Source organism: Ruditapes philippinarum, unplaced genomic scaffold (assembly GCF_026571515.1).
Source record: "Ruditapes philippinarum isolate M1 unplaced genomic scaffold, ASM2657151v2 ctg1243_1_1_1_1, whole genome shotgun sequence".
NCBI lineage: Eukaryota > Metazoa > Mollusca > Bivalvia > Venerida > Veneridae > Ruditapes > Ruditapes philippinarum.
In genome coordinates this window covers 83,881-198,578 of record NW_026856925.1, presented here as the reverse complement: position 1 = coordinate 198,578, position 114,698 = coordinate 83,881, and the positions used below count along the sequence as shown (strand labels likewise).

The window sequence follows — 114,698 nt, the reverse complement described above, 5'->3', positions numbered from 1 at the left end:
TGCGGTTAAAAAATTATTATTCAATGTATAGTACAGTAGCTCAACAGTTGTCCTTGTGCACTTTACAAGGGCCAGAGCGTGTTCTTTGGCAACTACGCGAAATACGCAGGTTTTGTGTGTCCAGTACTGTTACAATAATGCCAAGAGAGTAAAATGCTCTTATTAATGAAAATATGAGCCATGACAAAACCAACAGCATGGAGTCTGATCAGGATCCATGCTGTTCGCTAACAAACTCTATTACAAATAGAGAAACTGATAGCGAACAGCATGGATCCTGATCAGACTGCGCGGACGAGCAGGCTGGTCTGGATCCATGCTGGTCGCAAACGCATTAGGTTGGTTTTGTCATGACGCGACTCATATCATTAATTTAATCCTTTCGCCCTCCTATGCAAGAGATTCATAAGTGTTGTCTGATCATGGTCTGCACCATTCAGTCCAAACTTACTTAGAAAATTTCCGTAAAATGAGACAAGTTTTGGTTCAGATTTTAGGGGTAAGGGTTAAATATTTGCAGGTTTAAGCCACTGCAACGGAAAAATTGTGAATGCTAAAACTTTTTTTTTCCATCGTCAATTTTGCAAGGATTTTGTCATAACAGTAATAACTAAGACCTTTCTTTAACTGTAGTATAATGCTATCATTTTCTATATCATTTTCTATAAATTGAAAGCTGAAAATTAATTCATAGCTTTGTCGGCATAATTATTTCTGAAAAAATATCACATGTTAACAAAGCTGTTGCCATTATTTTTCCATTTCATATATACATGTATATATATATCACACATTTTTCTATCGATTTTTCAGTTGGCTTTATAGTCTGGTCTTTAAATCCGTGGTTTGGTTTTGTGGTGTTTTCTTATACTGCAATCTTTGTCCAAGTTGTAGAGTCATCCCAATCCACTTCATACAGTGGTGGCTGGTTAGATCCCTGTCTGAGAAAATACCCCGAGTCAGTAGCAATTTCATGTCAGTATAAATTAGTGGCAGGATTAGATTGTATGTCAGTATGAATTATGTAACTGGATGGGATTTACTGTGAGTAAAGAATGTAGGGAATGGGATATCATGTTACTATAAATTATGGGACAGGATGGGGATTTAATGTCAGTTAAATACTATAAGTGTATGAAATATTATGGCAGTATAAATTATGGGACATGACAGGATTTAATCTTAGTTAAATACTATAACTGTATAGAATATCATGTCAATATAAATTATGGGACAAGGTGATATTTAATGTCAGTAAAATAATTTAAGTGTATGGGATATCATGTCAGTATAAATTAAAGGAACATGACAGGGTTTAATCTTAGTTAAATACTGTAACTGTATAGAATATCATGTCAGTATAAATTATGGGACAGTAAATTAATGTAAGTGTTCGGGATATCATGTCAATATAAATTATGGGACAAAGTGGGATTTAATGTCAGTAAAATAATATAAGTGCATGGGATTTGATGTGGGTAAAATGTCAGTCTCTATACTGGTGGCAATGTCTTTTCATTTTTGGTTTGAGCAGGATATAAGTCTTTAAGAGAGACTGTAAAACACATTAGTATTTTACTCTAGTGCAAGTCTTTGCTCTGGTATGGGTGATATAAGTTTATGATGTTACGTCTGTCAGTCTTCTGAAAAGATTTTTGGATGAACCAGTATTTATAAATGTTATAAAGGTTGTTTTCACGGTAGATTAAACAAGAATAGTTATGTTTTTTTTACCAATAATGGTTCTTTCAGCATCACTGAAGCTAATGTTTTAATTGAGCGTTCCATTTGTAATCACTTAGGTGAAAATAATTTGATAACTATATAAAGTGCCCTGCCTGTTGTTTTTTGTTTGTTTGTTCTATTTTTTTTTAATTGATGATTTAAGTCGGTTTTGTCAGTTAGTAACAGTAGCAGCAATAAAGAAAAAAACATCGATGACGCAGATTATAGTAAATAACAAAAAGAGCCTCGTTAAAAAGACATTTTTCACATCGTAATAAATTATAAATGACGTAATAACAAACAATAAAAATCATGAATATATAAACGTGTCACCATGAATAAGGTGACAGTTATACACAAGGTTTAATTAAGGTTTTCCACATTAATTTTCAGTTAATTGCCTTTGTTAAGTTTAAACCATTCTACGTCCCTATAAAGTATAAGAACATCTTGTAACCTACACATTAAAAGTTAAACACTGAAAATACGAACAAGAAAAAACTGCAGATTTAGCTATCATCGGGTTATGAAATTCATTTTCTTGTTTCAAATTTAAGGCAAACACTCTCATTCATAAGTTGTTTTTTTTTCATATGCTCTAACTTCAAAAATGGGGAGCATTCTGTGTGTCCATCCGTCTGTATCCAAGAAATTCAAATTTTTATGTTTTAGGCTTTTTGACCTCAGTGGATCTCCTTTAACCCTTTCCCCCATGAGCATATTGTGAAAAATGGCCATTTTCACTGAAAAGCCTCCTCTTACAAGTTCAAACTGCTATGAAACTATGAAAAATGCTTCAATACTAATCAAACTTGGCACAAATGTTAACTGGACCATTGCCTTTGTAACAACATGCTCAGTCTTAAATTTCCTGTTACCATGGCAACAAGGGGACATCTCAAAATTGCCAAAAATCACTATTTTGCCTCGATTTTTTATACCCCCGCACAACAAAGTTGTAAGGGGGGTATACTGGAATCAGCTTGTCCGTCCGTCCGTCCGTCCGGCAGTCCGTCCGGCCGTCCGTCGGTTTTTTCTTGTCCGCCCAATAACTTAAGATTCCTTTGAACCTTAGTCTTCGTATTTGGCATGGATGTTAGTCATGATTAGTAGATGATCCCTATTGATTTTGAGGTCACTGGATCAAAGGTCAAGGTCACAGGGGCCTTGACTTCAAAAAGCTTGTCCGCCCAATAACTTAAGATTCCTTTGACCTAAAGTTGTCATATTTTGGCATGGAGGTTAGTCATGATTAGTAGATGACCCCTATTGATTTGAGGTCACCAGGTCAAAGGTCAAGGTCACAGGGGCCTTGACTTCAAAAAAGCTTGTCCGCCCAAAAACTTAAGATTCCTTTGACCCACTGTCTTCATATTTGGCATGGAGGTAAGTCGTGATTAGTAGATAACCGCTATTTGATTTTAAGGTCACCAGGTTCAAAGGTCAAGGTCACAGGGGCCTTGACTTCAAAAAAGCTTGTCGGCCCAATAACTTAAGATTCCTTTGACCCACAGTCTTCATATTTGGCATGGAGGCTAGTCATGATAAGTAGATGACCCCTATTGACTTTGAGGTCACCAGGTCAAAGGTCAAGGTCACAGGGCCTTGACTTCAAAAAGCTTGTCCGCCCAATAACTTAAGATTCCTTTGACCCACAGTCTTCATATTTGGCATGGAGCTTAATCATGATTAGTAGATGACCCCTATTGACTTTGAGGTCACCAGGTCAAAGGTCAAGGTCACAGGGGCCTTGACTTCAAAAAGCTTGTCCGCCCTATAACTTAAGATTCCTTTGACCCACTGTCTTCATATTTGGCATGGAGGTAAGTCGTGATTAGTAGATGACCACTATTGATTTTGAGGTCACCAGGTCAAAGGTCAAGGTCACAGGGGCCTTGACTTCAAAAAGCTTGTCCGCCCAATAACTTAAGATTCCTTTGACCCATAGTCTTCATATTTGGAATGGAGGTTAGTCATGATAAGTAGATGACCCCTTTTGATTTTGAGGTCACTGGATCAAAGGTCAAGGTCATAGGGACTTTGACTTCAAAAAGTTTGTCCACCCATTAACTTAAGATTCCTTTGACCCACAATCTTCATATTTGGCATGGATGTTGATCATGACTATAAGGTGACCCCTATTGATTTTGAGGTCACTGGGTCAAAGGTCAAGGTCACAGGGACCTTGACAAAAAAAAAGCTTTTCTTCTCAATTGCTAAAGAATGTCCTGTCAGCAATGTATTGATTTTGACATTTTCACATCTGAAGCATGTAGAATACATAACTTAGCAATGCACTGGCTTAGTAACCTCAGATTTGGCAGGGAGGTTGTCCTTGAGCTCTAAATGGCCACTGTTGAGTCTGACAAAGTGGTATGGGGGGGTATTCACGCCATGATAGGGGCAGTTCTAGTTCCATCAAAATTTATTTCAAAGTGCTGGAACTTCTCAAGGGATTTAGATAGAGTCAAAGGCTTTTCAGCGTTGGTTACACCTTACCTTATGATTGACCTGGGGTCATTTTAAGCCTCTCACAAGTCCGAAATTTTCTTGGCGATGAGGGGGATTTCGCCCCTCTTCAAACCCCCCAAACAGAAGGGGGCACATCCCCCTTCTGGCAACCCCCTGATGTATCTTTTGGATGGGGGGCGGTGCCTAAAAAGTGCTCACTTTTTTAAGCAACATTTCTCAAATGAAAACGTGTTTGGGGCCCAAATAGGACATTTTTTCACTATTTCAGGCCTAAAAAAAGGGGGGGGGGGTTGAAAGTGCGTTGTTTCGCGTATATATGAGGTAAAGGGTTAAATGCGATATGGTAAATATTTACTTCATTTAAAAAAAAACAATTATTTGCATAGATTTAAAATAATACTTACATTGGCTTAAATATACAAATATATAGTCACAGCTTCATTATGAGACATTATTTAGCTTCGTAAAAAATAATTTGTAGAATTTTGTACAAGAAGTCTTCGATTGTTTTTAAATGTACAGGAAATGGTTTCCAACAGTTCTTGTTAATTGACGACTGACTAATTCAGCTGCAAATATTATCACAATGTTTTTACCTGTTATCTATTTTTTCCAGCCTTTTTTCCAGGAAATAAACTTTGTGTCTTATGATTTAAAGTTCCGTCTTCAGATAGACAAAAAAATAGCATTCTTGTACAACTTTTTTTTATGTACAGTCATGTAGTTATATGTAACAAACATATGCTGCATATTTTAAATGCTTATTAAGCAGCATGTGACAGAATAATGTTTGGTCTACGATGAGGTATAAGTCTTTATAATGGTCAAACAAAATGGATGCAATTTAAGATTACAGGACTCTGTTGACAGGTGGTTTAAGTTGCGGAAGCAAATCACTGTGAGTTGGAATCAGGGACTTTGGTTTCATTAATGTGAAGGAGGTAGATAAGGGGAAATTGTTGGTTCACTATTGGTGCCCGATCATGCCTGAAATACTGGAAATTCATTATCATTTGTGGGGCACTAATTTTTGTGGTTTTTGTGGATACCCCGTAGGTCAGAAATTAGAAGTATCCACATCTGTGTTTAATATGGCGAAGACATGATTGAACAAGCCTAAGGGTTCTCAAATTATTGTGATAACCTGGTTAACTGATCTATGAAAAATGCTTGACTTTCAACACTGTAGGCCCGAATCCTACAAGTGATATAATTAATTCTGTCATATAAGACTTACTCCAAAATTTAGAATATTTTTGATTTTCCCAGCTAATTCGGGGGGTACAAACACACTTTTACAGTTGCAGTGCCAAAAATAAGCACAACATAACTAATCTGTTGTGACCGATAGTGCAACAGTAAAAGTTTGTTTTTATGGGTGGATGGGGGATTATCTTGGAAAAACCCACATTTGCCTGGCTCCGAATAACATTTATTGGGTACCAGTATGCAAAAATTAATGTTTAACATGAACATGATGAAATATTAAACTTGACAAGATACTGTAATAATTTTTAATTCAGTGAAAAAAGATTATGTTCTGAATGTTTGGCTTTGACATACCTGTGTTTTAAGAGTACCTATGTCGTTGTGACATCTTGATGTACATACAGGATATAAGAACAGGAAATTTGGCGCAGAGAAAAGGAAGGTGACGGGGTTATGACATAATCTGCTTGTTTAATGATCTACCCAGTGTACCCTCTTAGATGTTCTTTGCTATAGAGGAAAATGCAAGCTCCGATGCTTGCTCACACTGCTATTCCGCTATCAACATTGGATAAACATAGGATGTAAATTGCGGAGTTGATAAGATACCGGAAAATTCAGTTATACCGTGTAATCATCACCTTTCAATAAAAAAACTGCAAAAATTTCATCAAGTTTGCAGGCAAATCCGCAGGTTAAAAATTCTTTACACTGTTTAGCAATTGGTTAAGAAAGATAACCTAAATAGGTGACCTTAAATGTTCGATAACATGTTTTGTGTAAAGAATCATTGACCCAGGAATTTCGTTCTCAACAAGTGATTGACATTTGATACTAAACAAGCACTTCTAATGGATAAACTTGATTCTTCATTTGTTGAAGGTCAATGGAAATTGTTGGCGGATTATTCCGCTTTATAAACTTTATTTTGAAATACAATGACCTTAGGTTTAGTAATTATTTCTCAACAATAATTGAATTGTTAGAGCTATACTTTAAGTAACATTTAAAATAATTTGGATCAAATTGGGGAAAAAAGTAATCTAGATCTACATTTTTTTAGATTGTAATTTTTTTTAACATTTTTATACCTCTTGTAAAACATACATGTATATATTTAAACAATTTAAGTTAGATTTATAAATAGAATTAGCTTTATCAAGATGTGAACTCCTATTTTCAACAATGCTTTAAAGCTGCACACATCTTATATTTAATAATTGTTTTGGGGAAAAAAAGAAATGAATTTTAATATTTGAAGAAATATGTTTACATTATAATCACAATCCAAGTGGCACTTGGTATATTTTATGCAAAATGTAGCAGAATTTAAGGGTTTATTTTACACCATAGATAATATAAAAAATATTATCCTGATGCAAACCTGTTTTTAAAATTTTTAGCTTTTCATTCAGTATTTGTATGCCTTTAATACCTTAATATGTTTTAAATGCATAATGTTTAATGCATAACCTGTGCATAAGGACCGGTCTGTATAAATTGTAAAGGTTGTCTGTTTCCTCAGGTGGTCTCTCATATAAAATAAAACTTAATAGGCTCTATGTAATTTTATAATCAATCAAATGCAAAATTAACTGATGAAAATGACTTGCCTTTGATATACAGACTTCTCCATTGGCTTCATTCAAATTTAAAGTATTTTGATAAATCTGAAATATATTAAACAACATTATAATATAATATATAGTTGAATTGTATCATTTGCAAACCATGACAGACCCTTATATGTTCAAGGTTGTCCATGGTTGAGTGGTTAAGGTTGTTGACTTCAGACCACTTGCCCCATACTGCTGTATGGCTGAATCCTGCCAGGGACTCTGGATTCTTTTATATGGGCTAGATTCTGAGCTACTCAGGTGCCTGTTTGTGAAATAATGCACCGATTTCCTGTATGATTGACAGTCTCAGGTATAGTCGATGTAGAATATCAAACAAAATACTGATGTCATAACAAAAACCTGACTGTGCTGACAACCAAAACAACCAGGGTATAGAGCCTTGATAGGCTACTAGCATTTAGTTTCATGAAATCTAACCTTCCGACTGACTTCAGTTCTTCATGATATTAGTAAAATTAACAGCATGGATTATTTCAAAATGGAGGCCGCAGGATAAATCTATTTAGATTATAAATCAGCAGTTTATTAGATATGTCTTCGTTAATTAAGGGTTTCTGTTCATTATTATTAAGCAATGACATTTTAATACTGCAGGCTAGGTTCATGTAATGATGCATCCAAACGGTTTAGCTTTCATACTTATTCAAAACATTAAAAGTATTTTGATTTCATTGTGCTGGACATAATTGACAGTGTTCAAAAGACAAAATTATTCTCTTTAGTGGTATAGCAAAATTAAGTTTTCTGTTAGGGAAAAGAAAATTTTCATAAAGATTTATTAAATGAATTGAATTTTCAAATTATGATCTTGAAAATTAAAAGAAGAAAAAATGATTAAGTCGTTATATGATAATAAATTAATTATATAACACATGGATGATCTATTTTTGCATCAAGTATTTGCCTCAGTCATGGTTTTTTCTTCGATACCCAGAAGTTCAATTAGTTTGAACTGGATGAACTACGGGGAAAATGTGAATGTGGAAAATAGAAACCAATGTAATTAGATGAATGGTGTACCGGAGATGTAGACCGATATCAGGCTATTTCCTATACCATTCATTGTGTGGTTGTTTTTTTGGCGGGATTTCTCATTGATACTGGGGTATGTGAGATCATGTAAAGGTACGGGATAGGACAGTATTGACACAGTCGTTCTGTATTTATCATAAGGTTAATTTACCTTTTTTAACCAGGTTGTAAAGCCGATTTTAGAGAAATGTTATAGGTTTTCTACATGACATTTAGCTGTTTTTGTAGATTAATAAAGACCACCCAATACCTCAACACGGTTGTTTGTTTATTATATGGCAAATTTGACTGATTACTGATCTCTACTCTTGAACATAATTTATGAATTATTTCTTTTGATGACACTCTTTGGTACGAAATTAAAATCGTACAAAAGTTTTTGTTCTATGTTTTGTGTTTGTATTACTTTTGACACTTTTGAAGTAGTTTTCCTTTAATTAAAATACATAATTATTGGATTTTTTTTTTTTCTTCTTGTATGATTTTGAAGTATTTCATCGTGACACCTTTTGTGTTGACGTGCATTTTCTCACGAAAATATCGAAATGTAATATAAGCTTAGTACACAGTGTGTTAAGTCAATAGTATTAGCTAGTTTTTAAGCCAAGCTGCTAACATTAATTGACATATCTGTCATGAATATTCAACTTTATGCTGTCCGTGTCATGAAAGAGTACTTCAGGCTTAATGAAAGTATTGCAAAAGCTATATTACAAAAATTGGGTGTACTTTCTTTTTATTTGACATATGTATATATATTGCTATATATGAAACCACACAAACCCGTTTCTGCTACCAATGTTTACCTGGAAAAGTAATATAGGCTCAGATTTATATCCCTGTAAAGTCATAGAATTTTGATATTTGAGAAAAAAATCTGTTTTGATCATGAATGATAAAGCTTCAATTGAAATTTTCTACAAATTTGAAATTCCTCGACAATTTTGCAGTAATTAAAATTCAAATAATGCTGTCTTATTACTGGTATAAAATTTTTAATACAAACATCTTACTGGAAATGAACAATCTATCAACATTGGTTACGAAGTAATAAGATTAAAGGTTAATTGAAACATTATGCGGAATTCAATGACGTTTGAAACAGATTGATATTTTCATTCATTTCACGTAAAGTACATTGTGTTTAAATTGTGTGCCTGTTTAAGAAGCTTTCACACTAAAATAGAGAAAATAAGAATCTCCTGAAATATAAATAGAGAAAATAAGAAGCCTGCTGGATTAGGCCCTGGCATTGCAATTCTAGTCTGTCAGACCAAATTCCATACTGTTCATATTGTGTACAAATAAATGTTTTGTTATTAAAATGGGCAATGTTTAAATGGTCTGAATTCAAAGCTAGTAAATATTAAGGAAGATATTGTTCCGACAAGTGCTCAATATGTTATCATTCTTTTATTTACAGGACGATGGCGCCTCTCAGAGATGCCGTGCAAAGTAAGCTCTCCATTTAACCCTGATCTGGCCTCTGCCTTTCTGGAGGCGGAGATTCTCCCGACCTCGGGATGCATGACCAACGCAACATCAAGAAAATCAGGCGCTGAAATTCATGTAATAAATTACCAAGGAAGCAAAGAACAGAATGTTGAACTGCTATTGAATGACTTTGAGAAAAAAGGTTGGTTCTTTGTTAATTTGATTAAGTTTAAAAAATTAATAAGACCATATCCTTTAAAATTAACCCTTATCAAGCTATACTATCTAAAATGGATGTTAATCTTTCAGTCTGAATAAAACCAGTCTTCATGGTTAAAAAAAAAGAAGAGAAAAATTCATAATATGTACAGACTCTTAAAGTAGCAAACCTTGAAGACTATGGTCAGACGGTGCAGAATCATGTGCCGTCACTGACTTTGGTCTGTACTGGTCGCATGGGTAAAATCTGTTGCCGTCAGTAGCCTATAGGCTATAGTAGATACATCTGATAGCTGAAGCTTTAATTATGCCATTGAAACATTTCCATTTATTTGACAATAGTTCCTTTGGTCAGTGGGATACAAGAATAAATTTATTACTTTTTATATATAAATTCAAAAGGGAGATCCTTAAAAATTGATGTTGTCTGCCCATCATCTGTTGTGATCCATGTATTAAAATTTATTTTATCCAAATTTAATAAAACTGGGCATAACTGTAAATTTGAATAGGAAAATGAGGTACATTTAATCCACATTGGGGGTCATTGAGTTATGGCCCTTTGTTAGATAAAAACAGGCATTTTTTAAAGCAAAATTTTTGTTTTTGGCAAGAATTTTTACAAGTGCTTTGTTGAATTTCTAAATGATAGTAAGAAAATGATGTTTATGATAAACATACTGTATAATGTTTTAGTGTTAGTTTTTGGGATCTTGGTAAAGTCTGATTCCAATCAAAAGTTTAAATTAAATGATGTACATCTCAGAATTACATGTAGTGCCAAATAAAATTTTAATGGGAATTAGTATTTAAATTATGTTCATTCTTGAAAATGAATTTGATAAATTGAACATTAAAAGTTTCCTACTTCACTGCTCATGAATTTAATAATAGTCATTAATGTATTATAAATGAGTGACCATATGACATTTATTATACACATTGTCAAAATAATATCTTAATGTTGTTTTATCTCAAAGGACATCCTAGCTTTACTATAGTAGCCTAATTTTGCTTATTGACAATTGCTTATTTTTTGTGGATTTTTATATCGATTACCAACTTCAATTTCACTTATTATTTTGAGGGTACCATAACACTAATACTGCCTCACACATACCTTTTGCGACCTTACTGCGTCCTTACTGCGACCTTGCTACGACCTAGGACGGCCAGGACAGTTCGCCATGGACGCAGGGCAGTGGACGCAAGGAGGAACCCAAGGTCGCAAGACCGTCGGCGACTATTTTGAACATGCACAAAACAGTCGCCAGAAACTTCTGCGTTCTTGCTGAGTCTGGTTAGGTTCGCCGTGGGATCGCAGTGGAGTCACCATAGTCGCAGCAGCATCGTAGTAAGGACGCAATAAGAACGCAATAGACGTAGTACACTCGTACTAAGGACGCCGTAAGGTCAGACTCAGAATGAAATTTACTGGTAAAAAGTATTGTTTTTATAGACGTAGCAAGAACGTAGAAGGGTCGTCGTACAGTTGCAGGACAGTCGCCGGACAAATGCAATAGTCGTTGTAGAGTCGCCGTAAGGTCGCAGAGAACATAGCACAGTCCGCAGCTGGGTCGCCGATGATCGCCGTGGGTCGCCTTTGGGGACGCCCAATACAGTCGCAGTGGAAACGCCATGGAGGTAGAAGGGTCGTATTGAGGACATAGAGAAAACGTACTGAACACAAAACTGCAGAGCCCCGGACCGTCTGCAGAGAGAAATTTGAAAGAAAAACCAACGATTTTCGAAAAGAAAAAATGCTATTTACTAGTTTTTCAGGTCGCAGTAAGGTCGTGGTTTATGTGTGAGGGGCACCTTAAGAGAAAGCTTCAATCAAGTGCTTTTGTAAAGCCAATATGTTTATATATAGGGGATATCAAATTTAATTAATTTGCTTGTCCCCCCATGGGAAGACTTTCACCCCACTCATGGTCGCCCACCTTTATGGTGCCTACTGAATTGTACCACCAGGTCTTTTTAGGTAAGTCAATTTAAACTTGGCTGGCAAGTAGTAAAATTTGTTTTGCTCATTACAAAAATTAGCAGTGTATAAAATTACAATAAGTAATTACGTTTGATAGGTATTTAGTATTAGACATAAAAACAAAAGATAGTATTTAGTATTAGACATAAAAACAAAGATAGTATTTAGTATTAGACATAAAAACAAAAGATAGTATTTAGTATTAGACATAAAAACAAAAGATAGTATTTAGTATTAGACATAAAAACAAAAGATAGTATTTAGTATAAGACATAAACACAAAATATAGTATTTAGAAATAGACATAAAAACAAGCCACAAAAGAATAATACATGGATGTTTTTGGCCACTGTCAAATACATGATCTGATATTACATATATTTTTATAGCGGAAAATAAATTGTTGTAAACAAAATATTATTATACATCAGACGAATGTTCATACTAAATCACTTAGAACTTTATCAACATTTTTTTCTTTTAAGTAATATTTCATAAGAATATCTAAATGATACATTTCTATAGTTTTTATCAATATTTGAAACACTTAATACGGAAAAATGTACCCATTGAAGACCAATTCCCTTTAAACTACCCTAAACTACCCTGTATGGCATTCTTCTTGTTTTTTTCTTATTCATTGTTATTAGTAATGGATTAATATGATGAGAAAGTTACTAGTAATAGATTCTAAAGGCTAACCAGCAGAATTACAGAAGATTTGGGTGATCAATATCTCTATTTAAGAAACACGACCTAGTTACAATGTCATGGCAAGTATGCAAAGCTGGGATATTTTCTTCTGCACGGTGTTTATGGAATAAAATGACAAATTATTGTTTAAATACAAGTTATTTTTTGATGGGTTTCGTTTTTTTTCCCCCCAGATAAATGAGAATGTGTATTAATATATGTATTGATAATGATTTCATCAAGTTATTCTAAGTGATTGACGAAAGACTTTCCTATGACACTAGTAAAAATTGAGGCGTCAGTCAGGCTGCATGTCCTGTCCAGTCTGACCGGACTTTTTACTGTTGACTGTTCTGTAGCGAGCGCATGAAAAAAAAAGCGGGGGAAATTGGGTCAAGTTTACACTTCTGTTTTGTCACTGCACTGCCGGTTCAATGCAGAGGTTTCATTTTTGGTGCCAAAGATAGTTGGTGATATGCCAGTACAGGGGGAATTTAGCTGCGATTTTTACCATTCAGGGAGGGGCAAATTTTTCCGGATGGTTTTGATAATCTCAACGTTCCGGGCTATTTCATTTCAATTAGGATGACAATGGACTAGTGGTTTTACCCTTAATATGCTAGATATCTTAAATGAACTTGTCTATCAAACAATCTGGACTAAGCCATACATCAATTTTAAGGAGAATTTCAAAAGAAATACTGACTGACTATCGAATAGTGCTGACTGATTTGAGCTGTTGGATCTAGTTTCTGCGCCCTGGCTGCATTTTCAGTTATTTGCCATCAGGCTAAAGGTTACTTTGTAACAGTTCAGAGGTTATTCAAAAGAAGTTTAGAACTTTGTTAGTTTAAAAAACAACAAACGTATTCATGTATGTAGAAAATAAACTGATATTTTTTTAATATTCTTGAGATATCTTTATTTGATAGAATCTTTATTAAGTTCATTGGCCACAAAATTAAGTGGTTTCATATAAAATATAGATTTTATTACCTTTGATATTTTCGATAACAAAAAATCTGAATTTTATTGATTATTTAAGAAAAAAAACTATTGCCATAATTAAAAGTTTGGCAAAATAATGTAGAATGCACTTTGTCTTCTATATCTTTGAATGGAATGGGATTTAAGGCGCATTTTGTGTCAGAAATGAATTCATTTTTTCTTCTTTAAACATGAATTTTTTAACGTTTAAAATAGTGAATTTTAGACAATATTAGATACTTATCACCTGAAGAACTTTAAGTGATAAATGTGAAAGAGTTTGTTATATTAAGTAGTAAAATGTAAACAAAGTAGTATTTTGACTTCCATACAAAAATACCAATTCACTATAACTGTACTAATTGCCAAAACAGCAACAGATGAAAAGAAAGTTTAGGTACTTTTTTGGAAACTCTAGCAGAACATGTGCAACAAACATTAAAAGCTTTTGAGAAATAAAAATAAAAGTATTTCTGAGGCATTATGGGCCTTTAAAACTCTGAATAATATCTTATTATTGGCTGTTAAGATTTTGTATGCGTTTCTATTTTTTCACAACCATGAATTCATTTGTTTCATTACAAAATGGCATCAAAATGATATTTTAAGGGTCACTAATCAAGACCCATAACTCTTTAACAGGTTATTTTTTGTACTGAATTGTTCCCCTTTGTAAAACTTAAATTTTTTTTTCAAGACTCTTACAGTACCATCAAACTTAATGGAATAATTGAGAGTGTGTTTTGACAAATTTACAGCTCTTATTATACTTCGTACAAAATATTGATTATTGATATGCGAAGAATCCTCCCTTGAGCTCACATAAATTTTCATTATTTACAATAATTATGCTGAAAAAAAGCTACTGATTTGTCAAAGAAATAATTGCAAGAAATTGTGATATTATTATAATAGTTTAGACGGACTGTTGTTTCTTTCAGGTTTTGATGAACCGTTTGTGATCATTCTCTCTTCCAATGTTACTGTATACTGGCAAATACGTCTACGGCAAAATCCGAAAAAATCTTGGAAACACACCTTTGTGGTAAGTACAGATAAGTGGCATAGGCCTGATGTAATTTATGGTTGGTTTCATGCGTATGTGGCATGTATCAATAAATATTTTTGCAAACTACTACAAATAGTGGATAGATTGTAGGAGAAAAAACCAAATGTTATTAATATGTTTGAACTTCCATATTGAAATTATTTTGCAAAAGTCTTCTTTGAAGAGAATGTTGATAATAGCTGTATAATGCAATAGTTGTTGTTTCAATGGAAAAAAATTATACTATAAGTTGTAAGCCATGAGTTACAAAACTATGGTACCTCAGACTGTAGAGATTTATATACAAGAATATATAAGAATTATGTAGAACTGATAAAATTGTAGAATATTTGTGGCCTAAAAACCACACCTAAGAAATTAAACAGTTTTTGTTTGGCCTAATAGTTTCCTAAAGGAAGATAGTTTCCTAAGATTTAGAAAAGCCTGCTTTGTTATTTTGTGATAAAATACAAAATTTCCATGTTTTTTTTTGTAATTTGGTGAATTTGTTATAGCCCGTTATATGTGTAATCACCAATCAACGTGATTTCTTAACCTTTAATCTCTGAGAACGGAGAGTGACTAGCCCTCGCTACCAGTAAACATACATTTGTGCCGTATGCTCGGTCTCAAAACTGTTGGTAGTTAATTTCTGAATATTTCACCCTCAGACAATTTGAATGGACTGATCCAAAATCAAAGTCGGGCAGTTCCATTAGACAAATTTAGCAGGTGAAGGGATAACACATCGAAAAATGGACTTAGAGAAAACAATTTTTGTACTTCTATCTGTAAAACCATAATGACTGTATGTATAAGTAAGTACTGACACAGAAAAACGTACAAATTGAAATGTAAATATCGAGTCTGAGTGCCTGTGTAATGGCGAGGGTGAAAAAACGAACTTTTTTTTCTTTTGAATTATACAACATTCCTATTTCTGTTAGTCAGACTCTATTTCATTTTCATAAATACCAGGTTTTAAAGAGAATACAGCGGCAAATGCAAAGTACGTTTTTTTAGCTGACTTGCGATAAAAAAAAATCATTTTTATCGGGACGTGCTCTTTATTTTGGGTGCACAGTGTGGTATATTAATTAGTCTTACGAAACCATCAACACTTCAAAGGGTAGTCTATTTTGAGGTTGGTGTAACAAGGAAAAAAAAACATTTCAGTGTGAAAATTAGGCAGGTACTAACCATGCATGATTCCTGCTAGTTATTATGCATGCAACTTCAGTATTTTTATCAGGTAAAAGTTGAAAAAAATATGCCTACCATAGTATACTGAATAAATGTACATTGCTGTAAGGAGGAAATGCAATTACCATACTTAGTCTAAAATATTCACATATTTTTTATATTTGAAAGAAAGGGAAGACTATTAAATTTGATTGATTCGACAGTAAATGAGTAGGATTTTATCAAGAATTAACATGATATAGTTACTAAAACAGCCAATTTTGCAAACATGCAGTGATTTTTTTTTCTTTGAATTTTCAAAACTTTCTAAAGGTGAAAATATAGCAGAAAAAGGAGAACCCCTGAAATCAATTTCCAACAACTGACAATGGAATATACCCACATATTTTATCAAATTTTCAATTTAATTTTAAATGCATGGTACATAGCAAGGATTTTAATGCTAGGAAATTCATTGCCCTTTGATGCTATACACTTTTTAGCTCACCTGATCGTTTTTTGTCCGGCGTCCGGCCGTCCGGCATCCGTAAACTCTGGTTACCATGGCAACCAAAAGAAAAAACTTTAAATATCTTCTTCTAAGAAACCAAAAGAGCTAGAGCTTAGATATTTGGCATGAAGCATCTTCTAGTTAGTGTCTACAAAGTTTGTTCAAATAAAAGCCCTGGGGTCAAAAATGGCCCCGTCCCAGGGGGTCATTGATTTTCCCTATATGCATTTAGTAAAAACTTAAAAAATCTTCTTTTAAAGAACCCAAAGCGCTAGAGCTTAAATATTTAGCATGAAACATCTTGTAATGGGTGTCTACCAAGTTTGTTCAAATAAAAGCCCTGGGGTCAAAATTGGCCCGGCCCCAGAGGGTCATTGATTTTCCCTATATGCATATAGTAAAAACTTAAAAAATCGACTTTGCCGTGTGCAAAATGCGCAGCGCTTTTAAGTTTGGGAACCACATAATCGGATAGCTTCGTTCATAGCCGTCTGGTCCATTGAATTTATCGAAAGATTTTGTCGTTGGAAAAAAACGGCGATAATATTGATGTTTATTTCGGCTGTTGCGTTGTTTATATTACCGTTGAAGTTTAAAATTGACCATCATCGTGAAGAATTATATCTTCTGTGTCGATGGACCAAAGGATTATGTGAAAATATTGGAAATGGATTAAAATACATGGTGATTATGACGGTAGGGGTGCGGATTTTTTCCGGCGAACATTTTTATCTTGTGTATTATTATAGTTGTTGAAATATGATTTTTTTTCAAAACGGCATATATTAAGATTTTTTGATATATATGATCAGTACATGTCCTGGGATTGACAAATATGCATTTTATTTGGATTTTAAAGGCGTTTTGAGCTCCAAACCCCAAGCGTCTGTGAGCAGACTATGCAGAATTACATCTTGCCTTGTCAGACTATGCAAAAGTACATCTTGCCTTGTCAGATTATGCAGAAGTGCATCTCGCTCGTCGGACTATGCAGAAGTACATCTTGCCTTAGCAGACTATGCAGAAGTACATCTTGCCTTAGCAGACTATGCAGAAGTACATCTTGCCTTGTCAGACTATGCAAAAGTACATCTTGCCTTGTCAGACTGCTGAAGTACATCTTGCCTTGTGAGACTCTGCTGAAGTACATCTTGCCTTGTGAGACTCTGCTGAAGTACATCTTAACTCATCAAACAGTGCAGAAGTACAGCTTGCCTTATCAAACTTTGCAGAAGTACAGCTTGCCTGACCAAACACTGTAGAAGAACAGCTTGCCTGGTCAGACTGTGCAGAATTTGGCTTGAATGCTGGGCCTATAGTAATGGCAAATCGACACAGTGAATCTAAAAAGACTCTAAATGAAACCAGTTATAGATAGTTTTATTTTTTTCTCAGTGACTGTGTACTTTCATGAAAAATTTACTCATATAATTTGATACGCCATTAAATAACCTCTCCCATGTTTTGACAGGTTTTGTTGTAATAAATATTTTCATTTTGAAATCGAGATGTTTATTGCCAACTGGCTTGAATTGTATATAAATTAATTATCAAGAAATGATTCATATCCAATTTATATGAAAATTGTGTTTGTACAACTATGAGCTGTGTCACGACAAAACCAACATAGTGCGTTTGTGACCAGCATGGATCCAGACCAGCCTGCCCATCCACGCAGTCTGATCAGGATCCATGCTGTTCGCTATCAGTTTCTCTACTTGTAATAGGGTTTGTATGCGAACAGCATGGATCCTGATCAGACTGCGCTGATGCGCAGGCTGGTCTGGATCCATGCTGGTCGCAAACCCATTATGTTGGTTTTGTCATGACGCGGCTCATATTTTTTTGCTTTTGTTTTCAAGAGCTGAATCAGATCTGATTTAAAATGGTGATAATGGAATGGAATTCAATATGGTTATATATTATGAACAATGATTTAAGTAGATCCACAGAAATAAAGAGGGACTTTGGCGTGTAAAGTGTAGGCTTTCTCAGGGTTTTTTAAGTGCTCACAGAGAATCTGAGCTTTTACAGGAAAAGTTTGAGGGGAAAATTTCAAAAATTTGATTGAACAGCTAACAGTGCAGATTATGATCAGACGGGAAGAATTTTGGTCTCAACTGGCCACAAAAAAAAGATGGTTGAGGAAAGTGGCATTTTGGTAATTTGGAAAATAATCAATTATCAATAATCAAAAGAAAAAATATATAAAAACTTATGAGAAAAAAAAACTTCTGGGGCGTAATGGGCCTTTTAATTTTTAATCACTTAGTTATTGCTTCCATGCATGTTTGTTCATAAATGGGCGTTTGTTATACTTTTGGCAAAGCTATTTAGTAGTTTAGACAGACATATCTTCTGAAACTTAGTGTAGAGAAGAAATTTTTAGGGGATAACCTTAGTCACTTAGGTGATGAATAAATGTTGGTCACTTCGGGTGGTCAATGTCAACTGTTTTCATGTATTCTACAATTATCAAAACCAGTACTAATGTTAGTATAATGAGGTAATAGGGAGATGACAGGGATGTTGAAAACTCAGATTAGTAATCAGATCAGTCACTATCCTATACAACAGTAGGTCACTGTCCTCACTTCGTTATTTGGAAAAGTTTCTTTTGATGAACATGTTTGTGCCAAGTTCCAGAAAACTGTCCAAAAGTATTCACTTAGCATTGCTAAGCAGCTAAAAGCAATATTCTTTTTGCTACTTTCGAATTAATTGTGTATTGTGAAAGTAAACAGAGCCCCTTTTTACTTTCATTTCATTACTTTTCATTGTGTGTTAATTTTCATGCTTCCATCATATTCATTGGTCCATGAAATGAATTCTGACAAAATTACAACTATTTATATCTTTAATAGAAATCCATCACACTTAAAGTTCATGAAATCTTGTTTGTTTGGTTTTCTTTTTTGCAATAATTAGCATTTTGGCTGAAAATAGGAATTATTTAAAGCCCACAAATTGAAATTGACTTTGGTTGTGGCGTTGCATTTTAACACCATTTTTATTTCTAACTGCATGATCTTATCCTGCTAGAATCAAAACCGATTCTTTACTTTAACTCCATGTGCATTTGCAATATTTTCCGACTTTAAGTAGTGGAGTGCATGGTACCAGCTTTTTATTCAGACCTAAGGAGCATTTTTTAGCTTGACTATTTTGTTTGTTTGAAAAAAAAAAAAATATAGGTATTGTTACAGTCATGTCGGCATAGTTGTTGTCATCCGCAAACTTTTACCTTAATCATAACTTTTTAAGTTCTTGGTGTGTTGTCTTCATACTTGTAGTTTTTTTTTGGCTGATGTGCTATAAATGTGCCTGCTTTGTTACATAAATTAGGCAGGCAATTTATATTCAAAGGGTTATATAATTTGAGTGCTACTCTGTTATTTTGTGTCACAAAAATTTATGGTAATGGCAAATGCTAGTGACATGCCAGCAGTTGGGGTCAGGGGTCCCTTTAACTGTCACAATACAGTTTTTCTCTCATTGTTCCTTATTCATTGTGTGTAATTTATGGCTTGAAAAACGTGGAGTGTTTTTGCCCAGTGTTTGAAGTAAAGGGTGACTAATTATAAAGTAGTTTATTTTTTTGGGTATCAAAGTTTTATTTATTTCCCTATCATTTCGCATACTTTTGTTTCGTTAACATTTTTTGTTTCTTTCATTCGTTAAGTTTGATTTGAATGTTAAAATTTGAAATAAACTTTAATAATAAAGATATGGTTTTCTTTGAATTGGTCTTTCCAATAAGTAGATGATTAACTTCTTTACATGAAATTAAAGGGACCTTTTCATGACTCAGTGCTGAAAATAGCTCCCTTCAGACTCAGAGGTCGAAAGGCTTCATAAATTGTTTAATTCTACCATATATCAACTTGGGCACATAAAATCAAAACCATGCAAAAGATTATGAAAATTATATACATGTATTAGAAATGAAAAAAAAAGAGATTTTTGTGAATGTAATTTGTAGCACAAATTCAGTTAGAAGGTTTTTAATGCTTTTCATTTTTAGGTCATTTTGCACAATAAAAATCATTATTTTGGCAAACCAGAGTGAGTGAATGTTCTTAAGGCCATGAATTTGACATGCATGATACACAAATCTGGAAAAAATATTGCCAGTCATGTCAAAAACCTCAGTTTGATCCCTATAAGGTCATTGACTTTCATCACACACCTGCCTCTCACTGCTGTAGGTCCAAATCTCAGTAGAGAATTCAGATTTTATTTTTGATTGATGAAGTTGGGCACCTCACAATGGTTCTTCTCAGGTGCAAATTTTTCACAGAAAATTTTTTTCTAAAATAATATTGGTAAAATCACCACATTTGTGTGACTTGAAGTCGGATAAAAAAAAAAAAATTTTTTTAAGAGAATGTGTAATTGAAGAGAAAAATCATAAGCATGAACCTACAGTCTTCATATTTGGTTTTGAGATTGGACATGCTTAGTAGATGACCCCTATGGATTTTGAGGTCAAAGGTCAAGGTCACATAGGCCTTGACTAGAACAAGCTTGTCTGCTGTACAGTTATATAAAATAGTCAAGTGCCCTATAATGTTATTCTATTTATGTATTTATTTATATACATGTATATATATATATAATTTTTTTTTTGCATAAGAATCAGAATATTTGTAGAATTCTTCTGTAAAGTCAGTATCTGGTTGGAGTTTGTGGTTTTGTTTTAATCCCCTTTTTGAATAAAGAAAGTTTAGATGTGCAAATATAAAGATTTATGTCAGATAGTACTTTTAGAATTGATTGAAACCACAAAACATAATTCTGTAGGGATTTGAATTTTGTTACAACATTATAATGTAGAAAATAGAAATGTCAAGGAAACAGAAGAAATGTGTAAGGATTTGAAATTGTTTGAGGGCTATATTATCTGTGATGATGATTGTAGACCAGTGTAAAAACCCTGTTTTGTAGTCATCCGTGCAGCCTTGACAGACTTTAATTGGTCACTTCTCTGCCACTTCTGTCTGTGCCCCTACCTGTTTGGTGCCTTTAAGGATGCTGTTACTTAGGAATATTACGGGTGCTGTGTTCTGTGAACTTTAGTTTATACAGATTAATTTTAGTTTGATTGTGTTTGAAGCTTATAAACCCACTTTTGTATATATTCTTGGAACCAACCAGTATGGAGCTTTAAGTTTCAAGTTTCTTGCTTAGGGAAACAAGAACTTGGACCCCCCCCCCCCACAGGGTTTGAACCCCTGTGGCACGAGATCATTAGATTACAAGTCTGACCCTTGAACCACTCGGCCAGGCTGTGAACTTTTCCCTTGTTGCTATTTAGTCTCTAATGTTAGACAGGGGTCATTTAGTTCTAAAATTAAGACTAAAATTTCCTTTGGATTGTGGGGAAATACCTTTATGTACTTGATCAGATGCGTATATCTGTAGCAGAAATTCCGCAGCATATCACTCTGAGGTTTATCCAATTGTGTTGTAAGTGTGTAGAGAATTAAACGGCTTGCTGCAAAGTGGCGGTGCATTAGAAGCAATACTTGATGACTTAATCATGTCATATCAGTTATTCACTGATGATGTCTTTGTTGGGAACGTGACATGGAAGGGGGGGGGGGACAACAACAAAAAACTATTCTCTATTTACTGTTTGACACTGTGCGGTAGTAAAATAATGACATCTCATATTTTTTGGAAAGAGCACAAGTATGTGACAGTACTACGTGCATTCTTAGATAGGGAAAAAATCTAGAACACAGATTTAGAGCAATGCACGAGAAGAAAACATTTGTTCAAGATTGAAAAGAAGAGGGGAGAAATGGATCGTAAAAATGTCACTTTTTTCACGTAGATGTCAAAATAATGCACACCGTTTATGATGAAATCAGAGTTGTTTTGGATCTTGGCCATTCCGATGTACAATGATCCATATGTGAGAAAAAAATGCTTTATCTCTCCAATGGATGCACTTCACGGTAACCATTGCAGCATGAGATACGACTCACATTGTTTTCAAGTGTGTGTGGTTTCTATTGATGCTTTTTTCAAGTGATGCAAAAAAAATCAAGTTTCGTGCTCTTTGCTATGCTGAGCTTGAAATTGTTGAATAAAGAAGAACCATTGCTGAGAAAAGGTGAATCATTGCTTATTTCAAAACATTGCTGAGTAACAATGAACCATTGCTGAGTAAAGAGGCACCCTTCCTGAGTATTGAAGAAGCATTGCAAGAAGTACCAGTTTTGAGTAAAGATGAACAACTGCTGAGTAAAGAAGAAACACTGCCAAAAAACCATTACTGAGAAGAACCATTGCTGAGTAAAGAAGAACCATTGCTGAGTAAAGAAGAACCATTGCTGAGTAAAGAAGAACCATTGCTGAGTAAAGAAGCACCATTGCTGAGAAAAGAAGAACCATTGCTGAGTAAAAAGAACCATTGCTGAGTAAAGAAGAACCATTGCTGAGTAAAGAAGTACCATTGCTGAGTAAAGAAGAACCATTGCTGAGTAAAAAGAACCATTGCTGAGTAAAGAAGAACCATTGCTGAGTAAAGAAGTACCATTGCTGAGTAAAGAAGAACCATTGCTGAGTAAAAAGAACCATTGCTGAGTAAAAAGAACCATTGCTGAGTAAAGAAGAACCATTGCTGAGTAAAGAAGTACCATTGCTGAGTAAAGAAGAACCATTGCTGAGTAAAGAAGTACCATTGCTGAGTAAAGAAGAACCATTGCCAAAAAAACCATTGCTTGAAGAACCATTGCTGAGTAAAAAGGTACCATTGCTGAGATGCCAAAAAACATTGCTGAGAAAAACCATCGCTGAGTAAAAAAGTACCATTGCTAAGTTGCCAAAAACTATTGCTTAGAAGAACAATTGCTGAGTAAAGAAGAACCATTTGCTGAGAAAAGAAGAACCATTGCAAAGTAAAGAAGACCCTACAATGTCTTATCAGTTTGAATTTTAGGCCTAGAGAATTATTTATGACCGAAAATGGGTAAAGTGTTAGTGGTATTGATGAAATCCCTGCTCCATTGACCTGACACACCTAATTTCATGTATTCTATATATGTATATGCTCCTGTAAGTCAAACTTAAAATCAATTTTCAACAAGTTCTTAAAAAAAGAGAGATATTGCAGGGGGGCAATATATGTATAACTTGTATGAAATAAAAAAGATGTATTCTAGACATATTAAATTGTTTTATGTATTGATAAGAGTAGATAATTTCCCCATGATGACCACAGGAGCTTTTCCTATTACATTCAATCATTTATTGTTATGGAGGATTGAGGATTTTTGAGTTAAGTTATTACATATAAAAAAAGAAGTTGCAAACAGTGTCTTCCGAGACAAATAAAAGCGATATCTAACTACAAGGTGGATATTTCATTCCACAAAATTTCACGCCTCCAAAAATTATTGCAACATTTACATCAGGAAAAAAAAAGCTTGGATATAAATTTCAAAGTATTGTGCACACATATTGAATTAATAAAGAATATTAAAATAAAAGTTTGGCATGATTATATGACATTTGAATTAAAAGCGTTTATACTTAATGCCAAATCATGACAGAAATCGTCAGGTTTAGTAGGAAAAATAAGGGCCCATTGAGAATTTTCATGTGTTGTGCAATAAAAGGCTAATGTTCCAAAAAGTTATTAAACAGAAAAAAACTGTTATAGCTAGTGGTTAATCCATTTGAAATGAAGTTTTATTTTTTCCATGTCAAATAGTGATAGTCATGTGAAAATGTGGCAAGTATTAAACTGAATTGTTGACATATGGTAACATATAAGATGTTTACCCATAATTCATAGTGCACAGACTGATGTGAGTGATTGAAATAAAAAGAGAATGACAGAATCTTTGACTGATTATTGGAGAGAGTAGTATGTTTTTTGGGGGGAGGGGGGGGGGGGAGAAGGGGGCTTGATGTGTTTGATTAGTTTATACAAATTTATTTTAATTTGATCGTTTTGGAAGCTTTATATATGCTTATTGAGACACTCTCTATTCCGAACCAAACAATACTTAGATCAATGAATGTAAAGTTTCTTGCTCAATGGTAACAATGGCTTACCCTTGACAGGGTTTGAACCCTGGTTGAACCCTGTGTTTGATTGGCCATAAAGTTTATATTATTGGAAATATGAGTCCATACACACTTATCAGGTAATTGTACTGGTTGTCTTTCTTTATCCACCACTTATAAGATAATTGTACTGGCTGTCTTACTTTATCCACCACTTATAAGATAATTGTACTGGCTGTCTTACTTTATCCACCACTTATAAGATAATTGTACAGGCTGTCTTACTTTATCCACCACTTATAAGATAATTGTACAGGCTGTCTTACTTTATCCACCACTTATAAGATAATTGTACTGGCTGTCTTACTTTATCCACCACTTATAAGATAATTGTACTGGCTATCTTACTTCATCTACCACTTATAAGATAATTATACTGGTTGTCTTACTTCATCCACCACTTATAAGATAATTGTACTGGTTGTTTTACTTTATATTTTATGTTTTAATCTCTCGCCTACTTTACCTTGAATTTTTTTCACTCTCATTTTCTGAAGAAGAAAAAAATAACATGTAGCCTACAGGGATTATGTTGTTGTTCTGAAACACATTCTGCTCTCGCTGATTATGTGAAAATACAATGGAATGGTTTCATTATGATGAATTTTAAGGAAATAAGGCAAGGATAGGAAAAAACACAAACAACAAAAGTATTGTCATTGTGCCTTGATTTTAGTATTGATATATTTTCTGTCCATGTTAAAAGCTAATCTGTTATATATACTTTACTTCAGGATTTATTAATCCAAGATATTTTGCAATATGGACCACATAAGTTACTAGTATTCAACCCCTTAGCATGCTTGCAGTAACTGATTCTTCGCATGTAACCAGGGAAGACCAAGGTCGTCATGGTCAACTAACCAGTCACATCTTCTCAACCATTACATCCTCATGGCACCTGTTCTGCATAGCACCAGTTTCCCATAGCACCTGTTTCTAATGGCACCTGTTTCCCATAGCACCTGTTTCTCATAGCACCTGTTCCCCATAGCACCTGTTTCTAATGGCACCTGTTTCCTATAGCACCTGTTTTGCATAGCACCTGTTTCTCATAGCACCAGTTCCTCATAGCACCTGTTCTACATAGCACCTATTTATGCATAGCACCTGTTTATGCATAGCACCTGTTTCTACATAGCAGCTGTTTCCCATAGCACCTGTTTATGCATAGCACCTGTTCTGCATAGCACCTATACTGCATAGCAACTGTTCTACATAGAATCTGTTCTGCATAGCACCAGTTTGTTGGTGTGTGTTGGTAGTTTGACACTCAGGATCACAGCAGAAAGCCACATTGAATTCACCAGAGCACAGTTCAACCTGGGCAGACTGTCAAGCAGTTAACCAGTACTAGTTGCCTTCACTTTCGCAAGGAACTGAAACTTCTTTACATGCCAGAGCAGAGGTACAGTGCTAATGACCGTAGAAAGGATTTCATGATCAATCACAACGAAAGTGACCTGCGCTGTCCGGGAATCGAACCCAGGTTGCCAGATTCACAGTCCAACGCTCTACCTATTGAGCTAACCGGACGGCTTAGCAACAGTTTCCCATAGTACCTGTTCCTTATAACACTTATTCTACATAGCACCTGTTCAACTTAATGAAAACTGTGCAACTTCTCCACTGAAATTGGTTATATCATGGAGTGAAATCTGTACTTAAGGTATGCTAGCTAAATCAAACTTAATTTACTTGGAGACTAATCAAAATAATTGAGATAAGAATGCAATAACTTAATTCCCATTGATTAACATAGTGCACGAAAAAGAATGCCCAAAATATGTAGCTGTAAAAACAAAACTTAATATAGCTAAGGAATTTGTGGAAAAACTTGTGGTTGTGATGGAATTCCCCAAAAAATAAGTTTTAATATAGATCTGCGTTTAGGTAATAAAATTTGAGTGAAAAATGCTGTGGTTAAGGTTGGCAAGTGTTATTGGACAAGATTTCAAGCATTGCAGAGTATGATCATAGAAAATTCTTTTCTGAGTACAATAGAAAAAATTGTGAGCATTAAATCGAGTATAATTAGAAAAAATTGTGATTTAATAATCAAATAAAATTTGTAAACATAACATCTTGTACAATAAGACACAATTGGGAACATTTCAGAGTATAATTATACAAAATTGTGAACATTATAGGGTATAGTCAGACAAAATTGTGAACATTATAATTTTATTAGAGTAGTCAGACAAAATTGTGAACATTATAGAGTATAGTCAGACAAAATTGTGAACATTATAGAGTAGTCAGACAAAATTGTGAACATTGCACAGTGTAATCATAAAAAATTGTGAACATTGCAGAGTTTAATCGTAGAAAATTGTGAACATTGCAGAGTTTAGTCAGATGAAATTGTGAAGATGTGGAGCATATAAAAAAATTGTGAGCATGACATCTAGTACATACTGTACAACCGGACAGAATTGTGAACATTACAGAGTATTATAATAAATTAGATAATATTATGTGAGCATTGTGGAGTGCAGTCTGACAAAATTGTGGGCATTGTTGAGTACATCAGTCGGTTATGAACATTACATCTAGTAATCTATGAGGCTAACACATTCAGTTTCGCATGGAAGATCGGGAAACTGAATGACTGTTAGCCTCGTTAAATAAAGTCGTTACTTATGGTTGGACAAACGGTTTTAGAGTAAAATTTCACAAATTGTTGAGTAAAATTGTTAGCATGGCAAGCTCTGAGTATAAATGGATTGCAAATTATAATTGGACAAAATATGTTTTCAAAGGTTTGAAGAATTGCAAAAAAGAATAAAATGTTTGCATAGATAGTAATCACGTCTGTCAGTAAACTTTCTACAAGATAATTTGTACCATGTTACTTATCTTAGACTTTTCCAAAATATAACGAGGAAAAGATATTTGGAAAAGAAGGTTGTAGAATAAGATTAAAAAACTGCATTATTTTACCATTATGTGCAACACAATAAGCATTTAAAATTTTGTTTGATCATTTTTTTTCTTGTATTTTTTTTTAACCCTTAGCCTGTGGCAGTAACAGATTCTACCCTTGCGGCCAAGATCAACTTGCTTATCCATTGTTTAAGTGCCAAAGCTAGATTTCTGAGATATTTTTGTCCTGGGTTAGAATCCTGCTTTTAGAGGGGAGATATTGTCCATACAGAAAATGGCACAAAATCTTAAACGCTTGAAACAAGTAGTACGTCACTATTTGCTTTGCAGTCGGTCGGTATATATTTTGAAATTGTGGCAACCCCAGGGTCTAAACGACGAGTATATATAACTTAAACTTAGGTTCATTCATAGTTTTACTTCTGAAATAAACATAGGGGTCTAATCCTGAAGATTGCCACATTTTCCAAGGAATTATAAGTTCATTATGAAAGTTGGCATGTTATGAGGACTAAGGTCGTGGAATTTGAGAAATAATAATTTTAATCCTCCTCTACAAATTTATTACATGACCCCTTCAAATCACTTTCTCTTTCCATATAATTATTATATCACTAAAATAGGTATCTATGAAAAATACATTAGTTTTGGGAATGTTAGACATTTGTTCGCAGATAATTTTCGAAAAGAAAAATGCAATAAGTATGAAATTACGGTATAAATGACATTATGGAAATGTATTTTAATAAAAGTTGAACAACAGTTTTTAAGTTTTACACCATTTTACCTGTATTGTATTGAAGGACCAGTGTCAGTCAAGTGAAAGCTGCTTTGAAATTGTGTTAAACCTTTTGAAATAATAGCCCAGAATGAAATAAAGAATAAATTGAGAATTTATTTCATGTGAAAGTCATATATTATTATTTATGGACCGGCGTATTGCATTTGCGTCCTTTGAAGATCGGGTTTTATGGCCTGTGAAAATTCGGATCATAGTTCATTTGCTTTAAGTGTAAGAATGACTCTATTCAAGATTGACAGTTTAAATGAGAGAAGAATGAAAAATAGTTTTAAGGAAATTAGGCCCTTATAATGTGTGTTGAAAGTGATTGATTAAATTTTATGTCAGAGTTGTAAAAAAAACTACAAAAGCGGTAAAAGGTATTATAGAAGTAATTTTGTATTTCTACCTTGTTTTTGACAGGATTCATTGATTAAGAAATGTGTATTCATTTTAAAAAGGATTAAAAGCAGTTCCAGTTGATAATTACAGAAAAAGACATCACCCCCATCCCCCAACCATCACCTCCATCCTCTAAGCATTAAAAAAAAACAAAAAAAAACAGGAGTTTTTGTTTTCTAAAACTTTAGTGGATTTGCCACCCTTTATTCAAGAAAACTTAAAATATACATAATATTATAATACCCAGACTTATGGCCTTCTGTATGGTATTAAATAAGTTTTCATGTAGAGAAGTTGAAAGTTGCTTGTTGAGAAATTACAAAGTAAAGAAAAGCAATAGATATTCACTCAGCTTTTGCAATATATATTGTATAATTGTGACTAATACAGTGTTAAAACCTGAAGCTTTATGTAGTACCAAGAAACAAATAATAAATATATTAGTAACAGAACCGTTGTGAATTTGAAATGTAAATTAATCGATATTTAAATTAAGCATTTACCACCGAAAGCCAACATCGACCAACTCGAATGTTATGTTGTTGCCAACTTGTTGTTTTATTACTAAAATGGAAAAGCTCACATATAATGAAAAGCACACAAAAGTTCTAGACTTTAAGAACTATAATTCTAATATCGGCCTGGGTTCACCTGGGAACTTGAATGATATTGCCTTGGATTGCCCATAAATATATGTTTTAAAGTGGTTGAATAAAATTGGCGACATTTAGAACTTTAGCCACTTTCTCCTATTTAAACCCTGGTATGTCTTTAGAAAGTGGTATTATAAAGGTAACTGGTGTCTATTCTATTCCGTTCTGTCCTATCTTTAAAGTTACCAACATGGGTATCTAAGGCCACCAATAACATGGATATTTAAGGCCAGTCACCAACTTGGGTATTTAAGGCCACCAATAACATGGATATTTAAGGCCAGTCACCAACATGGGTATTTAAAGGCCACCAATAACATGTATATTTAAGGCCAGTCACCAACATGGGTATTTAAGGCCACCAATAACATGGATATTTAAGGCCAGTCACCAACATGGGTATTTAATGCCAGTCACCAACATTGGTATTTAAGGCAACCAATAATATGGATATTTCAGTCCGGTTATAACATGGATATTTTTAAGGTTGGCCATTATTGTGAATATGTAAGGCTGGCCATTAACATGGGTATTTAAGGCTTGTCACTAACATGGATATTTAAGGCCGATCACTAACATGAGTAATTAAGGCCAGTCACTTGTGTGGTATTATGTAAGGCAGGCCATTGACATGGATATTAAGGCCACTAATAACATGGATATTTAAGGCCACCAATAACATGGATATTTAAGGCCACCAATAACATGGATATTTAGGCCAGGCAGTAGCATGGGTATTTTAGGCCATAAAAGTCACTAACATGGATATTTAAGGTTGGTCATTATCATGAATATTTAAGGTCAGCCATTATCATGGACATTTTACAAAAGTGTGACTGTACATATGGCAGGGTGATATTAGTTGAGGTATTGTAACAGGTGCTTGGCCTTGATGTGCTGCACTATGTAGAAGTATATAGTAGGTAACAGGTGGGTCCAAATGTATGTTTTCAGTGAAAGCTTGAGGTAAATACTGAGCCATATGGCAGTGCTTTATGTAACTTCAAGGCAAGATTTTATTAAAATCTGATCTATAAACGTAATTAATTGCTATTTTATTATGATTATGATTTACGCAAGCATCTCAGGAATTTACCATATTGTATCATATATATGTGCTGGGGCCATTTATGTCAGAATTATGTCATATTTTGTTATAAAGTTATTGTTTTTATTCTTTGAAGGCACAAAAAATTCAAAAGTATATCTTAAAAATTTTATGTTTAAAATTCTGTCAGTAGAGATTTTTATGCCTTATTTAAAGCTTAGAAGGCGCTATAAAGGGTTATATACTGGTAAAAAATGGCTGTGATGTATAAATATCCTGGCCGTAGCTAATAAATGAGATCACTAGAAAAGAATTTGTACAATTTTGAGTAAGGTAAGAAAAAAACAAAACCTTTGTATACTTCATCATGGTAAAAACATAATTGTTTATGAGTGAGTTTTGTAAACTGGTGTTGTCTCATGTTGTACTGTAATGTTTTTCCTTGTGCAACACAACTAATTTATCATTTTACATTTTACTTGCATGCTTTATTGACAAGACCCACCTGGGTGTACAGCCAGTACATAAAAAAATACAATTCTTTTTCCCCATTGATTATTAAGGCACTGGTGCAGATACCAGTTTATCTTCACTGATGGCAGTGAAAGATATAATTAGATAAATTAGATAACGTGGGATGTTGATTCAATATTAAGAAGAAATTTTCATAATTATTTTGAAAAAGGCCAGTTTTGCCCATTCTCTCCCTTCCCCCCTTCCCCCAATCTGATTCTATTGCACTTTCTGAGCTAAACTTATATTATGAATTGGCTTATCTATACTATCGAAAGCCTCTAAACAATTTTATAGGTTTAAAGAATTAAAGGAAGCAAGAAAATTCAGCAAATCATAATGATTTATTTGAAATGATCCCTGTTTTTGTTTGTCCCCGGTAAAATGGCGAAAACCTGACCTTTTATGACATTTTTTCTCTCTCTCTCCTTGTAGATTATTAGAGAAATTCCTTTCCGTTGTAACATATTGGTGGGTTGATCATTGAATTATTCTAATTGGAAATGTTTCAAGCATAAGGCTGTATCTTAGCTTGATTCTGCCATGCTCTTCCGTTATTCTCCCCTGCAGAGTTTTCCGGATAACTGGGTTGTTATTTACATGTAAGGAAGAGGGAAAAAACTAAGCAGTATTTGCATATTAATTTGTTCTGATATGATGTCAGGTTTTGCCATCATTGGGATGAATCTTATGATTATACAGCCTTGCAAAATATCTTCGGAATTGATGGTAGATCAGATATTTGTTGTTGTGTTTCTTTCTCTGTAATGAATAAATAGTAAATGTTGCTTTTAGTTTTTATGTAAGGGTTATTTCATTTCCGGCATGAATATTCGTAAACTGTTATGAGATTTTTGTAGCATTACAATTTTATAGTGTTGTGTCCCATGAATGAACTGTGTTACCTAGTTTTGTTCAGAGGTTGACTTTTGGCATACATTTGTGACAGTGGGTGTTTTATCTGAACGGCCATCAATTGTTCTATCAGTCTAGGAGTCTATCTTATCTATATAACATATAAGTAAATGGCTTGGGTTGTATAATTTTCTTGCCCTTTATTGTCAATGGAAAATTAAATGTTTGTTTATTTGGTCGATTTTTGCACTAAGATTTTTACACATTACTTGGTCATAATGTCAGAGAGTCACAGGGTTATTTGACCTTGCCAAAGGATCAAACTAGCCACCCCTCAAAATCAGTTGTCCGTTTTGCCTAGGTTGTCCCACAAAATCAGTTGTCTGTATTGGCCAGGTTGTCCCACAAAATCAGTTGTCCGTATTGCCCAGGTTGTCCCACAAAATCAGTTGTCCGTATTGCCCAGGTTGTCCCACAAAATTTACTATATCAATATCATATTGACAAGTTAAGTAATGCTTCTGATAAAAACAGACAAGTAACTCAAAATCAGATTTTACTCAGGCCCTTCCCCGGCAGGATGACATAGTAGAAGGTCTTTTATGAATTTAACAATTTGATTTTGCTTGCCTTAACCAATAGTTAAACATCTATAAATCATGCAGCAATTGTCTTAGATAGGAAAACATGAAGGCGTTGATCTACTTTAAATGGCTGCAAATTTGTTGTGACGGAAAACAAACACTAAAATTTAAACCTTTTTATTAACATGAGCAGTATGTATAATTTTGATTGCTTATAACTGTCTTATATTCTGGAAAACAAGATCATTAATTCATAATAAGTTCTGGTCATAAAAAAGGACAACTTTAAGCTAGAATTTTATCATTTTAATGCTCATTAATGTCTTTTAAATTGAGAAATTTAATAGGTCAATGAGAGTCTGATAAGAACTTGTGGTTGTTTTCATAATAAAACAGCTAAGATTCTGACTATATAAACATTGATATACTATGAAAAAATTCATTTAAATAGCAAACTGTGAAGTTTTTCTGAAATATTTTCTATTTGAGATTCTAGTCTATGTATTCAAATACAATATAGTGTTGGATTCAATTGAAATGTCAATTTATAAGCCCTGATTATTACTGGTCATAAACTATAGTGAAATTCATCAAATGTGAAACAAGATCGCTTTATTGACACATAATGGAATAAAGTGCAAAGTAAATATAGAAAATACGAAACTTATTTCACTGGGATTATAAGCCTTTTATTGTCATTTGTCAATAATTGTGAATTTTTTTTCAATTTTCAAATTTTCTATATTTAGTAAAGTACATTTGCACTTTTATTAGCATTTTTTTTTCTGGTTTTTTTATTTGCCATATCAAATTCTTAATCATCTCTTGGCATAAAAATGTAAATAAGATTTTAATGTTTTGATTGGGCTTAACAAAGGATTGGAATGTTTCTCATAGAAAAGTAAACATGTAGTATAACAATTGGAAATAAAAAATATGCTGTATTTCAGATAACAATGTGACCTTTCTTGTAACTGAAATTGCCAAATTACTATACATTACATATCCGTAACCTGAATTACCAGATTGATACAAAACATTCTCAGTAACCATTTAACAGATTAAAACGTATCACATGACATTTTCCCTTTAACCAGTTGCAAGAAATTTAATACATTAAGTCATTGCAATTCTTTGTAACCAGTTGCCAGATTAACACATAACATATCTGTAAACAATTTCAAGATTAAAACATAACAGATTCATGAACGATTGCTAGAGTAACACATAACATATCTGTAAAAAATTGCAAGATTAACATATGACATAGTTGATAACAATTGGCAGATTAACACGTAACATATTTAAAAACAATTTGCAGTTTAACACATTACATATTTGAGAACAATTGCCAGATTAACACATAACATGTTTGAAAACAATTGCCAGATTAACACATAATATATCTGTTTACAAACAATTTTAAGATTAACACATTTTTATGTTTGAAAACAATTGCCAGGTTAACACATAACATATCTGTTTACAAAAAATTGTAAGATTATTAACACTTGGTAAATTTTATTTCTCAGAAAAATTGGAATTTGATTTGAGACCTGAAAATGCTCTGATCAGTTTTCAACATGGATGACATAATTTAAATCTCATCAGATTAATACCTCAGATTTTCAATTTAATCCCTGAATTTCAAAGTATAACATGGTTACTTATTTATTTCAACAGCCAGTACTGCTGCAGTTGTCCCAGTTTGTATTAGTAATGAAACTATGTAAGAAATAGATAAGGATACTTTATTTCTTATAGGCAAGTAACAATAATATTATTATCCATGTTGAAGATTTTTTAATGTTACTTTGCATGTATATTGAGACTAAAAATCTATTTATTTACAAGAAGAAGGGTGGTTCTACTCACAAGGTTTGCATTTAAGGAATCTGTAGGCTAAAATAATTGCAATTTGGGCTGCCTCACTCCTAAATAAAACATTTTTTTACATCGATTTAAATGACAACCCTGAATCGATGTGCCTGCTTGCATCTGAGGTCTCGCTTTGAAAGTTTCTATATGACCTTGACATTGTCATTGTGACTAAAAATCAAAGTCACAAAATGTAAGGAGACTATTTCATTGTAGGAGTGCTGGAATTTATACAGAATGTATTATATTTCAGTTGTGTAGGAAGCTATAAGCTCTCTAATCTGTCCCTGAAAACCAACCAGTACTAAGCAATGAGTGTAAAGTTTCTTGTTCTTTAGAAAAGAACAGCTTGCCCCCCCCACTGGGGTTTACACCCGCACAACCAGCGATCTGTATATTACTAGTTCAAGGCATCAATAATTGTTGATAAATTAACATCTCAGGTCAGATACCTTGTTTAAGTGATAACGCTGTTACAAGGGTTGCATGCTTGTGCCCCAGCTACTTTTCAACTGAAATTGTTAAATAGACGTAAAACTCTCGGTCGGGTCTCTTGTAGGGATTTCTTGCTGCACACATTTTGTATCAGCTTAGAGCTGTAATAGGTTAACTCCTTATATAATTTAGTAAGAGTTAACCTGTTACTGTGTTAAGGTGACGAAATTTGAAGAACGAGCTGAAATGTTTTGAAATAAAGAATTAATGCAAGCTGATGCTTTTTGTCAGGAAGTATAAGATAACTACAAATTCTAGAAGAGTCCATATAAGCTACTATATGCAATAGGACTGACTAGAAGTAGAAATGGAGAGATTTTTTTCTCGGCCTAAATAAAGCGGGTTATTTTTGGTTCAACCTTTAACTGCTTTCCTTCATTGGCACCATTTTGAATACCTGTGATTTTTGCATGGATACAGTCACGTATGAATATATGCCACGGTACCTGAAACTTGCCTTGTTAACATTCACATGTTGAATATATATATATATGTGTAACATACTTATTTTATAAAATGATTCCATAAATAAATTTGTCCTGCTTTGAGTTCAGAAATGTCCATAAAGCATTATTGAATGATGAAGTTTTGAGGTGTCAATCTCTAAGTCTGCTGACAGGGACTGACTCTACCTGTCCGAGCCATTCGATCATGGTCTGCACTGTTCACTATTCAGTCAGTTCTTATGTTGAAATTTTCCCCACGAATGATAAATAGTTTGGTCCCGATTGAAAGCATAGACTAGTCCATTTTTGGATATTAAGGGGTTTTGTGTGTTATAATACTAAAAATGGGCGACAAAATGTAGAGTCTGGTCCGACTGCTTTTTGGGCACCTGTGAATTAGCAATAGGGAGTTTGAATTTAGTGGTGTTTTGATGAACCTAGGACTTTTAAAGTGAGATTACTGTATTTTTTGTGTTCTGATGTTCTGAAGATGCTAACTAAGAATTTAAAAAAGATCAAATTCAGAGCAAGGCTTATTATGTACATGTACCTCATTATGTCAGAATTACATATTTTTACCACTCTTTAAAAAGAAAGAATATATAAAATATATATATTTATATAAAAATTATAGTATTACTAAATATAATGAACAAACTCAGCTGACTAGTAGTTCATCGCCACTCCCATTCCCTGAATGTTGTAAATCCAGATATAATATTGCGGAAACAAATTTTGATGGGGAATAAAGTATGTGTTTTTTTCTTCTTGATTATGTGGAACTTCTTAAATTAGAAACGCAGAAAGTCTCAGTTTACTGTAGAACTTGATGTTTCAGTGAATTTTTTAATTGATGTATGTTTTTTTTGAAATTAAAATTCCCTTTTTCTTGAACGTTTTTCGGCTATTTATACAAAATTTTAAGTATTTTAATAATGTTAAAGTACGTCTGTGATTTTAGAGATTATCATTAACCTTTTATTAACTTACCACTTAAAAAGGTTGTAAATGGACTTGGCCATCTTTTTAATCTGGCCACAAGGTTATAAAACCTTTACCTGAGATCAAGCTCGAATCTGAAGATTTTCATTGGTCAATTCACTTTCTGTGCCTTTTTCTGACCAATCAAATACCTGAGATGTGAGTTTGAGATTAAAATATTTCTTTATACCCACAGCCTTGGGACTAAACCATTCATCAGTTTTAGGGGAAAATTTCAAAACATAATTATACTGACTGAAAAGTAAACAGTGTACATTGTATATCACGATCAGCTGATGCATCTTAGGCGGGTCGTGCAGGTTGCCCGTGATCTGCAGTGGTCACATTGGTAGAAGCAGTGGAAGCCGGCAGGTTATGTGTGAATCTGACAGGCCATAATATTATATTATACAATTTGCAAACATAATAACGATTTATCTACAAAACAAACCAAAACACTTAATTAGGTCATACATAATAACATCATTATACAACAACATCGGTAATAATAACAAACAGTGTTGGGATGGTGTTTTTTTCTCTCTCTCACGGAATGAGAAATTTACAGGATAGAAATTACTCTTTTTTTTTTATCAGCTTTGTTAACTAGGCCAGATTCATTTAGGTCAATTAAGCTCGTACATTATTTTTCTTATTTAACACCATGGTGTACTTTTCTGGGTTGTTTTCTTTTCTCTCCAGTTTTCTAAGATTTCTGTTGACCTAACTTGAGTTCTAAACATGTGAAGATGCACTCTTAAGCTTGACATTATTCTTTCTGGTAAATTACTTGATTGATTTTATGGCTCATGGGAAAATTGGCATCATGCCATAGTTTTTCTCCGTTTGTTACAGTAGGAGAATAGAAAAAGAAAAGTTGAGTAAGGGAGCTAATTCTTGTTGAGGCATTAGAATGATTGTAAGGAGTTGTTCATCCTGAGAGAAAAAAATGTTTCTGAAATTATTAAAATAATTAAGATGAGTCCTGGGAAATAAATTTGTATGATACTCATTGACTGAATAATTGTTTAATGTCTAGATTGCATGTATAATTTAGTTTAAATAAATTTGAATTAAACAATTTATTTCCCAAATATATACATATCAACATAATACAATTATAATACATGTCAGATCAGTTATTATATACTGAAAATTAAATATTGAGAAATATTGATAAAATAAAATTCCTATTTTGATTTTCTGTATTTTCACTGTAAAAAAATATTTTTCACTCCAGGGAAACATATTTTCTGTATTTGCACTGGTGTCTTGCCGGACTACTTTCTTCTTAATTAAGCGAATATACAAATTAAGGTAGAAGTTTTAAGAATTGTAAGGTCAAAAAAGAGAAAAGGTATATAATAAAAAGAAAATTCAAGTATTTTTTCTATGAATACAGGATTTATTTTCATTTTGTATTATATGAAAATTATCATATTTCACTTGTGGCTCTCACCACTGGTGAAATATTTCCTTTTATACCACTCAAAGAAAATAAATCCTATATTTATAGAAAAATCTAGAATATCCTTTTTATACTGAAAGGAAAAGATTAGAACAGAAGATAATTATAGTCTAATAAAAATCTTTCTCCTTTTGAAAAAAACTTGTTTATCCAGGCGTAATGTCATCATAAAAATATTTCTCCTTTGAAATGATACGTATTATTTGAAATGATACATTTGAGGACTTGCAGAGAAGTACATATTATTTGAGGACTTGCAGAGAAGTGTTAAGTTGAAAGTTGAAAACAAATTTATAATGAAAATAGATAGTAAATTTATGAACAATTGTACTTTCAGGTGGCTAAAGGTTCTGGATTGCGGTTTGCCTACAAGCACCTGTCATCACGTCCTACCATTTCAAAGCCTAAAAATCTTCCATTTGAATCAGATGACCTTTTGACCTGGGTAACCAAGAGATACTCGGTAGTAACGACCTTCACATCAGTTCCCGGCGGCAACCATCTTACACTTACTGTTGGCAAAGGTGAGAGAGAAAAAAAAAAAATTTGTGTAATTGAGAATTGTCAAGGTCTATCCCTTTTTGCCTGTCTGTATTTTTGTCTCTTTAGCATGATATTATCATAGTCCTAGATTAAGAAAGATGTACAAACTGTTTGGATTTTAATCAAACAAGTACATGTACTTACACTTTATGCTATTCCACAACTCTACCTTCTTTGAGCTGCTTTTCTTCAGACATTATAATTACAGATCACACTTTTTGTGTTATTATTAGGGATATAGGGCATGAGATACAAAAGTTCCTACAAAAATCTTGTTTTATACTTTCATTTATATTTTATATTTATTATGAATTTATATTTGATTAGTGTGTAGCTGTCTTTTCTTCTTTACCCTGCCAAATCGACCTACATGTTCCATCAGTTATGTCAATTGAATCATGTTTTAAGGCACATTTGGCTCAGAAATGAAGAAAAATTCTCTTCAACTAAAGTTCTATAAAGTTTATATTATGGTTTATGAGCATGTTAGATGCTTGTTACCTAAAGAAAGTAGTGCTTAATTTGAAATTATTTGTCATAAAAGTAGCAAAATGTAAACAAAGAGGTTTTGTGACTGCCATACAAAATACTATTTCAGTATAACTGTATGCAACAGAAGAAAAGGATGGTTATGTAATTGGCCAATAAGTAAGTTTTTGAAAACAATACTACATGTAGTACACCAAAAATAAAAAGCTTTTGAAAATATAATTAAAAACATTTCTGGAGTATAATGGGCCTTTAAAGTTTTTCATTGTTCCACTTACAGCCCAACAATCCTCATCCTCATCAGCCACATGTTCATTGACGAGTAGTGACCTTGAAGAACCAAATGTGAAGGTCATTTCCATGGTGTCACAGCCAGTAGAGGGTTGTCTAATGCAGGACAGATACCCTGGACCTATATACAAGTAAGATCATTTTATGCTCACTTATATATTCATTCAAGTCACTGAGATCATCATCAGACAAGTTGCCCTTTTGCCATTGTTGCTAAGAAGCTTGCTCATCACATTTATGAATATGAAAATTTAAAAAATGGATAGCTTGTATGGCCTAGTGGTTACATGTGTGACTAGTTACCTAATGATCGCTAGTGGTATGGGTTCAAACCCCGTCAGGGGCAAGTTGTCATTTCCCTGAGCAATAAACTTTACACACATTGCTCAGTACTGGTTGATTTTCCAGGAACAGATTGGAAAATGTTACAGCTTACAGCTTCCTACACAGTCAAACTAAATTAAATTCGTAATAAACCAAAAATAGATAGCCAACAGTATAGAGCCAGGTCAGAGACTACACAGATGCGCAGACTTGCTATGTTATAATTATACAGGTGGAAATTAACCAGCTGTCAGTAGGTATGTGCCAGAAATATTCCACAGAAGGTAGCCTTTAATTTTGTTTCATCAGTAAAAGCTTGAGTGGTAAAGGTTGTTGACTTCAAATCAGTTGCCTCTCTGGCTGTGGGTTTGAATCCTACCTGAGTTGTTAGATTCTTTCATGTGAAGAAGCCACAGATTGTTCTAGACAGGTGCAGGTTCAAGGTTTTCCTCCATCAGTAAAGTTGGAAAGTTGCCATATTACCTTTAAAGTTCACAGAACTATTTTGCTATGATGTAAGTTTTATCTCTGATCATATACTGCAAAATCATTATTATTTGTGGGTGATCTCATTTTCGTGGCTTTTAGTGGATTGGTAAATCCATGAGTTTAAGATCCATCGAAATTTCATTTCGTCTGCTGTAAGATTATTTACATTTTTAACGTTTAAAAAAATAAACAGTCCAAGACTTTTAAGAACGCCTTGAATTTCATGTCTGAGAAATTAAGTGAATTCACAGTATTTATAATTATATTAGGGTCGCATATGTGATTGAACTGAAGGAAGTTCCAGATGTTGACAAGTTTGAAGTTCACTTGGATCTGAGAGGTCACTCCCGTCAGCATGGGGAACGTGAGACTAAACTTGTCCTGAAAGCTCCGAGTCAAGTCACATGGCGTGTTTACACCAAAAAGATGCAGGGATTGATTCATATAGTGGTATGTGAGCTGTTTTCATATTTGAGCCGAGTCACAACAAAACCAACGTTATGCGTTTGCGACCAGCATGGATCCAGGCCAGCCTGCGCATCCGCGCAGTCTGATCAGGATCCATGCTGCTGCCTATCAGTTTCTCTACTTGTAATAGGGTTGGTAAGCGAACAGCATGGATCCTGATCAGACTGCGCGGATGTGCAGGCTGGTCTGGATCCATGCTGGTCGCAAACCCATTATGTTGGTTTTGTCGTGGCACGGCTCATTTAAAGATAAAAAATGGGGGAGGAAATTAGGGGGGGGGGGGAGAATTGTCTTGTGTTAATAAAGTAATAATAGTTTACTTGATGTATGGCGATTTAGATGTAAGAGATGCATGAAAGAATTTTTTTATGTTAAAAATAGTTCCTTTAAGATTAGAATAAACTCTTTCATATCCACTTGCTATTATACACTTAATACCATTACATATATTGTTTATATATTAGTTTCAAATTAATATTTTGATAAATGAAATGCAGCTTAAGATCTTCGAAACATTCCTTTGTCATTTGTGAGTGATGCTATAAATGTTATGTTGTAAAATTCCAGGCCAATAGTTACGTGGATATGGCTGGCATCAGGGTGGAGACAGTATCAGTGAGGTCGGAGGAACTGCGGGAGACGGGTCTAGACTTACTGAGATGGGTACAATATTACCTCGACGTACCTATTTCCATGTACACCTCCATGAACAACTCAAACAGGATACAGATCTCCTTTCCGGAAATAGGTAATTAAATTAATAAATTCTTAATTAGCTTACGGAAGATTGTTGGTTCTACTCGGGAAAACCTCCTTGTGCTTGAAATGATGCAGGAAGCGGCCCCTGTGACGTTTTCCTCCACTAGTAAAGCTGGAATGTCGCCATATGACCTTTGTCAACTGAGTTGTTGTGACTTAAAATGCAACAAGCTAGAATTAGCTGTTGAGAGAGCAAATGAGCCGTGTCACGACAAAACCAACATAGTGCGTTTGCGACCAGCATGGATCCAGACCAGCCTGCGCTTCCGCGCAGTCTGATCACGATCCATGCTGTTCGCTTACAAACCCTATTACAAGTAGAGAACTGATAGCGAACAGCATGGATCCTGATCAGACTGCGGGGATGCGCAGGCTGGTCTGGATCCATGCTGGTCGCAAACCCATTACAGTAAACTCCGCTTATAACGAACTCATTGGGACATTCAAAATTTGTTCCTTATATCCAGAGTTCCTTGTAAGCATATAGCGAATTAGTTCCTTGTATCAGAAGTTTTTATAGCGAACAGTTTTACAAATAACGAACTAATTGTTTACCATTGTCCTCCATTTTGAAGAACATTTGATTAAGAGAAATAACTTTTTGGTTCGTCATTGTTGTCTCCCTTATATTGATTCAATAAAGAAAAAAAAGGATTAATTGCAATGTTGTTTCTTTTTAATATAATTTTTTATGTATAAACATATCTATAAGATAATTATATGATATGTACCATATATGCAATATTGTTATTTATTATTATGCCCCCCTTCGAAGAAGAGGGGGTATATTGTTTTGCTAATGTCGGTCTGTCTGTCTGTCTGTCGGTCGTCTGTCTGTCCGTCGGTAGACCACATGGTTTCCGCTGATTATCTTGAAAAGTATTTATCACAAAGTCTTCATATTTCACATAGTGATTGGTCATCACTAGTAGATGACCCCTATTGATTTTGGGGTCACTAGGTCAAAGGTCAAGGTCACAGGAGCCTTAAATGTCAAAATGGTATCCGCTGATTATCTTGAAAAGTATGTATCACAAAGTCTTCATATTTCACACAGTGATTGGTCATAACTATTAGATGACCCCTATTGATTTTGGGGTCACTAGGTCAAAGGTCAAGGTCACAGGGGCTTTAAATGTCAAAATGGTTTCTGCTGATTATCTTGAAAAGTATGTATCACAAAGTCTTCATATTTCACATAGTGATTGGTCATCACTAGTAGATGACCCCTATTGATTTTGGGGTCACTAGGTCCAAGGTCAAGGTCACAAGGGCCTTAAATGTCAAAATGGTTTCCGCTGATTATCTTGAAAAGTATGTATCACAAAGTCTTCATATTTCACATAGTGATTGGTCATCACTAGTAGATGACCCCTATTGATTTTGGGGTCACTAGGTCAAGGTCACAGGGACCTTAAAATGCCAAAATGGTATCCGCTGATTATCTTGAAAAGTATTCATCACAAAGTCTTCATATTTCACATAGTGATTGGTCATAAGTAGTAGATGACCCCTATTGATTTTGGGGTCACTAGGTCAAAGGTCAAGGTCACAGGGGCTTTAAATGTCAAAAGGGTTTCCACTGATTATCTTGAAAAGTATTCATCACAAAGTCTTCATATTTCACCTAGTTATTGTTCATAAGAAGTAGATGACCTCTATTGATTTAGGGGTCATTAGGTCAAAGGTCAATGTCACATGGGTCTTAAATGTCAAAATGGTTTCCGTTGATTTTTCCATAATTGAACACTTCCATGTACCCATTTTTGGCAAGTTTATGTAATAAAATTATCAATTATGTGAGTCAATGGCTAGAAAGGGGGGTATATGTGTCGTTCGACATTCTTGTTAATAATACAGTATCATGCATAAAAATAATCACTTTGCTTTGAAGAAGTTGCTACTTTTAGTTTGGGAATGTTTACAACTCTTCAGATCCGATAAACTTTTAAAAACTGTTTCTTCAACATGTGCATTAGACCTAATCTTGTGCAAACAATCAATAGCTTCATTTTTTGACACAACAGGCAGATCATCTAAATAGATCTCGTCTTCGGATGATTGACTGTCATCGTCATTATTTGTTTTAATATATCCGCTACATTCGGCCAAGTTTTAATCTGTGGCGATGAAAACGAAAGTAGAAAATGCGTGATCTGTTTTCGGATAGCCGATATTTTGGAGTTCGCTATAAAAGTGTAATTTTCTGTACTTTTAATGGCATTGGGACTAAAAAATGAGTTCATTATAAGCGATAATTCCTTATAAACGTGTTCGCTGTAACCGTAATTTTTTACATTAAATAAAGAAGGGTAAAATTCGGGCCAACAATTTTGTTCCTTATAACCAGCAGTTCGCTATAACCGTGTTCGCTATATGTGAAGTTTACTGTATTTTGGTTTTGTCATGACACGGCTCAAATGTTTTAGAAGAGCATTCAGATAAAGTTATTACACTGGCGGGATACTCTGTCATTGCCTTCATTAATCAGTTCTTATCTATGCTGAAACTGGCATGGTTTTATGAATTATTTCTATTTTGAGTTGTATTTATGTTTGATATAAATGCCTTAAAACACCTATACAGCTGTTTTGTGGTACTATAAGGTAGCAATCTTAGTCTGAATAAAGAGGCGCAGGTAAATGCATTATTTACCAGCAAAAGATAAAAGTTTGCATACAACACCTGCTGTATTATGGAGACTTGAAAGAAGAAAATAAAACTAAGACTACGTTATAGCTGCATGACTTGAGAAAAAGTAAATAAATTTTCCATAAATTGACTTTAATTGTAAAATTTTATTTACTTATTAGAATAAGATGTAAAGGTTTAATGTGTATCTGTTCAAATATTTTCAGTGGAAAAAGATGACCGAACTGTGAAGCAGATGAAGAACAATTTAAGAATTGCACTGAGAACGGAGTGTGATACAAAGGCCGTGACAGTCTCTGTCGATAAAACTGTCCTACAGGTACCGATTTTCCTGTTTCTGTTACTTTAACCTTTGAGAAACTACTAAATTTCTTAAATGAACCTGTAAGCTCCCATTTGAGAAGTGTTCTTTAAGAAGTAGGGAAGAAGAGTGTTATGTAGATAATACTCCATCCCTTACCCTGCCTGAACTGAAAATGATTACTTGTAGTTTTTGCCATAATCTCTGTTTTGATATAAAAAATCTTTAAAAAAACTTTCTCTGGACTGTTATAAATTAAAAGCAGGGCAAATCTGTTACACAAATTAAGCAGATTGATTGGCGAACAGTTCAAAGCCTAGTCAGATTGCTACCCTAGCATAAGTCAATGGTAATAAAAAGGTTACTTCAGGTTCAATCATTGCAAGAGCAAATTAAACAGTATTACTAGAATACACAATATGGGTCTGACTTGACAATGTAATTTTTACTTAACTAAATGCATATTTTGACCACTTTTTGGCAATTTACATGGATCGTAAGTGCCATTTGCAATGTGCAATGCAATATCTTTGTTCACTTCACAATATTTTACTTTCAAAATACATTTTTCAAATTTTTCATGAAAATTAGCATGGATCTGGAGGCATGCTGTTTCAAAACATGAATTGACAACTTTTCTACATGTTATATAACAAATATTTTCACTCTATTTAACCAGATGCTTGGTATAAAGAAGAGCATGCTGACACTGTTAGATCCTCATTGTACAGCGTCGGAAAATGCCACCCACGTGTACATTCAGAGTTCCCCAGGTGCTTGCGGTACAAGCTCCATCGCAACACAGATTGGTCGTCAAGCTCTCACTAATGCTGTATGTATCACCTTTATGTGAATATTTTTTTAGACAAGTGTTAACATTGCATGTAGTGCTCTTGTTCATTTTAAAGATATATTAAAGTCACTTTTGTTATATGTATTGAGGCTATGGTTTTTCCGTTTTTAGCTCATTTTAGAAAATCTTACATTTTCAACTGGGGATCTTAAAACGAAAATATGAAAAAGATTTTTAAAATATATTCCAAGACTTAAATTGAAAATCGATATTAAGCACAATTCTTAGCCAGAATTGAGTTAATAGCGCATAAAGCTTTTCATTTTTAGGTCTTTTTAGGCAATAAGAATAATAATTGTTGAAACTTGCACAAATTCATTAGTCATAGAAATACATCAAATGGTATAAAATTCTCCCTGAAATTATTTCCAGTCCCGTCATATTAGAAAACCCCTAAATACTGTCCCTTTAATAAGATGTAACTTTAATCTACATATATATAATTGTAGATGTCATAATTTCTATCTATAGCCAAAAAAACAAACTTAAGATATAACTTTTATTTATGTAATCGTGGAGGTCATAATTTCTGTATATAGCCCAAAACAGTAGGTTATGTTACTATTTATAGCCTGTAACAGTGGGTCATGTTTCTATTTATAGCTTGTAGTTCATGATACGAACATAGTAACAGAGGACATAAAGGATCACGATTCTTTGGAGGGGAGTGGCAATGAAGACATTTTCTCCGGGTCGGGAGAGAACGAAATCTCCGATGTTATGTTGGATGATGAAGATTTGGAGCTTCAGCGTGTTCAGGTCAACTTCATGTGTATCCCTTTGCAAGAGGTAAGAGTTGGGGGCAGACATCTTTTTTTCCTTCATTGATGTGATGTTTGAATCAGTTCTGTACAGAGGTTGTTTAAAGTCGTATTTTCTTCCTGTGAATTTGTCCATTGTTTAAAAGAGGGGAACATAAATTTCAAGATAAGAATTAAGTTTAAAAGTTAGAAGGTTTGTAAGCTTATAATCTGTGATATAAGTTTTGTTGGGGTATATTTTGAGTTGGATTGGGATGAGGGGTAATGTGCAAATTTAAGGCCATGCCAAGTTATAAAAAAAATGAAAGAAAAAGAGATATAACTTTGCAAGTTGACAATTAATTTGTTCATAAAAATCTCTTCTATGCTTGGGGTAAACATCAGGATTATCCATGAAAATTGATGTTACAGCATTGTACGTTATGACTGATACTGATTTCTTTTTGTTACATAACCCTGCACCTGCTGGAGTATAAAGTGATTACCCATTGTCACTAGTACAGAGCCAGGCCAGCATGCAAAACCATTCAGTCTTACCAGGCTCTGCTACCTTTTAAAATTTCATCCTGTTATATGACTTGGTTAACTTTTAAAATTTTCATCCTTGCATTTCCAAAACTGATAATTTTTAACAGTTCAAAACCAAAGCCAGACAACTTTATTACATAAATTAAGCAAGTTAAGGCTTGTTACAATTATTTTCAGACATATGTGACTAATTCTCTTTGGTTTTCTTCCAGCCAAAACCAGACATAGAACTGCCTCCAAAGATACTGCCGGAAACTGAACTACAGTTACAACTATTTGATAACGTCTTGTTCCTGGCTCCGTATATTCGGTTCCCAGTAAAAATCGAGGAATATAACAAACGTCTTTATCTTCAAGCAATTGCCATGTCGGACCCACTATTACGAGCAAATATGGAGAATTGTTGGCTCGCACCAGAACTGGACAATTCTGAAAGCAGTAGATACTCTCTCGTAGAAGAAAGGTGAGCTGTTGTTATAGTTTGTTGTTTTTATGACCCTACCACATGATATGGTTTTGTCTGAACTAGATTTATGTTGTTGTGCAGTCAGTCAATAAGTCTCTATTGCAGACTTGTTTACGTCAGTATTTCCTTTGAATTTAATGTCTGAAACAGGCACTTTGGTATTTCCTTTGAATTTAATGTCTGAAACATTTGGTATTTCCTTTGAATTTAATGTCTGAAACATTTGGTATTTCCTTTGAATTTAATGTCTGAAACACACACTATGGTTGCTATTAGAAAATTTTACGGAAATCGGCATAAAACTTTGGAAAATTAGCCACCTTCGGCTACACCTTAGTTGTGTCTGGTATCAAATGCTTCTTGACACCACATGTTGCTCTTGTTATAGATAATGCTATGATGATAATCAGAGAGGGTAAAAATCACTTGTCTGTGACACTAATAATCTGACCAGGGTAAACTGTTCGACTGCTGAAACATCAAGAATGAAGATATCGAATGTTACATCAGAAAATTTACGCCGATAATTTTGGAACCGAAAGTCTTTGCCGCCAATATATTATAAAATGTTTTAAGTGTTGAAAGTTTATGTTATTTGTTGTAATATTAACCATGAATTATTTTTTCATTTCTCATTAGTTGTGGACAAGATAGTAGTGTACAATATTATGTGTCCGGTACCCCGCAGAGTGAGAGACTGACGTTCACGCTGGAAAATTACATAAAAGTGGCGACCAGTCCCACAGCAGTTCTGCGGTGTGACGTTAGTATCTGCTGTATTGACAAGAAATGCGGTAGCTACAATCTACCATTGGTAAGGTTTCACTATCTACATTGCTTTATCAGAATAAATAACATTTATCACACACCCGTGCAGCTTTTACGACCCCGTTAAAGGGACTACACTGAGGTTTTTTGACATGATGGGACTGAAAAATTTTTTTCCATATAAATGTACCATTTGATGTAGGTTTAGACCTCTAATCTTTGTGCAAAATTTCAGATCATTCGCGCACTTCGTTTTCCCAGAATAATTATTCACATTGTAAATAAATGACCCAAAATGAAAAGCGTTTAAACGCTTTTCACTCAAATCAGACTAAAAAAAGCATATTAATACGATTTTCAATTATTTCAAAGTATATTTCTTAACTATCTTTGCATATATTTCTGTCTAAAGTGCCCCAGCTCATTTATGTACGAAATTCAAAAGTTATGTTTTTAGGCTTTTAAACCTCAGTGGAGTCCCTTTAAAATGATATTGCACGGCCGTGCATATATTTTAATGTGACGTCATTTTTGTTAATATAGTAGAGTTAAGACGCGTAAAATGTTGGCGTTATACTAAAGGTGCTTCAAGGAAAAATGGGTCTTTTTTTCTACGGCCCATAACTCAGTTATTTAGACTATGACAGATTTATGTCACTTTTAGAACTTAGACAATTCTACATTAACTTAGGCAATTCTACATTATCCAGGCTCCTGTTTTACTACTATCAAGCATGGAGAAAAGTCGAGCACGCTGTCCTATTGACAGCTCTAGTTTTGTTGTTTGTTGTGTTTTTTGCTACAGAAATCACACAAACCACTGGTTGTTAGGAGATAATGTCTCACATCTTTAGTCATTTCGCCAAGATTTTTCCCATTGTTTCATGTCTATGTATATGCTGTGGAAATGAAAAGTTTTAAATTTTGTATCATTTGATATTGTAGATGAATAGGTGTTTATTGGTTGAATTTTGTTTCATTTGATATTTAAGTTAAATAGATATAATATCGGTTAATGTTTATAGCTTATAAAAAGGAAGGAATGACAAAGCAAATTTATAAGATCTGAGGATGAAATTTAATGATGTTCATAAATGAAAATCTTTCAAGGTCCTCATATTTTTGTACATTATTATATTGCAATATCAATTGCAAAAGATTGTTCATATATAGCAAGTGTAATCTGTAATTTTATTGAGTCAGAATCGTTTAAAACTTTAACCCTTAAACTGGTTGGAACCAGAATTGATCAGCCTATTCCATTTGTAAAGAGTCAGGATAGACATCTTTTCTTAACTCAATTTTTCTGTTAATTTTTTATGTTGAAATACCCTTAATTTATGTAATGGTCTGTTCCAAATTCAAAGCAGGGCCAATCTAGTAGGCAAAGGGCTAAAATTAGTTATTTGATTTTGAATATTGGCAATATTTGTACTTGTTCACACTACCTATACATATATGTATGTATGTTTACGACAGTGTCCTGATCGTAGCGTGGATTGTGAGAAGCAGAGGCACGGCCATGGTAACACCAACAGGAACACGCAGATTATCATAGTCGGAACTTTGTCTCTGCCAAAACAAGTGACAAGCTATGAAGGTAATGCCATATTTTTTTGTGTCGTTTTAAAAATTATGTGAAGCTTATTACCCTTGCGATGCCATATTGCTGGAGTTTATCCATCTCTTAGCTCTAGCAAGTGAGGTGGTTTTGCCCCTCTGCTGTTGCATTAAGTTTGTTACACCAGAGGTAAGACATAATCATCTCTCTTGTTTGGGCACTACATGACCTAAATTGTGTTGGTGTGCCATAAGTCAAACAGAAAAATTGTCCGTCTTCCAGTTTGGACAAAACCATTCATCATTTCAAGCAAAATTTCAAACTATGTACCGGTACTGACTAAATAGCAAACAGTGAAATACTTGATCAGTTTGCATAGATTTACTAGCAGATCTTGGTCTGTACTGGTCACATGAGTAGAATAAATTTTCCCTCTGGTGCTCCTATATTTTGTGATGTAGGTCTGTAATTATTGCTGTTAACATGCAAAACATTGATTTAAAGGCAATGGAATCATCAGCCAATCTGCTGAAGCATTCATTTTGGGAAGCACTTGGGATTTTTTAAGGGTCATGGGTCTTTAGTCTTTACATGCACAAAATGTATTCACTGACTTATAAAGATGCTGACTGTTCAGTTATTATATATTTGAAAGTAAGATTCAGTATTTAAGTTAGCATGGATAGATGCGTTATTAAGAGAACAAAGTATGAACAATAGATTATTTGTCAGTTATTGTACTTACATTGTTTGGAAAACTGCTTTAAAGGGATATGACAAATGAATGACAAAAATATTAAATTGATCTGATTTACTCCAATCATGCTAAAATGACATTTTTAAAAGTCTGTTCATGAATTTCTGTATAAATACTAATATTTTGGGCTTGAAGCTTAATTCTATCTTTATATGTTGAACAAAATTAAAACGCCGCCAGAGTCACTGAGAAGTTTTAAAACAAGTCATGTAACTAGGAAAAAAAATCAGGAAATTACAATAACAGGTATTGTGCATATTGTTAGATTGAAATAAGTCTTAGTCATTCATTTGACAGGTACTTTAACATTTTCATAGTTCTCTATAACAACTATTGTGAAATCTAAATGCTCTAACCTTCTGTTTTTTCCTTCCAGAAGGTACAGACTCTTCAGTGGTAAAGATAGAAACAGATGTACCAGAAACTGGTGAGGTAGCCGGAGGTAACAAGGAGCCATTGGTTATAGAAGGGCTTGACTCGGGGACGGTGGTTGGTATAGCCTTTGCTGCATTTATCATAGGAGCCATGATGATGGGGGCTCTATGGTTCATCCATACCCACTCAGGAAAATGTAAGTCCAATCTGTCGTGCTTTAATATACCTCCAGTGAATGTTTGTAGTATACGTTTAATGAGGGTACATCCTTTCGCCTGGGGCACAAAAAGCAGCTTTCGCTTTCGAGTATGGACCCCGGACATGTCACCAGTTATGCCCTTAAAGGGTAAATTTTGAAGCACAAAGTGGTGATAATTTACCTTCATGCAAAATTTCAACGGAGTGTTAGCCATAGACATGAATTTTGATCCAAAAGTAGGTCACTGTCTGGTGGCCAATGAGAACCTAAATGTACAGTTACCTGAAATGATATGAAAAGGAGGTAGCCCTGAAAAGGGCTGTTTGTTCCAAGTAAAGGGTATGCTTTTCAAGCAAATACCTCGAGTTGGTCAACCAGTCTAGAAAGGAATTGCTTGGTTAATATTTTCAGGTAAACTTGATTGAAGAATAAGTTCACTTTTTATGCCCAAACACAATATAGTGTGCAAGAAAGATTTTTTCGGAAATTCAAGTACATAAATACAGTTCTTTTTGTGTTTATTCTGTTATGGCTTTCAATGCTTCATATATCTCCCAACATTTTATTTGACATACCCGTTATTCTAGATCTACTCAAGGAATTATACGTTTTTTTGTGTAATGTAAAAAAGTTATATTTATCTTTCAGTATTTTCATCAGGACCTTTTAAAAGAAGCATGGGCGTTAGAGAGACTCCGGAACACGAGGATGGATACGTTGAAACCACTCCAGGGTCTTCTGTCCCTATATCCACTTAGAATTACCTCCCTTGACAGTTTTAAACATATCTACCTCACCAGTTGAAGAGCTTGCTGTTTTGAAATACATCAAGGAAATTTCATCCATCAATCCGCCATTACCTACCATCGGAAATCAGAAATCAATGCATTTAAATTTCCCATTCTATATAATTATCACCATACGCATTGAATCCAGTTAGTGTTCAGTTCAACCTTTAAAAGATGTCGCAAAAAAAAAAAGAGAACCCAATAAAATGTCAACAGATCAACTCAAGTTGCAGATAATTGATGCTTCAAACCTGTGTTTAAAAAAAAGAATTAATTTGAACAGGAAAGTGATAAAGAGAAGTCTTATTTTGAAAAGATTTCATCGATTTGGAAGAATTAGGTTTTCATGTAGGAAATTATTTTCTTTTCTTTCAAAGATAGGGATTGGGGTGGGCAGGTAAATTTGCATCTTCAGTAGAAACTTTAACCATACTCAGGAGATATTGCCAGTAGTTTTTACATTAGATACAGGGAGTCCTTTCACAGGGATTAGTGATTGCAGGAATCTACAGGGACTTGTGTTACTTATGATTATTATAGATAAGATTTTGCATCACGTTAATGCCTTCTAAAACATGATTGGCTCAGTGTTCTTCTTAAGTACCTCATTTGCATAAATTTGCATAAATTATTATTCATTTACTAAATTTGATATATAATGGCCAGTTGTACATTTAATTTCATATATTATTTTTCCATACTCCTCAGAATCAAGATTTAGTTCATTTGAAACATAACAAAAGACAGTGTGTCATCTAGAAAATGGGCATTTTATGAACAATTTGTGTAAAAATGAAACAAACACACATTGGAGTGCTTGATTGAGCATTCCGGAATATGTTCTGCATTTAGAAACCAATCTCATATTAGAAAAAAAGGACTTCAGATGTATTTCGTTTTTGCCCCAAGGAGAATCATATTGCCATGGGTTATTGCCATAAGTTGAAAAAAAGTGTTGATCTTCTCTGAGTTCAGATATATAGACTACAGCCTATTAATATGTGATGAAAAAACTAGAGAGAAAAAAAATCCCGGTGAATTAAAAAAAAAAGATATAGTAATTGTGAAAAGAAATGTCCAGTGATAGTTATCCACTTTTTAATTTAATATTCATGTATATATTTATGGATTGACATTGAGATGACATTGTTAACTTGTACATTTGTATTATTTTGCCAAGTTTTTCTCAGTGATTGAAGAGTAATATATATTATATATAAAATATATATATACATAATATGTAAAACACCACAAAGGGACAATATTTGTGGGTTGACTTAAAGCTGATGTTCTCAGAGATTGTATGGAATCTCAAGGGATTTACATTCTATCACGATAATCTGTTGATGTGTACGACGTAACTATATTTTTCATATGAATTCTTTTTGAAGTGTTTTACTGTGGATCTTCAACCAAAACTTTGAAATAAGTGATACAGGAATAAAAAAGTGAATTAAAAAATGCTAATAGTGATCTACCAGCAGAAGATTTTGTGTTAAAACTTACATGCCGATGATTAAATTTATGTCATTATTACGATAGTAGCGTAAGATGTTGTACGAAGAAAGCTTGTATTTTATCGGCACTGAATTGAACGACTTATCTCGATCACATTCATCATTATACAACGCTCCAACATGATGGCATTTGTTAATTGTTCATTTATCTTGAGAAATAAGTGCCATTGTTTCAATATCCCTTGCGAAGTGTTAATGTTATTGTTAAAACAGTGGAACGGAAGTACATTATGTGCTGAAGTTTATTCATTGATTGAGATATAATTACATGTAAGAGTGAGTGGATTGCGCTCGTTACATACTGAACAAACTGTTCACCAGACATCGGCTCAGTACACCAGAAGCATATAGTATTATAAACCAAAAACGAGCCCGATGAAACTGGGAACAAAATTAGCGGGGAAAAATTACGGAGAAAAGATTTTATGCCCTCTTCAAAAAAAGTGTTAATGAAAAAGGTAATGAAATGAGAAGGCTGTTGCACTGAGGAAACAACTGAGAATGTATTTTTGAGCATTGTGCTAGAGATGAACTGAATATAAATTGAATTACAATGATTGTAGAAAATTATGAAATGAGTATTTAAGGTTTAAAGAATATTTCATTTTGATAGCTGAGGGGCATTGTTGTGAAAATTGGAGAGAGAAAAACACTTAAGTCGCATGGGAGAGATTTTACCATAGCGCATTGTTGCGTCAAGAACTTGACGGGGTCGTCCACAATTTTATTGACTTTATTATAGTGTCTGAACAGACATAATCCTCAGGTTATACGGGTCATCCTTTAATATCGTCTTGATTCACATTGTTTATGACCTTGTTCTCATTTTTTTTTCATTGGCGTATTTTATTGTCTTTGACCTCTTTTATTGTCTTTGGCCTCTTTTATTGTCTTTGACCTCTTTTATTGTCTTTATTGGTCAGGAGAAAACAATGTTTCTAGCACAATAAAAATAACTATGGAATTTTTATTAGAAGAATTAATGTATTAATTTTGAATTTCAAGTCTTGAAAATAATTCTATTGAGCTCTGGTGTTTCAAATTATGAAAATCATTATTTTTGTTGCTGATATTTAAGATGTTTTTTAAAGTCTTATTCTACCAGTAAAGCTGTTGGACAATACAATGTAATCTTAAATGTAAAGAAATGGATAAAAATGTTCAGTTTAAAGTTCTAGATACTGTCAGATAGGTAGTTTTGCCGTAATGTTTTTTAAATTTTACAAACAAACAAAATGGAATAAATTAGTCTGATTCCCTGCTGAGTGAAATGAACTGGTCCCTTGAATAAGAACAGTCTGTTACATCAGGGATTTTGGAATCAGTTTACTTAAAATAGGTAACAAATAGAATACAAAAATAGGTAAATAGTATAAAGTGTATTCTGACAGCACAGAATGTGGTTGACGGTCTGGTTGAATTACCTCACTGTAGCGAGGCATTTTTGTCCTGAGCACTCAAAGGGTCAAAGGTCATTAGAATATAAAACCTGAACATTGAAAGGGTCAAGGTCATTAGAATAAAACTTGAGCATTGAAAGGGTCAAAGGTTATTAGAATATAAACCTGAGCATTCAAAGGGTCAAAGGTCATTAGAATATAAAACCTGAGCATTCAAAGGGTCAAAGGTCATTAGAATATAAACCTGAGCATTCAAAGGGTCAAAGGTCATTAGAATATAAACCTGAGCATTCAAAGGGTCAAAGGTCATTAGAATATAAACCTGGTCATGAACAATGTGTAAATCAACGAATTATTCTGAAGTTAATTTAATTCTCATACTGTCATTATTACATTTTAATCATGGTATATTTATGTGCTGTATAAAAATAATTGTGATGTTCAGTTGTTGTTTTTTCTTTTTCAATTTTTTTTTAGCGAGCTCCAATTTTAAAAGCTGCCATTTGTTTTTATTTTTATTATTTTAAAGCCTAGATCTGTGAACTGTGTCAAGAAAAAATGCGGAACCTTATAATTGATAATTATAAAATTCATCAGATATATAAACATTATTCATTGATTTTTTTCCCATGGTTTAAAATGCTTCTCTTTAGTCTTAAATTTAACTTAAGCTTACATTTTGCGATTCATATTTTATTTTAAAGGCCCATTATGCCTCAGAAATGCTGTCATTTCTCTAAAACTGTTTATTTTTGGTATATTGTTATTACAGTTTCCAAAAATATCCTCATTTAATACCTACATATATAACCTATTTTTCGCATCTTTAGCTCTGTTGGCAATTTGTATAACTATTGTGAATTAGAACATTTTATGGAAGTCAAAATACTACTTTGTTTACATTTTGCTACCTTTACGACACATAACTGCATGTTTAGTGCTACATTTTTCATATGTAAAACATCTAACATGCTCTTAATCCATTATTTAAACATCATTAGAAACACATGTTTAACATTTCTAAAAAATTAAAAAGATCTGGATTTCTGCGGCATAATGTGCCTTAAATGGGGTTAAACAGTTTAAAAAATATGTTAACTTAAAAAGAAAAACAATTAAGGTGGGGGGGGGGGGGAGATGAGCGGGCTGTAAAAATGATGTCTTCTGTACATTAATATAACTTTGCACTGTTTAATTAATCCTGTTATTTGTATTTTTAACACAAACATCATTTAAAAGCATTAGAAATTATATTATGTTATTTTGCAACCATAAAAATACTGGTAAAGAGAATGGCTAGTTATTTGTATAAAGTATTATTGATTACATATATTTATTGAATTAAAAAAGTTCTTCGATTTTTATATCCCATTGTTAGAGAATATTTTTTCACACTATTTTATTAGTTTGTTTCCCTCATTTTTTCTCTGTTTTTTTTTTTTACTTGTTAAATACATGCATACCAGTACGAAGATGTTTTCTCTCGGAACATTCAGTGTTAGTGACATTTTTATTTTAAATTTTTTATTTTAATTTTACGAGTAAATTTTTTTTTTCTGTTAACATTATATTGTGTCTGTTTATTGAGATAATTTTTTTTTGTGTTTATCTTAGAAAATGATATAAGGGTTTGTGTTATTTAATGTATTGTTTTTTCTACCTCAATATTTTATTTATTTGTTTTGTATCCTGTCATTAGTTATTATATGTATCATGTCTAGAAGTTGTGCTATGTATAAAAAGTAACCTTGAATAATGCTCCAGCCAGGGTCTCGGCTAATTGCTTGATAAAGAAGCCAGGAGTAAAGGTTTTTGGGGAAAATTTGGAATTAAAAAAAAAAAATTATATTCTGTCAAAAATAAATCTCTGAATGGTAATTTCTCATTGGTCAATTTTAAATTTAAATTCAGCCAATCAGCAGTTTTAATGAAATACATTCTTGATATTTGAATTTAAAACTGCTCCTTATTTGATTGTCCTATTTTAAAACCATTGCTAGGCTTTCTAAAACTTGGGCTGTTAAAGTTTGTCTCAACATTGTTTATGGAGAGTGAGATATGACCATTTTATAGGTTTGCCTTTTACATTGAGTATTTAAAATGAAAATTGCTTTTTTAAAAAAACAAAACAAAATAAACTATAATATGATACGATACAACTTCAGTGAAATAATAAGTTCCCACTTTACAAATAAATGGATCTAATTCCATAACCCTTACCACCCTAAATATCTTGAATGGACTTGTGTGTCTTTCAACCTGGGCAAAACCATTTGTCAATTTCAGGGAAAAATTCAAAAAAGAAAAGCAACCAGTGCAAACCATGATGAGACAGCACTGATTTTGAGTTAAATTGATAAGGTTTATTCACTAAGTACCACGTTACATTTAGTTAAAACTTTTAGCATTATGAAATCAAGTGGAAAGAAATGAGTCAATTTAGTAATATTATTTTTAGGCATTTCTTTGATGTCTTTGTTACAAATTTAAGGCCCTGGCTGGAATAATTTTATGGTTGTATGAGAAATGTGTTTAACTGTATCTATCGTGTTCCAAAAAAAAAAAATCTCTGTCATCTTTACTTCTTTAGATCCATTTGTATATAAACCAGAAAATCATCCATTCAGATTTTATAACTCGCAGCACTCTGAACATATGTACAAAACTCTCCAGTAGCATTGTAAGTCATACATTGTTAAATAAATAGACTTCTTGTCATGCTTTTAATTTGGAAATGTCCATTGTTTGACTGAGGTATATTGATCATCAAAATGTCTATTGTGAGAATAAGGTATTTTGATGATCAAAATGTTCATTGTTTGACTGGTGTATTTCATTGATCAAAATGTCCAATGTAACTTAAGTTTTGTGAGACCATAGACTGTTGACAAGCTAACTAAATGAATTTTTACTTGTTTCCCCTGCCTATTTTATTTTGAGAAAAGTGACGACTTACAGATGTAAGGCATGCAATATTTGAGAAAAACGTATTATTTTAAAATGTATATTGCTTCTTCCTTGCCAACAAAATTTGTTAATAACACTTTTATCAGTTGCTAGATATCATGAACGAAGTCCCATTAGCTCTCTGTTTTTCTTCACAATTGAGTTTGATATTTTACCAGTGTTGGCACAGAGTCAGATGTGCATAAAGTATAAATTTTATATGCTGTTTCACTAAAGGAAATGATGTTTTTCAAACCTATCCTCTTCTCTATATTTTCCTTTCACTTCATTGATAAATGATATACCATACAAACGTAGCAAGGCAATAAACATGTTAAGCTGATTTGGGTACCAAATTTAAAGTCTTACCATTGGCCAGTTCAAAACATGTGATCAAAGTCAACCAATTAGATGCTTGTGATTATGTGACTTGTACCTGGCTCCATTTGTTACCACAGATATGCTATATTCAGATTTTAACGAGTGTATTTGATTCTTGATTGTGTGGGAAAAGCTCTTTTCGGGCAGCTATTTTTAGATAACAGGATATGCATTGCTAGAAAATAATGTATTGTTTGAAATACATTTATAATGATATTTATGCTTCTTTATTGTTAAGGGCTGCTTTTTAATTTGAAAATGTCCATTGTTTTGATGAAAGAATTACTTTCAAAGTCCTAAAAATTTTAAAAAGCTTATGATAAGAAAAAATATAAATTAAAAAAATCAAAATGTGAAAATAGGGGATCCTATTGCTAATAAGAAAACAAAGAGAAATAATCATTAGATTTCTTTATATATTAAGCCTCCATTATTGAATCTTAATTAAAAACTACAAATAATTGGCTATAAGCTAAAAATAACACAAAATATCTTTATTTTTGTTATCTCTTTAAATATTTTTCTTTTGAAAATACAACTAATTTGATATGTAATGTGGAATATGTAAGTAAAGTTGATGCTGCACTTTGTAATATTCAGTTTCCTAGTTTCTGAATATATCGTTGTTCATTTCAGCTAAGAAAGGAGATTTTTTTTATAAAACTGAGGTTATGCCAGTAATGATATTAATTTAATAATTGGAATGAATGCACATGCTATAAATCTTGTTTTTGTCTGTATTTTAACCTACATGTACCAAATGTTATAAATAAGTTTGATGTATGTTACAGGAGTGTGTATGTCAATCAGCATTTCATTTTCTTTTTTATGTATCGAAGTTGGTCTCCACATCAACAAAAATTCTGTTAAAAATTAATGGTTGTTAAAAATTACTTATTTAAAATATATGCTGCATAAAGTATTTAAAATATATAGACTAAATGTTATATAAGATTTAATTAATTATACATGAAAAGTTCAAAACAGAACAAAATGGTCTGTGACATTCAGCTGCTGTTTTTAAAAAAGGTTAGGGATAATTATGCAAAATCAGACATTTGATAACATCATTTTTTCAATTCAGGTATTTTGGTTTGACTTTTTATTAGCATAATAACATATCCTGCATACCTCCGCTGTAGATGTATATCTTTAGACACCAGCTGTTTTTTGAGAATGTATGACTGTTACTTACACTGTCTGTTTGATAGTAAATGTTTTCTTGTATTTGTATTGGATGTGGTACCTGTCAGACTTTTCCAACCATTCCTTCTCTATCTGGCTATATCTTACCTATTTTATTAGCTCACCTGTCACAAAGTGACAGGGTGAGCTTTTGTGATCGCTTTTCGTCCGTCCGTCCGGCGTCCGTCCGTAAACTTTTACTTTAAATGACATCTTCTCATAAACCACTAAGCCAATTTCATCCAAACTTCACAGGAATGTTCCTTTGGTGGTCACCTTTAAAAATTGTTCAAAGAATTTAATTCCATGCAGAACTCTGGTTGCCATGGCAACCGAAAGAAAAAGCTTTAAATATCTTCTTTTCAAAAACCATAAGAGGTAGAGCTTAGATATTTGGCATGAAACACCTTCTAGTGAATGTCTACCAAGTTTGTTCAAATAAAAGCCCTGGGGTCAAAATTGGCCCCGCCCCGGGAGGTCATTGATTTTCCCTATATGCATATAGTAAAAAACTTAAAAAATCTTCTTTTAAAGAACCCAAAGAGCTAGAGCTAAGATATTTAGTATGAAACATGTTCTAATGGGTGTTTACCAAGTTTGTTCAAATAAAAGCCCTGGGGTCAAAATTGGCCCCGCCCCGGGGGGTCATTGATTTTCCCTATATGCATATAGTAAAAAACTTAAAAAATCTTCTTTTAAAGATCCAAAAGAGTTAGAGCTAAGATATTTAGCATGAAACATGTTCTAATAGGTGTCTAACAAGTTTGTTCAAATAAAAGCCCTGGGGTCAAAATTGGCCCCGCCCCAGGGGGTCATTGATTTTCCCTATATGCATATAGTAAAAACTTAAAAAATCTTCTTTTGAAGATCCAAAAGAGTTAGAGCTAAGATATTTAGCATGAAACATGTTCTAATAAGTGTCTACCAAGTTTGTTCAAATAAAAGCCCTGGGATTAAAATTGGCCCGCCCCGGGGGGTCATTGATTTTCCCTATATGCATATAGTAAAAACTTTCTTTTAAAGAAATCAAAGAGCTATGGCTAAGATATTTAGCATCAAACATGTTCTAATAAGTGTCTACCAAGTTTGTTCAAATAAAAGCCCTGGGGTCAAAATTGGCCCCGCCCCAGGGGGTCATTGATTTTCCCTATATGCATATAGTAAAAACTTAAAAAATCTTCTTTTAAATATCCAAAAAGAGTTAGAGCTAAGATATTTAGCATGAAACATGTTCTAATAAGTGTCTACCAAGTTTGTTCAAATAAAAGCCCTGGGGTTAAAATTGGCCCCGCCCTGGGGGGTCATTGATTTTCCCTATATGCATATAGTAAAAACTTTAAAAATCTTCTTTTAAAAAAATCAAAGAGCTATGGCTAAGATATTTAGCATCAAACATGTTCTAATAAGTGTCTACCAAGTTTGTTCAAATAAAAGCCCTGGAGTCAAAATTGGCACCGCCCCGGGGGTCATTGATTTTCCTTACATGTGTATAGCAAAAACTTAAAAAATCTTCTTTGAAAAAACCCAAATATGAGTTAAGATATTAAGCATGAAACATGTTTTAGTGAGTGTCTACAAAGTTTGTTCAAATAAAAGACCTGGGGTCAAAATTGGCCCCGCCCTGGGGGTCATTGATTTTCTTCATATGTGTATAGCAAAAACTTAAAATCTTCTTTGAAAAAACCCAAATAGCTAGAGTTTAGATATTAAGCATGAAACATCTTCTAGTAAGTGTCTACAAAGTTTGTTCAAATAAAAGCCCTGGGGTCAAAACTGGCCCGGCCCCAGGGGTGTCATTGTTTTTAACTATATGTGTATAGTAAAAACTTAAAAAAAAATCTTCTTTTAAAAAGCCCAATGAGCTAGAGCTTAGATGTTTAGCATGAAACATCTTCTTATGGGTGTCTACCAAGATTGTGCAAATAAAAGCCCTTGGGTTAAATTGGCCCTGCAACGTTGGGGGTTGGGGTTGGGGGGCCTATATACAGGTGAGCGACCTCAGGGCCATCATGGCCCTCTTGTTAAGTTGTTACCCCCCTTTCTAATGCTTGTATTCTCTATAATAATTTAATTTCTAGTATTTCTATACCATTGGGGTTGCCGGCTCGATCCTCAGGCAAGCAAAATTTCCCAGTGACAGTTGATCTCGTAGTTCAATGGTCATTTGTCCCTTACCCCTGATTCTATTGTCAGATTTTTAGATGGTGGTTTAATCCCTTCTGTTTTTAGAAATAATGAATTGAGTAATGTACTAGCAACATGAAAACATAAACTTTTATAAATATAGTAAAGGAAAGACAGCATTTCTCTAAATTTTTGCAATAGAATTACATATTTCTTCAATGAAGTGTGCCAATAAAAACAATTGAAAGGCATATTATTTCTTTATGGAAATGTAAAATGAGCATATAACTCCACAAATTGAGGTAAAATGTTATGTAAATAATAAACCTAATAAAAGCTCTGTAGGAGAAATTTATGTATTTTTCATAGTATTATAATCATTTTATGATTTAAAAAAATTGCCAAACTTTTTTCCTATATATCATTACACATTATAATGCTACTTGGAACTTTTATCAAAAGGGTCTTTCGTATTGTCCGTGTTAGTTTTTTTAGAAAAATTCATAACATTAGCATACTAAATTTTAAGCCCTGTCATAATTCATTTTAAATTAGGTTGAATAGAGCCAGTATCTACTATGTATGTGCCATGTGATGGTTTTTATTTATATAAACAATGGAAGACTATTAATGTTACATGTTTAACCATTAGTCAGCTTGCTGCAACTGATTCTGCCCATGCCGATAGTGCAGATCAGTATCTATGTGATCTTGGTCTGCACTGTTCGCTAGCCAGTTGATACGGTACTTTGAAAATGATCAATGGTTTTGTCCAGATTGAATGCTGGACAGGTCCATTTACGACATTTGGTTAGGGATAATTCAAATTTCTACATGTATTTATCATAACAGAATACGTTCTCACAGTTTATTCACGGGTATTAGAAATTGTTTCTTCTTACATGATATAAGAAGATATATCAATCACATCTAGCCACATTTTCATGATTGATTTGTTACTGACAATAATGTAGAGTTATTTTGTACCGGTGAAGTTTTTATATCTATTTATATGGTAACTTGTTATCAGGAAATTTGTTAACCCTTACTCTGCTGAAACCGTAAATGATTAGCCTTTGCTGCCAGTATAGAGCCAGGCCAGCTTGTACAACCGTGCAGTCTGACCAGACTCTAGCTATACTGTTGGCTGACTAACTTTTTCGGCTTGATTATCCCTAAAAATTGATAATGGACAGTTCCAAAAAAGGAAGCTGGACAAGTTCGTATAGGAAATTGAGCAGTTAAAAGTTCCATAAAGATACATCATAATCTGAATTAATGTATATATTTTCAAACTTTCAGCATTTCACAAGACAAACGTCCTGATGTTCATAATTATATTGTTATATTTGGAAGTTTTATTAAAGTCATTTAATATAATTATCTTGTTATATGCTTTAAGAGTGCTGCCATAATTATTAGTTTTATCATGTTACAATGTGCTAGTATTTCATACAAGGTTCGAATATGCTGTTATTATAGTAAATTTTACAATCTTGTTACTTTTTTCCATAGATTATTTCCCTTGGGACAATCATTAAATTCAGATCATGGTTTTCACCCAGTTATTCTAACGCCAACAATTCGATTGGCACAACAAAACCTGTAATTTAAACAGCTTATGTGATGTCATCAGACTCTGCGTAGCGTTGAGTATCTGAGTGAAAACAATGATGTGATTTTAACAGGATTACCCTTGGTACAATATGTAAGACTAAAAAAAACTTTATTAAGTGTACAAAACGAACACTTTATTTTACTTTTGCTTTATTTCTTGTTTTAACCACAATACGGGTAGTTCATGAAAATGTAGATACACAAATGTTTTGTTTAGAAATCTTGTTAATAAAAAACAAAGGTAAAAACAAAGTTTATTTTTGAAAGAATTGGGACAAGAACAATTTGGTTTCTAAAAAGAAAAGAAATATTGATTCAGTTTTGTTAGTTTTATTTTTGTTTTTCATTGAAAATTGTTAGTTCTTTTATGTACGAGTTAAAACTGTCTAGAAATTTGATATAATGAATATAGTAGTCAGATATAATGAATTTGTAAAATCATGAGTTACCTACCTTAGATGATTTGAGAGCTGGTTATTGGCAAAGCAGTAATCTTCTTGTTCAAGTCCTCACAATATCATTGGAAGAAGTGTTATTGTATTTCCTGATTTCAAATGTTTTTAAATGTTGTCATTTGTTCAAAAAATGCATTAAATGATTGAATGATATGACAGTTCTTTTTTATTTTATCTGATAATCTTTTTACTTATTTTTAACAAAACATGCATTTAATAAGTCCGGATGGGGAAAACAATCAAGGGGAGTCCAAAAGAATATTTAAATGATATTGCAGCTGAAAGAGGCAGTACTTAAGGCAAGCTCTATAATGTTCAAGGGGTTAAACACCTAGAAAAAGCTTTTGGTTTGCTTTATGGCAGCTTGGTTGTGCGGTTAATATGTTCAACAAGTAAATTAACGATCACAAGCCATGAAGGTTTATACCCTGTTGATGGCAAGCTGTTGTTATCTCTTGAGCAAGAAACTACATGTATTACTCAGTACTGGTTGTTTCCAGGAACAGATTCGAGAAACTGTCTAATCAGCTTACAGCTTCCTCACATGAAAGAATCTAACATCATTGTCGAGATTTGAACCCACAGCTGTGAGATGAAAGTGGTTTGAAGTCAACTGCCTTAACCACTTCACCACAGTATCTGAAGAAGCCACATGTTTCCAGATGAGCCAAAATATTTCAAGTAAATCAAACTTGAGAAAAAAATTTGAAACAAGAGCCATGTTAACATGGCCACCCCCGCCGAATGTGTTTGCTCATTGGAAGAATGCATATGTAGTAGAGCAGAATAATTCAATTTTAAGAGGTCTTTTGGTAATGAAAACTAATGGCTGAAGTGATTACAGATTTGAAACCAATGTGAATACTGATGGCTGAAAATAACAAAGGGCAATAACTGAAAAATAATGCAGGGTAGGTTATCATTTTGTGTGCTGCACCCCTCCTCAGTAAAATTATCCACCTATGAAGTTTCAAGTTGATACCTCAAATACTTTTCTGAGACAAGCTCCAGACAAAATAGTATGAAAAAGAACAAATGGCAATAACTCAAAAATTATATAGGGAAGAGTTATCATTCTTGAGCACAGCGTTCCTCCTCAATAACATCTATCCACCTATGACATTTCATGTAGACATCTCAAACACTTTTGAGTTATGCTCCACTCGGGTGAAAAATTAAGTATGAAAAATAACAAAGGGGAATAACTCAAAAATTATGGAAGTAGAGTTATTATTCTTATGCACTGCACACCTCCTGAGTGAGATCTATGCACCTACCCGCACAGCATTCCTCCTCAATAAGATCTATCCACCTATGACATTTCATGTTTACATCTCAAACACTTTTGAGTTATGCTCCACTCAGGTGAAAAATTAAGTATGAAAAATAACAAAGGGCAATAACTCAAAAATTATGAAAGGTAGTTATCATTCTTGTGCACTGCACACATCCTGAGTAAGATCTTTGTACCTATGAAGTTTCATGTCAATATCTCAAAGGCTTTTTGAGTTATGCTCTGGACAAAAATTAATCTTGAAAAATAACAAAGGGCAATTACTCAAAAATTATGCAGGGTAAAAGTTATCATTCTTGTGCACTGCACTCCTCCTTAATGAGGTCTATCCAGTATCCATCTATGAAGTTTCAAGTTGATACCTCAAATACTTTGTGAGATATGCTCCGGAAAAAAATGTCAGACGAACGGAGGGAGACTTTTTCTATATCCCCCATCGCATTTACGGCGGGGGACAAAAAGTAAAAAGATTCCTGTAATATTTCACATTTTTTGTGGGATTAATGACTAGTTTTTCTGTATTTGTCAAGATATTTCTACTGTGTACCAACTGCAGTAAGGACTATTTTTGCATATTTTGACCTCGTTTTGGTATGTTACGCATCTTATATGTTGGCACTGATAATTTTGCTTTCTTTCACATTGTGAAGCAGGTGCACTTAACACAAACATTCTCTTTCTTGACAGCACAAGGACCCTGTTCATTTATATTTCATGATGTGGCATCAGTTCCATTGAGCCAAATTCATATATGGGAGTGGTTAATGCAGCCTTTGTCCTTATTGCTATACATAGCAATGTACTTCAAAAAAATGTTTACATTGTTACTCTAGTGAAAGTCTACCTTAATGATACAGAAAACTATTTCTGTCATCAGTATTTACAAGGGCATTATATAAAAGGCACATTATTACAGTGTTCCATTTCGACAAGCGTGAATTTTTATTTGGTTCATACCCGCAATGCACCATGGTACAATGAAAACGAGACGGTTTGATGGTGAAAACACAATGGTTTGTTGGTGAAATCGCGATAGTACGATGGAGAAAACACGATATTATCGCATTTTCTCCATCGTACAATTACGTTTTCACCGTCATACCATCGCGTTTTCATCATCGTACTATCTTGTTTTCACCATATTGCCATCATGCTTTCACCATCGCATTTTAACATTGAAAGCGTGATTACACAATTATGAAATCCCAACGGCACAATAGTGAAAACACGATGGTGGAACGTGATGGCACGATGGTGAAAACGTGTTGGTACAATGATGGAAACACAATGGCGTGATGGTACGTTGGTGGAAACATGATGTAATATCGCGTTTTCATCATCATGCTATTGCACCATCGAGATCTAACCATTGCTCCATAGCGTTTTCATCATTGTACCATCATGTTTTCACCATCGTACCATCGCGTTTTCACCATTGTGCATCGCGGTTAGACTAATAAAAAATCATGATTGTCCAAACAGAACACCGTATATTATGCTTATGAAATTATGTAATTGTTTTGTAGAAAAGGCAAGCGGGTAATTTAAAATTTTGTTATAATAGATTTTGAACATGTGCGTTACTGTAACTGAACACTTGAAGAAAATAGCAATTTCATCCAAAATTCAGTGCAAGATCATAATTCTTCAACAGATCAGCATATGACTAGGTCACTGTGACACATAAGGGTGTGTGATATTATGATTTATATAGCTTTTGTAGATACACAAGGTGATGCTACAAATCAAACATCTATGGTTGATGAAGATTTTTAACAAGGGCAACATGTGTCGCAAAAAACACCCATCACAGAGTTGTGAGCATTATAAAAAGGCATATAGGAGATATGCTGCGGGAAATATCCAAAAAATATCTGAATATTTCATCATCTCTAGTGACCTGGACCATGCAAATAATAACCTAAATTACATGTGTCATACTTGTAGTCATTATAGTTATCATTTGTGTTACAATCCATCAATAATTGATATGTACACAAAATTTGACCTCTATGTGACCTTGACTTTGGTAGCAGGACTTGATTATGTGCGCAATTATTCTCACAATGGTGAAAATTTGTGCCAAGTTACATTAACATCCCCCCGATGAATGTAGAAATTTCTCTCCAAACAAGCATTATTTAATGACCTACAAGTGTGACATTACCTTTAACCTAGAGACATAGTTCATACATGTGACACTGTTTTTCATGGTGAAGATTTCTATGAAGTTACATTAGAATCCCACCATGCTTGGAGGAGACAAACTTTCTATATTTTATCATCTTTAGTGACCTTGACCATGCATATATTAACATAAATTACATGTTTCACACAAGTAGTTACGATAATGACCATTTGTGTTTCAATCCCTCAATAAATGATAATTAAATGGTCTGAATACCGACTTTCATCTTAACTTTGATCCCTATGTGTAACCTTGACCGCAGGGACCTAAATTTTGCACTCAACACTGTCTACAATGTTGAACATTTGTGCAAAGTTATATTGAAAACCCTCTATGCATGTAGAAATTTTGCTCCAGACAAGCATTTTTCAATGACCTCTAAGTGTCACCTGACCTTTGACCTTGAGACCTAGTTCATCTGCATGACACTGCTTCTTACAGTGGTGAACATTTGTATGAAGTTTCATTAGAATAACTCCATATGTATAGGAGAAATGCTCTGGACAAAATCTATATTTTATCATTTTTAGTGACCTTTACTATCATATTTAGTGACCTTGACCTTGCATATATTAACCTATATCACATGTTTCACACCAGTTGTCGTGATAATGACCATTTGTGTTTTAATCCCTCAATAAATGATAATTAAATGGTCTAAATACACTTCTGAACTTTGACCTCTATATGTGACCTTGACCCAAAGGACCTTAATTTTGAATGTGACACTCCACCTCACAATGGTGAACATTTGTGCCAAGTTATTTTGAAATCCCTCTGCATGTAGAAGTTTTGCTCCAGACAAGCGTTTATCAATGACCTCTAAGTGTGACCTTGATCCTTTGACCTGGCTTCTCATAATGGTGAACATTTCTATGAAGTTTCATTAAAATTCCTCCATGTGTGTTTGAGATCAGATATGCTCCGGACAAAAACTGGATGCCGTGAAACTATAATACAATCTGTTTTTCAATCGGGGGTAAAAATATTATATTTTAAATGCCTGCTTTATATCTTATGACTTACATTGTGACTAGAACCATTTACATTACTTGTAGACCCCACCTTAGGATAACTCCTGTCAAGTCTGGTGAAAATTCATCATGTTGTTTAAAGAAATGGAGGGCGACGATGAACAACAGACACACTGCCATCACAAAAGCTCACTGGAGTACAAAAAGTAGGTGTCATGTGAGAAGGTTCTGGTGAGCTAAACAGACACATACTGCATCAACAAAGTGTGAGGAAACATTATAAGATAGTCTTGGCTTGAATAAGACTTTAGCTAATAACATCCATAGCCTGTACAATCTTATCGAAAACACATAAAATAGCAGTTTTAATATATTTATTGTGTGTAACTATCAATACAAAGTAAGAAATGAATCTGAAATGTCACCTTGTAAATATTGTAATACACAAGTTAACATACAGCTGTCACCTACCTACCAACCACTCTATAACTATGACTAAAAACTGAAGTTGATAATTAAATTTGTAAGTCACTAATGGCACAAACATCATTTAAAAAGGTGACAGTTATTAATACCCCCTAGAATGCTATCTAAAAGTAAATGGACCGTGCTCATGCCATCATTACAGATTAAGAACTAGTGCCGTCAGAAATGTTTTTCATACTGTTCGCTTCATAATTTACATTTTTACATCCTCTAACTAATAATGAACAGCTTCAAATCAAATTCAGAACAAATCTATTTCATAATTTCAACAAAACGTGCTCCTTAAAACATGTAGTTACAAAGTTGACCGACAGCAAACTTTCACACTCCTGACATTGTTAAATTAAAAGATTTTTAATGTCCACAAATCCCTGAAATTTTTAACCATCCCTGAATCACTTTTAAATTGTCCTGGCTATTTAATTTCCTGCAGTAATACTAATATTTCACCATCGTGAACTAAACAAGACCATTATCGTGTCAATTTTGCTATCTGGCACTCTCCATATCTGTAAAGAACTGATGTTTCAATGCTTCCTCTGCACTTATACGAGTAAAGGGATTCAAGTCCAGTAACCTTGACAACAAATCAAATGCAGAGTCGGGTATTTGTCTCCATGAAGCCTCCGCCTCGGCAGTCATTTTCTTTTTATTAGAAGACTGTTTACTCATTGGTGCAGTTCGTAGTTTCATACACATTGTTCGTATGTCTAAACAAGGCTGTTGTGGGTTACAGATCATGTTCTTACCTAAAATAATCAATAAATCAATTTCCATACATCAATGATGTAAACAGGATGGTTTGTTTTTCTACAATTTTTTAATTTTTTTTATTAGAGTTTTCTAAAGGTTAGATATGTTACTTTAAAATAAATTGTTTCGATTGTCAAATCAAAATAACAAAGGTATAAAAGTTATAGTTATATGGCTACTTTTCAGCTTTTTAGGTAGAGGAAGACCTCAGGCACCCCTCTTTGATTTATCATAGCCATTAGAAGGCACCAGAGTAGAACCACAGACTTTTTGCAAACTAGCTGGATAGCTTCCTCACATGAAACAATCCAAAGAGCCTGACGAAATTCAAACACCCATAGCATTTACTTTCAGAGGCCTATGATTTGAAGTAAGTGACTTTAATTACATGGCCATGGATGACCCTATTTATAACTATCAACAACATAAAAGGCATATGGTATGAAGCGACTTTTAATCACTTATCCTTGGAGTACCCTATTAATAACATTATCAACATGAAACGGTTATTTTATAACATCACTTGATATTGTCTTTTTTGATATAGTGTGACTCTAAAGAAACTCAAAACTTACCACAAGCTTTTGCGGCATTTTTCACTGCCTCACTACCAAATGTGCTAATTATTTGAGCAAGTGCTGTGAGGTCATCATTGGCACGGAAAAACGGGTACCGACCACTCAATAACGACAGGAATATCACCCCAGCTGACCATATATCCACAGCTGTTTGAAAAAATAGGGAAAAAAAATTACATCAAATCTAGCACTTTATTCTGAAACACTTTACACATCTATATACTTATTTATTACCCTTCCAGATTTTTTGCGCCTTTTTGATTGGATATTGATCACCCGAAAGATATTGATAATTTGATATAACCGAGCCAGACGGGTAATATACACATTAAATTTCCCCGTTGGGTATTTTCTTGTTTTGGGCCTATAATTGTCCAAAGACAACTTCAAGCATTTGTTAAAGATCATTTTTATATACAGAAAAAAAAATATTTAACTTGACAAATTTATAGCCATTTCTCTATGGTGAAAGTAATTAGATCTATGTTTCCTACATTGAACAAAGGTGATAAGTGTTTTTTTTAAAAACATTTCTAAAGCTATCTGCTCTCTAATGCCTTTTCAAATGACTAACAACATTCAGGAAACATTCTTCAAATATCAAGCAACACTTGTACAAGATAACTCTAAAGCACTATTCCACAACATAAATCCTGTCTAAATCTGACAGAAAGCTTAACATAACCAAATTTGCAGAATCCTAATTTAACCCTTCACTGGTGGAATTTTGGAATGAATTTGCCCTATTTTCAATTTAGAACAGTTCATTTGCAGTTTAAAGAATTTCAATATCAAAATACAAACATTGAGCTACTAACAGTATTGAGCCTGGTCAGACTGCATGGAAGTGCAGACTGACCTGGCTCTATACTGGTGGCAAAGGCTTATCCAATTACCCTTCTAACAGGTCAGGGGTTAAAGGCTGAATCAACTATATAATGTATATAAGTTCTCAATAAAAAGGTAACTTTTCAAAGTATCATAGAGATATTAACATGAAGGACATATACATGAAGGACATATACATAAAGGATATCTATGTGAAGGATATATACTTGAAGGACATATACATGAAGGATATTTATGTGAAGGATATATACTTGAAGGACATACAGTACAGCTCGCGCGGAATGTACATTTTTTGTGCTTCCTCCGCAATCGACGTTTAAGCAAACTCCTTAATCCACCGCGTTTTTCTGAGCGTAATCGCGGAGAAATAACCTGGACCACAATCGCGGAGTTTTAGAGAGTTTAAAGGTATTATCGCGGAGATTCTCCAAGAAAATCACGATTTATTAGTTGATATTCTATTTTAAAATTATCCCTTTTCATTAAAGTAATTTTCCTTTTTCACTAAAGAAACTACATTTGTAATTATCTTAATTGTTATTTATTTTTGTTTTGAAATTTGTAGGTCCACTTGATTAATCGATCATAGTATTTCTTGTGAACAATCTTCTTGAAACAACGTACCGCTGAATCATGTCTACATCGTATTTTGTTTTTATACTTTATTTGGCATTTTTGTTGCTGTTTTTAGGACAAGGATACTGTAGGTGTATATAAGTTTTTTTATGTTTTGAAGCGCATTGGAAATGTTGGCATATGTTGGAAATAGGCCATGGAGCTAGATATACATGTACTGTAGATATATATCCGTTATTTCAATCTCCGGTAAATGCAGAGACCTTACAGATAGCTCTGTGGTAAATATGTCAACATGAAAAACTATAACATCCCTATTTATATTTTGTAAAGAAATAAGATCAACAGTTTTGAAAAATTGACGTGTACATGTAATACTACACCCATATTGTTTTATATTTTACCTGCATGTTTTTTAAAATAAGTCGGTCTCCATGCTTTGCTCATGACTCCACATATTTAATTTGGTCAACAACACAAATTATAAAGTTTTTTTTTTTATGATTTTAAAGTTAATAAGACATTGGTTACCTGTTTATATACATGTACAGTTCTTGACCTACACTGTATACGTTTCCCAACGCGTACACGATGTCTATTTCAAATGTCCACAAATTTGTACAACAAAACTAGTACGTCCTCACTGATAATTTTATGTGTCAACAGCAAAAATTATAATGTCTTCACCTTTTACAATTCTCTATAATAATTTACGATAATATATATCTGTGTTTTATACCGAGTTTCTCTTCTCAATATAAATGTATACACACTGGTGAAAAACTATACCCACTTCATTTTCAATAAATAAGATTGAACGTTTTTTTTTTCTCATTCTGTGTATAATGATATTGGTTTCAAAATACTTTTTAATTTTATAAATCATTTATAATCATTAACGTTTTTTTTTTCCAGCAAGATGACCATGCATGGAAGATTTCAAGAGTTTCCAGAGACGATGTGCCGTATCTAAATAACTTCTTACTTGAACGTATAACTAATACTAATAATAATATTTGTTCTACAAAGGTTGACAAATAAAAGAAGTGAACAAAGAATATTATGATATTATACTGTGTATCATTGTTCTTTGCCTTCCCCCTCCCCTTTTTTAAGCCGGTAAACATACATGTACATGGGACGCTTTACAGAAGGTGGGTATGTAATCACTTACGGAGACACTAAGAACTACAATGTATTCAACAGTAAGTCTCCTCATGGTAGAGGAACATATTTATTCAATATTTGCATAGATGATATATTTGGTAAGTGACAAATACTTGGAACATTTTTTTTTGAGTATGTTGTTTGACGTCAACGCCAATGACTGAGCGCCGTTTGCACATACTTATCTTTTTGCTCAGATGTGCACATGCTTGTCAAAAGTTGTTTGTTATAATTATTTTTTTAATGAAGATACATTGTGCCTTTTGATAAGGACCATCCCACAAATCCTAAGTTTTATCATTCAGAAAGTCTGTCTTGACGTCTTCAAAGCTTACAGTACATATCTTCTGAAGATCGACGCAGCCTTAATCCGTGAAATTTCTCCACCGAACTTCATATAATATGTAGATAATCTCAATCCAAAAGTACAAGATTAAGAAAAAGAAAAGAAACGAGAAGAGAATGTGAAGTTGAACTCTTAAGGAGAATACAACTCGCTTCTTTTTCTGAATTATTAAAACTGCTACGGTCCTGAAATGAAAACAAATACATGTATATAAAATTATTATTATTACAAACATAAAACAGTGTACAATCTGTTTTCAAAGATGACTCGTTAGAAATAAAATGATGGGAAGAGACGATGGATCTAAAGATAAACATGTATATAAATGTATTGAATTTGATGATACACAAAAACAAGTAGGTCTAACATTAAAAACCGTACACAGTTACTACAAGAACAACAACAACAATCACTTTTACAAAAGTTTAGATATATTTATAACATGAATTGTTTGATATAAATTCGTTGAAAGACAACGCATTATAGGTGTCTCATCAAGTTAAATAATAAACATATGCATACGATATAATATACGCTCATCTCTATTATTATGTAATAGGTATAAATATAAACACGTGTGCAATGTTCCGGAATACCGGCCAGGTAACAGATAATATCTTTGCTGAAATCGAAAGTAGATCTACAACATACATTTACAAGAAACAATTTCTTTAATTTTGATCATTTTTATGAATTTTATTTGCACCAATTGAAAGAAAAGTTACGGAGAATCGCGGAGGACTGAAATACACCGTTTTTTAAGTAAAATACTGCCGCTTTCAGCGAATTTCTGTCTCCGCGACACCTCCGAAAATTGCGGAGTTTTAGGGAGTTTCTCGGCGATTTTTCTCCAAGGGAAAAGGAAAAAAGTACATTCCGCGCGAGCTGTACTGTATACATGAAGGATATTTATGTGAAGGATATATACACGAAGGACATATACGTGAAGGATATATACATGAAGGACGTATACATGAATGATATATACGTGAAGGATATCTACATGATTGACATACCTGTTGACTGTTCGGGACATTTTATCAGCACTTCTGGTGACCTAAATCCAGGTGTTCCAGCTCTAGGTGCATTCTGATTACTCCTAAAATGATGTAGATTATCAATTTCAATATTAATTCAGATGGTTATTACTGTTTTACTTTGTACAATTTATTGGGATTTTTAAGGTTTTTTGTTTTGTTTTTTGGTGTGTATCAGGTGGTAACTGCCTATGACAGGCAGATTTTATAAAAAAAAGTTTTTACTTTCAGAAAAAAGTAATATTGACAAGAAATGATTATGGTCTTGTCAGGTAAATGAAAAGTCTACAAAGATAATGTTTAGACAAAATTAATCATTCAAAAAACAATGGCTGGTTACAACTTAAAATGTTAGTGGAAGACAAATAAGCTTGAATTTTTTGTCTTTTGTTGGGTTTTACATCACACCAACACAATATATTCTAAAAAATCTTTACTTAGCTTATATTGGTTGTTTTTAAAAAAAAACATTCCTTTAAATATTACAACTGACTGGATAATGTAAATATGATATCACTAGGTACATAAATCATGTATACAACTACGTTATCGGAAGATAACAAAGGGAAGCTAAATCCAAATGAAAATCATAACTTTCCCTTAGAAACGGCTAATCACAAGAACGGGGTTATCACAAGGAAAATTTATATATAATTGAATCTCAATTCCAATTTGAACAGCTAAGCTCTCTGCTTTTTCCACTTTTACAGATCTTCATGATTAACATACCTAGCTGAACATAAGGAACATATTTGTGGTTTTCCGTAGCACTGACAGGCTGTGGGCTGGTAACGATGACTCGACGATTTACGCTGTGACAATATATCATCTTCCTTATCTTTGGCCAACAGCGCCCTCTTTGCTAGTAACATCCTCCGCGGAGATTTCACACGCCGGGCGAACAGGGAGTTACTGACAGGAGGAGTGTATTGACGGGTTTTAGAGTCGGAGCTTGGTGTTTCTTTGGCAACTTTAAAGTTATTTTGGCTCTCCGGTGTACCAGCGTTGTTGACTTCGACCTTGGAAAAGATACAAATTCATGAAACGTTTTGTGTTCCTGCAAAATGTTTGTGTTACTAGGCATCAAGAACTTGCAGGGCCCTCTCTATATTTAGGGGAAACAGTGCCTTTAATCATAGCACGGGAATTTTTCCCTTTCTGACAACTTTTGCTGCACATACAAAAAATTGTGATAATACTCCTGTTGTTCAACATTAATTTTTTTCACAAAAAGCAACTTTTAATAGGATATCATTAAAGAGCTACTACTTTTGGAAGATATAGGTCAGTAAAATTTTTATTTGTTTTTGTTTTCGATGGGAAATTGTTTAATCATAATAGGCCAGTCATAATAGAAATTATAGTAAAACTAATTCCTTCAGAAATGTTTTCACGATTAAATAAAAGATAAACATTATCTACATTTTGAGAAAAAAGTCCTCAAAAAATCTCCTTGCAGAATCCTGAAAAATCGATCATAAAGATTTAGTAAAAATCAATATTTAAATGTGTCTCTTAAATTACACCATACTTTATTTTTATACACGTTCGGTGACGTCACGTTTATTATATTTGCGTCGAAAGATCTGAAGTTACTTCAATTCCAGCATTCCTAGTGCAAAGGTGAGTAATTTTAGTCATTCTTATATTCTTCTGTATAATTTTTAGGGAAAAATATGTCAGTAGATAGATTTAATTGACCACCAATCAATCGATTACGCAGATGACAAAATGTGTCATATAATTTCGCGATTTTAAACACAATTTTGAATAAAGTAATCATTAAAAGTGAGTTTATCTTTTACTCACTGTTCTACATTGTTTTCTTTTGTACAATTATCTAAAATGACACAGAATTGACCTCACATCTTACTGAGTATTTAAAAAATGTGTATGCACAAGTAATGTAAATTGTTCTTCTCTACGGAAGCGTGTTGTGACCAAAATCACGAAAATCTTGGGATATTTTTCAAAATGTGAATTTTGACTTATTTCAAAGAGTTGGTATGTTTTATGAATTGTGGAAATCATAATTAAATCAGATAATATGTTAACTTGATGTAAACAAACGTATTTTGTAATACATAATGCATTTCTAAGTGAAATGATAATATTCCAGCATGTTATATGAAAAATAGACAGCGTATCCAATAGGGTGTAATCAAGCTAAAACTATTACCTATTAATGAGGAAGCTGTTACTGAAACTTTATTCATTACTTTTACTTCTTAACAGAAGACAGGGCTGAAAATTAGCGGTCGCCCAGTCGCCCACGGCGACTTAATTTGTAATTGGGCCACCAAAAATTTCAAAATAGTCGTCCAGTCGGCGACTATAAAAATCGGCCGTAGATTAAATTAATATCCGCCATTAAATCAACTCATGTGAAAAATCAAAGGAGCAAATTGGCTCCAAAATTATTAAATTGGCTCAAGAAAATCACGATTGGCAGTATTACTTTTGGAATCTCCAGTCTAAATTTAGCATTTGCTATTTTAAGAATGGAAAAGTACACATTTGGTTTTCCATTTTCAATTTCCGCTTTACTGCTTCTTATCTCAAAACACAGCGACACAGTCTACTTCTTGTGGGTCATTGACTGGTTTATATTTTTATCTCCCCTTCTGTATTAAATATCGATATGAAAAGTAACACAGTCTAATACACTGGCCCTCACCGTTGATTTAAGTTTTGTAACCCCTGAAGCTCTTGCAGAAGTATTCATTTATAAATGGCTTATGACTGTGAAATATTAAAGAAAGATTCAGTTAAGTAACATACAAACAGAAAATGCCTTCAGATAACTTATACTGATTCCTATACTCTTATAATGACAGTAGTACATGTGATTTTATTCCTTAATTATCTTTAGTTTAGAATTTTCAATATTATTTTCTTCACTCTTCTTACTTTCAAACTTGTTTCTTCTGTATTATTTCAGATACAGATAGTCTTCAAGCCAAATCTTTGTCATTAACCAAGCAAGGTGAAGCAGCACATTGGAATGTGTTTCTGCTGTTACTGTCATGCCACTGACTTAACCAGGCAAATGTCATAGCTACTGAGCGGGAAGCTTTTATAATTATTGACTGTAAATTTTATAAGTTTGATGTGTTAATGTGATAAAAAATGTAGGAACCAAAATAAAAAAGTGGACAATATAGTTAATGTTTTTCTAAATACCTCATGCCGTACCATTCTGCCTTATTTGAAAATAAAATACAGGCACGCAATTTTCGTTGCCAAAAAATTGGCTAAAAAAAAATTTGCCAGTGCTAGTCCCTTTCTGTTCATAATTTGTTGGTCCACTAATATATTTACTGGGCCACCAAAATTTTACAGTCAGTGGCCCAGGTGGCCACCAAGCTTAAATGGTTAGTTTTTATCCCTGGAAGACATGGAATTAAAACCCAAATTATTATGCCAATTATTTGATTCTTTTGTAGGTTCAATCATATCATATGTATCTGAGAGTATGGGGTCATAGCAAATCAAAAGATAATTGAGCGTATTCACTTTAAGTATTGTAAAAGAATTTTAAATGTTAGAGCCAATACAAGCAATGTTCGTATATACGGCAAACTCGGTCATTACCCATTGTATATAATTCGATACGTAAGAATAATTTAGTTTTGGTGCAAATTGATAAATACTGACAATATAATTTCACGGAAAACATATGAATTAAGTTTATCTGATTGTTATAAACTTAAGGTAAAAAACTGGGTATCAAATGTTAAAGAAATGCTAGATATATATGGTTTATCCGAATACTTTTTTGAAAATAATATCGTAGATAGTAAATAAAAATAAAAAAGTAAATAAAAAAAATTGTAAAGAATTATATTCATACGAAAACTATCTTAACATATTACCAAAGGATCTTAGATTTTACATCACAAGAATTAGAATGTCTGCACATACACTAAGAGTACAAACGGGTAGGTAGGGTCAAAATAGAATCCCAAGGAGTGAAAGATATTGTTTATGTTGTAATACTATGGATTTAAGAAGCGCTGAAGAGCTATAGGTTAAGTAATAGATATACCATTGCTGCGTTGACGATTTCTGGGTTTGCGTAAATTATACCATAATCACGTGACCTTTCTTATGCCTTAACCTCACGAGACGAAGTCATGCAACTTCGTCTCGTGAGGTTAAGGCATAAGAAAGGTCACGTGATTATGGTATAATTTACGCAAACCCAGAAATCGTCAACGCAGCAATGGTATATCTATTACTTATTCTATCATTCTAGACAATTTGGATAAGTCTAATAATCTAATGTCAAAATGCAATAGATTTCACTTATCAAAATGGTTTTAAAACACAAAATTTACTTGAATACTAAGATGACATATTCAAAGAGAAAATTAAAATGAGGTGTTAACAGACCAGACTTCAAAATTGCATTTGATATAGATTTTAATCATATCTTTTCCGATCCTGAACCATTTTATTCTTATTATAACATATTCAATTTGCTTCAACTGTTTTCTTTTAAATGTTGTGTTGCTCACAATACCAGTGCCAGTTGTATGTATATTTTAAGTAATGTTTTCCATTTTGTTGTCAGCATTTATAGAACAGTTGTTGTATTATTAGTTAGAAGATGGATAGACACGTGACTTCTACACAAGGGGTATTGAAATGTGAGAGAAAAATGGCTTTTTACGTAGACATATCTTATTGAATGAATGAAAACAAAACAATTGGGTGTCAACAGAACTTGATATATCAACACACATTTACATCATTGTTTTACAGCATGATTATAATAAATGCACATACAAAAGAGTTTGCTCATACCAACATTTTCTCAGGTGTTTCCCTACTATATCATTTCAATATCTTTTTGATAATGTTTTATGGACTTTATATATCTTATTTTCAGAGGAAGGGCTAAACATAGTATAGAATGGTTGATTGCAGAAGACAATATTTAGCGAGAGTCCAGCCTTTTATATTTTGGCGAACATAATTGGATGTGGCAAGAGCTTTCCATATTTCCAAGTTAGGAGAGGCTAAATGGGTTCTGTTTGAAAAGAACCAGCATTTTTGAAAAGCAATTAACAGGTAAATCAAAGAAAACCCCTCTATAATTTTAATACACAGTTGGTGTACCAGATTCAATTTTGTGTGCTACTGCATATATAACTTTTCTAAAGGAAATTCACATTTGTAAAAGTTAAATGTTTTTTTTTTAAAAGTGTTTTATTTTTAATGTCCAAAACTGCAGTTTTCTTACATTCTCGGAATTACTTAGATTAGAGATTTGTTTGTTGGTTTTTATTTCACATCAACACTTTACAGGTCATATAATAACTTTCAAGCTTTACTGGTGAAGGAAAAAGTGTGACATAGGTATTATTTTTAGCGCGTAGAACCACCAATATTCTATAAGCTAGTTTGGGATAGCTTTGTCAGATAATAGATTCCAAAACCCAGACAGGACTCGAACCTACATCGTTAACACCGTAAGTAGCAAGTGTTTTGAAGTCAGTGACCTTTAACACTCGACCAAAACTTCCAATTTAGTTATCTGTATGAAAGTATAGGTGCCGTTTTGTTCAGTATTTCCTACTTATGTGGCACATTATAATGTTTCACAGTCAGGGCTACTTTCAGCCGATAGGCAATTTACACGCTTTAAATTTGTTATAACAATATAACATGAAACATATTTTCTAAAGAAGAAAGCCGAGGCACATTTTTGCTGAGGCTAAACGTGCCGTGCCTCATTAATGTATGAATTATTTGTAGATAATGCAATATAAAAATATAAATCTAAAAGCACAATCATATCTTGCTTTTCATAGTACCTACATTTTCAGTTTGACATAAAATTGTTTTATTTTAAAAGCAGAATGCAAAGTTCGCATTTTTATATTTCATATATTATGTTGTTACAATTTTACAGATGCGAAACAATGTGTCTCTGTGAAAAGGGCAGGCTAAAGGTTTCAACAGCACCGGCCGAAAAAGTGGAGATATAATTTCAGCATTGAACAAGGGCAGGGCAATATATATATATACATGTGTAGCGTTGTCAGACTATATGGATAGTCGGGCCTCGGTGACAAAAATGATGAAATAACATTGTGTTTTTTCAGTGTCTGAACATTCAGAAGATTCATTTTATTTTAAAATGTCTTTTTACAATATTTTTTCTTTACAAAACTTCCATGGTAAAGTAAGTGCAATTTAGCATTGGTAAGATATTTACTTGAAGGATTGATTTTCAGAACAGAAATGCAAATACAATGTAAATAAATAATAATTATTTGTGTAAAATATAATGCAATTTTGAATTATAATATGAGTTTAGATAGATTCATACAACTTTAATCTTGGAAGAGCTAATTTTTAAGAATATGTAATGGAATCTGACTTAAAGTAAAAAAAATATTTATCATTAGCGGGTGGGGTAATGTTTTATACCAGTCTAAATGATGATGTATAGATTATGCAGTGTTGCGACTTTTTGAATGTAATCAACATTGGTTGAAGTGTTTTGGATTAAATAAAGCATGTTTGTGTATTAATGTGTTACTTTGTTAATGACCATATTTGCGTAGAACATCTGGGTTATTTAATTTCACAGATTTTTCTAATTGAAAACACATAATTTCAAAACATGACATTTTTAGCATTTTGTACTTCGAATTTTTTTGAGGACTTTTTTCCTGTAGCAACACATATATAGTAGATAATAAATATGCAAATATCTTTTCTGAAGGAATTTGTTTGAGGTTGGGTCTTATTTTTGGCTAAAATGCCTAGCCTATAAGACATAATGGTAGAAAAAGGAATTGGACAGTATTTAATAAACATTATGTTAGTTTCTTCAAGGAATCTTTTCCGAACTGTAAGATGAATGGCTGAGAGTTCTATAGTCCATTTATCAATAGGAAACGAGGCTATCTTTTAAACTTGCACACTTTATTCAGCACATGATAAACTACTGACATTCAGTACAAATGCTGTAATTGCTGAACCATTATTGTTTTAACACAACTTCTACCCCTTGAACATACCTGTGTAAGAATACCTTTCCTGGCAGATGTGGAGACTGGTGTAGATGTACCGGTCCTGGCAGCTGTGTTTTCTGTGGCTTTACATACTGTAGCCTTGTGTGCCAAGCCAAAATCTACTAGTGCATATCTAAAAATACATAATATTTCTATATAAGTTTCATTGTGAACGAGCTACAACAAAGGGTCATTATTCAAAAATTGTCAGATTACCCAGGACAAATAAATATTTTGATTTGCAGTCTGCATAATAAAATTTTAAGATCATAGGCCATTTGGGCCTTCAACCTAGGCAAAAGTTAAGGCCCTGAAAGATCATAACAGGCCCAAAACATTTACTGTGCAAAATACAGACAACCATTTATTTTATGTTTTATTCACAACAAGACTCAATTTAGGATCTACTTAACTATAGAAAATTAATCAGACACTTTCTAAATATGAATTTCTTTTTTTTATTGTCTTATAATCCAAACTCCTCAGGATTTAAACACGCATCAGTCAAAGGCAAGTGCTTTGAAATCAACGACCTTAACCAATCAGTCACAGGCACTCCCTCTTTTACTGCCAGACTGGTTCCTATTTTTTTTTGCATAACTTAATACAAATATAATGAATATTCATTTAATTTTTTTTCATTATAACACAAAATGGAACAGAAAATTTCCAGCTTACCTTTTAGTTTTTCTGTCACAAAGAAAATTGCTTGGTTTAACATCTCGGTGAATAATATCAAACATGTGGACACGACGGAGGGCAATCAGTAAATTCTTAATATAGTCGTGAACTTCCTGTAAACTCATATGCAGAATATAGTCCTGTAAAAACAACAACAATAATTTGTGACTATTCATGACATTAGTTTATCATTGTGTTTATTCATATATGTCTAACAATTAATGTAGGAAGTATATGACAAGAAACAGATCAACCGTGCTTTTCTTTCTACAAGGTTTTCTAAAATATTCATCATTTTAACAGCACTTTTAAGACATTTTTTATATGACACACTTATTACAATTCATATATTCATCAATAAAGCAGGCAGCTGGGCAGTTAAACAGTACTTCTAAGATCTATGGGGGAAAATGATGAGTAAATAAAATGTTTACATTATTTGACTTTCTTTTCCTCTAAGATCAGAAAAGGCCAATTTTGAATTAAAACATATTTCTATTAGCTACATTACAAACTTTTCTTTCCTGTTATGTTTTGATTTCAGCAAAGTTAACCATACACAAACACTAATTACAGCAATTCTGTCATGTGTCTATCCTATAACTGGACCATTTATTGATTAAGTTCAGTATTTGATAAAATATTCATATTATACAATATTATTTGCAGACCTATGCTACCAGGAAGATGGCCATTTTATCACTATATTGTAAATTGCTCAAATTGTAGGCCGAGCTAAAACCCCAAACTATCAATATACATTTGTGTTCAAAATCTTAATTCAAAGCAAGGCAAGAGCATTATATAAACAAGGGTGCCATAGTCACAAAATACGCCCGTTTACGAAACCTTTAGATTGAGATGGGGGCATTATGGATAAGTGTTATCTAGCAAGCAAGTTTTTATCCTTGGCACTGTGTTGTTAAATGAACCTTAAAACAAATCAGTAGGGAAGATACGCACAGGATGTGTGACCTTGACCTTGGTCGCAGGGACCTGAATAATGCACGGCACTCAGCCTCACAATGATGAACATTTGTGCCAAATTATATTGAAATCTCTATGCATGTAGAAGTTTTGCTCCATACAAGCGTTTTGCTATGAGCTCTAACTGTGACCTTCACCTTTGACCTAGAGACTTGGTTCATGTGCAGGGCACTCATCTCATGGTGGTGAACAATTCTATAAAGTAACATTAAAATTCCTCCATGCATGTAGAAAATATGCTCCGGACAACATCTGGATATTTAATCATCTCCAGTGACCTTGACCTTGCAAATATTAACCTAAATTAAATGTGTCACACCTGTAGTCATGATAGTTACCATTTGTGCTACAATCCATCAATAAATGATGACTAAATGGTCCCTATACACATCTTCAAATTTTTATCTAAACTTTGACCTCTATGTGTGGCCTTGACCTTGACTGCAGGGACCTGAATTTTGTGCGCGACACTCGGCCTCACAATGGTGAACATTTGTGCCAAGTTATATTGAAATCCCTCTATGCATGTGGAAGTTTTGCTCCGGACAAGCATTTTTCAATGAGCTCTAAGTGTGACCTTGACCTTTGACCTAGAGACCCAGTTCATGTGCGTGACATGGCTTCTCATAATGGTGAACATTTCTATGAAATTTCATTAAAATCCCTCCATGCGTGTAGGAGATATGCTCCGGACAAAATCTGGTTATTTCATCATCTTTAGTGACCTTGACCTTGTATATATTGACCTAAATTATATGTATCACAGCCATAGTCTTGATAATGACCATTTGTGTTACAATCCCTCAATAAATGATGACTAAATGGTCCATATACACATCACCATATTTTTATCTGAACTTTGACCTCTATGTGTGACCTTGACATTGGCCGAAAGGACCTGAATCTTGCGCGCGACACTCCGCCTCACAATGGTGAACATTTGTGTCAAGTAATATTGAAATCCCTCTATACATGTGGAAGTTTTACTCCGGACAAGCATTTTTCAATGAGCTCTAAGTGTGACCTTGACCTTTGACCTAGAGACCTGGTTCATGTGCGCGACACTGCTCCTCATAGTGGTGAACATTTCTATAAAGTTTCATTAAAATCCCTCCATACGTGTAGGAGATATGCTCCGGACAAAATCTGGATATTTCATCATCTTTAGTGACCTTGACCTTGTATATATTGACCTAAATTATATGTATCACAGCCATAGTCTTGAAAATGACCATTTGTGTTACAATCCCTCAATAAATGATGACTAAATGGTCCATACACACATCTTCATATTTTTATCTGAACTTTGACCTCTATGTGTGACCTTGACCTTGGCCGCAAGGACCTGAATCTTGCGCGCGACACTCCGCCTCACAATGGTGAACATTTGTGCCAAGTAATATTGAAATCCCTCCATACATGTGGAAGTTTTGCTCTGGACAAGCATTTTTCAATGAGCTCTAAGTGTGACCTTGACCTTTGACCTAAGGACCTGGTTCATGTGCGCGACACTGCTCCTCATAGTGGTGAACATTTCTATGAAGTTTCATTAAAATCCCTCCATACATGTAGGAGATATGCTCCGGACAAAATTGGACGCCGCCCGCCTGCCCGCCAGGGGCGTTCCCAGAATACGTCCCGTTTTTCAAACGGGCGTATAATTATGCATTTAAACTTTTGAAACATGACTTTTAAGATATTTGAACTATCAATGTACTATACTAAAATCTAAATTATGCTTTTGAATTCTTGAAAATTTCATCACTATGCACAACTTTCAAATACTGCACTCTTATGTTTACATGTACCTACGCTCACATTTGTTTTGGGCCGTTTCTGGCCCAGTGGTTAAGGTTGTTGACTTTCAACCACTTGCTCACGGCTGTAGGTTTGAGCTGCCCAGGTGTCTTCAGATTCTTTCGGGAACGCTTTCCAGCTAGCTAACAAAACGTTTGTGGTTCTACTTGGGGCTGCCATTGATGGACAATTTTGTATCGATATATCGAGAGACAAATATCGACTTTAACAGTAGATGCAATGAAAAACATTTAAATACGTGTTTTAAATAAGGATCATGGTGTTACGCATGCTTGTATTAGACATAACAAATACTACAAACTAACAAAAGTTTGTTTTTTTCTGTAATTTTTGTCACTGACATTTGAAAACAGAGTTTGAAGTTCAAGTTAGCCAAGAAAACTGGAAAAAAGTGACTTCTCTTATTATGCAAAATAGAGAGGTATATTCACTAACAGAAATAAACAAATTTTAGCTTGTATCTATATTTGAAAGTCTGTATCGATATTGTATCAGACGATGAATATTGATAATATATCAATATCGCGATATTCAATGACAGCTCTAGTTCTACTCAGGTGCTCATTTGTACCTGAAATAACCCAGAGGGGCACCGGAGGTCCTCCTTTGCCAGTAAAGCTGGAAAATCGCCATAACACCTATACTGTGTTGGTGTGATGATAAAACAAAAAATTTTTTTATTTAAAAATGGTGACCTTTTTAACATTTACTTTTATAAACTAAAAAGTTATTAAAATACTGTACCTGAAATTTTTCATGAGGAAAGTACTGCATCACTATGACAACATGGTCTCTGTTTCTTATACACAACTCCACACCCATTACATTATCACAACCTCTATAATATAAAATATGTCATTTACAACAATGTCTTTTTCTCTTGTATCTATCTTCAAACAATCTCTTTTATTGTTCTATGTTTATAGTTTACTCTTCATCTCTTTATGCAATTTACCAAAGAATACTGACGGTACCTCCTCCTAGGTGGCATCACCCCCCACACACACACATCCCCACAAAATAATGATATTTCATCAAAATACACTACAATACTCATTAAAGAACCAATGAAAATAATGTTATCATTATAATTACTATGGGTAAATTACGATCTTCCATCTGAAGTATTCAAATTCAGAATAATTAAATTTCATCATTAATTTAACATCAGACAAATCTTTATATCAGCCTTAAATATTATAGAATTAGAGATGATAAAACTAAAGTTACCCAATCTCAAGTAGGCAACGTAGTTCTCCTTCTATCCTGGATGGATGACTTGTTGGTATAATGTGCTTCAATGCAAACAGTTGATCCAGTTCCGGGTAGTGCTTCAACCGTGCTAGAAACACTGAACTAAATGTACCTGTAAAATAATTCCAGATAATACAAATTTATCAATATAATTGAGTCGCATCATGACAAAACCAACATATTGCGTTTGCGACCAGCATGGATCCAGACCAGCCGGTGCATCCGCTCAGTCTGATCAGGATCCATGCTGTTCGCTATTAGTTTCTCTACTTGTTATAGGGTTTGTAAGCAAACAGCATGTAGGGTTTGTAAGCAAACAGCATGGATCCCGATCAGACTGCATGGATGCGCAGGCTGGTCTAGATCTATGCTGGTCGCAAATGCACTATGTTGGTTTTGTCATGGCGCGGCTCATATATATTTTCATGAGCTTCAAGACTTTTTTGTTAAAGTTTAGGTAACTCAGTGCCACCTTTTCTTTGATGACTGTCAGCATCATTTTAAATCAAGCAAATCACAAGGCAGACCTATATCCTAATAGTATAAAATTGTTATTTCCCTGAATTCAAAATAACCAGTTCTTCAGAGGTAATTTTTAAATTCAAAACATGGATAAATTTTATACAAAATGATTTTATTCACATAACAAAATGGAAAGCGAACTGCAATAATACAGTAAAATATATAAGGCAAATTGTTTTTCTCTGGCTTGTTGTTAAAATAATTGTTTATAGTTAAATTTTAAGCATAAGAAAGGTATATACATAAAACATTTGGAAGTCTAAATTTCTGATATTCACAAAGAAGACTTATACCTTCACCAATTTTATCAATGACTTCGAAATGTTGTTCAACTTCTGGCACAAACTCATACAAACAGTCTATTTCCTCTTGTACATCCACTGCAAAACAAATATACAAATAAATAACTGAAAATGTTATACAACACATATCTATAATCATGAACTGTTAATCCACATTCTGAGAATATGTAAGGACATGCTGAGTGCCGCCTTTCCATATGTAACTGCCAATTTCTCCAATACATGTAACTTACAACTTTGGTTATTTCAAATTGCTCTTTTAATGGCTTTAATTCACAAGTTCATGTATATATGCAATTCCCTAAACATTTTTTGACCAAAAAATGATGATCCCTTGGGTATCAGGATACTTAAATTTTTCCATCACATTGTAATAATAAACAAAGACTTGAGTTTTATTTTTCTGATATTACCAAATAGCAGACTTCCCGAAATACGTTGGTCCGACGGACATGTCCGATAAATTTTGATCAGGTCTGACGATTTTTTATTCCGGATCGGTCCGAATGTCCTGCTTTTATCCAAGCCGCATGAATACAAAATGGCGTCGCTAAAGCTGCCAAAGCTGGGAAAAACGAAAATCTACGTCAGAGGAGCGCGCAGAACAGCAATAAAAGGATGAAAAGAATAGACCTGAGACAAAATTTAATGAAAAATGGAAGCAGGACCATGAATCGTTGGTGTATAACAGGGAGGAGATGAAAATGCACTGTATGGAATGTGCCGATTTTTACGGCGAAAAAATTAAAAACAAAAAGTGTCTTAGAAATAGATCTACAAACACAAGTTTTTCTTTGATTTTGATCAATTTTATTTGGTCTGACAGATTTCGTTTCGGTCCGACAGATTTTCATGGTTTGTCAGACCGCATGTCTGACAGTTTTTTTTAACTTTCGGGAAGTCTGAAATAGTATCTTTAACTTCAAGACATATGGCAAAATTTAAAATTTAAGTCAAACAAGAGGGCCATGATGGCCCTGAGGTCGCTCACCTGTATATAGGCCCCCGAAGCGGGGCCAGTTTAAACCCCAGGGCTTTTATTTGAACAAACTTGGAATTAAGACACCCATTAGAAGATGTTTCATGATGTTAAGTTTTTGCTATACACATATAAGGAAACACAATGACCTTCTCCCCCCCTCCCCCCGGCAGAGTTAATTTTAACCCAAGGGCTTTTATTTGAACAAACTTAGTTGACACCCATAAGAAGATGTTTCTTGCTAAACATCTAAGCTCTAGCTCATTGGGTTTTTTAAAACAAGATTTTTTAAGTTTTTACTATACACATATAGTTAAAAACAATGACACCCCTGGGGCGGGGCCAATTTTGACCCCGGGGCTTTTATTTGAACAAACTTTGTAGACACTTATTAGAAGATGTTTCATGCTTAATATCTAAACTCTAGCTATTTGGGTTTTTTCAAAGAAGATTTTTTAAGTTTTTGCTATACACATATAGGGCCATCCTTAAAAAAATGTTTGTTTGCAGTAACGCGACCGACTCACAAAATTTGCCCCTACTCAAATTTTTTTTTCATGGTCTGGATAAAAAAAATTATTTTGGAATCAGAAAATTATACCTTGTACTTTGTTTTTCATTCTTTTAAAGGTTAATAGAAGAAATAAAATGTAATGTTATTAAATTAGAATTCAGTCATCAATTTATTAATTGTTGCCAGATTATCAAAGCATATATTGTCCAGCATTTTGAAATTCCATGTTTTTTTAGGAGTACAGTTCAATAAAAAAAAAAAAAAAAAAAAAAATCGACCTACCTACCCACCTTGAAAATTCTGGGTCGGGTTACTGCAAACAAACATTTTTTTAAGGATGGCCTAAGGAAATCAATGACCCCCGGGGCGGGGTCAATTTTGACCCCAGGGCTTTAATTTGAACAAACTTTGTAGACACTCACTAGAAGATGTTTCATGCTTAATATCTAAACTCTAGCTATTTGGGATTTTTTCAAAGAAGGTTTTTTAAGTTTTTGCTATACACATATAAGGAAAATCAATACCTTTTAATAAAATTATTGAACTGTCACATCCGAAAAGTCATGATTAAATTCTCTCATTTAATTAAATTCCTTGTACAGCCGATATACAAATGGCCGCCATACAGTGCGCGAAATCTGATTGGCTAATTCAAATGCAAGCGTTTAAATGAGTCCAGAAGTTTCTAATGGAATATTTTTTCAACGAAATAATTTCCCATGCACCGTCAGTGTGTTCGAATATATTTTTCCGTTCAAAAAATTGGAATCAATCTGTAAAACGCCTTACTTAACCAGTATGGCCGATGAGCAAAATAGACTGATATTTATATTTTATTTTTAATTAATAAGTAGATCTACATTGTTTGAAAGTTTTTGTTAATGATAGACCATGCAATTGAAAGAACAGAATATAAGCTTTTGAATAAAGCTTGAAAGGCAAGTCAACAGACATTTTTTTAATTTTTCAAAATGCTACGCGTTTATGAGCAATAACTATTAGACGTCAGGCTTGACCAACATAAAACTATACAGTGATTTTCCTACTTATATAACAGACTCCGAAAAAAGGCCTCTTCCCAATTGAAATTTTCTTTAAAATCATGCAGTTTTCCCAAAAATCTGAACTTAAACCAGCTTTTTTACTTCCCAAATCAACAATTTTAGCGATGATTTTTCCCAAAATCAAGAGGCAAAGGCCACTTCCCAATGAAGTGAGAAAAATCACTGCTATAACAAGCCTGTAACGTCTAATCTATTGGACTAGGCCAAGTGGTTAACGCTAGTAATCTACATGTAAGAATTGCTGGCTGCATGGGTTCAAACTAAGTTTAAGTCCTTGGACAATCTCACTCATATAAGTCATAATTCGCTTAGAATTGGTTGGTCAAGGAACAGATTTAAGTGTGCCAAATTATTTTTCAGCTTCCTAGATGACCTAAAATAACTTCTCTACAACTTACATGGCAGTCGCACGGGTTTGTGTTTCTTGCCACTTGTTCCTCTCTGTACTGATTGATCCAAGTCCATCTTCTGTAGAGATGAAAATTATATACAATCAAAAATTATGTATTCTAAAATGAAGTTAGTCTGAACAGATGTCAGTCGCAACTAATTTTAACAGAAAGTTAGGTAACATAAAAAAGTTATAAACTTACATACGCAGCGTGATAAGCACTGACATTTACATTAGACTAAATTAATCGAGAACTATTTATCATATCCAATAGTTTGCAAGGGCCCAAACAACAATTATAACCAAATATTTACACGTTACCTTTTCCTTTTGTTTACAAAAAAGCGCGCGTTTTCCGATGTTGACGGTGTTGCATTAAAATTTCTACATGTGATAATGGGTATGACTAGACACCGGAAAGGGCCTCTTTCCGCGGAAAGGACTTGACATGACCGGAAAGGGTCGATTTTATTCTCATTAATGGCATTTTGCAAAACATTTCAATAAATATAATTACAATTTATTGAAACAAATACATATATGAATAAATTGATATCTTTTTTTTTAAAAAAATCGGTATGATTTTGAGAAAAAAATCAATCAGCCCTAAAACCGCAATGACCGGAAAGGACTTTACATGATCGGAAAGGGCTGCATACCTTCGTTGTACATAATGCATTTTTTAAAGATTTCAATAAACATAATTACAAATAAATATAGAAAATAAACATATATCTTACATTAAAAATGGTTTAGATTTCATACGAAATTCGGCCAGTCCTAATTAACTGATCGGAAATGACTTAATAAGAGTGATAGGAAAGGGCCGACTATTTTTTTTATATTGGGAATATTTGAAATATTTCATAGAATGTTATTAACATCATTCATAATAACTTATTGTTTATGTATATTTAGGATATAGATAGACATCGAAAATAATCCAGTTTTGCGATAAGTAAGATCGATGCCACGAAAATAAGATAAATTTTTAAAACAGTGCAATTATCTGTTTAAATGTTTTTGTTAATTATGTATATATATGCTTTCTTTGAATGATTTTACAGCAAACTAAATTTTCAGACAAAAATAAATTGAAAAAGTGAATATGATAAACAAGATCATCAAGGAAAGGCGGCATACAAAGATTTCCGAGTAATATTTATCTGTGGTTAAACCAAAATAAATGCGGGTCTACGAAGATAAGATATATATTTTATATAATGCTTTTTTAATGGTTATGTTAATTATGAATTAAGTTTTCTTTGATTGACAAAACAGCAAATAAGATGTGCAGAAATAGAAAGATATTTAAAAAAAGATGTTTGTGTCGAAAATACATCATACGAAAATAAATGTTATCGTAAGTAAAGCGAAAATAAGATGTTTGTAGTTTTAAAAATGTAATTTGAAATATAAGGTTTGCATTAATATGTTATTTTTGTTATTGTTAAACAATAATGTTTATTTCAAAGAACGTTCAGTTACAGATGCTAAAAATTCATCTGCATCCAGGCAACACCACGAGGATGAACTCTTCCCATGGCCTAAATTTTTTTTATTTATTGAGAGATTTGAAATTTATTTCTAAAATTGTTTAAAATATATTCAAAAGTATTAATGATAGTTCTAGCTATTTTATAAAAAATATATTTACCTTCCAACTACTATTATACCATTTCTTAATGTTTTTTCTTTTCGGAATAAACAAGAGCTTTAAAGCAAATATTATGAAATAATAACATAAAAATATATGATTCACAAGAAAAAAAATACATTTGGCGTCCTTGATCTTTCAGCCCTTTTCTCTTCCTTAACTTATGATTTGGTGACTGTGGTTAATCGCCAATAAATACCCTTTAATGATTGACATTAATAAATATGTGTCAATTACGATAAGTCCGATAATCCAATTATCGTATTAGCGCATTGATTACTGTCGATAATCATGTATACGTGCCATACATTATATTATTTTTCCTTCTCTCAAATAGAAAGACTATCTACTAGTAGTTAAAGCAATAAAGTTATAAATTTATAAACTCGTTTGTTAATTTCTTTTTCAAAATATAAATATTAACTATTTCATATTAGTCCTTTTTCATTTATCATATATTTTCGTATAAATCATTTTCATATGGACCTTATTTTTGTATTGTTCTTATATTATACGGACATTACTTTCATATAGATATCTAATTTGCATACAAATGTTATTTTCGTATAAATCTTATTCTAATGCAGACATTATTTTCATAAGGATCTTATTTCGATTAGATAATAGTTTCATACAGATCTTATTTTCGAACACTTACATTATTTTCTTACAGTTCTTATTTTCGTGTAGATATCATTGGATGTTATTTTCGTACATATAGTTTTTCACACAGATATTATTTTAATACAGCTCACATTTGCTTACAGATCTTATTTTCGTTTGATTATACTTCCATTTGGATCTTATTTTCGTGCATAGAGGTTACTGGATATATAATTTTATACTGGAATTATTTTCTTAGAGATCTTATTTTCGTATATATTTGATTTTCGTACGGAAATATTGTGGTAATTCATGTATTGAATTTAACCGTGTCAAGCACCTTTAAATAATCGATACTGTGCAATTGCAACTGCAAATTGGTGTATCGTCAACAACTGATTTCTTTAAAGCAGCATGCCTCCAGATTCATGCTGATTTTCATGAAAAATTTGAAAGTTGATTATAAAATATTAACTTGTGAAGTAGCCAAAAGTAAGCAATTTGCACATAATCAATGATACTTACATTTCATGTTAACTACCAAATAGAGGTGAAAATATACGAAAAATGCCCATTACTGCGTTAGCAACGCAATAGAAACATGAATATAATTACTGAAAAAGCTGCCATTAATCGCACATATTTTGACATTTATTACTTGAAGCTTATTTTTCTTTTACTTTTTAAAATCATTTTTTTTCTCATTCTTGATTTTATTAAAATATTTTGGCTTATCTGGAGGCATGCAATGAATTTTTCGTTTTTCGTGAAATATGGAATATATTTGCACTTAACATGATAATATTCTATATATTTAACTCGCCATACCGGCTCGTGAAAAAATAAGGAGTTTTATCATATTTCGTGAAAATATATTCCATATTTCACTCATATATCACACCCGGTACCGTTGAAAACCTATAGTCGCCTTTATGCACTTTTAGACGGTGTCCTAGAACGTTCTGCGCGTTTTCTCTTCCTCTGGCTAGGTTTATAAAACTGCTCCGCCATAGTCACTGCATAGCTTGAGCTTCACTTGTTAGAATCGGGGGTGTGTGCACGCGCACGTCAATAATGATCAGGGTGATATACCAATTAAATCTATCTTATCTTGTTATGTTAACAAGCGCGTTAATCTTATCATTGAAAATATCTAAGGTCATAATCAGATAATTACACATCTGTATTGATGCCAATTAATTTTGTTAGTTAGGTCGCAGTAGTGTTATTGAAGAAAAAAAAATAATTTAGGGGGAAATCCAAGTTAATACAATAATACACATTTTATCTGTAAGGCAAGTGAAAAAAAATATATAGATACACTGATGGTGTCTAAATCTTGAAGTAAAAATCAAGCTGTATTCATAAATTATAAATGTTTTTGTTTCATACATGTATATTAATTGCAATGATTTCAAATCCAAATATATGTAATATGGGAATTAATTTAACAATCCCAAATCTACTTAACCCTCAGGGGCTCAAATGGTAATATACATGTATTTATATAAATTGCACCAAACCACCCGTATTACATCTAACGACACAAATGTGTAGATGATCAATAAATGTTACCCTCACATGTAAGAAATTTATTCATTTGATCAAATCTAGTCATTTCTTCATACGTTTAATATTCTTTATAGAAACCCTAAATAAAAACATAATTTATACATAATAAAGTCCTTTCCGATCAGACAGGGGAATGGAATATGGAATATGGAACAATATCTTCATTGATATGAAAGCAATAGTTCCTTTCCGATCATGCCAACTCCTTTCCGAGCAACGCAGTGATGACTGGCTTATTGTGCTAAATAACTTAACAAATATAAGACAAAAATATAAATATATTTGTTTATTTCTTTGACATATTTTAATTTTGATAATATTTTCTGAAATATTTCTCATAGATCTAGATCTATTTCATATGTAAGAAAAATCAATCCTAATTAAGCTCTTTCCGATCAGTGCGTTTCGAGGACTGATAGATTATCTTTTAAAATCTTAAAAAGTATGGGGGAATAATATCAGTTAAATTCCACAGGTGTTTGTTTTAACTAATTGTCTTTATATTTAGTGAAATCTTTTTTAAAAAAATGCCATCAATAAGCATATAATCGGCCCTTTCCGGTCATGTCAAGTCCTTTTCGCGGAAAGGGGCCCTTTCCGATATCTAGTCATACCGTGTGATAATTGATGCATTTTTTTACCCGAAAAGATCTGTTAAATGCGATATTGATTAAGGCAATGTTGTAGGAACGATGAAGTGATACATATACATAAACAATATATTTGTTATTTGTGTATAAAATCGTTCTTTTGTTTGTAAGATAGTGTTGCACATGTCATGCAAGCCTTATCTGTGACTTAATTGGGAGACAGGCCTAACGATTTTTTAATGTTCAGCGCTGTTATGCATCTATAGTTAACATGCACTTAACATTATTAAACAAGGCATATGTAACAGGGTCTTACTGTGCCTTTAAGAAATTTAAAGTATAACTTTATACAAGACGTAAGTTCGTGCTGCAGATTATACTACGAGAATAAGTGTATAACGCTTCATTTGGTCAAACGATGATTCATACGGTGGGAAGGGCCAACTCCCGACCCTTTTGCTTTTTATGAATAACTATAACATCCATGTAATAACTTTAAATTTATTCGATCGTTACTGTTTTGTCGTTCGTTGGCATGTGACACTGTATCTGTATTTGTATAAAATGAAAAAGCAATAAAATATGATTAAACTAATTAAACTACGGTGATAAAGTATCTAAATGAATATGTACAACGCACACACAATTATATACAGCATAGTTAATAAATACTAATTTCTAATCCGCGTTTATTTGAAACATAAATTATGTTATGGTAATTAGTTTAATAGCATTTTCTGTTCTTTGAATACAATTTAAGAACATTATTTTATACATAACAACAATTTTAACAAATTAAGGACCAATTAAGTAGCTGAACAACACTAGAATGACTCGGGTAGGCCTAAAATAAGATTCATGCGTGTTGCTTCGGTGCATCAATCACTAATTCGGCGTAAGTCGTAAAAATGGCACCGGCCACATTTTATTTGCTAATTTAATTGTATTGTGACACGCGTAGTTTGGCAAATGTCTCAGGTACATCGATTATCTAAATGAGTCAAAAACCATAATGTAATATCATAATGTAATATCGAAGAGTTCTGATGTAATAATACGTAATTCTATTTAAAGATATCGACAAAACACTAAAGTCGCCGTCACTATGCTAATCATGTCGTCATTCTCACAAATGATCTTGAAAAATAAACATTTTTATGAAAACAAGTTTGATGAGGTTTAAGATATAATGTCTTAGAAGCTATACACAATGCAATTGATTCATTTCTTTCAATTTGGTGTACAATAAAAATATTGGTGAGCTGCTCAATTGCACAATTCCATGTTCATGTTACCTTTGCACAATTCCTGCTAATTTGCATATCCGACACGATGTATGGATGATTTTACAACTCATAACTTAAAACTTATAAGTTAATTATATGTGTATTTGTATTTATAACTTTTTAGACCTCACTAATTTAGACATTTCTTAGTCTGATAAATTTTCTCTCCCCCCTCCCCCCGACATAATAATTATTTAATCTATATAATATACATTTGGATATAATATGGATTCATCCAACTAGATATGGTTCAGTTATAGAGAGGAAGATTTTCTAAATTGATAATTTTAAATTTTGCTTTCTTATGGTTAAAATTCGTACGTTTGATACGTTTTTGTTTTAAAAGTAATGATTAAGGGATATAATTAACTAACTGCTGAATATGTAATATTATAATTATATACATTCGTGCTGTGTTAATCTCTATCGGGCGACTAACGTCATTAATTGTTTTTATCAAAACGTGGTTGTTTGCCTCTGTCTTAATCATTATTATCATCATCGTCACCGTCGTCATCATCATCATCAATGTTTTTCCTAATGTTTTCTACTGTACTAGAGTCATGATGTTACTAAATTTTCTACTGTACTAGAGTCATGTTGATACTAAATTAAATTTACCTATCATTACTATTATTCTTTGTTGTAAACACGTTCATGGTGATTCTATTTACTTTGTTCATGCATTTTTACATGTTTGACTTAGCAAGTCAAAATCTGCGACAAAGGTTTTTCAGCAAAACATTTAAAGAAAGCAAAAAAGGAAGAAACTGTATGAGATTATGAGAAATGAAATCACGAAATATGAATTCATCAGGAAGACACAGAGCGTCATATTAAAGTCGTGATGAACAATACTTCATATAAATAAACATGTGGTTTTATTAATTAAAACAGGAAACTAAATAAGTTTAAATAAACATCACTGCTTATTGGTTAATTAAATAATACTGATAAATTAATCTGCCCATAAAAGCTCAGTCGACCACAGATGTTGTGTATTATAATTGCCTCATACATCCCTAATAATTTATACATATAATATATTATAAACTAATGAAGTTAATCGAACGTAAAATAGTTAGTGACGTTACGTTTACATGCCGATAGGGTTCTATTGACACGTCCGCATGATTGATAGGAACAAGTGCACACATATTCGGTGACCGTAACACTGTCGTAAGTCCTTCTGTACGTTTACGGACATACGATAGTTTGGCGTTGAAACGTCAATATGTCATTATCACGAACAATACCATGTTAACCAGACTGGGGACATTTCTTACATCAAACATGAGTAGGTGTTTATAAACATAAAACGATTAATAGTGGAGCTAAAACAATGTTTCGGACATAATTAAATAGTTTTGAAATAAGACTATTCTTATAATTGGATAAGTGGGCTCGGCATAGAAGAGCCAAGTTATAACAGCATAATAAATAAAAGAAGGTAAAATATTTCTCATTTTATCTTTGTTTATCTTGATATATAAGAATTTAAAAATAAAAAAGGATATTTTTATACAAATTATATACGGCATGAGTGTGTCTCCTTATATAGTTGCATTTTCAGTATTTTTACTGGGAATAAAACCATATTAATATTACTCGTATTTTTATTACTTTTTTTATATATATTTACAGTGTATATTAATTGTCATGTTGCGTTGTACTGTCACGATTGGTTACGTAACGGCGATAGGTTTACCTGACAGGGACAGCAAACTCATAAATTCATACTTATTAGTGTCCGTGTGTGCAAGTCCTATTGGTGTAAAAAGTTTCTGAAATGTTCTGAATCACATACAAAATGAGTATGTTCATTTTATACTTTCATACTTTTCTCATATATTCTGATTCTTTCGGCGCAGCAAGTTAGATGTACAGAATATATATATTTTGATTTTGATTTTTAATTAAAAACATGTATATGATAACTTCAATATAGTATACTATAATTTTTCACTTGGACTCGTAAAATATCTTTTTTTCTGATTTTTTTTATATTATATGGTCAATTAAGAATGAAACAAAGGATTGGAACTGAAAAGGGCGGTCTTATATAAAAGCGCATAAGCGGGGGATGGGCGGTTCTTACTTGAGGATCATGTTCCCATTGAAATAACGTATAGAAAATTCTTTTATTTTAAAACTTGGTCATTCTGGCCAAATGGTCCACTGTTTCATTAAAGAGGGCTTCTACATTTACTAAAATTATGTCTTAGGATCAATTTAAAAAGAAAATAAATTAGAAGAAACAAGTAATACGATCTATATAGTTGAGTTTTTTTTGTAATTGAATATGTTTTAAAACAACAACAACAACAACAACAATAACAACAACTTATCACATTTCATGAAGATCGCAAGATTTTGCTTCAGACGGAGAAACTTTGATCGACAAAACTATAAACATCATGCTTCTTAAGTAATCTAACTCGCGATCTTTTCCCTCTGGTCCTCCCTCGATCTTTGCCGATAGCCAATCAAATCACTGTGAGGAGTTTGCCCGCACATTTCATTCAAAACTTAATCTTGCTATAGAAAATGAGAATGACATGAAAGGCATATTTTGAAGCTAGATAAGTTTGCTTTTATATAGAATTTTTGGTTTATACATTTTATTTGGACCTACTGCATGAACAGTGCTCAATCTTCTATACCTACTCTACGACTTTATTGCTAATCTAGTTATTACATGAAATGACGGGACTTTTCGTTTAAAGGTTAATTGCTGTAATACCACAAATATTATTGTAATGTTGTAGCGGAACTACATAGGGAATGCTTGTTAGCCAAAGAGTATATAAAATGTTTACAGTTGTTTAATTGTGTTTACATACTTAAATCACAAAATGTTTTTATGTTATAGTCCTTTTGAGGACAGAATAATGTCTGTTCATGGATGTGTATATTGTAAAGATGTATTAATTAATTAATTAATTAATTAATTAATTGCTGTTGAGAGAAATTGATCATATATCCACGTTGGCCGGTTAGGTCACCGACCGCCGAGACATAATCGAAAATGTATTAAAATCGGCATAAAACCCGCAACAAGAGAACAAACAAAAACACAAACAATTAAATAGGCCTATGTCATATTTCACAAGTGTTTTATAAGTCGCGTGCCGAATAGCGCCCGATGGTGGAGTGGAACAGAAGTACACAAGGTGACGATCTTGGTCAAGAATCTTGAGATCTTTCTTAATATATCGGGACGAAATGACATGTATGGTAACTGCACAATGGATCTCGAACTTTTTTATAATTCATTTGTACTAGTACATGTGTAAGTGGTCAAAATTAATGCAGAAAATTGTTGGTTCTTTTTGTATATGGAGAACAAATTGCGACCGGGGCACTTATGCACTTATTTGGTATATGAAAATTATAATTATTATAATAACTTTGACAATTGGTTGCTACTGTAGTTTGAAATAGAAATTTAGGTTATTTTCAGAGGTTTTTTTTAAAACACTTCGCCAATCACGAGCAACGTATACATCAAATAGTTTGTTTAGTAGAACCCGGGACTTTCCATATGTATTGTAGATCTAAAACAATATGCAAACAGTAAAATCAAAACGTGATTTCAAGGTTAAATGATCAGTGATTTATACTGTAAAACAAAACGTGATTGAAAGCACATGCATGTCTGATTAATTTCTTATCGTAATTACGTTAAAAAGTAAGTCATGAACTATAGTTACGCCATTAACTACAGCTGACTCACATTTTACTTAGAAACTACTTGGCAATTTGAATTTTATGCCTTAAATTTTCGTCAAAGCAGTGCCTTAAATGCTTACAAATAATGGTAGAAATTAAGATGCTCATTAAATAAGTTGACAAAAGAAGATGTTTACTACTTTTAAAAAGTGACATAGTATCATTTATTTATAACTTAATTAATTAGAGGTTTAAAACTGATTGCATGTATACACATGTGTAATTTCAAGAGGCAAATGAGTCGAATGAGACCTTAACAAATTGACAAACATGCATAGTTGTGATACAAAAAAAAAATTTCCTCGCTTTTGCATTTTTTTGTACATTTATTGTCACGAAATTGATGTCATTAACAGTCTTTACAAAACTATTTATATATCCATTAGATAAATCATGGTTAAATTTTTTTCAATTACAGTCAATACTACATATTCATGTACATGTACTTCATGTACGTTTCACAGGCATATCTGGTTGGTCATGTAAAAGGTCATTTAAAAGTCTAGGTCATATCTACATCATTTAACATGTCCGTCCGGTCACAAGTGTTGTTTTGTCTACTTATGATTTTAAAATCCGTACTTCAATAACAAAATTATGACAACTTGACCAAAATTCAATAATTTGACATTGACGGTCAAGGGCATTAAAGCCTCAAGGTCAAGATCAGTTCAATATTGTAGAGGAACTTTGCAAAAGGATTATTTTGTTCAAATATGAAGATAATTCATTAATTACTTACAAAGTTACAGCAAATTAAAGCAATAATCAGTGAAAAATTATAAATTCAATAGTTTGACCATCAAGGTCAAGCTCGTCCATAAGTCAAGGTCAATTTGAGTTTGATATTCATTGAGGGCTTTTTCTAAAGGATATTGTGTCTAAATATGAAGGTAATCCGTTTGTAAATAACTTAAAAGTTATAGCCATTTATAGAAAAAAAAAACAGAAAATTTCATTGATTTGACCTTATTAAAGATCGAAGTCACATCTAAATTATTCAATAGCAAGTCCTTTTTTCCAAAGTATAAATCAAATCTGTACAGACATAACAAGATTATGACAATTTAGGCATCATTAGGCCTTGACGGCCAAGGTCATGTAAAGCTCAAGGTCAATTTGGACAAAATTCAGACATTTGACATTGAAGGTCAATGTCAAGATCAATGTCATTATGTATGAAGGTCAATGTTAGTCAGGTGTACTTAAAGTTTTTTTGAGGCAAAGTCTGATGACAATTGATGCAACAAGAAATGAAAAAAGTTATGATCAATGTTAAAGTTTGCGGACGGCAACGGCAAAGGTAAGGTTACGTCGACATGATTATAATGTTAATAACTTTCTCTATTTTTCTTTGAAAAATAAAAGCCGAGCTAAAAATGAATTATAGATACTGGACAAGGTCAGTTCTGCGTACCTGGAGTGAGGGAGGCTCTAAGAATACGTGAACAAGAGCATGGTTCCGGTTTTTGACGGACTTTTTCGATGCCAACCACAAAAACACGGCGCCGCAAGTTTCACCGATTACTTCAAGCTTTGCAACTCAAAGTATTAACCGCTGTGTGGAGTTTGCTACATATTTTATAGTTGAATCTTAGTTTAACCTGGGAATGCCTGTGAATTTTTTATGCTAAGTTTGTTAATAGCTCAAAAAAGAATACGATATTTTTACTTTTACACATAATTTGTCATTTCGTTTCGATTGATTGAAATAGATAGCAACACTTTGTGTGTTTAAAAAGATTGATAACTGTCATTACATATAACGGCAAGCCATTTAGAAAAAAGTAGGAAAAACCAACATGACTAATGTTACATAGCTCTATCTCTACGTGACTAAGTGTGTAACATAGCTCCATCTATCTTAATGTGAAAATAAGATTAATGTTGGAGGGTAAAATTTGCACCCGCTTAGATACTCAATCACCGTATTTTTAAATGATGCCACTGTCACACCTATATATATATAGTGTACACGTATACTATTTTTATGGATCTTCAGTAACACTAGTACTTATCTGTTGAGTTAACATGTGACATTGTCTTATGTTTTTCTTTTTTGTTCTTCTCACTTATTTTCTATCCTACTTTTTTTGTCGGTTTGTTTGTTGCTATCTTTTATACATTTATTTTCTTCAATTTATTATACAATGTATAGTGGGCGTCTATGGCTTAGTGTTGCCCCTTGCTACTTTTGGTTCGGTTTCCTTCAGGGACTTTGGTTTTGTTTTCATGTGAGAAAGCTCTAGCACCAGCTTACTTACCGAATCGTTGGTTGTTCTAACTCACGTGCCAGTTGGTGTTCGGAAGGCACCCAGGGTCACCCTCCAACAGTAAAGCTGGAAAAGTCGCCATATGACATTTATTGTGTTGGTGTGACATTGAACCTAGCCAAACAAAAATCAAAACAAAAAAAAGTTTCAGATTAGCACATTTAATTATTATCATTATTTCGTCATATCACGTGCTTAACGTGTTACTTGTAGTTAAAGTCTTTCAACAAGTTATCATATTGCTGTGAAATCTTTTACGTTTGTATATGATAAAACATTTCAATACATGTAGTCTACATTAGTACTTATTTGATGCTAAAATTTTATTTATTGTCACTTTTAATTATTTTTTTTATCAAAAGACTGATGGGAAATATAATGCGCATGACAAATATCTTGTTATGTTTCAGATGAAGGGCCTTTTGTTTCTGGTATTTTGTTTGTCGTCTGCATCCGCAAGAATCACAGAAATTCCATTACCATCTGATGTACACTTGTGCTTCGAGCGTGAACTTACAAACTCTAACGTTACCAATGTAATTGGAGAAGTGATATTTTCGAGATGTGTACATAAAATGTTGTGGATTAAACAAACGCCATGGTTACAGAAGCAGCCGATAGGAAGGGACGCTGAAAACTGGATTACTGGTCTTGTTGATATGAGCCATATTATGGATTTTCCTTCCGGAAATAGCCACTTTGATCCACACAAGGATTTTCCTTCCGGAAATCGTCACCTTGATCCACACAAAGTACGTCCACGACGACAAGCAGGAAGAACAGACCAATCACGCAGTTTCCAAACAGAACGAGGCCAGACCGGAAGACGCCAACAAACATTGCGTCGTCAACCACGTGTCCGGAAAGAATATCGTATGCTAACGGAAAGGGAGCGATTTATGTTTCATAGGGCAATAAACATGCTTAAAGCAGATACAGTGAGTAATAAAAGTCGTGCAAACGAGTTTTTTAAGAGGTCATTACAGAGGGCCGCTTTGCAGAGGTTGTACTGTATATTTTTACATTTAATAGATTGAGATACGTCTTTTTATGTGAAGAGTCAGGGCATTAACAAAATCCTCCATTAACTAAATTGTATCATAATTTGGGGACCTTTCTGTTGAAAAGTGACAGTATTAGCTACCCGCACTCCAGAGAAAGCCCATTGATTTGCTATTTTTCTGGGATTTACTTATTGTGGCAGCAAATAAGGGAAAGCGACAACAATATCATATTCAGATGCTCGTTTATTGGTTAATTTTTCATGGGTTTCATATTGTGGCAACAGGGAAAGTGTTTTTTTTATGTTTTTCTATAAAACAAACAAAAAAGCGCACCAAAACATTCGGCAATCTGATTAATACTCGGGGGCTACGCCCCCTCGAACAAATCAGATAGCCTCGTGTTTTTCGATGCTCTTTCTATTAAATAATGAAACTTTTTTTATTTATTCAATACTTTTTACTTCTCAATTAAAAGTACTATATTCTACGTTACTAATATAGTTATCATTGCAGATTTGACTTTCATATACACAAAGAAATCTATTTACTTCAGTCAGTGGCGCCTAATAAATATGACGCTTTGGCAAGACTACATTACATGTCTGTGGGCAGGGCTCATTTTGGACCAAATTTTTTACCGTGGCATAGACTCTTTCTTGTCGTGTAAGTAAAACAACATTTTGATTTTATAACTCGTTAACAATAATGTAAGACAATTATTTCATTGAAAAATATATGTACAACGTATTTCTGTCCATTGTTTTTCATATTGGATTAAAGATTTGGAATAAATCAATATTTGGCGTTGGCATTTAAATTTGCTCCAATTATATCTTAACCTTTTAATTCGCCATTCAAGTTTCATATATTTATCATACCAAATAAGAAAATTATTAGTAGGGGCGTCCGTGGACAGATGACTTTAAACCACTTGTATCTCGAGGTTTATTTAGTTTGAAATAACAATTCAAGTGTCCTCCCAATGTTGTTGGACCTCTGTGCGTCCAGCTTTTTCATACATATTTAAAGGTTTGAATTAGACGTTTAAATTACGTTAAATAATTGTTTTGCTCTTCTGCATTATAAAGTACATGCTCATGAGAAACAGCAGATACAATTTGATATACATGTATACGTTATTATTGAAAAATATATATATATATTGATTACTGTATACATGTAGTTATATTAACTGAAAACTACCGCTTATTTTATATCAACAGGATGGAAAATGCCCTACGAGAAAAAATACCGTCTGTAACTATACCTTATTGGGACAGCACCCTGGATGATCCCCTCCTAGATCCGAGGTCGTCGATTATTTGGACACCAGAATTCCTCGGGCGGGCAAACGGTTACGTTGTTGATGGACCATTTGCTGATTGGAACACTCCGACGGGACAGTTGGTACGCTATTTTGGCAGCGGCGGAACTATGATGAACTGGACTTATATTTATAACGTTTTCAGACAGAACCATTTAGAAAATATAACTGATCCGTATGCTAAACCTGACAATAATATAGAGGATCATCATAATCAGATTCACACCTGGGTCGGTGGCCATATGGCACCGCCCGCACTAGCCGCTTTCGATCCGGTATTTTATCTATTGCATTCATTCATTGACTTACTGTGGGAAATATTTCGGGGACTTCAAGAGCAACGAGGTATAGACCCAACGACGGATTTCCCGAGGAATATAACGGAAATTCCCGATGGGCAACGATACGATGACCCGTCTGGATTCGGGACTTTGTTAAACAGGCATGGATTAAGCAATGTCTTTACCGATAACATTTACAAATACGATCGCCCACCGTCATGTTCGCTCCAAAATCCGGATTGTGGATCTCTTAATTTACGTTGTGATACTACCGGTATCCGACCTAAATGCGTTTCAAAGTCAATTTTTGATATACGGACATTGCTGTTACCTAGTGGATTGCCAATGGAAGGTGGGTCGGGCATTAGGGAATTGAGAAGTGCCAATTCAAAAGAGGAGAGGAAACAAGCAAAACTGTTTGAAATGATAGAAACCGTATCAAATGTACGATGTCAGTCTAACAATGTAAATGAGAGATATGTGAATAATTTCGGCATAGATGGAGTGGTGGATAAACAAATGTGGGCTTATATACCAGTTCAAGTTATTTACAGAAATCAAAAGCTGAGTAGACAATCACCTTACTCTGATACCGTTTATGATATTTGTAAAAGAAATATATCAAATGATCTACCATCTAGAATATTTGTTGAATCAAATGGTCTTAATTATAACGGAATGTACAAAGAAATTTCACATTTCAAAAATGATCTGGCAACTGCCTCAGAGATAACTTACCTGGGAGTTAAGAAACCGTCACGTGATATGTTCAGTGACGTGCTGGTTACCGCTTACGATGAATGCGGCCGAATGTGCCAACCATTTTGCCAAGATGATAGGGGAACCAGAAACCGGAAGTGTAATGGAGCTGTACGAATTTCAAAATTGGCGCCACTTTTGTACGGAAATGACATGAAATTAGCGGAAACCTCGGTGTGGAAGGAGAACGAATACGGACTTCCAAATATTGTTGAAAATGAAATTTACATTACTATGCTTTGTGACACATCTAAGTCATTCTGGCCGTGGTAGACTTTTTAAAGTCGTCGACTTTCCAAAAATATTTATTTCTTTTAGATTTATATAATTAAAACATTGTTATATACTTGTTACATTTTATATATTAAATCAAGAGGCCATTTAAGTAAAAAGCTATTTTTTCTACAATTTTAATTAGAAATAAATCTAGTTTTCTTGTTATATACTGGTTTTACTATTATAATAGTTTCACTTCGTTAACGATCCACCAATGTTTAATTGAAAGAAAAATGAAGGACATAACAGAACACATATAATTACATATAATACACAGTAATTTAGGGAAAGCTCTGTTATTTTATCAACTTACAAACAACAAACTGAGAACAGGAAGACGATCACATATCAATAACATTTATTGTTCGAAATTTCATAGCTGCACATCAAAGGACAAGAAAGTATGACACATCATCAAAATCTTTGTCAACTGATACCAATTTAAAGTTCAATTTTACATCTTACAAATTTCATAGCTGTACATGAAAATACAAGCCATCATCAAATTATCTAGGTCATCTGATATCAAATTTCAAAAGTAGGTTGATCACTTTGCCAAAATCTAGGGCAGCTGATATCAAAGTTCAATTTTACATCATGGTCCAAATGTCGATCATACATGTAGCTTCAGGAAAAAATAAGCCAATGTCAATTTAAGGTCAATGTTACATCTAAATTCTTCAATATGTTCTTTGGCCACAAGTCTTGTTGAATCAGTACATAAATAACAAAATTATGACATTTCAACCAAATATCAATAATTTGACCTTGACAGTCAATATCATATAAAGCTCAATGTCACGGTCAGTACAAACTTTTAAAGGCAATGTCTAAAAGGTTGTTTTGTCCAGGTATGTAGATAATCCATTGGTTACTTACCAAGTTAGATCTACAGCCAATTTTAGCCATCATGAGTGAAAAAGCAACAAGAATTTCATTAATTTGACCTTGACAGTCCAGGTCAATTTAAAGGTCAAGGTCACACCTGAATTATTAAATATGTTTGTTTGGTAACAAGTCTTGTTTTGCCAAAGTATAAATTAAAGCTGTACATAAATAACAAAATAATGAAAATTCAACCAAAAATTAATAATTTGACCTTTTCAGTCAAGGTCATTTAAAGTTCAAGGTCAAGGTCAATTAAGTCTTTAGGTTGTTTTGTATGAAGATAATCCATTCTATAATTACTAAGTCTATTATAGCAAAAATCAGTGAAAATTCAACAATTTAATCTTCAAGGTCAAGGTCAATTTGAGTTTGATATACAATGTACATGTGCATGAAGGTCTCATCCTAAAGAATGATGAGTCTTAATATGAAGTCAATCTATTCATTAAAAACAAAGTTATAGAGCCAAAAAAAAATGAAAATTTCAATAATTTGACCTTCAAGGCCAAGGTTATTTAAAAGTGAAGGTCAAGGTCTGTCTGGTTAACTTCAAGGTCTATCCTAAAAGATTGTTGTGTTCATGTTTGAAGACAATCCATCAAAAATAACTAAGTTTTAGCCACTTATAGCAAAAATCAAGCAAAATTTAGACATTTGACCTTGAAGGTCAAGGTTATTTAGGAATGAAGGTCAAGTTTAGTCTGGTCTACTTGAAGGTCTTGTCAAGCAAAAAATCGTTTTAAAAGGGGCATAACTCTACTAATAGTATATTGATTTAATACAGCAAAAATCGAACTTGACATGTGTTTTGATATAACTTTAAAATGCCAAAAATAAACACAATTATTACAATCCTTCAAAAGTTATGCTGCAGAAACCAATCATCTACGGACAGATGGACGGAGAACACAATACCATTATTAATACAACCCAAAGGTCCTCTGGTGTATTAAAGCTTTATACATGCACAGATAAGTGGGATTCTATGTTATTTTGAAATTTTTAGCATGTCCATGTGTTAATGCAATGTATAAAATTATGCGCTCAATTTGTAAGGTTTCGAAATCTCTTTCTTGCCTTTGATTTAACAAAGTTAATGCAGAAATGGTCATGTTCATATTTACCGGTAAGAGTTGTTGTCCAATTTTCTGCTTATAAATTTAAATAACAAAGTTTTGAAGACAAACTTGTATCCATTTTGTTCGCTTGAACAAAGTGTTCAACCACTTCACTTTCAGCCCCTTGCTAATGATACAGTTGACTTATATTTACTGTTCAGTAAAAAGAAAATTCTCTGCAGATTACTTAATAATTTTTTTTTGGTGGGTCTTTTGTAATTAATCTCACAATTAATTGTTGTAGCATTTTGGATTTTATCATTTATCATTATTTCATGCCTTCATTAATTTATATACATTCAAGTCATCTTTGAATAACAACAAATAAAGCAGTTAAATACAAATGACACTATATATATTATGTAGTAGTTACTCTTAAAAATATGTTTTTAAAGGTTACTTATTATTATAATTGAAACATACATTTGAATAGATACATGTTTATATTATTAGTTATAAAGATTTTTACAGGTTATATGGCCCTTTATAAATTGCTGTTTGCATAAAACCTGAGCCGCTAGGTGAGGGTAATATTGCGAACAACCATTTTTATATGGCCATATAACCTGTAAAGAATCTTTTTAGCACATTTATAATACAGCAAACTTCCTTTTTTAAATAAAAACAAAAATTTATATCAGTTATGTATACAAAACTATATAAGTAATGATTATTCAATGAAAAGCGACATTACAAACATGCAGTATTATAAGTACAGATATAAAACTAAAACATAACAATGGACTAAGATGGAATGAAATGAGAATAGTTTCATGACAAAATTTAATAAAATCTAGCACAATAAACAAAAGTCATGTTTGAAATGTTTAAATAATGTAACATTATCATTGTCATGCATGTACATGTGCAAAAAATTATTTTAACAGCATTCATTAATAATTTGTTCAGCTCCTTCACTGCGTACAAGACTGGTATAACCATGTAAAAATGTGCAGCCTGACCTGGACTCGAACCTGGGACCCTCTGAAAACCTTACCGCGGCTCTACCGACTGAGCTATCCGGCCCCTTAACAGTGAACAATTCTGAACTGTGACACATGCCTCACAGAGTGCCTGTATTTACCACCAATTAACCCTTTTCTGCTCAACTTTTTGCAGGAAAAAATTCAGCCATTGCTACAGTCGTGCTGCTAACAAAAATAATGGTGTTATTTCTCCACCCACCCCCCATTTCTTTAGGGTTTGCCTTCATACTTAGATACAACAATCCTTTGGACAAGACCTTCAATTAGAAAGTAAAAACTTTACCTGGATTCATAAATGACCTTGTCCTACATTTTTTAAATGCAATTTTGCTACAACTGGCTTTAACTTTGTTATTCATGAATGGGTTGTCTTCATACTAGGATACAATGTTTTAGACAAGACCGCCAAGAAAACAAAAACTGACCTTGATTCATTAATGACCTTGACCTAGGAGGTCAACAGATTGAATTTTACAATTAATAGCAATAACTTTGTTATTGCTCCGCGCCTGTGGGCGCGGAGCTATTTGTGTTTACTATTTTTTTTGTCCATGGGCCCGGATTTGAGCAATAAATCCTTTCGATTAACAGCTAAAAGTAAATCCGCATTCAAGAACTCCTTTCGATTTCTATATTGGTTTCCCCGTCGGTGATTCGCAGCATGTCATATTAATGAATGAGAACCGGAAAGCAGTTCTGCTGTTACATAAATTCGAAAGCTATAAATAGCCATAAATGTTACTTCGGTTATAAATTTGTTATTTCCCTTTTTAGTAGTACATGAAATTATAATTTGTTACATTTTGAAATACATTTACACACAGCATATCAAGTATACTATTAGTGATTGAATTTATCAATATAAAGAAGATCTCAGGCACAAGATTTTTCCCTGATCATAACTCACACTCTGCTATTGCATGGTTCAAATTCCCTTTCAAACAACCAAAACGTAGAGCTTTTCAAGTCTGTATACCTTTATATTGATTCTACGAAACGATTTATATAATGTCTGACTGCTACTACTATGCTGCTTATATTCTTTTCTTGTCCTTATCTTTATTTGTTTAATGTCCTTTTTGTGTTTTTTTCTTTAGTTGTTTTCTGTAGTTTTTTACTTAATTTTTGTCAAAACTTACTAAAATTTTGTCCTTACCATTAACATTTCATTTTTCTTTTTCAATCTTGCATTATCAAATGTGTTTGTTTTTTTTTGGTAACTTGTTAATTACAACCACCACAGACATTGAAGATTGTTATTGTTAGATAATGGCTTCTATAAGCTTCTGCTTTCGGCCAAAATCTATAATTATTGTTATATGTTGTTATTTACACATGTACAAATATTCTAAATAAAATATGTTTAAACCAAGATTTTAACAATTTTGCTTTTGATAATTATTTTTAATTTATATTTATGAAATTTAATGTTTAATAATAACATGTTGATATTTTGGTTGTTTTGAAATAATTAAACTTTAGTATATAAGGTTACATTTCTTTGTGTCTTTGGAACAGTATACCACTCTGTGAAAAAGAAGAAAGTTAGTGGTATGACTGGGGTCCGTACTCGACAGCGAAAGCTGCATTTTGTACCCTTACGAGCGGATGGACCTTCATTAAGGTTTTTGCTTTCTCAGCCATGTTTGTTTTCACAAAGTCTGTCCAAAGTGAAAGTAAGCCAAAATTCATATAACAACAAAGCTCACATTGTTATATGATGAGCCATTTGCAAGTACACTTCCAATTCTATGTCTTAAAGACTATTTAAACAAAAATAAAAATGATAACAATAAGAAATTTACCTTGAATGGGCTACATTTCTGAAGACCAAAAACATTCTGTTGCAAAGTTTTATGCACATTTCATGAATGGCAAAATCCAGTTTAAAGTCTATTTTAGCGCAAACAAATGCTATTTGTTTTGCAGAAAATACAAAAAACTTTAAAAAACATAAATCTTAGGAAAGTAGTTTATCTGACCTTGAAAAAACATGGCCTCCATGACATGTGTAAAAAAGTAGTACCATGAAAATAAACATCATTTACCTATTTCTTGTGTACATGACAAACAGACACACTTCACTGTTACACATAAAAAGGTTAGATTTTAAAGTTTGATTGTGTTTTCATTTTAATTGTAGTTCATAAGGCTATAAATGATGATTTTTTTTCTTGCACTACTTTTTTACAAAAAATAATGGAGGCCATGTGCTAAGAAGGACATGAGATACTGATATATTTGGAGTTAAGTTTTGAAAGATTTTTGTATTTGCTGCAAAAAGATAGCTTTTGTTGGCACTAAAACAGACTTTAAAAAGGAATTTGCCATTCATGAAATGTGCATTAAACTTTGCAACAGAATGTTTTTGGTCTTCAGAAATGTAGCACATTCAAGGTAAATATTCTTATTGTTATCATCTTTATTTTTGTTTATAATTGTCCTTAAAATATGAACCTAGAAGTGTACTTTCAAATGGTTCATCATTTTACAATAAGAGCTTTGTTGTTATATGAATTTTGGCCTACTTTCACTTTGGACAGACTTTAGTGAAAACAAACATGGCTGACAAAGCGGAATCACCTTAAGCATAGGCTATAGATAGATATCATGACAACAACAAAAACTTTGATCTGCAGTTTGAACATGAAGTGTAATGTTTTTATGAATGGTTTTAAAGCAATTACACAAAAAAAATATATTGATCTCCCTAAAAATTGATTAACAATAGTTTTTTTTTATATATTACCAATGTCAAATAGCTTTCATATCTTTGTCTCGCACGAATATGATATTAGTGAATTTCCTTATACCTTCCTAAATTTCAGGTAACAGTCTTATATTACATTGATAAATACTGTATCACCATGTAACGCGTGTATAACAAACAAAAAAATCCTGAATTTGGTCTTTTTGAAATTCATCCCATTTTTTCATTCCAGGGTGTGTTCTACTTTCAGTATTGAAAGAAACCATTTTTTTTAATTTGACATGAAAAATATGCATGTAATATAACTATATTATAATATTAGTCCTTTTTGTTACTATTTGTATATTTGTTACAATTATAACAGACTTTGATATTTCTATCATCTTCTGTTACCGACTACAGTAGTGACACAAACAGAACACAGTACAGTCATGTCACATAACATTTACAAGTCTTGTTTGTATTCAATGGAATTACTTTCCTTACCAGGTAGGCATCAGTGAAAGCATTTTTATATTAAAATTTTTCCCCTCTTTTTAATTATGGACATTGCATAAGATAAGTATAATTATGCAAAAAATGGTTTACAAAACATTCGGAAAAAATCTACAATAGTACCTAATCTGAATATAACATGACCTGTGCGTAGGAATAATTTGGTAAGGTATCTGTAATGGCCACATTTTTTTGCGCGGAGCTTCTTAATTGCTGCATTGCAGCAACATTTGTACTTGTTTATTATTGAATTGCCTTCATAATTGGAAACAAAAACCTCAAGGACAAGACAATCAAGAAGATTAAACTGAATTTGACACATAAATAACCTTGACCATATCGGTCAAATTATTGTTTTTCATTGTTTCTTGCTTAATTAGCAAACTTTGTAATTCAAAAATTTATTGTCTTCATCTTTGGTCACAAAATATGATAACACTTTATGTCATTGATGCCAAGGTCAAATTATTTACTTTGCTTTGATATAATTCTGATATTTATCGACAGATTTAATTCCTAATTGGACAATTACACTTGTGACAAAAACAACATGTTGAATATTTCAAATATGACCATGACCTATAAATGACCTTGACAGTCAAAGTCAAATAGTGAATTTTGCTTTTATTGAATTTAATTGAGTTAAATTTGATATTTTTAGTCACACCAACAATGAAAATGTCATATGGCACCTTCCCAGTTTTAATGTTGGAGAAAGTAAGACCTAGGGTGCTCCTTTGTGTATTATTTCAGGGGTAAGCTTGTACCGGAGAAGAACCACCAACTTTCCATGAGCTAGCCGGATAGCTTTCTCTCATGAAAGAATAGTCCCTTGAAGACCGACCCAAAGCAATAAAGGGGCAAGTGTTTTGAAGCCTACAACCTTAACCACTTGGTCGCTGATTCCCCTATATCAAAGCTCTGAGTATTGTAGTTTTTTAAGTTTTCTGATATATAATAAAAGCTCACCTCAGAGCTTAAAAACAAACAACATGTATCTAGTTTTTGACAAAGAAGAAGAAAATGGACAACGATGGATGACAAAATAAATGATATATGCTCATAGCTCACACTTAAACATCCTGCTAAGTTAACCTTTTTATGCTTCAGAAATGTTTTTTTTCCAAATTACAGACATAAATGTATCAGATATTGAGTTATTGAGGATTATTTCCATGTTTTTCTTCTTTAAGGACTGATTTCATCTTATCATCGGACAAAACCATCTTTAAGTTATGACAGTACTAACAGGAACACTACAACTCCTAACACTTAACTCAAATTCAAGGTTTTTTACAACTGGATTTAGTGTCATAGGCTTACAACAATTTTCTATATACACTGATAACTTATGATGTGCATGTTCCTTGAATTTAGACTCTCTGTACATCATTAGAAAGTCCCTATAGAGTTCGGAGTCTGGCTTTAACTCGTCAATGAAATTTTCAAAATTCAAAGCATACCATATGCTTAAAATAGTTGAAAAATTTAAGATGGGCTTCGTTCCTTTAAATGTGAATATTTTCAAGTCTTTTGACATTATCAGCCGATCGATCTCACAGTTGTACATCGTAATTCTGATATTTTTACCAGTAGCAATAAATGACGGAATAAAAGAATTGGACAAGCTGGGATTCTTCTTCACTTCACAAAATGCATTGACAATTGTTTGTGCTAATCCTTATGACATTGCTTGAATACCAGTAACATCGTTTTTAACTTCATCAAAACTGTAAGTTTCATCTGATGACAAGTCGTCACCTTCAATGCTCCCTGATTTCATTCGCTTTTGCACAGGTTCACCACTTCCATCATTCACATTTTCATCATTAAAACTTAGTTTGACTACACTTCCTTTCACTAGAATATCTGCATATCCATGCCACACACTACTATTCCCTTAAAACAAAATAAAAAAGACTACATTTATGAAATGCCATGCCCTTCGCATAGTATAGGTCTTAATAATAGTAGTAACAAAAGTAGTTTATCATTTGCTTAAATAATCACCAAACAATAATCTATGTAAAAAAAACCCTGAAAGTTAATATTTTAAGTCAAATCAACATTGCAATGGTCATATCACTGACTTATATGGCAACTTTCCAGTTTTTACTGGTGTAGGATTACCTCAACGGCATCTGGTTTTCTACTTTTCTGCTCAGGTGAGCTTTTTTTTTTTGGTGGTGGGGGGTGTGGGGACATTTAAAGAGTAGAGAACATAAATACCTTTTTTTATCATGAATTGAGTGTTCTGTAGACATAACTTAACATAAAAACAGAAAAAAAACAAGTTTTATAATGAACAGATTTAAGTAAATGCAATTGATGGGCTGTTTAACTACAAAAAAGTGCTTAAAATAAATTACCAAGTGATGTATTATTTACAGCTGCACTGACATCTAGGTTACAGACTGGACATGCTCTTGCATTTACATCATTTGGAAAGCCTTTGCTTCCGATCTTGTAACTGTTCCTACCTGCCAAAGGTCCAAACAGATGTGCTGCCAGTATAACTTTTACATTGAAGTCATTGTATTCCTGATTTTGATGCAATGAATGAAGACACTTAATGTGATTATCTGAAATGAAAATAAACATTTTTATTTGGTTGGGTTTTACGTTGCGTCAACACAGTATAGATCATATGGCGACTTTCCAGCTTTACTGGAGGAGGAAAACCTTGGGTGCCCCTCTGTACATTATTTCAGGCACAAACAGGCACCTGAGTAGAACCACCAATGTTCCGTAAGCTAGCTGGATAGTTTCTTTCATGCCAGAATCCCACAATGCTTGAGTGGCTCAAACCAAGAGGGATGAAAGCCTTTGAGAGGCAAGTGGTTTGAAGTCAAAGTCAAAGACCTTAACCAATCGGCAATGGACGCCTCCAAAGTTCAAATAATTTTTGTATTACAAGGGAGTCAAATGCCGTGTCCACTTCATGTACCCAGGACTTGCCCGGCTGCAGACTATGCGTGTATATGTAAAAGGAAACCAAATAAAAATCAATTAAAAGATATATGGATTTCTATACCTATCAGTGAAATTTTCAGTGTTATGTCTAGTTGGGCACCGCCATTTTCAGTGTAACTGAATGACAATAGGTGGTGTATTCTGACAACGGAATAATTGCAAATTTTCGGTTTAATAATAATTATCAAGGTGTTCCAAGTGAAAACGGAAGCGGTGAATGAAATATACTGAATAGTTTAATTTAGAATGAACGACTTTCCTGTTCATAGGCTTTGCCTTATTTCATATTATCATGATATTACTACAGTATTCTTATATGGTGATTTGATTATTTGAAATAGCCTATATTTCAATACTAAAATTCAAGATTAAAAATGGATAAAAACATTAATGTGTTGCTTCTAAGTGGAATGACATTTTTTTTATGAAAATGTGATTTTTTGTTGATGCATAATTTGAATCAAAAGAACTTGTTGTTGCGTACATAAATTTACAGGTGGTTTTGCCAAACAGTGTGTAGAAACATCCGGTGCGGAATCAAAGTGAAAGTAGAAAAGCGATTGAATGCATGACTTGATTATCGAATTAACCTCCATAAAACACAGATTAAGACCTACCATCTGCAAAGAATGCCTCTAAATTTTCAATAGCCTCACTTTTACTGTCTGTTTTTCCCAACACGTACGCGGAAAGTGCAGTTTGACCAGTTTGAAAAAAGTAAGCCAGTGGCAAACCTCTGTCGGAGAAGAAATCGACTGTTGCCTCGGAAAATCTTTTTGACTTTGCTGAGGCATCACAAAAGTCAATAATAATCGGACAAGCTGCATCCAAATTAACAGTGCAGTATTCATGAATATCTTCATATTCTAGAAAAAAGTCACGTATAAAGTTTCCTTTTAAAAGGAAAGGCTTGCACAGTTATGCCTTCATCCCAACCCTTTAAAATTGTTCTTTTTTGGGGGGTTTCAATTTATTATCACATTTTTTGTTTGTTTATTTAGTTGTTTTTTTTTTCTTGGAAAACCGAATATTTTTTTGTCAAAACGATTTAGATCTATTCTCTATTGTATAAAACTAATAAAGAAAATGATCAATCGTAAAAATATTAACGTGATACTGAAGGAAAACAAGTGTGCACATCTCATTTCCCCTTTTTCGCAGCGAAATCATTCCTTTGCTTTATAGACAAGTAAATGCACTAAAATACTTCGTTACGTGGTACCAATTAATAAGCATGTATCAACTGAACTATGATACATAGATCAGCACGTGGCAAGGTTAATGATATGCATGGGCTATTTTTAGATTACCTCACCAAGAAGTTGAATTGCGTTCAGTAGATCTAAATATAACTCGATCATGCGTGATTTGGTAAGCAGGACGGAATAATACTACAGTCACCATTCTCTATTGTATAAAACTAATACAGACAAAAAAACAATTATAAAAGAAACTAACTTTTGCGTCTTGAAAAACAAATGAAACGGAACAATTTCGTTTATAATTTATTACGGTTTAAACCGATAAATAAAGTAAAAATAGAAATCCTATTTATATACACAAACTGGGATTACCGAAGTAACTAAAATAGCTTAGATTTCCGTAATATTACCCCGCAGTATGACGGAATCGCCCGAATTGTCACGATTGCAATCGGAACTACATCGGCTATTATCATTAATCCGAAGACTGACGGAAAAGGCCGAAAAGTTGCGATTGGCACAATTGCAGCTGGTTTCCCGTTCAATCATGCACCAACAGATGTAAGCAGGAAACCACATAACCGGAACAAGTTTTCCAGATGAAATGGCTTGCAGCCCTGGCTGCAAGCCAAAAATATCAGTCGCCATTGCATAAGTCTCACACAGTAATCGCATCTTCTCGGACCTGTCAAACTGCGGATAATAGCCGAGATATTCCCTCGGATGACAAACAACATTTCGGCCCCAAACCAAATCGACCCACCCAGAGTCGTTACAGCACTTTGGGCGAAACGTTTCGGCCAATTTATAATATTTTGTTAGAAATGTTCATATAATTCATTTGATTTTATAATATCATTTGTATTTTCCATCAGTCATTGATATGAAGTTAATAACGCAAAAAATAATAAAAATATATTTACATAGATGCTGGAGTCAACTGGTTAACATACAAAGGAACACATTTTAC

General features: G+C 33.2%; 3 protein-coding genes across 5 annotated transcripts; 2 read left to right on the top strand and 1 right to left on the bottom strand.

Moving 5' to 3' along the window:
• Positions 1-9,473: 9,473 nt before the first annotated feature.
• Positions 9,474-53,049, top strand: LOC132748158 (transforming growth factor beta receptor type 3-like). Of its 2 annotated transcripts, none has more exons than XM_060737709.1 (14): positions 9,474-9,714; positions 14,340-14,443; positions 37,549-37,735; positions 38,524-38,665; positions 39,617-39,797; positions 40,383-40,563; positions 43,433-43,545; positions 44,207-44,359; positions 44,984-45,169; positions 45,882-46,132; positions 46,775-46,949; positions 48,383-48,503; positions 49,601-49,792; positions 50,444-53,049. In XM_060737709.1, the coding sequence occupies exons 1-14, from the start codon at positions 9,522-9,524 to the stop codon at positions 50,551-50,553; spliced, it is 2,289 nt and encodes a 762-aa protein (XP_060593692.1). In that variant the 5' UTR covers positions 9,474-9,521; the 3' UTR covers positions 50,554-53,049. The 2 variants fall into 2 exon arrangements, with proteins under 2 accessions (XP_060593692.1, XP_060593691.1); XM_060737708.1 differs by having other exon boundaries at positions 9,475-9,714; positions 49,598-49,792.
• A 13,972-nt stretch (positions 53,050-67,021) lies between these two features.
• On the bottom strand, positions 67,022-88,396 carry LOC132748157 (cell division cycle 7-related protein kinase-like). Of its 2 annotated transcripts, none has more exons than XM_060737705.1 (11): positions 88,321-88,396; positions 88,007-88,076; positions 85,043-85,129; positions 84,204-84,339; positions 83,718-83,811; positions 80,166-80,308; positions 79,494-79,620; positions 73,186-73,475; positions 72,436-72,518; positions 68,479-68,628; positions 67,022-67,899 (listed from the first exon to the last, which is right to left on the bottom strand). In XM_060737705.1, the coding sequence occupies exons 2-11, from the start codon at positions 88,071-88,073 to the stop codon at positions 67,640-67,642; spliced, it is 1,437 nt and encodes a 478-aa protein (XP_060593688.1). In that variant the 5' UTR covers positions 88,074-88,076; positions 88,321-88,396; the 3' UTR covers positions 67,022-67,639. The 2 variants fall into 2 exon arrangements, with proteins under 2 accessions (XP_060593688.1, XP_060593690.1); XM_060737707.1 differs by having other exon boundaries at positions 88,314-88,355.
• A 6,327-nt stretch (positions 88,397-94,723) lies between these two features.
• Positions 94,724-103,510, top strand: LOC132748156 (uncharacterized). Its single transcript, XM_060737704.1, has 4 exons — positions 94,724-95,157; positions 100,123-100,650; positions 101,270-101,379; positions 101,940-103,510. The coding sequence occupies exons 2-4, from the start codon at positions 100,123-100,125 to the stop codon at positions 103,351-103,353; spliced, it is 2,052 nt and encodes a 683-aa protein (XP_060593687.1). The 5' UTR covers positions 94,724-95,157; the 3' UTR covers positions 103,354-103,510.
• The last annotated feature ends 11,188 nt before the right edge of the window (positions 103,511-114,698 follow it).

Excerpts from the sequence above, each read along its gene's own strand:
- LOC132748158 (XM_060737708.1), top strand. The coding sequence starts at position 9,522 with ATGCCGTGCAAAGTAAGCTCTCCATTTAACCCTGATCTGGCCTCTGCC. Across the intron at positions 38,666-39,616 it reads TACCCTGGACCTATATACAA|GGTCGCATATGTGATTGAAC; the intron begins GTAAGATCATTT and ends TAATTATATTAG. Across the intron at positions 46,133-46,774 it reads TACTCTCTCGTAGAAGAAAG|TTGTGGACAAGATAGTAGTG; the intron begins GTGAGCTGTTGT and ends ATTTCTCATTAG.
- LOC132748157 (XM_060737705.1), bottom strand. The coding sequence starts at position 88,073 with ATGGACTTGGATCAATCAGTACAGAGAGGAACAAGTGGCAAGAAACAC. Across the intron at positions 85,130-88,006 it reads CAAACCCGTGCGACTGCCAT|TGGATGTACAAGAGGAAATA; the intron begins GTAAGTTGTAGA and ends TTTGTTTTGCAG. Across the intron at positions 67,900-68,478 it reads AAATGCCGCAAAAGCTTGTG|GTAAGAACATGATCTGTAAC; the intron begins GTAAGTTTTGAG and ends TGATTATTTTAG.
- LOC132748156 (XM_060737704.1), top strand. The coding sequence starts at position 100,123 with ATGAAGGGCCTTTTGTTTCTGGTATTTTGTTTGTCGTCTGCATCCGCA. Across the intron at positions 100,651-101,269 it reads ACATGCTTAAAGCAGATACA|TCAGTGGCGCCTAATAAATA; the intron begins GTGAGTAATAAA and ends TATTTACTTCAG. Across the intron at positions 101,380-101,939 it reads CATAGACTCTTTCTTGTCGT|GATGGAAAATGCCCTACGAG; the intron begins GTAAGTAAAACA and ends TTATATCAACAG.